Here is a 143,743-nt window from a genome sequence, read left to right on the forward strand (position 1 = left end):
GGTGGGGGGAGAGGTGAATAAAAGTGGGGCTTCCCTGGTGGCGCAGTGGTTGAGAGTCCGCCTGCCGATGCAGGGGACGCGGGTTCGTGCCCCCGTCTGGGAAGATACCACATGCCGCGGAACGGCTGGGCCCATGAGCCATGGCCGCTGAGCCTGCGCGTCCGGAGCCTGTGCTCCGCAACGGGAGAGGCCACAACAGTGAGAGGCCCGCGTACCGGGATAAAAAAAAAAAAAAAAGTGGAGGGAGGAGGTGAGGGGAGAGGTGAATTAGGAGTTTGGGATTAACAGATACACACACTGCTGTAGATAAGATAGATGATCAACAAGGACCTGCTGTAGGGCACAGGGGACTCTCCTCAATACTCTGTAATGACCTATATGGGAAAAGAATCTGAAAAAGAATGGATATATGGAGAGTTCCCTGGTGGTCCAGTGGTTAAGACTCCATGCTCCCAATGCAGGGGGCATGGGTTCAATCACTGGTCAGGGAAGACCCCGCATGCTGTGTGGCACGGCCAAAACATTTTAAAAATTAAAAAATTAAAAGAATGGATATATGTATTGTATAACTGAATCACTTTGCTGTACACCTGAAACTAACACAACATTGTAAATCAACTCTACCTCAATATAAAATAAAAATTAAATTAAATTAAAAAAAGAGAAAATGATGGGAGGGGCCATAAGCCAATGAATGCAGGCTGACTCCAGAAGCTGGAAGAGACAAAGAAACACAATTTCCCCAGGGCCTCCAGAAGGAACACGGCCTTGCTGACACCTCGATTTTAGCTCATGGAGTCCCACTTAGGACTTCCGACCCCCAGAACTGTATTATCCTAAGTTTGTGTTGTTTTAAGGCGCTGACTACTTGTTACAGCAGCAGTAGGAAAGTATCGCAAAAGGAATAGCTAATACGTGTGGAAGGCTCCCTGTACCTTCCCCTGTGCTCAGCCTGCTGCATTTGTCATTTAGGCTGAGAAGTGACGTGACTGTCACATGCATACTAAGTGGCAGGTGGGGATTGGAACTCTGGCTCCAGAGCCCCAGCTCTCAGCTGCTCCTCTGAATTAAAGGGTTTGGGCATCTTCACCTCTGTGATCTCAAGACACTGTAGTTGTAGTTGACTGTGTTGGTGTTGATTCTCAGGAAGAATCTAAAGGATCTTAGTCCCTTCCTAATCCAGACCCCAGCGGTAGGAACCTCTCTTTCTTCTTTCCCTTTCCTTCTTACCTTCTTTCTCCCTCCTTCTCCGAGGAGGAAGCCGGCAGGAAAACAGCTGGAGCAGAGGTTTGTCCTCGCTGGGAGCCAAGTGAGCGGAGAGGCAGGTCAGGGAGCCAGCCAGGCTGTACCCCTGCCTCTGCCCTGTGGCTTCCGCGCCTGGCTTCCCACTGGGGAGCAGAGGCTTTAGGGTGCCAAGGCGGGCTCGGTCGCTGGCCAGGTGGGCTGTGGCTTTTCCCAGAAATCGTCACTCTGTGCCAAACGTCTCCCGGAATCCACGCTGCTCGCTGTGCCAGGCGGAGTTCTGGTTCTGCTGCTCTGGCCGGCCTGCACGGGAGTGGGCACCAGCTGGGACCTTGGGGCGGGACAGGCTTCCAGGTCCTTCTCCAGAGCTCTGCTAGGGCTTCCCTGGTGGCGCAGTGGTTGAGAGTCTGCCTGCCAATGCAGGGAACACGGGTTCGTGTCCCGGTCCGGGAAGATCCCACATGCCGCGGAGCGGCTGGGCCCATGAGCCATGGCCGCTGAGCCTGCGCGTCCGGAGCCTGTGCTCCGCAACGGGAGAGGCCACAACAGTGGGAGGCCCGCGTACCGCAGAAAAAGAAAAGTCCAGAGATCTGCTAGAGGTCTAAACCCACGGCTCCTGTGAGCACAGAGAAGAGCAAGAGGAAATGTGGACGGCGAATAGGAGGAAGACACAGGTCCCCTTGCCAGCAATCAAAGAAATGTACACCAGTTACCTGTCACATTCGTGAAGTTAAAAATGCTAATACTCACGCTCTCAAAGGTCTTGAAATAAATGTGCTAGAAATCAATTTAGGCTTATGTATTATTTGGAAAACTTCATACTCTCTGACCCACTAATTCCACTCCTCGGGACTCATATTCAAAAGGGAAAGAAGACAAAGCAGACATCTGAGCAATGATTTATGTAGAAACATCATCAATGCCACGTTAGGTATAAGAATAAAAAAAGGAACAATACAAAAGTCAAATTAGGGGTAATTCTGTATGATGGTAGGCTACATAGACTATAAAATGAATATTTTATAGGACTTCAATAGCATGAGAAACTTTTTCTGATAAAGGATTATGTGAAAATGAGAAAATACAAACCTATACATACTGTGTGATTCAATAAGGATGCGGACACACACACACACACACACACACACACATTTTTAAAAGAATACACCAGAATGCTAAGCGTGGTTATCTCGGTGACTACTAGGTATAGCTTTTATTTTCTTTCTTATAATTCTTTGTGTTATCCCAAATGACATTATATTAAGTTTTGGTTACTTTTTTTTTTTTGGTTGCTGCAGGTGGGCTCCTTAGTTGCGGCTCGCCAGCTCCTTAGTTGCGGCATGAGAACTCTTAGTTGCGGCATGCACATGGGATGTAGTTCCCTGATCAGGGATCAAACCCCCTGCGTGGGGAGCACGGAGTCTTATCCACTGCGCCACCAGGGAAGTACCTTGGTTACTTTTAAGTCAGAATAAACATAGGTGTTATTTGTTTAACCCACATCAGAGATACTCTGTCTCCTTCACGCATCATGTTTACCAAGTGCTGACGCTGCTGTCAGTACTAATAAACCCAGGTGTTACTGAGATGCTCAGGCCACGGCAGGCAAGCCTGCAAGGAGCCCTCAAGTTCACGGAGGCGGCAAGAGCTGCGGCCAGCCCAGGGACACCGAACCATCCTGAGCTACCTCTTCTTATAAAAAAAGAGGCAGGTCTGTCTGTGAGCTCCACCGTCAGCTGCACATTGAAACAATCGGCCCCAGGGTGCGTCAGCTGACCTCACCCTGGCTTCACATGTGCCTTTCTGGGAAGGATTCCAGGCCCCTCAGGTGGACATTTATATTTTTGGAAACAAAACTGATCAACAAGAGGCAGAAGCATTCTTTGCCTCCACTTTCAGAAACCCAGCTCTGATCTCACAGGGTGGCGTCTCAGACTCCTTCTTCCCCTCATCGGGCAGCCCCGGGTGTCCAGGCTCCTTCCTGCCGCGTAGACGGTGCTCTTTCCCCAGAAGACCTGGCCGTGCAGACGGGAAGCTGAGAGCAGAGAGGGAGCCAGAGGCCTGAGTCTGAAGTCCAGCTTTGCCACTTACAAGCTGCATAACCTTGAGCAAATTACTAAACCTCTTCAAGCTCAGTTTCCTCATCTGAAAAATGCTTCCTCTCTCAAAGAAATGGATATGTGAGTGTTCATCAATTACTAAGTTCTCACTGTGTGTGGGCCCCCTGGTACGGAGGGCAAGAGGCCGTGCTGGTAAACCACACTCTGCAAAAGAAGAAAAAAGCCCTGGTGTGCGGCCTTTGCCAGATGCTGTGGTGTAAACACACCCACTATCATCCATTTCGAGCTACCAACAGTTTAACTGGTTGGCAAGGTTCCTGCATCTTTAACAACCAGGATCTCATGAGCTTCTGCACTCAGCCTGTCCCACGAGGACACACTTAATCCTGATCTCCATGGGCGCGCGCTTTAATGGGAGAAGATCAAGAGCTCTCTGTATGGTAATTTAATATAGATCTGTCCCACCTCTAGGCTCCGTGACGGCAAAGACTATTTTTATTTTTAAAAAACTTTTTCTTGTCATGTTATCTTTATTTCTGGGGGGGAGGGGGGTGCCCCACAGCACGGACCTTAGCTCCCTGACCAGGGATCGAACCTGCACCCCCTGCAGTGAAAGCACAGAGTCTTAACCGCTGGACTGCCAGGGAAGTCCCTTGCTGTGTTACCTTTAGTCCTGGCAGATAGGAAGGTGCCTAATAACACCTAATAACATGTTGAACGAATGCATAAATGTCTTCAATAAAAAACCAAAATGACCGAACGCTGAGTTAAATGCTGAGATACAGAGTAAGAAGGAGAAAGTCTTTTCAGTAGGTAGCCTCTCAGAGGAAAATATATTGAAGAATTAAACAAAACAATATTTTTAAAGGATGTAGCACAGTTGTCCATTATATAGAAACTATTCAATAACTCAATATATGATACCAAATCTCATCACTACCCCAGTCCAAATGGTACGTCACTTCCTGCCACAGTTTCCTCTGACTTTCTTCCTGCTACCATGACCCTCTGTGGAGACCCCCATGGTGGCCCTGCCCTAGCTTCCTGGAGGGGTCAGCATCTTCTATCGCCCATGGCTCTGGTGGCTGAACAGAGGCATCTGCGCATTCTCATACCTCGCTCTGGAATGTTCTGGCTCTTACTGCCCAGCCGAGAGCGTTGGGTCTTCTCTCCAACAGGGGTGGCCTGGGAGCCTGAGGCTGCTGGGAGGAAGAGTGCAAGGGTAGAACTGGCCTGTGTAAGGTCACAGGTCTACCCAGGGCATAGCCCTGGTTAGGAAGACCTGGCCAGTTACCTGACTGTCACCTTGGGCAAATCCCCATGCTTTGGCGTTTCAGCTTCCTAATCTATAGAATGAGGGTTTGGACCCAACGGTGTCTGCGCCTCCTTCAAGTTCTAACATGTTAACGTTCATATCAGTTGACACTCTCCGAAATGTCCTTCAAACTCTCTGGACCTCAAGAACAAGCTGTGCCTGGGAATTCCCTGGAGGTCCGGTGGTTAGGGGGTCCGTGCTTCCACTGCAGGGGGGCACGGGTTCAACCCCTGGCCGGGGAACTGAGATCCCGCATGCCGTGTGCGGCATGGCCAAAAGAACAAGCTGTGCCTTAAACAGGGCCATCAAATAGCCTCTGGCAGGCACACGCAGCCTGGCCCCCGTGTCCTGGTAGAAGGCAGGTCTGACGAATGGAGGTGTCCTCTTGACGCCATCACCTCTGCTGTTCTCCCCCGGAATTTCTTCGCATCTCCCCAGTGGTCAGCATCTCTGGAGTCCCCTGCCAGCAACACGTGGCTCCGCAGAATCTTAGGCCACTGAGGAGGCCCACATACGTCAATCTTTTCTTTTTTTTTAATACATTTTAATTTTTAAATTTATTTTAAAATTTATTTTTATTTTTTGTGCTATGCTGAGTGGCTTGTGGGATCTTAGTTCTCCGAGCAGGGGTTGAACCCAGGCCATAGCAGTGAAAGCGCAGGGTCCTAACCATTGGACTGCCAGGGAATTCCCTCAAACTTTTCTTAATATCCCATGTGTGGAAGTCCAATCTCTCCTCAAAAGCTTCCAGCCGTGGGGAGCTCCCTACCGTACGGAATGAGGTCTTCCATGGTTGGGGGTCTCCAAGGGTGGGTTTGAGGGCTGTGGAGCTGATAGGAGAGAAAGGAGCCCACCTCTGCTAAGCACCTACTATACACCAGCCACGCAGGCACAGCATTCTGTCAATCACCTTACTGAGTCCTTCTCATCTGGGGACGCACGACTCACTCTCATTTCAGACCTGAGGCTCTGAGACACTGAGTCACTCTCCTGAGGACACAAAGCCGGGATGCCTGAACCTGGCTCTTTGCCTCATGCCACATGCTGCCTGGTGCACAGAGCCTGAGGCTGACACCACTGGGATGGCCACCCCTGTCCCGTGTCCACCTGAATGATGCCCTTCACCAGCCGGACATGCCTCTCTTAGAAACCCTGGGTCACTGGGACCCCCCTGAGGGCAAACTCACACCAACTTGGGTGACATCCGGGGACTGAGGGGAAGGGGATCTTCATGTATTGGGTACTTATTAGGCAGCCCAAATTCCTTCATCTACTTTCCTTCCATCCTATCACATACTCCTGAGCACAGGCAGTAGAGTTCATGGTTAATAAGCATTTATCAAAAGGACAAAGGCATGTCCCTTGCAGAGGCAGACACGGGGGTCTTGAGAGGCGGGGTGACCCACAGCAGGTAAGGAGAACTGGGTCCAGAACCCAAGACCAGCTGGCTCAGGGCTCAGGCCCCCATCCCCACAGGAAGCTGTATGTTCTCAACGATGTCGGATTTTCCCCCAGCCCAAAGTCCCCAGGGAGACTGGGCCCAGTGAACGGTGTTTATAAAAGGCAGGTATGGAAGCCTCTGGATGCAGGTTACTCATTACATTTTATTAAATGCTGATATCGCCAACCCTCATAAATAGGCCAAGGGGTGCTAAGTCATCAAAAGGCCAAGCCAGACAAACAAGAGCCTTACTGATTAACCAAGCCCTGCTTTCCAGGCCTGCCAGCTGCTCTGCAGCCCTGCGGAGGCCAACGCCGCCATCTCCGCCAAGGTAGCCAAGGATCAAAGGCTGGGCTTGTCTGGGGGCCACTGTCAGGAACCTTGAAAACCAGGAGTGGAAAGGGCCCCTGGAGTCTCCCGAAAGCCCTGTTGCGGGGGGGTATTTTTCAGGGTAGGTGCTCCTTGAGTCCTGCCTCCTCTGACGTCACCAGGCCCACTGGAGGGAAGCTGGCTGTCCCCCACCCTGGCCCCAGGCAGCTTGGGGACTCGGCGGTCCCCCTTCCCACTGGACCCGGGGCCTCAGCTGCCACCTCTGTCCTGGCTCTCACACTGGCTCCAGGTTGGGGACCCTGGCAAGCATTCTCTGGCACTCCCAACATGAGCCCACAGTTGTTGTTGGCTTCAGAGTTTCATGAATAATATTTGTAGAGGGACAGAAAAAGGGGAAGAAAAATGACCACCGAGAGAAGCAAACAACAACCTCAAAGAAGTGCTGGGATCTTTCAAAGTCCCCACGGCGCTGTCTTAGCTGATGGGGGTGTGAGCTTCCTATGGTCGCTGTAACAAATTGCAACCAGCTTGGGGGCTTAAAGCCAAAGGAATTGGTTATCTTATTGGTTATCTTATAGTGCTGGGCGTCAGGAGTCCAAAATGAGACTGTGCTCCTTCTGGAGGCTTGACGGGAGAATCATTTGCTTGGTCTTTGCGGCTTCCAGAGGCTGCCCACCGCTCCTCGGCTCAGGGCCCTGCATCATTCTGCCATCACATCTCCCTCTGGGACTCTGCCTCTCCCGCCTCCTCCTTATAAGGACCCTTGCGACTACATGAAGCCCAGTCAGGTGATGCAGGACGATCTTTACACCTCAAGACCCTTAACTTAATCACATCTGCAAAATCCCTCTTGCTACTGTGTAAGGTAACACGTTCCCAGGTTCTGGGGTCAGGATGTGGACATCTCTGGGGAGGGGCCATCATTCAGGGGGGCACAGTGGGTTTGCGCTCTCTCTGCAGTGAGCACTGACAGCCCTGTTGTCCTAAGGTCACCAAGCTTCCCACTGACCCCTAGACACAGGCATCCCCAAATTTCCTTCCTTATGGCCTGCTCCCCAGGGCTGGGTGGAGCCTTCCCTGAGGCTGACAAGGTGCAGCTGTGCTCGGCGGGGGTGGCACCCATGCTGCCAGGAATCAGCCCCTCTGGGCACATCCTCACCCTTGGATCCTGATGGAGCTCTAGCTTCTATTCTCAACCAGGGCTCCTCTCTCAGCCTTGGCTTCAGAACCAGACTTGGCCATGTCAAGGTCATGAGTAACACTGTACAGATTACTCCCGCCTCTGACCCTCCATTTCCTCACGCACACAAAAGCGCCAATGCCATCTCCTCCCCAAAGCTATTGTGAGGACTGGAAATGGCAAACTGTGATTCAGATAACTCAGACACCCATAAAGGTCCCTTTGCCCTTTGCAAAAAGGACAAGATCTCTGAAAAACACAGCTCGGATTCTGGCACTCCCCGCCTGGGATGCTTCAGCGGCTTCTGGTAGCGCTTGGGTTAACATCAGGCCCCCTCCCGAGGCTTCCCTGGAACAGCAGAGTCAGGCCCCTGCCCACCTCTCTCCTCTCACCCCAAATCATCCCCACTGGCCCACTTCCTTTCCTTAAATACATCAAACCCACTTCTGGGATTTGTCCTTCCCTTTCTGTCCAGAACACTCTCGCCCAGCTGTGTGAACCAGTCTCCCCCTCGCCCTTCGGCTCTTAGCTCAAATCCCGTCTCTTAGGAGCATTCAGTCTGAGTTGGTTCCTCCACTTACTCCCCATCTGCACACCGTGTCTCTCTCCATCACACGTGTCACTTTCCTCCTCCTCCTGGACATCCAGCTGGACCACACCTCCCGCCTTCCTTGCAGTGAGATGTGGTCACGCCGCCAGTGGCACGTGGGCAGGAGGGGTGCCCACTGTTACATCAGTCTGTTATACAGACCCCCTGCACGGTCGTCCCTGCTCTCTCTGCTCCCATCTGCAAGGCCAAGTACAGAGGGTCTGTACTTGAGGATTAGCAGATGGGGAGGGGGTCACATTCGAGTAAATCCGGGAAGACCTGATAAACACCTATATTGGATTTCTCCATAAGAAATAAAGTTTTATTGTTTTAAGCGGCTGAGATTTGGGGGTTGTCGGCTAACCCTGACATGTTTGTTTGTATCTGCTTCCTTGTTTATTGTCTATCTCACTAAAATGTCAACTCCAGGAGTGCAGGGGCACTGGATGTCTTGGTCCCTGTTGTTGTCTCAGCTCCGAGCACAGTGTCTCTGACACAAGGTAGGTGCACAACCTAAGCTTTTTGAATTAATAAATACATGAGTGAATAAATAAAGTTGGCCTGACTCCCCTTTCTATGTTCTATAGAAATCCGAAGCCCACCCCACATTTTTGCAAATTCCCATGGACTTGGGCTCAAGGGTTCAGAGTTCTGGCGTTTTGCTCCCCTTTCCGCTGGATTATTTAAGTCTAAGCGTCTTCATTTCATCATATTCACAGCTTGATAAGTCGAGCGTGGAAACCCATCTCTTTCTGTGTGCGCACGCTCACATAGAACCGTGCACACGCACACACCAGCCCAAGGTGCACTAAAGTTAGTGGAGGGAAGAGGGTGACATTGCATGCAACGTTCAAATGAAGTCAACAACTCATTTTTACTTTCTGGGGCCACCCACTGCTCCGCCCAGGCACTCTGCCCAGCCATTTCCCTCTCCATGCTGTTCTCACCGCTTGGCCCTTTTCTGGTTCTCTTTTTCCTCCTTCTCTCCTCTCTCTCCTCATGGCAGATCGTGCCAAGATTGTAACACCTTCTCCCATCTTGCACGCTCTTCAGCTATGGGACCTCTCCGCCCTCCCGTCAAGAGGTGGAGTCTGTGACTGCTTCACCCCGATACAACGAGGGGGAGGTCACATCACGTGATTTCTGAGCCCAGGTCATGACAGGCAATGCGGCTTCTGCCTCGTCCACTGGGACGCTTGCTTTCGGTAACCTTGGCTGACATGTAAGAGGTCCAGCTCCCCCGAGGCCACCCTAGTGTAAAGAAGCCCAGACCACATGGAGACGCCGTGATGCTGGCTGTGGTCACCAGCCCCAGCTGAGGCTGCACCCGCCACCAGACTTTTGATGCTACCTGCTGTTGAGTCACCCCATCCGGCTGAGTCTTCCCAGCCGAGCCACCTGTCTGTGCTCCACCCAATTTCCAGCCCACAGAATTCATGAGCGTAATAACATTGTGGTTTTCCAACAGCAGGTTTGGGAGTGCTTTGCTCTCCAGTAATAGAGCAATTGAAACATCTCTTCCCAGCTCTCCCAGAGGCAAAAAAAAGATTTTCCTCATTTTCTTAAGCATCCCATTAGCCACTTCTTTTGTTGTCCCAGTCTCTGCCCTCAGGGTCTCAGATTCCATCCCAAGTAGCTTATTAAGGTATTTTCCTAAACAAAACTTCTCTCTGGGATGTGTCCTGATGCCAGCAATTAAGATAGCAAAGTGTTTTATTTCTGCCAATTTTTTGAGTGCTTGGCATCTAGAGATGCTGAATTAATGTTAGTTTTGAATTCCGTCTTCTTCTTTGAACTCCTGGGGAGCTGGAAGATGAATAGAAGGCTGGGGTAAGGGAGCAACTTTAGAATTCCAGAAATAAGCCACCGGATCCTGCTGGACTCGGCATTTATATCAAGCAGGATCCAGCAACGAAAGAGCCTTTACCAGGAAGTTTAATAGAGAACATTTGATACAGAAAGTTAGGCACCGTGGTGTAGGAAGAATTGAGAGGCCTTACGTGTAGGGTCGCCAGATAAAATACAGGAAGCCCGGTTAAATTTGCATTTCAGGTAAGCAAGAATTTTTTTTTTCACGTAAGTAGGTCCCATGTAATATTTGGGAATACTTACTTATACTAAAAAACGATGTGCTGTTTATCTGAAATGCAAATTTAACTGGGCTTCCTGTATTTTTATTTCTTAATTCTGGTAAACTCTACTCATGGGAAACTCTGAGGCAACCTAGAGTTTAGCAATAGCAGGAAACATCTCTTCCTGGGGCTGGGGAACAAAAAATGAGGGGCTATTACTGGGGTCCAGGGGCTGAGGCTGCTGCCTGGAGCTGGTACCATGGCAGGGAATGCCTCGCTGGGGCTGGGGCCCAAAGCTGGGAGAAGTTCCTCAGCCTCTAGGTTATCTTCCCAAACAACTAGATTCTGTGGCCCGAGGTTGGCCTGGCTGCTTCTGGGCAGTAGCTGCCACGGCTTTATCAGTGGAAGAAGCTAACAAGCTTACCTTCAGACAGCCACTGGAAGTCCAGACCCCTCATCAAGTACAAGGGATTCTGGAAATTAAAGGCCACCATTGCCTAACTGGAGGCTGCCTTACTAAGTGCCTGGCTTTACTCCTTGACTCCCCAGAACTAACCCTTAAAACTTGACGCACCCTCAACCCGGCTACACTAATGCCTGTTGAGGCCCAGAACTAACACATTCCTGCCCTGAGACCCTTGACCAGGTTTATACCTGTAGACCTGATCTAACAGATCAGGCCATAGAAAACCTTGAGGAAGAATGGTTTACTGATGGCAGTAGTTTCGTTAAAGATGGAGTCAGGACGGCAGGGTGCGCTACTGTGAGCGCTTACAGTGTTATATAGAAGCAAAACCTTTGCCACCTAACACTTCAGCCCAGAGGGCTGAGCTAATAGCCCTAACTGGAGCCTTAACTTTAGGGGGAGTAAATTATAAATATATATCCAGGGCTTCCCTGGTGACGCAGTGGTTGAGAGTCCGCCTGCCGATGCAGGGGACACGGGTTCGTGCCCCGGTCCGGGAAGATCCCACATGCCGCGGAGCGGCTGGGCCCGTGAGCCATGGTCGCTGAGTCTGTGCGTCTGGAGCCTGTGCTCCGCAACGGGAGAGGCCACAACAGTGAGAGGCCCGCATACCACAATAAATAAATAAATAAATAAATAAATAAATAAATAAATAAATAAATAAATATATATACAGACTCAAAATATGCCTTCCTTGTGTTACATGCCCATGCAGCTATCTGGAAGGAAAGGGGACTTTTAAATGCAAAAAATTCCCCTGTAAATGACGGGCCTGAGATTTTATATCTTATAGAAGCTGCTCAAAAACCAAAACTAGTAGCAGCCGTTCACTGCCGCAGGTACCAAAAGGAAACTCTCAAGTTACCCAAGGGAACGACAGGGCAGATCGGGAAGCAAAGAAAGCAGCCCTGATGCCCACACCAGATAGAAACCAACACTGAGAAAATTTGACAGCAAGCCACCTGGCTTCAGCAGACAATTAACCACCAATCCTTGCTATTTGATATCGTGAGGAAATTGAAAACTGCTTCTCTAGTTTGTTCTCTTGGATCCCACGAGGTATAAAAAACTTTCTGGAGACTTCCCTGGTGGCGCAATGGTTAAGAATCCGCCTGCCAGTGCAGGGAAAACGAGTTCGAGCCCTGGTCCGGGAAGATCCCTCATGCTGCAGAGCAACTAAGGCCTGTGTCACGACCACTAAACCTGTGCTCTAGAGCCCACGTGCCACAACTACTGAAGCCCACGTGCCACAACTACTGAAGCCCGCGCGCCTAGAGCCCATGCTCCACAACAAGAGAAGCCACCGCAATGAGAAGCCCGCGTACCGCAACGAAGAGTAGCCGCCGCTCACTGCAGCTAGAGAAAGCCCGTGCGCAGCAACAAAGACCCAATGCAGCCAAAAATAAAATTAAAATAAATTAAAAAAATAAACTTTCTGGCAGGAGGCTTTTATTTTCTTATAACCTTTTCTTTTCAGTCATACTGACTTGTGCTGTTTCATCTAGTACTCCGTTGTCTTCCCTACTGTTGTAAACCTATGACTAAGACTTTTCTGTCCAAGAAGGAGACCTGGGACCAACGAACGGGTCCAGACCTTACATTCTAAAAATAGAGAAACACATTAAACTTTAACCCTGAGATTAACAAAAATATATACCCAAGCAGAATGGCTTCTTGGCAGGGGTGACATCACCTCCCCTGTCTGGTCAACGGTTAAGGAAGCCCTCCCAAAGTTAAGCTGGTTCCTTCCCTTTCCAGGCCCTTTAACGGCTACTGTTGTTCTTCTCCTTTTTGGCCCTTGTTTATTTAACCTTTTGATTGAGTTTGTGTCTTCTAGCCTCCAACAGTTTGAAGTAAGTTTCATGATGACTCAAGAATTCAACCCATTCCAGCGGAGGGTGGCCCAGGTCCCTACAGGTCCTTGGAACAGTCAGCAAGGGACTTCTACACCTCTAGGGGAGGCTAGGCTCTGCGGCCCCTGTCCAGGAGGAAGAATTTTCAGAAGAAGAGACCTCTGGCCCCTTACCCCTTAAGAATAACAGTGTAGAGTCTCTCAGGGGCAGATGAGACCAGCTGGGACCTGGGACCCTTTGCTGCAGTGCTGCAGTGCTCACACCTGGACAAACCTCTCCTCCAGCAACAAAATACAAAGAACCTATAAGGGACTAAAAATAACTGCATGCATGCACAGTTGGGGCAAATTCTGGACAAAAGGTACAAAAGACAAAAAAAACCTGCCACTTCTGAAGAGCTGGGAGCAAAAACAGGGCGTTGGGAGCAAAAGCGGGGTACCGAGCATGCCCCCTGCACTCGACACCACCTAAGTGGTGGGCAAAACACCTAAGCCACCCCTCCAGCCCGACCCCTGGACACACCCCTAGCCTCACCCCACATAAGGAACAATCTCACCCCCCACCCCAGGAGCCAGCGAGCAAGGGAACCTGTTGCTTGTTCTCACCCCCCGCTGCTGCAGCAGGGGCCCCAATAAAGCCTTGCCCCCCAAAAAATATATATATATGACTTCTTTAACCATTTCTTGAGCCCCCACAATGTTTGTGGCATCATATTAAGCAATTCATAAGCATCATGTCCTTCAATCCTTAACCAAACTACAAAGGAAGACACAATTCTTTGGCACATTTTACAGAGGAAAACATTGAGGCTCAGTGAGATTAAGAAATTTGCCCCAAATCCCACGTAAAGTACGTGGCAGGGTCAGGTCTTTGCTATGCCAGCAGGAGGTACTTCAGCCCTGTGGGCAGGTTGGGGAAAGGATGGGAGTCAGAGAACCACAGCAACATCAATTCATCCTAGACTGTTGGGTCTGGAAGGGACACCATCTTGATCTGTGTCCATAGGCTTTGGCTAACAAAGTCCCTGAAATGCCTTCTCATTCTTGGTCTTCCTAAAGGCATTCAATCCATTAGTTCTTCCATTCCAACACCCCAGACTCACCTGTTGGCAGCCCGGTGTGGTAGAAAACAGCAGCGTATAATAGTTAAGAGCTTGAACTATGGAGTCAAAGGGCCAGTTCAAATCCTGGCTCTGTCATTTACTAGCTCTGTGACTTTGGGCAAATTCCTGAAGCTCTCTGTGCCTCTCACTCTTAATTTATGAAATGACGCTGATGATGACAATGACGATGGTGACAATGATAATGATGGTGTCTACATTACAGGCAGGGTCACCATGCACAGTCACGGCTGCAGGCTACAAATGGGTTGCTGTTCAAGGCTGCGTCTACAAGCAACAGGCCAGGAGCAACCCTGCCCATAGCGGTGCACCTTCAATGGATTCATCTATGGGGGGAACCAGTACAGCGCCTTGCCCATAATCTGCACCCGATAAATGTCGGCTGTTATTATATATATACTAAAGAATTGACTAAGTGCGGGGCAATATGGGAAGCACTGAGAGTACAAAGCTAAAAGCCCCCGTGAACCGTGTGATGGGGGAGGGGAGAGGGGGGCGGGGAACCACACCGTTTTAGCAAGTTGTACTGCGTGCTAATTCGGGCACTGTCGTTAGCCCAGGGGGACAGAGGAAAGAAGGGACCAGTTCTGGCTGGAAATAAACAGCAGGACCGGGAAGGAGTTGGTCTTATAGAAAAGGGCATCAGAGGCGGGAGTAGACAGGGTGTAGGCATGGAGGTGGGGCGTGATGGGCAGGTGTCCGAGGGAAGGAGGGGAGGAGGGGCGTGCCAGATGCAGAAGGTTGGAGAGGTGGGCAAGAGGCAGGGCCCTCACGAGGAACTGGCTGTCTGCAGTGACAGGGAAGCTTTTCAAGTTGAGAAGTTGAAACATCTCAACAGGAGGGCAGGAAGGAGCATGCTTGGTGTCAAGCCTGTCACTGTTTTCCTCGCCCCGCCAGCACCGATCGGCCATCACTTTGTTGCACTGAGGCTGGCCTGCGAAGTAATTTACACAAAGGGTCCCGGGCATCCGGACTTACTGAGCGCTTTCTCTTGGGTCAGTTTTGCAGAGACCTTCAAAGCCTGATGAAGGATGGCAGCAGTGCTATGTGTTGTGAGGTCTTGGATAAGCCACCGCTCCTCCCTAAACGTGGAGCTGGTGGCCTCTGCTCCCGGCTGTGTGCACGGGTGCAAGCAGCGAATATGGCTGTGGACACGAACGTATAAGGGGAAAGTCAGAATTTGGAATACTGCGTGATATTCCCGGGGACCCCTGACTCCTAGCACAAAGTACCCCCTGACCTGTCCACCCCCCGTCCCCACCCCAGATGGATCCTTCCAGGTGATGTATCTTGGTCCAAAACTGCTGACCTGAGACTTCGGCCTTGGGAAAAGGCCCTCCATGCCACCTAAGGCCCCAGGCTCCGTCTCATAGAGGATCAGATTAGGAGAGGCCTTCTGGGATCGGGTCGCCCAAAGCCCTTACGTTATGGCCGAGAGAACCAGGGTCAGAGAAGGCACAGGGCAATCCTATGGCTTTCCAGTGGGTCTGGAATGACTCAGGGAGGACTCTCCGATCTTCACACTTCTCGCCCCGCATCCTTCACGTCAGCTTCATCTCTTCCATTTACCTGTCCACCTACCCAGCCAGTATTTTTAAGGTGATGCCTTTTCCCATTCAGCCAGCACTGCCCGAGCACCTGCCAGCTGCCAGCCACTGTGAGAACACAAGGAGGACTCCCCCAACCCTGACTAAGAGCTGCTAATTTTTTTTAAAAAAATTAACCATATTATTTATTTTTATTTTTTGGTATGTGGGACCTTCCTGACCAGGGATGGAATCCGTGTCCCCTGCAGTGGAAGCGTGGAGTCTTAACCCCTGGACCACCAGGGAAGTCCGCAAAGAAACAATTTTGGTGCAGAATAAGCATGTTCTTCTGAGGATGGACGGCTGTCCTGGGAGCTCTGGAAGCATGATGAGATGTGAGATGTAGGTGCCAGGAGGGAAGGGGTGATCCATCCTCCAGACAAAGCTGAGAGGGCAGTGGATGACTTTCCCGTGGCCCAGGAGGCTACTCCTGTCCCCATCTAGCCAGTTAGCACCAAAGCAGGAAGGGAGGTGGTCCACAGCAGGCCAGCAAGGAGATGGCTGGCAGAGGTGGAGGTCGGGGACGGGGCTGGGACAAGCCTTTGGTCACCTGGGCTGGGACCTGGTTTCCCAGGGACTCGGAGCCCCTGGGGAAGAATCTGACCGGAGGCATCACCTGATCAGCTCTGTTCTTTCTAACCTTCCACTCTCAGCCGTGCCTACGTGCGTCAGGACAGAGAAACTCGCACTGTTTATGCAGCTATGACCTGGAGAGGCTGAGCAGTTCATTTTCTACCTTGACTTGGAAAGTTCAGCTGGTAAAGGGAAGCCACGTGTTTGTAACAGGAAGTCGGATTTCCAGGACGTGCCTGCAGTCACAGCTCTATTTCTGGAACAATTCTCGGGCTCCAATTTCTTTAGAAAACTTAAATGAAACCCTGCAAGGCCCACTTTTCTCTCTCGTTGTCTCTGGTCCTGACTCGCCCTCCCTGCCTTCTCCCCGTCCCTCCTCTCCCTTCGCAGAGACCCGGCTGTGGGGAATGTGTAACCTGTACACCTTCCTTCGGGGCTTCGAAAAGAATCCCCTACCCATCGGACACAAGGCTGGACAGCTGCCCAGAGACTCTGCCCAGAGGGGGCTCCCGTCTCCCTAACCTCTGGCCATGGGCCCAGTGATGCAAACACCGGCCCCTGGATTCTTCCCCAAAGCTGGACAGTCAGGGAATCTGGTCCAATCTTTCTCCTGCTGCTAAGACCCTGTTAGACTCTGAGCAAGACTTTAACACGCTGGGCCCTGGTTTCCACGTCCATAAAAAGGGATTATTAATCCACATTCTGCCCCCCTCACAGGGCTCATCAAATGAGAGAATATAGGAAAACAATTATTGATTACTATTTTAATCTTTTAACTTATGCGAAATCTAGATAATATATAAGTAAGCATTTTAAAGTATACTATCTAGTGGCATGTGGTACTTTCACAATGGTGTGCAATTACTGCTTCTATCTAGTTCCATGACATTTGCATCAACCCAGAACATACCTCTGTACCCGCTGAGCAGTTACTCCCAGCCCTCCCCCTGACCCCACCTCCAGCCCTTCCTGTCTCTGGATTGACGAAGTATGGATAGCTCACAAGAATGGAATCATATCCTATGTGACCTTTTGTGTCTGACTTTATTTGCTTAGCATAATATTCTCGGGGTTTATCCACATTGCAGCATGTATCAGTACTTCATTCCTTTTTATGGCTGAATAATATTCCATCGTGTGTGTACATCACAATCTACCCACTCTTCTGTTGATAGACACTTGGGTTGTTTCCACCTTTGGGCTATTTGAATAGCACTGCTACAAACATTAGTATGACAATAGCTGACTGATACAATCAAGTTTGGGTTTTAGTAGATTACATGCATGTGGATAATGAATTGGAGAGTGACAAGATGAGTACCAGAGAGAGGACTTTAGAGTTAGTAGGTCCTCGATATTATCTAATTGCAAGGTAATAAGGAAGGCTTAATGGGGGTTGGAATGGAACTGGGGAGAAGATTAGATGTGAGCAATACATGTTATAGAAGCAGAATGGACAGGGCTTGGGGGTGGGATAGCTGTGGTGGGTGAGAGAGAAGGAGCCCCAGGGATGCTACCTTGCACACCTGTTTTGCAGACCAGGGAGGCCAGTGGAGACGCCAGGAGCAAGAGCAAGGGAGGAAGATGATGGATTTGGTTTGGATTTGTGGAAGGTGCAGGGCTTTGGGACATAGAAAGGAGGATATGCAGAAGACACATGGATATGTGGGTCTGAGGGAGGAGAAAGGGAAAAAATAGAGAGTCATGGCACCAGCAGTGAGGGGCAGTGTGACTGTGGTTTGTAAGAAGAGGACCAAAGATGGCGTCTTAGGAGCCCAGATATATGAAGTGGGAGATGGGGAACGTGCAAAGGGCCAAGAAGGAATCAGAGAGGAAGGAGATGTGCCACAGAAGCTGGCCCTTCAGCTGGGGAGGCCCTTTCCCTGATTTTCCCTTTTTGGTAAACTCCTACTTTACCCTCAGCACCCAGCTGAGTGTGACCATCTTCTCTTTTTTGGAGCTGCACCAGTACGGCTGCACCCTCCACCCCAGTCTGGTCAACACTCTTGGCCAAGGTGAAAATTAACCTTCTGGCATCCCTGGGCATTCCCCAGACTGGGCTGGCTCTTCTGTGATGAATCAGCCCACGGGGCTCACCTCCAAAGTGCCTCGGTTTAGAGCAAAGCTGAGTTCCCTGTCCCCATGGGCTTGGTGGCAGATGGAGCTCACATAATCCCTAGTCATGACTCATTTCATTCCTAGCATCATTCATCTCCAGGAGCTTGTCCTCTATGTGTCCCATGGCCTTAGGTGCCTCAAAGGTGTCTGCCAGCTGTTTTGGGAGACACTGCAAGGGGCTTAGGGTTCCGAGTGCAGGCTCAGAGCCTGACCGCCTGGTTTACATTCAGGGTCCACTGCTGATGCGCTGTGTGCCCCTGGGCAAGGTGGTCTACCTCTCAGAGTTTTGGCGGTTTCTTTAACTTTTTATTTTATATCGGAGTATAGTTGATTACCAATGTTGTGTTAGTTTCAGGTGTACAGCAGAGTGATTCAGTTATACATACACACGTATCTACTCTTTTTCAAATTCTTTTCCCATTTAGGTTGTTACATAATATTGAGCAGAGTTCCCTGTGCTATACAGTAGGTCCTTCTTGGTTATTCACTTTAAATATAGCAGTGTGCACATGTCAATCCCAAACTCTCTAACTATCCCTCCCCTCCACCCTTTCCCCCGGCAACAAGTTCTCTGAGAGTGTTTCTGTCTTGTAAATAAGTTCATCTGTATCATTTTTTTTAAGATTCTGCATATAAGGTAAACCATATGATATTTGTCTTTCTTTGTCTGACTTACTTCACTCAGTATGACAATCTCTAGGTCCATGTATGTTGCTGCAAATGGCATTATTTCATTCTTTTTAATGGCTGAGTAATATTCCACGGTATACATGTACCACATCTTCTTTATCCATTCCTCTGTCAATGGACGTTTAGGTTGCTTCCATGTCTTGGCTATTGTAAATAGCGCTGCAATGAACACTGGGATACATTTGTCCTTTCGGACCATGTTTTTCTCTGGATATATGCCCAGGAGTAGGATTGCAGGATCACATGGTAGCTTTATTTTTAATTTTTTAAGGAACCTCCATACTATTCTCCACAGAGGCTGTTTGGGGTTTGTTTTTGCAGGTCTTTTTTCTTCCCTTCCTCTCTTGTGGTTTGATGACCATCTTCAGTGCTGTGTTTGTGTTGCCCTTTCTTTTTTATCTGTAAAATGTGCAGCCAGGAAGAATACTTGCCCCTGGAATTGTGCAGCAGGTAAGTTACATCCTGCAAACACTACAAACAGACTGGAACATGGGAGATATTTAATAAATGTTAGCATTCAATTTAAATTGAATAAATTCCCAAAGGCTCGCTGAGTCAAGCAACACAATTTTCGAGTGCCTACTACATGTCTGCTACTGTGCTAGGAGCAGGGAATTCAGAAGGGAAGAAACTGACACCGTTCCTGGCCTCAGGGAACTTCTATTTGTGACTTTGGGCAAGTAGGAGATTAGATGTCCTTCGGTATAAAGGCTTGAAACACATAGATTTTGTCCAGATCCTCCAACGTACAGATCTGGAAACGGAGACCCCAGAGCCAGTGTGTGGTCCAGCTGCCATGCTGTCTGCAAGAATGGGAATGGCTTGGAGTCACTGGCAAACTCCACCCTCTCTTCCCAGTATATCTCTCCTGACGTCCAAATTGCTCTTAGCATCTACCAAAAGTGGTTCTCTGGCCTTCGCTCAGACAGCTACCCAAAGAGAGCTCACTTCCTTCCTGAGACAGCAGCTCATGCCATCGCTGGGGGGTCTACATTGGGAAGAACCATCTTGCGCAGAAGAAGCCGGACAAAGGTAACGCTAACAGCCGCCTGGACACACCAAGTTTCTCATCTGCACAACAGCCCTTCAGGTAATAGAAGGCATTGACGAAGACGAGGCTGAACAGCCTTGATTCCACTACCCCTGTCTCTGGGGTCCTTCCCTAGGGTGTGGGCTGGCCTGTCTGCATTTTGCTGAGCCTGCAGAACGGGGTGCTCTGCCCAGGTACACTCAGGACTCACAGGGAAGAGCCAGGGGGCCTCTCACCAGCAGCTCTCTGATGTCTGTGACGTCAAGGAAAGACGTGGGCGGAGATACTGCTCCTCTACTATCCCAGACACTCCCCCGCATTCCCAGCCTCCCTTGCAGCTTTGTTTGGACCACGTGGGTAGTAGCTCTGGCCACTAGACCTTGCGTGGAAGTGGTGGGTGCGGACTCCAAGTTAAGATTTAGTGAGTCATTTCCATCCCCTTGTCCCCTTGCCATTGGCCTTGAAGGCCAATTGAAGTTGAACCTGGTACTGTCACAAGATGAAAATAACAGGGGAGCGCAAGTCACCACATGGACGGCCCATGTAGGGAAATTGCCAAACCCATCAGACTCTGACACAGCAGGAAATACACGTCTGTCGTCTGTTCGAAGTCACTGGGATTCTCGGGCTTATTTGTTGCTGTGGCGCTAGGCTGTTGTATCCTGACTGATGGAGGCAGGTCTGATCTTGAATCGTCTGATCCCTCATGGAGTGTGTGGCCACAGGCAAGTAGCTAACAGTCTCTGAGCCTCAGATCTTCCGTGAAGGTGGTAGCACTATCGCATCCAAGGGGCTCTTGTGAGAACTGAATGAGAAAATGCATGATGAATGCCTGGTACAGAGAAAGAACTCAGAAAATGTGATGCTGCCATCTTTGCTTTCCATATACTTTTTCATTTACTACTCATTCTACAGATTAAGAAACCAAGTCCAAGAAATCAGGGTTACCCCATAGATTAGAAAGCTATGAGTCACAGAGAAAGGGTGGGAGTTTGAAGCTAGTGAAATTCTGAGGTCTGGAGGTACAGCAGGGGCCTGGGCCCAGCTGCGCTGTGTGACAACGCGACACCACGTAAAGCTTTTTAGCCTGTCCTCGTTTGCTTGAGGTTTTGACCTTTTCCAACTGCGTCCAGATTTTTCCTCTTGACACAGTTCTCTTGGCTGAGAGACAGAGATCTCAATCTCCTCATCTGGAAGTGGTGGACTTGATAATAGCCAAGTCTTTTTAAGTTCTGACCTGGGTGTGTGTGTGTTTTCATGTGGTTTTCAAACCCTTTCTGTGTTGAAAATCTGGCTGAAGGCGATTCCATTGCACCCTCTGGTGGCCACTGTCTCTAGGTGTTCCGGTCAGGCTCTTGGCCGAGATCACAGTGAAAGTTTGGCAGCTCCCAGGGCAGGGCAACCACTCTGTGAGGGCTCATCTCCCAAGTGCTTCAGTTTGGAGCAAAGCAGACAGTCCCCTGTCCTCACACTCTTGTGGGGAACTCAGCATCTTGCGGTGGAAGCCCTGGCTCTACCCCTCCCACCCTGGCAAGTTACTTCGTCTCCTGGAATCTCAGTTTCCTTGTTCAATTCTCCTCTAGAAGGAACAGTGCCGCTCGGCAGGATTGCTGCAGGATTAAATGAGATTAACGTAGGCAAAGTACTCAGCGTGTGAAAGGGAACTATCATCATTATTAATAATCTCCCACGTTTCCTGGTGTGACGGTTGTCCCCCCATAAGGCTGTGACCTTCTGATGGCAGAGCCTGTCTTGCCCAGCCCCCAGTGGCTCTCGGTACATATTTAGCAAATGAAGTGTATGTGTACATAGCGTACGTTAGTTTCTCATACACTCGCATGAGACAGGCAGATCAGGAATCATCGTTCCTACCTTACAGAAAAGGCCCATGTCTGAATCCAGGTCTTTGACTCCCCGGACCTGTGTGTGCCTGTGATCCAGCCAAGCCTCCTTCTCGGGGGACTTACAAAGGAAAGGAATCTTCCAGCGATCCACAAATCTACAGCACCTCTAGCTCCCTGTTTTGGATAAAGTTTCAGGAAAGCCAGTCCAAATGTTTTAAAATATGGATGGGAAGGAGTTCTCAGAACTGGTCGGTCCCCATAGGAAGCTGAGCTTGGACATACGTGGATCTGAAGGTGCCCTCAGGGCACGCAACTTACCACAGTAACAGGTTATAGGTAAGCACCCCTTCCCCAGGGCTGGAGAAAGGATGTTCTGAATTGATAGCACTCAGGACCCTTTGCTGAGGCCTTCCACAAGCCAGGAAGTGTGCTGGGCAGGTGGCACCCAGGGGATCCCTGGCCCCGAAAAGAGGGTAGTAGCTCATTGCCCTGTCTTGTGAGACGTGCCTGGAGGGTCCTGCGGACACGACTGCCACCCCAGCTCCTGGCCACTCACGTCCAGCTCTCAGCAGCAGTGTCCAGGTGAGGACCGTGTCTCCCTTGGCCACACTGACGTTTCTGGACATCACACACGCCCACTCCCCAAACCTTCCTTTGCAGCGTGTACCATCTGGGTGCAACACTCGCCTTTCCCTATCACGGGCACCCACCGTCTTGCTGCCTGCTTTCCCTCATTCGCGGCAGACTGCAAATTGGGGCTGTGAGTTTCTACCAGCTTGTGCCCTTGGCCTGCAGGCTTCCAGCCAGATCCACGGCCTCCAAGGTCCATAGCCTGACAAGGCCCAGGTCTCTGATCCCAAATGGCTGGGGCCTTAGGGCCTCAAGCCCACCTTACTGTCCTGAGCTCTGGGGTCATGGCGAGATTGCTTCAGGAACCAGTCAAAATTAAATGCTAATTTAATTTTGAATTGAATTAGAACTGGAGCAAAATATTCAATTCCCTTTTGCTTATCTCATCCAATGGAACGGACTTTTCTATCGCTGATTGCAGCAGCCAGGACAGCCTGAGCAGTGAGCCACGTGGAGATCCGGAGATGGGGGAGAGATTGGGGGAGGGACGTGCTTCCCAGAGCCCAGCTGGGATCTGGTTTTGCTGAGCTGCCTTCTCACTATGTATCTTCTCTTTTCTTCACTATGTATCTTCTTATAAGGGCACTAATCCCATTATGGGGCCTCATCTAAACCTGATCATCTCCCAAAGGCCTCATTTCTAAATACCATCACACTGGGGGTGAAGGCTTCAACATATGGATTTTGAGGACACAATTCAGTCCGTAGCAGTGGGACTGGAGTTGAGTGCAACCAGTCTCTGAATCCTTCCACATGACCACAGATAAAAGGTGTGGCGAGGTGCCTAGCATCTCTGAGAAGCAGGTTACCTGGAATTTGCTGATTCCATGAAGATCTGATGCTTCAGCTGAAGATGACCAAAGAGCTGTGACTCTGACATGTGGAAGGGGCATCGTCTGGCTCTTCAGGGCTCCAGAGTTTGGACAGACCCAGCGGTGGGCTTTGGGTGCAGGGTGGGGGGAGAGGGGGAAAATTCATCATCATCGTCCCACAGATGGATACTGATGAAGTAGGGCTGGTTAGTACCTGAGCCCCGGAGGTGTTTGGTGGGTGCTGACTCAGTGAACGAAGCAGAAGCGAAGGAGAAGCTGGCCCTTCCCCAGTGGGTACAGAGGGACCCACGGATCAGTGGCGGTGTTTCTTCTCAGACCCTTAGAAGCACAGCATCCTGGACCTCACATGACCTCCTTGCTTAGGAAGGGACAGACCTTTGGTGACATGACTTTTGTGAATCCTGGTGTAAATAAGCCACCTTCCAAAGACATTTGGAGGACGGGGCGCCAGAGGGCCTGGGGACACCTCCACTTGGTGGGCGACACTCAGGCGGATGGGACAGGCACGCTCTGAGAGACCTACTCACTCACACACAGGAGCCAAGTGACATCTGAGGCAGATCCCTAAACACAGCTGGACATGAAAAATGATGATGAAAAAGAAAGGAGAAGAAAAAATGAGGGGGCGTATGTGGAAAACACTGAGGATCGTTGAATCTAACACCTGAGATCACATACCCTCTCCTTTCAATCTTTGTGTATGTGTAAAGATCCTTATGGTAGAAAGTAAAAAGAAATTAGAAATACTTTTTGGTTGGTTTTTTATCTATTTTTAAAAATTTAACTAACTTATTATTTTTTAATTTTAAAACAATTTTTATACAAGTTTTAAAGGTTACTTTCCACTTACAGTTATTATAAAATATTGTCTGTATTCCCCGTGTGATACAATACACCCTTGAGTCTATCTTATACCCAGTAGTTTGTACCTCCTTCCTCCCACTCCGTGCCCTCCACCATGCTGCCCCCCATCCCAGCCCGTAACCACTGGTTTGTTCTCTATATCTGTGAGTCTGTTTCTTTTTTGTTATTACTAGTTTTTGTATATTTTAGATTCCACATATAAGTGATATCATGCAGTATTTGTTTTTCTGTCTGACTTACTTCACTTAGACTCAGGCCCTCCAAATCCATCCATGTTATAGTAAATGACAAAATTTCGTTCTTTTTTTTTTTTTTTTAATCCCATTAGCTCTTTGTTGAACAATCAAGTGCGTGTTTGGAGCAGCCTGAGGAGTGTTGCTGGGTGAATTTCCCCAGGGTTCCCAAAACCAAATCCTGGGGGACCTGCATTTGTGGGAAGGGTCGGGTGGTGCAGAGCAGGCTGGCTTTGGCTTGTCTCTGGCGGGTGCCTGAAGGGTCGCAAAGAAATGCCTTTAGATGCTTGGGGCTCCCTGTGGAGGGCCCTGGCTGATTCCTTTCCCTGCTGGGGTCTCCGTGGAGTGAAGAGTTCCTGCCTGGCCTAGCTCATCCAGTGGGGCCGGGGTCCATATGTCGGCACCTCGTGGCACTTGTCCACATTGCAGCTCTAATGTGATACCAACTAGAAATAAATTTGGGGTAAGATGGGTCTCTGATAGAGTGGAGGGTCAGGAAGCCTGTTAACCATTGATGAGCGAAGGTCCCAGGTATGGTATAACTCATTTAACCCTCAACGCCTGCTTATATGGGAGGTACTTCATCACCCCAACTTTATCCATAAGGAAATATGCACAGAGAGGTTAAATAACTCGCTCACACTCACACAGCTAGTAAGTAGGAGCCCAGGCAGCCTGACTCCTGGGCACCTGTGTTAATCTCTGCACCGTCCTATCCCCGGGGGGGCTGCCTTCAGAAAGTCACCACAGACAAACTTCTCAAGTGACTCGGGAGGTGTCACCACAGAGAACAGGGAGCCCCAGATCTGGAGAGGGAAGGCTTGGCTTGAACCTCACCTCTGCCCTCAACTGCCTGCCCCCATTCACCAGCTCTGCAGGGCTCCTGAGAGAGTTCAAGATCGTGCCTAGGGAGGCGTTGTGCAAACTGTAAAGTGCCACGCAAATCGGGAAGTAGTATTATTTACACCAGCTTTACAGAGTCCTGGTAGTGGACTGTTGGATCTATTTTAAAAATCGGGCAGTTTGGGCCAGCTCTGGATCAGACTTGCATCCATTCATGGACGAGTTTTCTTTGGGAAGGATGGACACTAATCTGCCCACATTGGCCTATTTCATTCAGCAAACGCTTGGAGCAGCGGGCTTGTGTCTCCACCAGCCTCCTACGATGCATCTATTCTTGATTTCACACTCCCTCTGCTGGCCCGCAGAGTGGTCCCCGTTGGACAGATGAGGCAGCTGAGGTTCAGAGAGGTTGGGCGACTTTACCACAGTCACACAGCAGGGAGAAGGCACGGTTGCATCTGAGGAGAGGCTCTCTCTCCATGTCCTGAACATCTGGGCACTCGGTTCAGGGCAGACACTAACACAGGAGGCGTCTTTTTAGGACTGAAAACATCTCCTGAGCGGAAACCTCAAGAGATAGCACCAAGGTACAGCCCTCACAGAAAAACGACAGATACACCCAAACAATAAAATAGCTCTTTTTTTATTCACTTTGATTCGGATCATTGGAAATGTTCAACAATAAATTAAAAATAAAAAACAGAGCAGAGGCTGAGGAAGGCAGACTCTTGCCAAGTTCATTCAGATGAACAAACACTTAGCTGCAAAACCTGGGAGTGAGGCAAGGGTGGGGGGCAAAGAACGCAGATTTTAAAACACCACCAACCAACCCAACAAGATTGCAAAGAGGAAAAAGTGCTCAGGAAACTTTGGCTTTGACAAGAATTCAGTTAAGTGCTAACGTGATGGCGCACCCATGTCCATCCTACCGGGGCCCAGTGAGGGCTCCCAGGTTAAAGCTGATGTCTGGACCAGGACGTCGGGCAGGAGGGCGACAATGGCAGTTCAGAAGCTGAGCAACGGGGTCAAGTTCAACACGAGTACGGACCTCTGATGGTCTGGGAGGCAGACAGGAGGCCAGAGGCTGGCTGCTTGTAGGAAATGCAGTGCTTTGGGTAAGGACAGACTATGTGATGCTGCTTTGCCTGGCCCGCTGTTCCTCCTACACCCTCTTCTTTTATTTTGCAGAGGTGTCGTGACCTGCCCCCCAGGAGGGCTCAAAACTTGTTAGCCCAGACCCCAGGAGAGGATGACCAGCCAGTGGCCTGAGGCCATGTCTGCTGCAAACCAGATGTCCACGATAGACACAGTGACATCCCCGAACTCTGGGGGAGCGAGGACAGTTGCCCTGATGGCACGTGGCTGGAGTCCAGCCATCTTTGGCTTCCCTGGAGAAAGCATTTCCGACCACAACCATGAAAGGGAGAGTGAGCTCTTTTCAGTTTTCCACTTTTCCTTTGGGTTCAAGCTGCCTTGAAGAGAACAGTTAAAGCAAACATCACAGTTCTCAATATTCTCTGTGATTCTATCCCACCTTTGATCCAGAGGCCCAGATTGCGTCGAGGTAGGGCTGGCCTCTCGATGGCCCTTCTGGCCACGGCAGAGCCTGGGATGCCATCACGTCCCCGAACCCACCCCCAATCCCTGCGACAAAAATCGCCTGCCCCCGTTCTAACCTGGCTTCTCTCTTTTAGGTCCTATTTCCTTGGGTCTGCCTTCTCCCATTAAGCCCAGCCCTCGTGGTTTGCTGGACGATGCCTGATGAAGCCAGGGTTTCAAAAGGCATCAATTCAAGAACTTGCTTCTCTTCCCCAGATTACTACAAACCGATCCTCCTTTCTTCCCCTACAGGTGGGTGAGAGCAGGGGCTCCAGGGGTCGTGTGGCTGCAGGCATTGCTTTGCTCCAGCTGAGAAAGCAGCCTCTTCACTCCCTGGGGGAGTCAGAAGTCTGGGATGTTGGTAACATCTTTCTCCCTCATCAGTTCCGCCTTTCGGCTTCAGGCTCAGCACTGGTTATTGCAGGCTTCGTGCCCGGGGCTGGTCTCCAAGGAGCTCTCTGCCCGCGGAGTGGACAGAGCCCTGGGCTGGGATCCCGGAGCCCCGGGGAGCCCAACTGCGTATACTGTTCATGCAAGAACTTCCTCGTGTGGGTGCTTCTCGTCCTCCAGCCGATGGCCAAATCCCCGTGGGAAAGACTCTTGTCCAGTTCTCAGCCACCTTTACCCCGGTGTGGGCCCCGCTGGTTTAAGGCAATGGTGCGTTAATCCCGGCCACAGTGGCTGGCTGGATTCGGGTAGGTGGCCGTTGTTAAGCCACAAGATGATGTCTGCCCCAGCTCTGGGAAAGCAGATGCTATCTCCTCCACTGGAAGGACGGTGTGAGAAGGCCGAGGTTACAGCTTGCCTCGGGCCACCGTGGGCAGCCTGAGAACGAAGCCCGGCGGTGAGAGGCTTGTAGTCCGAAACCTACACCAACTACAGCTCTTTGAGGGGCTGGGTGAGCCTGGCTGGGAAAGCCCACCTCTGGAGCCAAGAACACCCTATTTTGGCTCAAAATCTGTTTCACAACTGGTTCACTTTTGCAATCACTTGCCTTCTCTGGCATTGCTTTTCTCATCTGTAAAATGGGATCCTAGGGCTGAAAGGCATCTCACAGTGAACAGCCTGGTGGGAAGGAGAGGTGGAGTAGGGACCAGGCGGCCGACCCAGGTGGCGCGCAGCTCAGCTGTGGACACCTGTCTGCTCTGGGGACCTGACTCAGCACATCCAGGAAAGCTAAGTGCTCTCTCTGACCCCATCATCCTGAACAGACTTGGCTTTCAGGAGAAGGGGAGAGCGAGCTCAGGGGTCAGACCACATCGCTCCCTACGCCAGTGTCCATTTCTGCAAGGTTTGTCCCTGGGATTAATCAGCCGACCAGCACGTTTGCTGAATTCTTCACGTCAAGTACTCCCATGAGCTCTAGCCTCTGAGGATTTATGCTCGGAATAATGACCTCACAGCAATTTACAAGCCTTTTATCAGTCAAGAGGGTCTTCAATTTTGCAGAATTTTAAAGCTGGAACAGGTTTTTGTTTGTTAGCTTTTAAAAACCACTTTCTGGATCCTGAATCTTTGAGAATCGAATAAAAACTGGAACCTCTCCCCAGGAAAATACTCATATACAGGGACTCAGGGGAAAAACAAACGTGGTGTGTGACTTCTAGGGATGCTTGTGAATGCCCGTTGCCATCTGTGGTCCATTTGTAATTCCTCTCTCCCCATTTGCAGAGGGAGAAAGTGAGGCTGGGGAGGGCAGGGCTTACCCAGAGGGCTGCAGGGAGCAGCGGAGGCGGCCTCCTGGCTTCCCAGACCAGGACACGGTCACAACTCCTCAAAGTATCAGTGGCCTTCTGGGAAATGCTCTTTACAGAAAAAACGGGCTGTTTTTTTTGTTTGTTTTGTTTTGATTAAATGTCAGCAACTGGAGCCAAAAATCACTGTCCTTTCACGCCTGCGACTCTACTCCCCACCCGGCCCCAAGACAGTGCCGCTGGGTTTGGCAATTCCTAGCCTGAGACTCAATTTAAAGCCCGTAATGAGAAAGAAGAAAGGTAGGGCTGGGAGAGAAGGAGGTACAGAGCATCCCACAAACCTACCGACCTGACACCCCACGATCTGCCCACCAGCAAGCCCTCAACCCTAGACACCACGGTACCTCAAGTCTCAGGATTCCTACAAAACTGGCTTTGAGCGTCCACACCCCAGCTACCAGCTGAAACGAGAGCAATTGAGTCACAAAGTGCAGATGATGTCAGCTGAATTTTAAAAACAAAACAATAAATAATCAGGAAGGCTGACAAGGAAGAGCGAGCAGCTGGGATGTGAAGGATGAGGTATGACTTCTCTCCTCTGATGGTCACGTTCCTAGGATGACCCTGCAACCCCCAGGACACCACACAGGTGACCAGGAGGGATCTGGCCCAGAGCGTAGACCCCTGGGGGAAACTGCTGGCTGGTGGCGGCCTCCTGCACAGCTCTGGAAGGTTACGGGCACCAAATCCAGTAGTCTGTGAAAATAAGTCCCCATGGCTGACGGGCCTCTGGATGGAGCCGCGTATCATCCGAGCTTTGTTCCAACTCAGACGCTGGCTCAGGGAACTAGAGAACTGTCCCCGGCTACAGAGTAAGGGGAGTGCACTGCTGCGGTCCCCTTTCCCAAGTCGGGGCTTCTGCCTCATTTCAGCCAAATGCATGCATCCCTCTCCCCAATACAAAGGCACACAGAAGGCGTCAGATCTGCTCTCAGCCATCATGATAAACACAAAGATTGATTACTCAAGGGAACGGCAGCTTGGGAAGGAGACATCTGGATACTTAGAGTCTCTGAAGACCTGTGGGTGAGGAGCCCTCCTGGCCACGATAAATGAGCTTTGGGCAGAAAGGGGAGGCGTGGTGGTCCTACCATGTGAGGGAGGCCCCACATGGCTGTCCTGGGGGTCATCCTCACCCAGGAACTTCACAGCGAGAATCAGAGCACTGGCCCCGGACCCCTCAGCAGAGCAGAGTCTCTGTGCATCCTCCCCAGGAGACCATCCTCTTCTTTAGAATGTGGGAGTCTTCGGATTGGACCTCCCCCACAGTCTCCCCACCTTCCCCAGCCCGGAACAGCAGCGAGAGGGGTCTCCCCACCCCAGAATGGTTCTGAGACTTGCCCTGCAGCCCTGGCAGGGCTCGGCAACCTTGCTGAGTAGATGCTACCAAATGTTGGGGTGCAAGAGGCTGCGAGGGGCACCTGGGCGCACCCCTGAGGCTGGCCCTCCAAGTTCCCAGAGCGCAGTGGCTCCGGCGAGAAGCTGGGGCTGGATGTGGAGAGGTGCGCTCTGGTGCATCTGTCCTTAGCCCTTCACAGCGTCATCTTCCCTTGAAGATCCGGATTTTGTTGATGGATGCCAAGGTGGCCGTCACATTGGACTCAAAGTCCCCATCGTGCACCCCAGTCTTTCGAAAAGCCCCCGCCGATGGGTTGTTCTCCCAATAGTGGTGCCAGTTCCCTTTGCTGTCCGCCCCGAAGCCGTACAAGTCCACCTGCCGGGGCAAAGCACAGGTGAGAGCCGGACAGCAGGGCTGCAGGTGGACCCTCTGACAAAGAGAGCCTGCAGGCACCCCCAGCATCTGTAAACACCACTTCCAAGGATTCACAGAAACCCCTCTCCAGGAGCCTGGAACTCCCAGAGGCTTGGGGAAGCAAAGGCAAGTTGAGTAAAAGTCAAGTCCAATGCCAGAGCGCACAGTGGGAGGCTACTGCTTGTGGGTGGCCCTGCGGGTGCTGGGTCCACCTCTGGGGAGGCACAACCTCTTCTCCAAGGCTTGAGGAGCAGGGCTTCGAAGCCCAGCAGCCTGCCCCAGATCCCAGCTCTACCTCTTGCTGATACATCCTGCAAGTCCCAAATCACTTCTCTGAGCCTCACTTTCCTCATACGGAAAATGGGGCCAAGAGCGATGACCACAGTGAGGTGGGCGGTAGCTCTGATCCCTGCCTTCCCTTGGGCGAACACCCATCTGGTCCGGGGGTCCTCACTGTCCGGTGGGCGTGGCAGGGGGCGTGCTTCTCATGCATGACAAACTTTTACTGAGCACTTATTCTGTACCAGGTGCTGCGTTAAATCCGTCAGAGTTCAGGCGGATGCTGGCGCGATTAGGGATGCAGGAGTCAGGTCTCGGCCCCTGGTGCTCCTAAATTATAACAAGCACCAACCGGGCCCCCGTGCGGGACAGGGGCTAACGCCGGGGCTCCCTCCGCACCAAGGACGGAGGGGCAGGAGGCCGACGAGAGCAGAGAGAGCTCTTTCGAGCAAGTGACACTTGAACTGGGTCTTGGAAAATGAGCAGAAGGTGACCAGGAAGGGACGGGAGGAGGGGCTTCCAGGGGGAGGGAAAGCTATGTGGGCCGCAGCATGGCAGACAGCTTTCAGGGGTGGGGACCCACCAGGGGCAGGAGACAGCTCTGTGGCAAGTGCAGCCTTTTCTGAAAAGGCCAGCAGGGACACGGGCCCGCCCCAGAGCACGCGCTAAGGGACGGGAGGGGCATTTCTGAGGCAGAAGCCCACGGGCTCTTTGACCAGCCAGCTGGAGGTAGGGGCTTGGTGGGGCGATGAGAGGCAGGTACGGTTTCTAGGGTGAAGGGCAGGCGAAGATGGTGGCAGAACAACTGAGGCAGAGGCGGTGGCGGGCCTTGCTACCCCTCGACCCTCCTCCCTGCGATGTCCACTGATGAGCCTCATGGGGCGACGGCGGGGATGGGCTGTACGTGACAAGAAGGGACAGCGGCGTGCCCTGCCTGGACCCAGGGCCAGGGAAGAAGCAGGGGCACTGTGGTCCCCATCCTGCTTCACTGTCCGCGGGCAGCAAGCACCCCAGATCATTGATGGAAACCCAGGCCCAGGCTGGCGTACGGCGAGGCGAATCCATGGTCGGAAACACGCGGTTGGCAAAGTCACTGATTCTCAACCTCAGTGAACAGTGGAACCCCTGGGCGCCGGGTTTCCAACCTCAGGAATTCTGGTGGAAGTGGGCTGGGCTGTGGCCTGGGGGCCGGAATTTAGCTCCACAGATGATTCTGATGAGCAACTGAGATCGAAACCACAACCCCAGACAGCTCCCCCGATTATAATACACTCCTGGGGGCGAGATATGCTTATATTGCCCCCAGATCAGATCTGAGCTTCCAGGGCCAGGCTCTGCCTTGGGACCTAAACTTCCCGTGCGGGAGACAGTGCCAGCCTCACTGTAGAGACAGGATCAGAGCTTCTAGAAAAGACAGGCTATGCCGGGGCCGGGAGGGGGATGGAGGTCTGCCTGACTGCAGGCGCTCTCGCCGCCCCTCTTGAGAACACAGAATGAGGAGCCCTCGGTCCCCGACCCCCTGGGGGGGGGGCAGGCAGGCATGGGGGAGGGGGTCCTACCTCATCGCAGATGTGCAGTGAGAAGATGACCGAGAGGATGCCGGTGGATGGGTACCGCCCGTGGCCCTGCAGCCAGCTGTCGAAGACGTACTTGATGAAGGCTGGGTGGTAAATCAGGATCTGCGGGAGGGAGGACACGGTGAGGGGTCTGGAGAAGGATACCAGGCCTGTGTTAGGTGCCACACACTGTTGTAACCTCGGGGGACCCTGTTGGGACTGGAACTCATAACCCTGCACTCGGGGTGGGAGGGTTAACGTTCTAGTGGAGAAGATGGATCGTGACCTAAATCACTGAGACACAGAGGATGCTAGAAAAGAATGATGAGACTACAGAGACAAAGCAGAGAAAGGAGATAGGCACTGGGGTGGGAAGGCTTGCAGACAAGGTGACATCTGAATTACAATCAGATGCGGCCAAGGAGTGGGACAGGAGGCTGCAGGAGAAGGTTCCAGGGAAGAGCATGAGCTGGGGGCAGGGACACTCCTGTCACACTGCAGGAAGGCACCGAGCCACCCGTTCTGCCTCACATGGGCCTGAATGATCTCCAGTCCCTAAAATGACCCCGCACGCCAGCTCTCCCTCTCCTCATGTTACAGATGAGGAAACCGAGGCTCAGAGACGCTAAGTGACATGCTCAATGTCATGCAGCCACCATCGGGAAGACATCAGCTCCAGCCATACAGTGACTAGCTGTGTGTCTCTGGGCAAGTTACCTGACCTCTCTGAAACTGATCTCTCCATCTACACATGACAGTGTGTGCAAACGTCTGGTGTGGCGGACACTTCATTTCCTTCATCCCTCTGCCCTTTGCCCACGTCTTAGCCAACCCCATTCCAGGGCCCACTGGGGAAGATGCAGATATGGAGACAGGTGACGAGGTCTGGCTTTGGAGATGCTCATGCTGTAGGGCAGTGGTTCTCGAACAGCACCAGCATCCTTGGGGGGCTTGTAAAAACCCAGCGTTTCTGATTCAGCAGATCTGGGGTGGCCTGAGGATCCGCACTGGTGACAAGCTCCTGGGTGGTGCTGCAGGTCCAGGGTCCAGGCTTAGGGAACCTCCCCAGGGTTCGTCTCTCCACTCTCTAAGCGGGGGGCCACCAGCCCCAGCAGCCCGGGGGCCCAGGGGCTCTCCGCCGCCCGATGCTGGCAGAGCAGGGAGACGGTGATCTCCGTCCTCACGCAGAGCCTGGAAAGCGAGGCTGGGCTCAGAGGACAAGGCACCTGAGCCTTGACTCACCTTATTCTTTTTCACCTTGATCTTCGTGGGGACAGGAACATAGGTGCTGCGGGAGGACAAGGCAGGTGGTTAATGTGGGAGGGGGCTGGAGGCCTGGGCCTCAGCTTGTAGGGGCAGCTGGAGACGCAGGTGGGGCAAGCGGGAAAGCACGCTCATTCCCCAAGGAACCCCACCTCCTCGCAGTGGCCCATTATGGACACCAGAGGGCGATCGTGGCCCGTTCGAGGACCTGCTGCTGCATTATGCCGCCTTCTCCCAGAAAGTTTAAGAAGCGGGATTGCTCCAAGCCGTGCACACAGCACAAGCAGCACGGAGCGGGGCCCACAACACCCATCCCCCGCTGCTGGGACGCTGGCTGATAGGCCCACAATGGCCCCTTTTCATCTGCAAGATTTCCCGTGCCCCCAAGATGACGGTATACGTGCCTGGCCACCTGGCCTCGGGGACAAGTCACGTTCCAGCTTGTGGGACCAGGAGGGAGGGGCAGGCAGCGGAGCCCTGGCTGGTCCAGCTCCTCCCCTGGCTGCGGCCCGCTTCCCTCACTGCCCTCCTCCGAGCACAGCCCCCCGCCCCGGCTTCCCGCACCCAAATCCCTCGGGCTTCCTAACCAGGCCTCAGACAAGGAGGCTTTTGGCCATCTGGGCACTAAGCCACTTCTCTTCAGGCAGGTGCGAGCCTGGCTCTGCGAAGGGGCCAAGCCTCCGGGTCTCCCTGGAGGCTGGAGGTCATGAGAAGGACTAGTGGGAATTCACTGAGACCCGTGCCAAGTGCCCGGAACAAATCAGAAGACGTGAGCTCCTCGGTGCTCAAGGCAGCCGGAGCCGACGTGCTCCACGCCCGGTCTCCCCGCCCGCCCCCCAGCCCGGCCGGGGCCATTCTGACGGTTTGAGAAGCGGGGGCGGGCGGAGGCTGTCATCAACGGGGAGCACCCCAGAGATGAGCACGGGGTCAGAACTAACACGTGCTGTGTCCTTTCCAGCGGGGCTCCCTCTCCCGAGGGGTTTCCAGGGTATCTGGGGAAGCAAAGCTGGGAGGTCTATTCGGAGGGGCGGGAAGTCACGAGGAAGAGGAAGGCCGGAGCTCCGGGTGCATCGGGGTGATGGGAGGAGGGGTACCAAGAAGAGCCGGAGGGTCTGGAGGCGGCCGGAGGACTGGGGCTCTGCCCTCCAGGAGGAGGCCTGGGGAGGGGGGTGCTCCGGGGGAGGAACAGCGGGGCGGGGGGCTCAGAGGCCCTCACACGGCAAGCAGCGGGACAAGCAGTGCCCCTCCTCCAGGCGCCCCGAGGGGACTTACTGGGAGATGGTGCCTGTGGTGGTGGCGCTGATTACCCACTGCAGGTCGGTGGTCTTGAAGGGCACCAGGACCATGCTGACGTTCTCCGCCAGCTCCCGGAAGCTCTCGGGGTACACGAGGTGGTGGGTGGTCTTGCTGCCCACGTCGGCCTCAAACCCTGCCGTGGGGGCCTTGTTCATCCTGGGAGGGGGAGGGAGAGAGGACCGGCATCGCACTGGGGCACCGATTCTGAGGGTCAGCTTCAGCTCCGCGAGGCTGTGCTGGGCCCCAACTTCCGCATCTGTGAAATGGGGGCAACGGCGGCACAGCTCAGAGGCTCTTGCTACTTTTTTCTCATTTATGATCTCGCGTGAGCCTGACCGTCGCCACCATCGATGGCCTACTCTGTCCCGGTCCAGTGACGCACATCATTGACCCTTAATGATGACAGTGTCCAGTACGTACTTTATGGTCCTATTTTTATGGCCAAAGAAATCTGAATGCAAAGAATTTATCCCAGGACACAGAGTAACCCAGAGGCAGCCTTGAACTCAGGGCCTGTCTGACCCTGAACCTGACTCTTTCCCCCTCACCATGGATGTGCCCACTGGACACCAGGTACACTGAGGCTCCCTGAGGCCAGGTGAGTGGTCTAAAGACCAAGTCAGAGACCACAGAAACAGGGGATGGTTCTAGAAGGTGCCTGCGCTTCTCATCTGAGTCACTGGTGCCCCTGGGTCGGGTGACTGGTGTGGGGATGACAAGAAACGTGGGAGAGACGTGGGGCATCTTCCTGGAATATCCGTTTTACTTGGTGTCAGGGAAACATGTTTTACATTAAAAGTATATAGTTACGTTATGGCCTAGATGGCAAAACAGAGACGGCTTTTATTTTATTTATTTTTTTGGCTGCGCAGCTTGTAGAATCTTAGTTCCCAGACCAGGGATGGAATCCCAGCCCCTGGCAGTGAGAAGGCTGAGTCCTAACCACTGGACCGCCAGGGAACTCCCAGACAGGGATGGATTTTAAAGATTAAACAAGAGTCCTCAAGTTAGTCTTGCCCTCTGGCCAGGCCTCTCAAGGCCAAGCTCCCAGCCCCCTGGGTATCTCTGTGTATGGTTTCCTCTCTCCATCCAGAGAGGTCCTGTTGGTCCATCTGCAATGCAGATGGGGAAAGTGAGGCCCAGAGGGGGCAGTGAGGGGCCCGGGGTCCCCAGGTAAGGCTGGGCACACCCGGACTGGCGTCTTGACCTCATGACGCTGAACCATGAAGCCCCTGCAGCTCCAGGGGCCTGGGGGGCAGCGGGGTGGCCTGGGGGGCAGCGGGGTGGCCTGGGGGGCGAGGGGCTGGCACCCACCTGAGCACAAAGTCATGACTGTCTATCTGAGGCCCGTACCAGGACTCTTTCAGGTTGCCAGAGTTGCCCACGACGGCACAGCGCCGGCAGCCCACCAAACTCTTCTCCAGCAGGGGGTCCACGTTCCCGGGCACCACCTGGAACAGCTCCTTGATGGTGTCGTTCAAGTTACTGGGCTGTTTCTCCCGCTGGAGCCTCTGTGGGCGGAGGACGCAGGACACAGTCAGTCTGGATGTGTTACCTCTGGCCCCCGCTGCTGGGCCCCGAGCCCCCTGTGGTTGGTGACCCAGCCCCTCCCGAGTACCCTTCTCTCCGCTGGGCACCTGGAGATGCAGGCGGTTCAGACAGCCACCTCCCCTGCCAGGAGCCCAAGGGCCACTCAGGGAGATGGGAAGGCAAGAGATCATTCACTCATTCTACAAAGGCTTATTGAGCACCTATGTGCGAGGTACAGCTCTGGCCTCGACGCAATCAGACTGGCTGGTATGAGTAAAGCACATGGGAGAAGGGTCGGGTGACCCTTCACGCTCGCCTCCCCTCCCCTCTGTTCCCCTCAGCCTCCCGCCTCTCAGCTCCTGCAGCCCCAGGACCACCGGGCTCCAGCCAGACTCAAGAATCAGCCCTTTGCCGGATGCATCAACGAGTCCAATGTCTGCTTAACAAATTGTTTTCACACCCACACCAAGGTCAGCTGCCCTGGGACCTCTCTGACCCACAGGCGGAGACAAACACTGGGTTTATCCTGAGGGTGACCAGCCCCCTGGTTGGCCCAGGGGTTTCCCTAGAAGCAGGACTCTCAGTGCTAAAAGTGGGATGAGTGGGTCTCCCTACTGAGCCCTCTCTCTGTACACCCACGTCCGTCCACTGCCTCAGGGGGAGCTCGGCCACGCTGCATAGTGACCACTTGCTGATGCACATTACTCCCCCACTCAGAGTGAAACCTGGAGAGATTTCCTAAGAAGCATCGCATCTGCCTGTGTCACCAAGCCGCAGGGCTGTGTCACTTCAAAGGCAGACGAGAAAGGATGCTCTGGGGCCCAGGTTGGTTGAGCACGTGTCCCGAATCCAAAGCAGGATTTGAAGCCAGGCTTTTATAAACCCACCTTGAAGTCTCTCCCACAACATCACCCCTGCCTCAGAGCCCTGGAACCTTGACCTTTGGAAAGCCCAGTCCCTGAGCTTGGGGAGGGGTAGGTGGCTGTGGGGTGAGTCCCACCAGTTACTCGCAGCCCCAGGGACAGGAGAGGGGCTGGGAGAGAAAGGTGAGGCTAGCAGCTGCTTGGGCCACTGTCTAGGAGGTCAGTGACGGGGGGACGCGTAGGGAGATCCCCAGGCATCTGGTCCCCACCTGGCATTGGAGGAATTAGCATCCCCAAGGAGAGGCACACCAGGAGGCCTGGATGGTCCAATAGATAAAACCACCCAGCATCTCCTCCAGCCTAAGACACTCACATGCTGCGGGAGCCGCAGGCAACGACATCAGGACCACAGACACACTTCTACTTAGAAACATCACTGGTTACAATAAAAGAAAAAGAGGAAATAGCAAGCGTAGGTGAGGACACTGGAACACTTGTGCCTCGCTGGTGGGAATGTAAACTAGCGCGGCCACTGTGGAAAACTGTTGGGTGGCTTCTCGACAATTCCATTCCTAAGTATTAAAAGGAACGGAAATCAGGGAATTCCCTGGCAGTCCAGCGGTTTGGACTCCGCGCTGAGGGCCCAGGTTTAATCCCTGGTCGGGGAACTAAGGTCCCACAAACCGCAAGATGAGGCCAAAACAAAAACAAAAACAAACAAAAAAAAGAGCTGAAACCAGGGTCATGAGCACATACTTGTCCACTCGTGTTCATTGCAGCATTACTCACAATAGCCAAAAGGTGGAAACAACCCAAGTGTCCATCGATGGATGAATGAATAAACAAAACGTGGAACGTGCAGACACTGGAATATCATTCAGTTATAAAAAAAGGGTCATTCTGATATATGCTCCCAATGGATGAATCTTGAGAACACTTATGCTAAGTGTTATTTCACTGGCTTATTTGCCGGACATACAAGGACCCATATTGTACGATTCCCCTTACAGGAGATACTAGAATCGCCAAACTCTAGCATGTAGAATGACGGCTGCCTGAGGGATGAGAGGGGTGCCGAGGGGGGTGGTTATTAATGGATACAAGGGGCTTTTGTTGGAGGTGACGGAAGCGCCAGGTGCGGGTAGTGGTGATGGTAAGCCAGCATCGTGAATGCATTTAATGCCATGGAATTGCACACTTAGAAAACAGCGATAAATATTATGTTATGTATATTTTGCGACAATAGGACAAAAGTTATATCCAGATTAAACACCTGCTCCGATAGGATCTCCTGGGGCAGCTCCAGGCTCCTGAATCACCTGGGCTGATGTGTGACATCTGGGCAACAGAGCCATGACTCACAGGCTCCCAGGTGATGCTGCTACTGGTGCAGGGACCACACTCTGAGAACCCCTGGGATCGAGGACCACAGCCAAGCTGCCCGGCAGGGACCTCCACGGGGGCCCCCACCCAGGAAGAGCCCTGACAACGTGAAGATGCGCTCAGAACCAGAGAGTGTCCTCCATCCATGTCATCGCCTCGGGGAGCATGACACTGTATGCTGGGTTAAGGGAGCAACACGGCGTTCTTTAATCCAGCGCTCAGCAATATTTACTGAGCACCTACTATGTGACACATGTGCCTGCTTTGCCTCGGGGGCCCCGGGGTTTGAAGGCTCACAGCCGGCGGGGTACCCATGCTGGGAGTGCAGCATCACGTTGTCCCGTCCACCTACTACTGACTTACCCCTCTTTAACGATTCACTTTAAAAAGTAAGTTTATTTTTAAAGGAAATCTCATATCTCTGCCACAAGCGGAAAGCAAGAATTACTTGGCAGAAGTAAAAAAATCTGTCCAAAAAAAAAAAAGGAAAGTGTCCAGTACAATGAAAACAAAACCACTTTATTTGATTCCAGCTCCATCCTGTTGCTTGCCCAGGCAAGCCGCCCTCCTTTGCTAGAACCAAGATGGGCAGGTGTTAGAGGCACATCATGAAACAAGGAGCGACATTTAATCCTCGCAACTTCAAAGATGGAAAGAGAATTAAAGCCGAATGACATCCTCGCCCTGAGCGTGATGCGATGCTCTTAAAGACCCTGCCCCTGTATCACCAGGAATCACGCTGCCCCACCGGCTCACACTTCAGGAACCCTGGCTCTGTTTCAGACACTCATTGGCAGGAACGGAGATTGAGGCCCAGAGAGGGAAAGATCTAGGCCACGGGGTAAGTACAGAGCTGAGTAGAACTCGGGGACAGCGGGCTGGAATCGAGCTGTGTTTCTGGGGATTAGAGCCCTAAAGCATCCACTCACCAGCTGGGGTAGATGAGGCAGGTCAGTACCGCTATGTCCCCGTCTTCCTTGGGAAGGAACTCTGACTTCTCTGCCTTTTGTAAATGACAACGGAAGTCCCAGAGGGCTGCTGACACGCACGCAGGAGAGAAAGGGCAGAAGTTCCAAGACGCCCTTCTCCCCTCTCACTCTTCCTGCCTAGTTTCCAAGCAGTGTATTTCTTGGTCTACAGTCAGCGCTCAAGCAGCGGCTGCTGCTGTTGTCAGAGGCTCCCTGGAAGCATCAAGTCTTAAGGCAGAGCCTGGAGGCAGAGGTTGAGACAGCCAGCATCACCCCACTGCCGCAGGACATGGGGGACTTCGTGATACCCAAGGCACCTGAGCTGTCAGCCCCCAGCTCCTGAAGGCTTCTTCCTGATTCCCCCACGCCTGCCCTCCCTCCCATGTGGGTCTGGAGGAGCAGCGGTGGGCAAGAGGACGGGAAAGCAAGGGTGCCTTGGGGCGGGCGGCCGGGTCCCAGGCCTGGCTCTGTATGGATGGCTGAGTGACCTCAGTCAAGTCCTTCCCCTCATCCCGGAGACAAAGTAGAAGAGGGAGCAGACACAAGGGGTCTGCTCCAAACCAGGGCCCCAAATAGGTCTGGGGAACAGCATGTCTAGGGCCAGCCCCTCTGACACCTGGCATCGATCACCTTCTGCGGGCTCCCGGCCAGCCAAGCATCCTTCAGGGCATTTCCCACCAGGCACGTCATACTTTAGAAGCAGGGCTCTGTGTTTGGGGTCCTAAATCTGGATCTGTCAGACATTGTCCTGGCTGTCTGGGGGCCTTTATGCAGAGCTATGGTGCCTGCTGGAACTCCCAGGGTGTTTTGTTTGTTTGTTTTTGTTTTTTTTGCGGTATGCGGGCCTCTCACTGTTGCGGCCTCTCCCGTTGCGGAGCACAGGCTCTGGACGCACAGGCCCAGCGGCCATGGCTCACGGGCCCAGGCGCTCCGCGGCATGTGGGATCTTCCCGGACCGGGGCACGAACCCGCATCCCCTGCATCAGCAGGCGGACCCCCAACCACTGCTCCACCAGGGAAGTCCCCAGGGTGGTTTTTATTTCAATATTCTGTGTCTCCGTCTGGAGGGACGGGAGCGCTTGTCAGATGGGGTGTCCTGATTCTTTACTCAAAACATGTGGTCTGTGTGTTGTCAAGGAACCCAGAAGCTCTAAAGCCCTGCTCCTTTCTGTTGATTTCTATTCATGAGGAACCTTCTCCCCTTCCTTCCTACGCTGCAAAATCCCTTCCAAGAGGCTAAACTCCAGCAAAGAAGGACTGCACATAAGGGCTGGGGTGGGGACGTGGGAGGACAATTTGATGAAACGGTAAGAGCCACATGGGAAAACATTCAGCCTTCATAAGTGCTGAAAGAATGCAAATTCATTTTCCCTTGCCCGTTAAAACAGCAAAAATAAATAAAAATGTTAAAACCTAATGTTTGCGGTGCTATAGAGAAACCTGGTGAGGCGACTATTACTACCTCAGTCTGAGAAGCTGAGATGAAGAGCTTCCTCAACATCACCCTTGATAAAATATAGAAAGTCAGGAGCAAAACCCAGGGACCCTGGGTGCCTATCACCTATCACCCTGCCTTGGGCTGGTCTGCTTTCCCTTCTCCTCCAACCATCCCTGCAAGCTAAAAAGGCAAGGCTGTTTCTTTCCATCTCAGTATCTTGGCATCTAATAGATGCTCAATAAGTCTTCAATGAATGGATATTTCTCACTCCCCTTCAATCCACTTTGCGCTCAACAACTAGATCAGATCATGGACCTCCCCTAGTTAAAATTCTACAGTGGTTTCCTGTTGCACTTAGAACAAACCCCAGGCTCCTGGCTGTGGGTCCTGACCACTCCCAGACGCCCGCGCTCACGGCCACACACAGCTCCAGCTCCTCCAACACACCAAGCGGATGCTGCCCCAGTGCTCTCGCACTCGCTGTCCCCGTGACCAGCGGCACTTTCCCCAGATCCTCCCGCAGCCGGCGCCCTCTCCGCCTTTGGGTCTCAGCTCAATTCCCGGCTGCTCAGAGACCTTCCCGACGAGCCCATTTACAGAGGCCCCTGCCCCAAGTTTCTCCCAAACCCCTTTTATCCTCCTCCGAGCACTTCTATCTGAGTCTATCTTGTTTATTTGTTTCTTATCTGTCTCTCTCTGCCGGAATATAATTCCATGAGAATAACGATCTGGTTTTTTTTTTTGGCTTCTCCATACCCAGAGTGGGTTAAGTAGTGGCCTCGAAACAGATATGCCCAAGTCCTAATCCCTGGAACCTGCACCTTGAGCTCAGGCTTCTGCCTCCGGAATCGCGAGAGGATGCGTTTCTGTTGCCGTAAGCCACCACCCGTGCGGTCACCTGTTACGGCAGACACAGGGAACTGCTACAGAGCCCTCTGCCCTGATTTATAATATATACAGGAGATCCTCAATAACAGAGGCTGAATGCGTGAACCAACGAACGTACGGATGACCAGCATTCTGAATCCCGCCAAGCGCCTGGCAGGGCCCCTGGTGCACACTTGGGTCTGAGCGTCTGGCAGGCAGGGGCCGCCCACATCTCACCCCCAGACCCACACTCAGCCCCGGCTCTCACCAGCCACCAGCTGTAGGTGTCTTCCTCCAGGAGCGCGTTCTTGGCTGTCAGCAGCGGCTGCAGGGACCGGTTGAATCTCTCGTCGAACCAGGAGGACACCTTGCGCTCTCCGATGCAGCGGGCGCAGGTGCAGGGCCTGTGGGGGTAATTCACGAGCCTCCTGAAGTTGTCCGAGAGCTCGAGGACCATCTGCCTGGGGAACCACGCGGTGGCCACCATGGTGTGGGAGAAGTTCAGGAAGAAGGAGGTGAGGAAGATGAAGAGGGTGAGGAAAGTGAGCACTTTGAGAATTCTTTTCCTCGCGGTCGCCATTTCTGCTCTCCTGACGCGGGGCCTCCCAGGGATGGGCTGCAGGAAATCGCGCCTAATTGAGGAGGAACTTCCACGAACGATCCCAGAGACAGAGGATCGACTGCAAGGCAAGGCGGGGAGCCCCAGGGAGCCTCAAAGCCTCCTATGGCCACTGCTGCTGGGCAACGGCCACCCGGCTGTGCCCGACATCACCCGCGACACTCAAAGGCTAAGCGGACCACTTGTGGCGGGGTGCCTCTGCTGGCATATAATTTGTCTTTTCAGGAAATAAAGCGGCCTGCTTCCTCAGCAATCCTTAAACAGCCGATAATGTCTCCTGATGAAGCTTTAATCGAAACTTGATAACAGTGATTTCCTTTCCCATCCAAGGGGGTTGAGGGGTAATTAATCCTTGTGACAGGCCAGGGTCCCTCGGAGGTGAGGGCCTCGAAGGAAGGGTCACGGTACAGGACAGGGTCAAGCTGTCTTTGTTACCGCCCTCCAGAGAAGACGGTGTGTGGCAATCCTTAGTTAGAACTTGGTCTTGCCCATGCTGTCACCAGAGATGTGGCGGTGAAGCAGCCGACTTGACAAAGCCACTGAGGGTTGTCTGTCATCTGCACAGAAAAGGAGGAAGAAAACAGGATGAACTTCTATTACTTTTTTATAAAAACCATTTCTCTCTCTCCACTTCCCCCCATCGTCTTCCGTTCTGTTGTCAAGCCCATGTGGCAAGTGGCTACAGACGATATGTTACCCTTTTGAGCCTCAGTGTGTGCATGTGTGCAGTGGGATGTTAACGCCTAGCCTTCAGGGTTGCTGAGAGACACGGAAGGTGGCCCACCCATCTTTCCTGCAGCCAGAACCTAGTACCTTTAAGATTCAGACCTAAGTTTGTGAAATGAGTTAATAACGCACGTACAGTGCCAGGTGCACAGAGATTGCCAAGGACATGCTACTTTCTCTCTCCTTCACTCTCTGTCTCTCAGATTCTAAAGTTCAACCACAACTAAAATGGTATGCTTAGGGGGTGGCCCAGGCTTCCACCTGGCCCAGGTTCAAGTACTGGTTTACCAGTTGTATGGCTTTGGGAAAGTTATTCAGCCTTCCTGACCCTCAATTTTCCCTTCTGTAAAATGGGATAGTAATAGCTCCACTTATAGAATGGTTATGAAGATAAGACAAAATGCTATATGCTAGGGCTTCCCTGGCGGCGCAGTGGATGAGAATCTGCCCGCCAATGCAGGGGACACAGGTTCAAGCCCTGGTCCAGGAAGATCCCACGTGCCACGGAGCAACTAAGCCTGTGTGCCACAACTACTGAGCCTGTGCTCTAGAGCCCACGTGCCACAACTACTGAGCCCACGTGCTACAACTACTGAAGCTCACACGCCTAGAGCCCGTGCTCCACAGCAAGAGAAGCCACCACAATGAGAAGCACGTGCACCACAACGAAGAGTAGCCCCCACTCGCCGCAACTAGAGAAAGCCCGCGTGCAGCAACAAAGACCCAATGCGGCCAACAATAAATAAATAAATAAATTTTTTAAAATGCTATATTCTGAGTTTCTGGTGTTCATTAAGTAACTGCTAAACTTTCATTTTCTATTTTCAATGTACGAATGAATGTTCTTGGATGAGCCACTAACAGCCAAACAGGATGGTACAGTCACACATATCTATTTCCTCAGATGATTGACAAAGTATACCATCAGCTAGATAGGGGTTTCCCAGGTTGTCCTAAGAAGAAACGGAGATTCAAGGAGATTAAATGACTTTCCCAAGGTCGTGGGGAAAGTAAGAAGCAGGATCTGAATCCAGACCCACACCCCTCTGACTCCATGCACCTGGAGGGGCCAGGGTACCAGAAACACGAGCAGGAGGTCTGCCCTGGACGGGACACCCTGTCTGTTAACTGGGCTCCAGATGACCATAGTTGGAGGGATACAGAGAAAGCTGGGAGTTATTTAATCAAAGAAAGCAAACCAGGACTCCTCAAACGCTAGTAACACAAGTTCCCACACCTCACTGACTTTCCGGGCTTCTGCAGAGTGCAGCTGTGGTCACACCTCTGCACTTGAACATGATTCCCTTTGGTACTTGCCTGGAACGTGCCCCTATCTCTATCTGTCTGATCAATTCCTTCCCCATCCTCCACGTGTAGACTATCAACAAGCAGGATATATTTTTTCCAGGAAAGCAACAGTGGAAGGGAGACTGATTTACCTTTTTGGTAGAAAGAGGGGCAGCTCAAAAATCAGATTAAACCCACAGTGCCTTCCTGGAGGCAGCCAGGGCTCAGGATGTGTTGCCTCCACTGCTTCCTCAACACCTCAGCCCGGGTGGCAACGTCTCTCCATTTGCCTACTGCTCCACTTTCTACTTGTCGTGACCATGTGACTTGTATGTAGAACCTAATGGTGTCCAGAGCTGTCCCTTCCAGCTGTCCCCTGCTTCTCCATCAAGCACCAGCTCTGTCATCTGAGTTAGATTAACCTGCTTGTCCTCAAGGGCGGGCTCTGATCTAACTTGGCAGGCAGAGGGTTCCCACCCCTCCTTCCGCAGTCATTGGTCCAGGGATGGATGTGTAGCCTAATTCATCTGGAGTGAAACTCCTGACTCTTTGCAGTGGGGGGCAAAGAAACATTCTTTTGCTCTGGCCAGTCTGCTGTTTGGAAGCGAGGTCAGGGTCGTACTGGACATTTTGCTAGCTCACTGGAAGAGGCGAACAGTGTTGAGTCCCCAGTTGATCCAGCCCTGCAGCCCACCCTATGCCTTGACTTTTCAGGGGCCTGAGAGAATAAATCCCCTAACTTGAAGCAACATGACTGACCCACAGGTCACAGTTGCTCCTGCCTCTGGGCACCTACCCAGACCGTCCCCACCGTCCGGAAAATCCACCCCACCCCACCTGGCTCTGATTCATTCTTCAGGGCTCAGCTGGCACTGATCCTGGAGGGAGGCCTGCCCACTGCCAGCCTGAATAGGGGCCTCTCCTGGCCTCCACAGCATCCTGGCTGCACTCTGCCTGTGCTGTGTACTTAAGCTGTCTCCTCCCTGAGCTGGGAGCTCCAGGAGGATAGAAACTCAGTCCCACTCACTGTCGTGGCCCTGAAACCGGGAACACACATGGCATGAAGGAATGCAGAGGTGAATGAAGGGAAACAGCCACCAACTCCGAGTGGAGACCTGAGCAAGAAAGCACAGACTAAGAGTCGGAAGATTCTGATTCTCATCAGGTTGCACGACCCATTTGCTGTGTGACTGTGAACAAGTTACCTAACCTCTCTGAACCATCCTTCAACAGGAACATGGGGCTGACAACACAGATTCTGCCCACTTCTCGAGGCTATTAACCAAGCAAGATCTGCCCATTCACGTGATTCACTCGCTGCATATCTGCTGGGGCCCTGAGCTGTGCCAGGCTCTGGGCTGGGTGGTGGGGGACCCATCATGAAAGATTCTAAGGTGGGAGCTTCCCAGGCATCTGCAAGGCTCCAGTGCCTTTGGAAGAAAGGAGGCTGGTGTCCTTGGATCGGAGAGGAGCATGTATGTGGCATGTATGTGGGTGGGTTCGAGGGTGTGCGGGACTCAGAAGCCATGATTTCTCTGAGGGACATGGAGACCCACTGGAGGGTCTAAGCAGAGGACTCACATGGTCTCATTACATCTGTCTTTGTCATGAGCAGGGCCCATGATGCTCTTATTGACTCTGTATCCTGATGCCAAGGGCAGAGACAAGTTCACTGAAATAGATGATTACTGAACCATGTTGATCGAATAAAATTCTGAATGAGAGGTTAGGTTCCCTGCAACGTCCCAGCTCCACGAGAGATATTAATGTTCTACACTAGCGCTGGCAGAGGCCGGGGGAAGGTGTGGTGAGAGTTGGGACAGAGGGCAAGGCTGAGCTGCTGAGGTACAGATTGTGACATCCTCCTCCCATCCAGCTGGGACGTCTTGGTAGCTGCATCTCTGAGGCCAGGGTGCTTGTTCTGAACCCACCTACCAGCAGACACTTCCAGGCTGGTATCAATTAGTACTTTTGAAAGCCCTGGAAAACTGCAGTGGAAAAGCAAGAACAGCCCTCCACCTTCCCCTTCCCCCCAGCCCCAGGAAAGAAAGGAGGAATGCGTGACTTTCTGCACTCTGTGATGTGAGGCAGCCTGCTACACACGGGGAGCGCCAGCCCTGGCACCCAGAGGTGGAACTGAGGCCAATACACCATGGGCCACAGATCTCCGCATGCCAAGAGTGCGGCCAGGGACGGAGGCTGGCCAAGCCTCCCAAAACAAAGAGGACGAGGAGAGGGAGGGGGGAGGAGGACACAGCTCCCTGTCCTGTCTGCAGAGAGACAGTCAGCTCACGGCCACACACAGGAGTTCTGGGAGAGGCACAGCGGACGTGGATGTGACGGGCTAACGGGGTCACTGCAAAAAGCTGACGCAAGTTGGTGCCCTTCCAAGAACTCAGAAAGCAAGGATTCCCCGAAGGAGGGTCCCTAACGAAGATACACCCCCCACCCCGTCAACAAGGAGAGAGCAGCAATTACAAGCCACTGAGAGAAGAGTTGTTTCCAATACTCGGAAAACCAAATGAACGGACAGTATGGGTTTGTGAATGTTTATTTAATGCCTGCTGAACTGCACGTAGTTCTAACGAGGCTGGGATGCCCTCCTAGCTCTCTGCATAGCCTCCTGCCCTATGACTGTTGGTGAAATGACCGAGTGAATGGTAATATCAGCACTTCTAATATAGAGCTGCCATGACCGTCCTCCACGGGGTCCTCACGTCATCTGGGTGAAGTGAGCCATCATGCTTATTTCCCTGAGAGGAGAAACTGAGGTTCAGAGAAGGCAAGAGACTTGTCCAAGGTCACACAGCGAGATGGTGGCAAAGCCAGCACTTTGCTCCAGGCTCCTGCCTCCTCCTGGGCTGTCCTCTGTAGACACAGCTAATTGTTCTACTTCATCAGGACTTGCTCTCATTTTCATTTCCTTTCTTGTCATTTCTTTGGGTTTGTAACCTGTCATCTTTTCAGCTTCCTGAGATGGATACTACCTTGTCCATCCTCTCTTCTGCTGTGTCTAATCTGTTTAAATTATATACTATATTCATTTCAGTTGTATTTTTCAGTTCTAGAATTTCCATCTGAGTAATTTTTAAAAATAAGTTCTAGTTTTCAGGTGAAAATCTGCACCTTGTCATCTATCTTCCTCCAATGATCCATCAGAGTTATTCAGTTATTTAAAGACCGTCTCACCCTCATGACGTTTGGAGGAGATGTGGGTCTATTTCTGTTGTCGATTTTCTCTCCTTATCTCTCTTTGGTCATTTGGCTGTCTCCTGGCGACGGTGGATACCGCATGTGCTGCAAGTGTAGCAGTTGAGGATAAGGCTGTCCTTATTCAGGGAGGAATTTGTTTGCTCCTGGAGCTAGGTAGAGCACGGGCACATTACCTTGTTCCAATTGGTGACCAGGACGATTGGGGCCGCACTTTGTCTTCCTGATGACTAGTTATTTCTGGCTTGCCCTTACTTACAGGGCATAGCCCTTCTTAAAGGAAAGCTAGGAGGCCTACCAAGAGACCTCTTCCTTGCACATTCTCACTTCCAATTCCTGCCTCCCCTACACTGTGAGATTGTCAAAGGCTCAGTCTAGCTTCTCAACCTCTCAGCTTCCAGCTTGTTTCCTTAGGCTCTGGTCCCACGCCACTGAAATTCCGGCAAATGCCTTGAAAGGAGAAAGAGGTGAGGAATAGTGACTCTCTGCCTGTGGTTTCTGTTGCCCTAGGTTCTTGGCCCCTTAATTCTAGCTGACTTGGTAGTCCCGCACTACACTTTTATTTCATTTCTTTACTGTTATTTTTTATGTCCGGCCACGTGGGACTGCTCTACACTGAGCTGCTTCTCTCCGTCTGTCCTCTGGAGCCTCCCACGAGCCAGTGCATCCCTTGGGCAGGCAGGCGGCAGGAAGCATCAGGCTCACCCCCGCCCATTTCTCTCCTTCCAGGGGTCTTCGTCCCTCAAGTCCTGGCTGCCTGGTTGTTCTCTAAAACCTTCGAAGAGCTGAATTTCTATCTTACTCAGCTCTCACAGTCCTTGGTGGGATAAGTGGTCTGACACAAGTTTCAGCCACAGCCCGACGTGGAAGGCATGGAATCTTTTCTCTGCCACTCTGTGTGCCTGGCGTGGCGCCCTGCACATGATGAGGGCTTGGTGAACCGGAGAAGGGGGAGGGGCAGAGAGTCCCCAGAGGTGCCAGGGCAAAGCTCCTTGCACCAGCTGAGTGAGCGGACCGTGGGAGGGAAGGAAACAAACCAACAAGCAGAGGGCTGCAGCTGCAGCCTCTCATCTGCCACCACTTCCCTGTCCCGGAAGAGGCCCAGCCCCATCTGCTTTCACTCTGCTTCCTCACACAGCAGCTTTGGGACACACAGCGAGGTGACTGGCTGGCTCAACCATCCTGAGAACGTGAGGAGCAGTGGTGGGGAATTAGCATCTGTGAACCTGCTGATCACGGAAAACTGGATCCCACCACGTCCCGGCCTTTGCGGTCCTGGCTGGCTTTACGTGAAGGCACAGGGTGGCATGAAATCAGAACTGACTGGTGAAGGGCCCCCAAACCTTCCATCAGAGAACAACTCTGGGGGAGTGGCCAAGATGGTGGAGTAGGAAGCCCTTAAGTCCACCTCCCCCCATGGGCCGAATAAAATTACAACAGAATAACTATTGATGAGAAAGACCAGAATCTAGCAGAAAAGATCTTCTACAACTAAAGACATAAAGAAGGAACCACAATGAGATGGATAGGTGGGGCAGACTTACGTTATATTCAGGACCTCAGGTAGGCAACCCACAAACGGGAGGGTTATTATAGCTGCAGAGATCCTCCCCAGGGAGTGAGAGGTCTGAGACCACACTGGCCTCCCCAGCCTGGGGGTCCTGAAACAGGAAGACGAGCCCTCAAAACGTCTGGCTTCGAAGGCCAGCAGGGCTTGCTTTGGGGAGAGCCAGAGGACTGTAGAAAATAGAGCCTCCGCTCTCGAAGGGCACATACAAAACCTCATACTCTCCGGGACCCAGGGCGGAAGCAGTGACTTGAAAGGAGCCTGGGTCAGACCCTGATGCTGATCTTGGAGAGGCTCCCAGAGAGGCAGGAGGCAACTGGAGCTCACCCTGGGGACACAGACACTAGAGACAGCCTTTTTGGGAAGCTCGTTCTACCACGAGGATGCTGGTGCTGGCAGCACCATTTTGGAATCCTCTCTATAGCTTATTAGCACCAGGACCCAGCCCTGCTCAACAGTCTTTGGGCACCAGCACTGGGATGCCTCCGGGCAAACAACTAATGGGGCAAGGTCACAGCCCCACCCACCAGCAGGCCAACACACTAACACTGAGGACCCCAGGGCCCTGCAGCCAGAGACCCTGGAACTCAGCTCTGCACGTCAGCAGACTGACACTAGCCCCAGGGGGCCTTGGGCCCCAGCCCAGCCCACCAGCAGGCCAACACCAGACCCAGGAACCTTCCTCCCACCCACTACCGAGCCCCAGCCCTACTCACCAGTAGGCAGGCCAACACCAGCTCCAAGACACTTTAGACACCACAGCTGGCTGCCCTGGGATCCAGCCCCACTTACCAGCTGGCTGACACCAGCTTTGGGACACCCTGGACCCTGCAGCTAGCCATGTCAGGATCTGACCCTGGCCACAGCAGGATAACACTAGATCCAGGAACCTCGGACCTGCAACCACTCACCCTGGAACCCAGCTCCATCTACCAGTGGGCCAGCATTAGCCCTGGGGTCCCCTAGGGACCCATGGCTAGGGGCCTCATTACCCAACCACTCCCACCAGTGGCTGGCACACTCCATACAGTGCAGGGCCTGGCAATCCCCCAGACTGGGGGCCAGCCACACCTACCAGGCCACCCATAGTAGTCAGCCTGCCACAACAGAGAGACCCACACAGCCCACACAGGGGGCACTCCTAGAACATACAGCTCTGGTGATGAGAGGGGAGTGTGCTGCTAGGACCCATAGGATGTCTCCTACATATGGCCACTTTTCCAAGGTCAGGAAAAACAACCAACCTACCAAATAGATAGAAATAAAATTAGCACATTAGGCAAAATGAGGCAGCAGAGGAATATATTCTAAACAAAGGAACAAGACAAAACCCCAGAAGAACAACTAAGTGAAGCAGAGATAAACAATCTACCTGATAAAAAGTTCTGGGTAATGATCATAAAGATGGTCAAAGAACTTGAGAGAAGACTGGATGTACAAAGTGAGCCTTTAGAAGTTTTTTAACAAAGAGATAGAAAATATAAAGAAGAACCAAACAGAGATGAAGATACAATAACTGATTTAAAAAAAAAACACTAGAAGGAATCAACTGCAGATTACATTATACAGAGGAAAGGATCAGCGCGCTGGAAGACGGAGTTGTGGAAATCACTGAAGCTGAACAGGAATAATAACAAATATATATGCTGCCTACAAGAGACTCACTTCAGATCTAAAGGCACACACACTGAAAGTGAGGGGATGAAAGAAGGTACTCCATGCAAGTGGAAATGAAAAGAAAGCCAGGTTTGCAATACTTATATCAGACAAACTAATCTTTAAAATAAAGAATGTAACAAGAGACAAAGAAGGACATTACATAATGATCAATGAATCAATCCAAGAGAAAATATATCAATTGTAAATATATATGCACCCACATAGGCACACCTAAATACACAAAACAAATCTTAACAAAAATGAAGGAAGAAATTGTGATAGTAATAGAAATCTAATCAATAAAATCAGAAATGAAAAAGGAGAAGTTACAACTAACACAACAAAAATACAAAGGATTGTAAGAGATTACTATGAATAATTATACACCAATAAAATAGACAACCTAGAAGAAATGGATAAATTCTTCGAAATGTTCCATCTCCCAAGACTAAATCAGGAATAAATATAAAATATGAAGAGACCAATGGCCAGTAATGAAATTGAATCAGTAAGAAAACAAACAAACAAACAAAAACCTCCCAACAATCAAAAGTCCAGGATCAGATTGCTTCACAGATAAACTCTACCAAACATTCTGAAAAGAGTTAACACCCTTCCTTCTCAAACTATACCAAAATATTGCAGAGGAAGGAACACTTCTGAGCCCATTCTATGAGGCCAGCATGATACCAAAACCAGACAAAGATATCACACACAAAAATATTACAGGCCAAATATCACTGATGAACATAGATGTAAAAATCCTCGGGACTTCCCTGGTGGCCCAGCGGTTAAGAATCCGCCTGCCAATGCAGGGGACACGGGTTCAAGCCTTGGTCTGGGAAGATCCCACATGCTGCGAAGCAACTAAGCCCGTGCACCACGACTACCGAGCCTGCGCTCTAGAGCCCGTGAGCCACAACTACTGAAGCCCACGCGCCACAACCACTGAAGCCCACGTGCCACAACTACTGAAGCCCACGCACCACAACTACGAAGCCCACACGCCACAACTACTGAAGCCCACGTGCCACAACTACTGAAGCCCACACGCCACAACTACGAAGCCCATGCGCCACAACTACTGAAGCCCACACACCTAGAGCCCAAGCTCTGCAACAAGAGAAGCCACTGCAACGAGGAGCCTGCGCACCGCAACGAAGAGCAGCCCCCGCTCACTGCAACTAGAGAAAGCCCGCACACAGCAACAAAGACCCAACACAGCCGAAAATAAATAAACAAATTAATTTTAAAATCATCGACAAAATATTAGTAAACAATTCAACAATACATTAAAAGAACATATACCATGATCAAGCAGGATTTCTCCCAAAAATGGAAGGATAGTTCAATATCCACAAATCAATCAATATAATAGATGACGTTAGCAAACTGAAGAGCCCAAATCACATGATCATCTCAACAGATGCAGAAAAAGCTTTTGACAAAATTCAACAACCATTTATGACAAAAACTCTCCACAATGTGGGTACAGAGAGAACATATCTCAACATAATAAACACCATATATGACAAACCCACAGCTAACACCAATCTCAGTGGTGAAAAGATAAAAGCATTTCCTCTAAGATCAGGAAAAATACAAGGATGCCCACTCTCACCAGCTTTATTCAACATAGTACTGGAGGTCTTAGCCACAGCACTCAGACAAGAAAAAGAAAAAAAATAATAAAAGGAATAAACATTCCTTTATTAGGAAGGAAGAAGTAAAACTCACTGTTTGCAGAGGACATGATACTATACATAGAAAAGTCTAAAGACACCTCCAGAAACCTAAATCAATTCATAATGAACTCAGTAAAGTTGCAGGATACAAATTTAATATACAGAAATCTGTTCCACATCCATACACTAACAGCAAACTATCAGAAATAGAAATTAAGAAAACAATCTCACTTACAATTACTTCAAAAAGAATAAAATACCTACGTATAAATCTAACTAAGGAGGTAAAAGACCTATAATTGAAATTATCAACGAAACAAAAAGGCTGCCTACTGAATGAGAGAAGATATTTACAAATGATATAGCTGATAAGGGATTAATATCCAAAACATACAAAGAACTCATACAACTCAACATCAAAAACATATAACCCAATTAAAAAATGGGCAGAAGACCTGAATATATGTTCTTCCAACAGCGACATACAGATGGCTGACAGGCACATGAAAAGATGCCTAACATCACTAGTCATCAGGCAAATGCAAATCAAAACCACAATGATATCACCTCATGCTTGTCAGAAAAGCTGTTATCAAAAAAGTACCACAGGGCTTCCTTGGGGGCACAGTGGTTGGGAATCCAGTTGCCAATGCAGGGGACACGGGTTCGAGCCCTGGTCCGGGAGGACCCCACATGCCGCAGAGCAACCAAGCCCATGCGCCACAACTAAGAGCCTGCGCTCTAGAGCCCGTGCGCCACCACTACTGAGCCCACACGCCACAACTACTGAAGCCTGCGCACCTAGAGCCCGTGCTCCGCAACGAGACAAGCCACTTCAGTAAGAAGCCCACGCACCGCAACAAATGAGTAGCCCCCACTCACCGCAACTAGAGAAAGCCCATGCAGGAACGAAGACCCAACGCATCCAAAAATAAATAACTAAAGTAAATACATTTTTAAAAAAAGTATCACAAATAACAAGTGTTGGTGAGGATGTGGAGAAAAGGGAACCACTGTGCACTGTCAGTGAGAATGTAAATTGGTGCAGTCACTATCGAAAATAATATGGAGATTCCTAAAAAAAATTAAAATAGAACTACCGTACGATCCAGCAATTCCACTTCTGGGTATTTATCCAAAGAAAACAAAAACATTAATTACAAAATATATACGCAGCCCTATGTTCACTGAAGCATAATTTACAACAGCCAAGATACAGAAGCAATCTGAGTGCCCATCAACAGACGAGTGGATAAGGAAGATGTGCATAAATAACTCTGCCATAAAGTAGATTTGCAATAGCATGGATGGACATGGAGGGTATCATGCTTAGTGAAGTTAGAAAGAGAAAGACAAACACTGTATGGGATCGATTCCATGTGGAATCTAAAAAACAACAAATGAACAAACATAAAACAGAAATAGTCACAGACACAGAGAGCAAACAGGTGGTTGCCAGAGGGTAGGGGAGTGAGGGAAGAAAAGAAAGAAGAAGGAGAAGAAATAGGGAAAGCAGATTAAGAGGTATAAACTTCCAGTTGCAAAATAAATGAGTCAGGGGAGAGAAAACATACAGTGTGGGGAATATACAGTGTGGGGAATATACAGTGTGGGGAATACAGTCAATAACTTTGTAATATCTTTGTACGGTGACATATCACAACTAGAATTATTATGGTGATCCCTTTGAAATGTATAGAAATATGGAATCACTATGTTGTGTAACAGGAACTAACATAGTGTTGTAGGTCAATTATAGTTCAAAACGAACAAACAAACTCACAGAAAAAGAGATCAGATTTGTGGGCTTCCCTGGTGGCGCAGTGGTTGAGAGTCCGCTTGCCGATGCAGGGGACACGGGTTCGTGCCCCGGTCCGGGAAGATCCCACATGCCACGGAGCGCCTGGGCCTGTGAGCCATGGCCGCTGAGCCTGCGCGTCCGGAGCCTGTGCTCCACAACGGGAGAGGCCACAACGGTGAGAGGCCCGCGTACCGCAAAAAAAAAAAAAAGAGATCAGAGTTGTGGTTACCAGTTCCCACTCCTCCCACCCTCTCTGGTAGGAGGAGTGCGAACAGGATGTAGGCGGTCAAAAGGTACAAACTTCTGGTTATAAGATAAAGAAGTGCTAGGGATGTGATGTACTACACAATAAAGACAATGAACACTGTTGTGTGTTACATAGGAAAGTTGTGAAGAGAGCAAACCCTAAGCGTTTTCACCACAAGAAACATTTTTTCCTACTTCTTTTATTTTGTACCTATACGAGATGTTGGATGTTCACTAAACCTACTGTGCTCATCATTTCATGATGTATGTTAAGTCTAATCATTATGCTGTACACCTTAAACAGTGCTGTATGTCAATTATATCTCAATAAAACTGGAAGAAAACATCTCCAAAGAGCTCCAAGTGACCAATAAAACTAAAAAGTGACCATAAACTAAAAAAAAAAGAACAATCTTTCCTGCACTGTTCTGCAGCCCCTGGTCACTGGACACTGGACACTAGGAATCCATCTGTTCTGGTTCTGTGCCAGTGGATCATGGCCAATGCTTGTTGGAATAAAAGATGGCCCAGACATACCTGGGTTCAAATCCCAACTCTTCCCATTCCCAGTTTTGTTCTCATGGGCAAAGCACTGCCTCTCTCTAATACTCGGTTTCTGAATCCACAAGGTGGGATAATAATGCCCAAATGGAGGGCTGCTGTAGGATAAAAATTATTTGCACAAAAGTGACCAGCTTGGTTTCGGGACACAGAGAGGATACATTATAAATGTCAGTTCACTTCCCTCCCTAAGTTTCAGGCTCCTCATTTGTAAAAAGTCCAACAGAGTCCCTGGCTTGCCCTACTGACAGGGTTACATAAAAGACCAAACAAAATCAAGCATGAAAGAACCAACCGGGGGAATTATGAAAATTATGATTCCGACTCGCTTCATTAGTTGCTTCCATTCCTCAAGGGACGGGACAACCAGTACTTCATTGCTCTCTGCTCTACCTCTGAGAACCTGCAGTGAAGGGGGTCCCAAAGTAGTCAACAGGCTAGAGGCATAAGGGGTATCTGTAATTCACATGGCCCAGATTCTCTCTTCAAAGGGTTAATTCTCAGTGCATCAACCCGTGTGCCTGTGAGGGCTTTTGGGGCATCCTGATTCCTTCTGTTTGCAGGGTCCCCCTGCTGGTTAGTGTCTATGGGACTGGGGATTCTTTCCTCCCTCTGTGCTCTCGGCCCTGTGCCGCAGGGGCTGGATGTCTAAAAACTCTATTTCCGCTGACCGGAGGGCTCTGGATGCAGTTGAGAATCGGCCAATAAGAGAAGGATAAACACTGCAGGTTGTCCTCCCTCCCGCAGGGGCGGAGGCTGCTGTGTGGCCTGAGCATTGGACCCAGGCCCTCTGCCTCCCTCTACCCCCTAGTCTGCAGGGCAGCCTCCGATTCTGTGCTGGCTTCCTGGCCTCTGGGCCCCAGCCTGCAGCATCAGGACCAATATGCCCCCCATCACCTTTCCAACAACCTTATAAGCACCAGATCCCCTGAACCAAATCCTTTTGCATGAAGCCTCTGCCTCAGTGAAGCGTCATCCATCACATGGGGATAAGGTAGTGTCCAGCTCACAGGGTGGGGCCGAGAAAGACTCGAGTCAGTGCAGGGAAAGCTCATAGGTCTGTGCATGGCACACAGCGACTGCTCCCCGAACATTAGGTTTGATTACTGGCGTTCCTCCTGCGGTTTCCTGCGGGGAACGCCAGCTGGCACTCCCACCTGCCCCCTCTCATTTCTGCCCCACTTCATTTAACAGCTGTGGAGGCTGAGCTCAGAAAGGGCAAGTGACTCATCCAATGACACACAGCAAAGTCCAGAGCTCAGAGGGGAACCAGGCTCCCAACTCCAGGACGGGCGTGGCCCCTTATAAGGAACCGGCTGTATTCACGCAGCTGCCCTAGCGTGGCTGTTTCTACACCTCCCAGGACGGGAGCTCAGAGGGCGTCATGGGCCCAGATGGAGCCATCAGGGGTTGAGGTGGAGAGGTCAGAGGTCAGGAGTTAGTCTAGCTGCTGCAGCCAGGGGTGGGACGCTGCCGGGAAATCCTAAAAGCACCGAGCCCTTTGCGGTGTAACCCAGGGGCATTACAGGCGCTGCCTGAGCTTCGAGTGCCTAATGTAGAAAATGGGGTTAAGAACCAACCCTGCCTCTGAGGGGGCCGCACGGGGCACGAATTAATCTATTATCAGGGGCCACCTTCCATTCATGGAGGGTCTCTCCTTGCGACCCTGTTTCAACCACGGTACTGGACAGTCACATGGCACTGGTACCAGCTCCATTCTTTCAGAGGTGGGAACAGAGGTCCACAGCTGTCAGTCGACTTGCCCAAGGAGCTGGGATTCTGGGCAAGGGAAAGTCCAGCGGGTGGTGGCCCAGCCCTGAGCCCTGCGACATCTGAGCTGAGAGAGAGGGCCAGTGACCATCTGCACTCCATGGTGGCAGCCCGAGCACTGACCAGGGTTTGCGTGCGGCCAGTTCAGGGCCTGGCAGGCAGCGGATGTGAACCCTCCCTTCCCGGTTTTGTTTTCTCCCTGGTCAGCTCCTCCAGCCCATCCCCACCCTCTGAGTCACACACGAAATTGGCAGCCAGGCCCCCCCCCCACCCCCGGCCCGTCCTGGGCCAGCTCCTGTGCCGTCTCCTGGCCCCGCTCAGGAAGGACCAGTCTTGGCTGCAGTCAGACCCAGGTCCCTCCAGAAAACGTCATCCAACAGAAGCCCGGCCTGGTGTGGTGAGGCCTGAGAGATGGCCCCAGCCAGGGAGAGGCAAACAGGCCGTGACACAAAGTAACACAGAAATCCTGCCTGACTTTCCAGCCCCCCGGCTTGCCCTACAGATTTCACACACTTAAGGCCAAGACATCAGCTCTTGCCTAGTCTCCGGCCTGCAGGTCTGCCATCCAGATTTTGACTTTGCGAGCCCCACCCGCAAAGCGTGAGCCGATTCCTAAAAATTCATCTCTGCATATACACATACAGCTATTGTACTACATGTCCTACATGTTTCCCATGGAGAACCAAATGACACGGCCTCCTTCAGGGCGATGGGGGATAGAGCATGGGATGAGCCGGCGGGCATCCCGAGAAAGCGGTAGTGGCCGGAGGACTGCAGGATGGGCCGGTAACTAGGCAGAGAGCAAGGGTCCCCAGGCAAAGGAACCTGCAGGTGCAAAGGCCTGTCAGGAGAGCAGGTGAGGCCGAAGGAACTGAAAGAGAGGTCAAGTCAAGCGGAAACCCAGAGAGGAAGATGCAGGCTGGGGCTGGGGGCGGGCAGGCGAGGTCTGGCGGCCCCTAAGGGCTGCAGCCACATCCCAGGCACCACGGGAAGCCCCTGCAGGGTTTGAAGCCGTGGGGTCTCCTGATCAGGCTCAGGGAGGTCGAGACTTGCCTAAGTCACACCAGTTGGAGGAAAACCAGAAGTGACAGCTCAGCACCTCCTGCAGTGCCACCCCTTGCCCCTGCCCTGCCTGCCAGGGAGGGCCGAATGTGTGCAGCCAGGCCTTCCGGGGTCTCGGGAGGTGAGCCGGGCACCCTGACTTCCCTTCCAGATGGTCCCTCCACCTCTCGCACCCTGCTCTGTGCCCAAGGGCTGCATGCACGGGTTCCCACGCTGGCGGGCTCCCTGGGGGCTCTGGGCCATGGGGACGCAGAAAGGAGACTGGAGGGAGAAAGGGGGCTGAGGGCAGGTGCTTAGGGCCCTGGCCCCCTCCCTGGGGGGCAGCCAGAACCTGGTGGCCTCTGGCTCCTGTCAAGCGGCCCTCTCCACGCAATGGCTCTGTTTGGGGGTCTCTGTCCTTGTCCTCTTGCCTCTTCAGCCCCAAGGTTAGAAACACCCCAATGTTTTCACTCCTAGGGACCACACTGTCCTGGTGTCTCCCTATCCCAGACCACGCCCTTGAGAATCACCCTGGCATTAACCTGCCCTCGGTGGCCCACTCTGAGTTCCCCATCTGCATCCTGAAAGCAGTACCACCTGGAGGTTTGGCCCACAGGGAGCCCTGCCTCCCCATCACTCCTCTCCCCAGAGAAACAAGCTGCTCTGAGAACAGCCCTGGCAGCTCACAGGATGTGCAGGAAGAGCGGGCGCAGGCCAGCTGGATCCCCCTGTGCCCCGGCTCCCCTCCCTCCTCCTGCGCTTTCTGGAATCCTCCCAACCATGCTGCTCCCAACGCTGCCTGGGACTCACCCATCGGGAGGCCTGCTTGTCCTCCTCATGCCATGGAGTCTTGGGCAGGGAGAGAACTGGGGGCAGGGAGGCTCCCTGTGGGCACCACTCAAGTTCCAGGCTCACCACATTCCAGTTCCCACTAGGGGGCGTGCTAACAAGCCCCGCCTCCAGGCTCCCTGGGGACACCCACCAGCCACCTCCCAACACTGCCTCCCAGTGGATCGCAGGGGAATCACAGGGCAAGGCCCCTTTAGCCCCTGGCCGCTCTGGGCAGTGACTGGAGCTTGAACCCCACCCACTCCTGAGCCCCGCTCTGTGACCGTTTCACCTGCTCTCTCCCACTTGTCAACTCTCTGACTTCTGCTGGACTTAAATATCCAGATATCAGAGAGAATCCTCATTGTTTTTCCTGCAGACTAAGGCCCCTAGAACATCTCTAACCAGGTCTGGTGGCCACTGGTAGTGTCTCCTTCATCCTGTCTCTGGATTGATGAGGCAGCTGCCACCGTCTCCCCATTTATCCATGCAATCCGCCCATCTGGCAGTGTCAGCATCTGACTCTTTATGTGCCGGACATCTGGCAAGGCACCCAGAGGATCTCCAGGGAAGGTACCCTTCAAGGCTATGTAGCTTCCTAGGGACCAGCCAGGATGGGAACGAGACAGTTGCAGGTCGTGTGGGGAAGGTAGTGTTATCTTACAGAGAGGGAGCTGGGGTCACACGACTACCGAGGGCTGGGGTGGATTCCCAGGCCTGCTCTTCAGTGCCAGCCTGCCTGGCTTCTCACCTGGGCACGCGAGGACCCCGTAACACCTCACTGAGCACACCGGCCACGCCTCTCCTCACCGCTAGATGGTGAAGCCAGCCTGGGCCGCTCCAGGATCGCGCGCACGGCAGCTCGTACATAAAACTCTCTGCTCGTGAGGGACCAGCGTTTCCAAGGAGGGAACGCCAAGGGCCCCAGGGATGCGGGAGTGGCGTGTTGGTGATAACCGAAGGGAGAAGGGAGACAACCTCTGTGGAGGAGGTGGCCATGGAGCCCGGCTTTGAACACAGGGGGCCTCTGGCACTGATGGAGGAGAACGGAGAGGGTGGGGTAAACCAGGCAGCTCCCAAAAAGTGCACGGTGGAGGCAGCGGTGATGGGGGCAATTGGCACAGTTATGGAAAACAGGGTGCTCTTAGGGGTGACTTTGGTGGGCAGGGGCCTGGTCATGGAAGTCTTAAGAAATATGGACTTTGGGATGAAGGAAATGGGGAGCCAGTGATGCTTTGTGAGCAGCAGACAGTAGTGACACAATTAGCATATGGAGTCTGGACTGGAGAGGGTGCACACAGCGCCCCCTAGAGTCTGGAGAGCAGCCCTGCCTCCGTCTCGGCGCCTTGGGAAGCCTGTTTGGGAGGTCTGTCTCCCCACTCCTGCACTAACTTGACCATTTACCCATTTCCCCCACACCCAAGAAGTGCGGCAGGCTGGGAGAACCCTCCCCAGGGCTTGCAAATCCTTCTCCCCTCACCCTAGTACCTCTTGCCTGCTGCTTTGCTGGGGAGCGCTGGAGGAAAAAGCAGAGGTTCCCGGAAGCACAAGCAGTGCTTCAGAGCAGGTGCTTTGGAGAAGCGCTCCCGAGAAACATGATTAACCAGGATTAGGGTCATATGAGAAGGAGCTGGATAAATTTTCCTATTGTGAGCTGCACAAAAGGAATTTAAATCCACAAATCTTCTTATGTGTGTAGACTGAAGGGTGCTCAATTCGGAGTCCAAAGACATCCGCACAACATCCAAAGCGTGTAACGTGGTCAGGAATTGAAGGCGTTGCCCTGTATAGGCAGCACATCAGGAGGACATCGGTCCCCAGAAGAAAGAGGGGTTTCCCTGATTTGGGTGGCACAGAAGTCATGACAAAGGAAAGCCGATTGGGAACTCTGAATCCCCGCCCCAGGCCCCGCCTCCGGGATTGGCCCCTGACTCCAAAGAGCTTTGCAGAAGTGAATGGCTGGAGTCCTGACTGGTCTTAAAGAGATAACTTCCTCCCAGGCCCCCTAACTTCATGGGGAGATTTGCTCTCTAATGATTAACAAGGGGCTTCCAGAAGGCTCCTGAAGGGGTTGGGGGTCGATCTCTGGTGATGCCCAGAACGGGGATTCGGAGTGCCTGATAAACCCAGCAGCCAAAGTGGCGAGGAGCCCGGCACCTCCCGCCCCCCGTGTTCTGGGATGGGCGGGGACCCCAGACAAGCACGTGTCTGCCACAAACCATCCCCGGAAAACAAGGGTGAGAGGAGTATCATAGTATCCAGTGGGGCCGCTGGGATAAAACTACCCTAGCCCAGGGGACCTCCCTGGCGGTCCGGTGGTTACGACTTTGCCTCCAATGCAGGGGGTGCGGGTTCGATCCCTGGTCGGGGAGCTAAGATCCCACATGCCCCGTGGGCAAAAACCACATAAAACAGAAACAATATTGTAACAAGTTCAATAAAGACTTTAAAAATGGTCCACATCAAAAAAAAAAAAACCTTAAAAAAACCCAAAAACTGCCCGGGCCCAGCTTCCCTCCCCATCCCCCAGCCGAGCCCCACTCGGGAGGAAAGGAAGGGCAGCTCAGCCCATTCAACACCACAGCACTCGGGGCCCAAGCCACGTGCATGGGGCTTCCTCCCGAGCCCGGGACTTGGGAAAGGAGGGAGACCAAAGGAGGGAGACCTTGCCCCCTTGACAAGGGATGATGCGGCAGTCCAGTGGGAGGACCGAGAATAAGGGTGCCTGGAGCAGGTGCGCGAGGACGGTGTCATGGGGGCCAGGGAGTTTCCAGGGCAGCTGAGCCCAGGAAGCCCGGGAAAGCCTAGGGCAGGAAGTTTGAGAGAACACGGGCCAGGCTGGGGCAGCAGGATCCCAGCGAGCAGGGCAAGAGCAGAGGCCAGGGATGACCTGGCACACGGTGGGAGGATGTGGCAGATGTCCCCAGAGCCCAGCGTAGCTAAGGGGGGCAGGAGGTCTCGGAGCCACAGAAGAGAGGGAGATGCCCGGGTTGCTATCTCTCCGTTTGCACCCACAGCTGGAGAGTCTTGAAGAAATCTGTGCTACTGTGTGTCGGGGACCTGTCCCTAACATCGACAACTGTGCGCCGGGCACAGAGCTGGGCGCTTCTCCCAGGGCATAAGGGGGTGATGCTGCCTCTGTCACAGCCAACGCTGAGGGCACTTGTGCAAGGGCACATGGCCAGGGATGGGCGTGAGATTCAACCCAGAGTCAAAGCTGCACTGCAGCCACTGTGCCTACTGGGAGGCCCCGACCTGCAGGTATTTGTATCTTATTCCCAGTTGGGAGATGTTAGGGACTCTGGGCAACACCCAGATGACCCTCTCCCGCTGCTGGAGCTCCGGCCCCTCGGTCTCCCTTCTCACATCTGTGACTAACGAATATTATCTAGTAAGTGCCCATAAGTGCTCATCATCTAAGCATTTACTTGACCAAAGGGGCTCAGGCAGGTTAAAGGACCTGCTCACGGTCACCCATCAGGGCAAGCAGTGGATGGAGACAGACAACTCAGGACAGCATCCATTTCCTGTGGGGGAAGTGGAAAGAGGACAGGGGCTGCAGTTCCAAAGCCTGATTAGCTGTGTGACCTTGGACGAGCCACCTGACCGCACTGAGCCGTACCCAGCCCTTGTGTGCAAAACTGAAACAGTAAAGACCATGCCTTAGGAGTCCTAAAGGAAAGGAATGAGACAAGGACAAGCTTTGGCCTCCATACAGGCCAGTAGCCTATCTGATCCGTCCTCTGTATTAATCCGATTAAGAGCAGACGTATCCTGTGCCCTGACTTTGGGCTGAGTGCAGCTCTTAGAGCTGGTCTAAGAGCTTTATTCCTGCGAACTTGTTGAATCTATTAATATACCCATTTCACAGATGAAAAAATGGAGGCTCAGGGAGGTTAAGCCATTTGGCCCAGGGCTGTACATTTTGGAGAATGACACTAAAAGGTGATCCAAGCCATCTGGACCCAAGTGCCTGAGCTCTGCACCAAAGTGCCCTGCAGCCTGACCTGCTTCCACAGCTGGAGTCCTGGCTGGAGCCCATCACCTCCCCTGCGGCGCATCCCTGCCAGCTAGACCCCACTCAGGACTATTCCCACCCCCGCCTCTCCCCGCAAAGTACTCACAGCCACTACTTATCCTCTATGCAATGGAAGAGGCAAGTCAAGCAGGAGAGAGGGAAAGAGCGAGCAACGCTGACCCCCAGATGGCGAATGCCCCCCTTGTGGTCAGGTGTGCCCCAGGGACGGAGCTGTTCTGCCCCAGCTCCCGAGGGCTGCGGGCAGGAGACTTCAGGGTTTGTCCCCTGCTGCCCATCAAAGGGCCTCCAACTTGGGGAACACAGCACTTTCAGAATCTCTCGTTCTGCCTAATTTGCTTTAAAACACACAGGCGTCCTTTCGTCTTCTCCTAAAATGCCTGTGGTGAGAGGCGGGCTTTGAAGAGGCTGGCTGCTCTCCTGGGGTCTCAGAGGCTGGCCAGGGTGGCAAGTCCAGGCATGTCTCAGGGTCTGGTGGAGCACACCTGACACCAGTCAGGGTCTCCACCTGAGAGTCCCAGAGCTTCTATCTTGCCAGCTAGGTGACCTCGCCCAGCCACGGGGCGGTATCCCGGGTTGACACAGGGACCGCTGGAGTTTGAGGGAGGGACATGGGGGTAACTACAGCTCTCTCCAGATGTACAGCACGGGGTGGGAGTGAGGGACGATGAAATCAAATTCATATTTTATGGCAACTCAAGAAAAATTTAAACACAGAAGTTCTCTTTGCCCATTTGGACCTCCTCCTTCCCTTTAGTGTGTGCTGTGCATGGGCATCCAGACCTCCTTGGAAGATAACATTCCTCCTTAATCTCATCAAGGGCCACAGTTCCTTAGGAGATAACCTTTCCTCTTAATCTGGTAAGGGGTCACGATGACCCATGACCCATTACTTGCTCTGGACGTGTAGACCTGGATTGTGTAAACTGCCCATAATACGTCATTTGATGTCCAACCCTTTGTCTCAAAAACTTGTCTACTTGTGCTCTGACCTTTAACGGGAGGAACAGTCCTCAGAGCTTTCTGAAAGACTGTCTCCTGGGTTATAATCGTCAGGTTAGCTCGAATAAGATTTTCCATTTCTTTCTTAGATGGACTATTGATTCGTTTTTTTCACCCATAAGAACATGATCTGAAGAGGGGCTGCCCCAGCTCTTTTCTCTGGCTCTATTCTTTTGCCCTCTGGGAACCCGACCCTTTTCACCTTCACATCCTTCCCTCTCCCAGTGAATGACCAACATCTTTATCAGGGAAGATACTGGCAGGTGAATTCTACATGGGTGTCTGCGTGTGTGCTGTGAACTAGAGCTGCACATCAAATAGTTTCAAGCTCAGTTAAAAAAAGGAATAATCTAAAACCTAGAAGACCGAATTATTAGAATGAGTTTGCATCCTCATATTAATGCAAATAATAAGTACATGGTCTTCAGATTCAACTTATATTCACGAGGCCTCTACAATATGCCCAGATGCCAATTTCCTTCCTATTTTATCAGTAGATAAGCAGGCTTAGAGAATAAGTGCCTTCTGACAAGTCATGACCTGCAATTGGTCCCAAGAACGTTCACTCGCTTTTGTTTCCTGAGCTCAGCCTCTGAAAGCACGGACTGAGCTAAAATCTCCCTAAAATTTAGAAGAATTCACCCTGAGCTCAGCCTCCAGGCATGAAAGGAGTGGGGTCTCTCCCACCTCATACCAGTCTCTCTTCTCTGACCCAGGACTCGCCGGTCTTCTGCCAGCATCCCTGAAACACTAACAAGCTAGCTTATTAGCTTGTTAGTGGAATAAAATCAAACCCCAGACCTTACACCCATGCTTTTCTACTTTCCATATCTTAAAGTATTCTGTTATCAACCAAACGTCCTTGTTGATGGAGTGAGTGGCCTTCTGTCTCCTGTCGCCTCCCAGCAGGTGAATTTCATGTCTCCAGCATCATCTTCCCCCGAATTTCCCTGGTTCCCTCTCTTCCCCTTTTCCCCAGAATTCATATGAGACTGGGATGTATTGGATGGAACAGACCAGAAGAAAATTTGATTTGATTAAAGCAAAGAGAGACATTAGCTTTAGCTAGTAAACATAGAATGTGTTTCACCAATGAATTTGGGGCAGACGTTGTGGAAAACAGAAAACGTAGAGAAGTGAAAGTTTCTGAACATTTATATTTTTGTGACCTTGAGAGCGAGCTCAGTCATGGAGTCTCTAGAGTTTGACCAAATGTAGAAAACGGTCAGGTTGAGCCTGAACTGCCCTTGAGAGCACAGACTGTGTCTTATTTAGTTCTGTGTCTCTGGTGCTGTGCCCTTGGCCCTGGCCCCTCATGGGGGGCCTGTTAATGGGCAGATGGACAGGTGGATAGCCCAATGATGCTGATGGGCTTGCTGGTCGACCACCAGGCTCCCTGCTCCGTGGGGAGGAAGCAGGGAGGGTTGAGCCTCACGGTACATGAGCTTTTTGCCCCTTTCTCATGGGAAACTTTCAAGGAACTCATGGTAACCAGGCAGAACTGCTTTCTGATTATTATTTTTCCAGTTGAATGAGATTAAGTTCACAGAAGACTTAATAAGTCCTTTTGGGCCCTGAGGAAAGATACATATTCCTTTGCTCCCGGAAATGAGTTTCTGGCTCTGCAGACCCAGGTCTCAGATCAGGGAGAGGTGAGGACTATTTGAAGCCCTTTACATGAATGCCTGAGGCAGGACGGCCAAGGCCGTGCCCCCTTCATTGGGCCCCTCCCTGCCAAGAGCCCCATGTCAACAGAATCGAAGGGAAGCCGCCGAAACTCTCTGTCCCTGGGCCTGACTACTGCCTGCTTTGAGGCAAAGGCTCGTGGCATTTCAGGATCGCAGAGGGTCACGGGAAGCATCACACATTTCTGCTTTTTTTTTTTTTTTTCCAGGTGCAGAAACTAAGGCTCCGGGGTGGGGGGGAGAGGATGTGACTTGTCCAAAGTTGTAAATGAGAACGTGGTGGCAGCAAGATTCGAAGCTGGGGTCCCTCACCCCCAAAGTATGTCCCTCCTGGCCCACCTGGCCCATGAGCTGCTCCAGCAGAGCTAGACAACATCAGCACCAACACAGATACAGAGCAGACGGAGCCCCAGATGGGACGGCCCGCCCGAGATCACAGCCTGCTAACGGCCACGCCCCCGTCCCCACCCCAGGCTCTGTGGGCTGGAGCCCCCTCTCCTGCGCTCAGCTTGAGGTCAGCAGTGCAGCTCCAACCTACTTTCTTGCTCTGTTTCTGTGATTTTGGAATACAGATTCCTGCCACAGATTCCTGCCCTGCTTGGAAGCATGGGCCTGAAATGGTACATTACAGTGCACGGAAAACCCACAGTCTTGGTTTAAACACACATTTGGAGAATAAATGCAAAGCAAGAATGTGAAACCATTTCAAATGTCACCCAAGAGTGAACTGTGCAAAGAGGATGAAGAAATGAGACAAGCGGTTTCCTGTTAGAGATATACCTTCTCTCTGCCCCATTCAATTTTTGCTTTTTCTTGCTACACAACTGCTACTCCCTGCCACACCCCTAGACACTTGGAGGTGACAGATGGAGGGAACAATGGAGATGATTAGGAACTGGGTTGCTGGAAGGTGGGGAGGCAAGCACATAGAGAATCAGAATCCAAGGGTACAAAGGTACAATAAGCACATGCCCTGCCCCAGGGCCTTTGCACGTGCCCCTCCCTCTACCTAGAACATGTTCTCAAGGTGGAACCCACAGGGCTTGCTCCTTCACTGCATTCATTCTTCTGCCCAGCTGCCCTCCTAGGAGAGGCCTTCCCTGATCACCCCAAGACAGTCTCGCTGTCACTATCCCTTTGCTCGGCTGCATTTTCCTTCATAGCCTTAATCAGAAAAATGACACTCCATTGTATACTGAATTCCGTCTTTGTCTGTCTCCTCCCCACCAGGAGGGCAGGAACTTCACCTCACTGCTGTGTTCCCCCCGTGCTGAGAACAGCGTTAGGGTCTCAACAAATATGTGTGGACTGACAGCAGAGTGAAAAGTGCTCCAAGCTCAGGGAGCAGAGGTTCATTCTGGTGTGGGCACAGTGAAAATGAGGGAACTTGGTCATTTCCGGGCCTCAGTGTTCTCATATGGTGAACAGGATGATTCCAATGACAACCTCAACCAGCCTGGCCCATGAACGGCCGGCCACAGTACCCTGCTCAGAGCAGGTGCCCTCTGAACTCTGGACCTTGTGTCTTGAGGTTTCCTCTCCTAGCTGAGCTCTGCTTGTCCCCGCCCGAGCAGATCAGCCATCCTCAGGGAGAGGAAGTCAGGGCCCAGCCTACAGATTTCCTTTGGCTTCTGCAAAAACAGCAAAACCAAAAACACTACAAAACCACACTGTGTATCTGCACAGGGCTCAGAGCCGTGGCCAGCAGGTGTGAGTCCTGCCTGCTGGGCTCCTCTGTGGCAGGAACAGAACGCAGAGCACACAGCTCATGAGCAGGCACCTAGCCCCGCTGTGGGGTCCACAGGTCTGGTTCCCAAGATCCTGGAGCCTCCGTCTGACCTCCCTGGAACAGTAGGATGGCCTCTGTCGGCCACGGGAGGCTCATTCCTGAGCCCACGTGTGCATCTGGCTCTGGGTTTGTCCTGACCAGGGTATGCATGGAGGATAGGGTGGTTTTTATCAAATGCCACCCCCTTCTCAGTCCTCTGCCCCCATGGCTCTTCCCTGTCAAGAAGGAATCTGCATGAGCATCATCGAAGGCTCCCCGATGCCCCAGCTGGGAAACCACAGCCAAGGGCCAGCCTTGGCTGCCCTTGGTCCATAACCCACTGTACAGATGGGCAAGCTGAGGCCCCGTGAAGAGGAGGGCCTTGGCAAAGTCCACACAGTGTGATGTGGCAGAACCAGACCTAGAACCAGCTTTCCGGACTCCTGGACAAGGACAATGGCCGTTAGATTGTGGTTTTCATATCTTCTTTAAACTGAATCTCACCCAGGCAACAAGTAGCTACGGAAACTCAGCTTTTCCGGTTGATCCAAGGGTGGGGACTGCTGGCCCAGCTGCTGGGCCGCCTCACCACCCCTAAGGGGGTTTTAAAACCAAAGCCCTTCACAGACCACACCCACTGTCCACTCTAGTAGCCTGTGAATGACACACTCACTTCCACCCCGACTCCAGGGTTTTCTTGGAGGACTTTGGAGACCAAATCAGGTAGTTTATTTGTGGTCATGTTACTAAATGGGGCTTGTTCATTCTCAAAGGTTTTTCAAAACTGAGTTCTAGGAAATCTTCTGAAAAGGAAGAGAGAAGGGTTCAAGGATGAGAAAGAGGAGATGGAAGAAAGGGGATGTGAGAAGCAGCAGGACGAGGAGAAAGTGGATATGGTCGGAGCCACAGTGAGGATGCAGGAGAGAGGCTGGTGGAGAGCATTAGCACCCAGTGGGTGCCTATCTGCATGTGGGGTGGAGGTGCTGGGGGCCTCCAGGCTGGACCCACCTCCACGCCTGCCCTGCCTTCCTTCCCACCACCAAGTCAAGGGTCCTGCTTTTGGAATCACAAAGAAAGACCCATTCATCTCCAAAATAGTCTATAGATACAGTCTGTGCATAGAGTATCTGCTCTTTATAACGGGGTTATAACGCATTTCTTATTTGCACGTGTTGGCTACTTGCTGATGCATTTGAATGTGGCAAAAAGGGGAAACGCTTAGTTAACCAAGACTTTTCTATGATTAGACACACATCCCTATCCCTGAACATTGCACGACCGCGTGAGATTAGAAAGGACTGCCTTCTAATCACCCTGTAGGTACGAAGAGCCTACTGTGCTCTGGATGCTGTAGAAGGCATCGGAAGAAATATGACAATAACCAAGTCACAGGCCTCCCACGCTTGGGTGGAGGAGGACGGTCATTTCAGCATGGTTTAAGGCACAGAAAACAAGGCGATTAAGAGTACAGATTCTGGCGTCAAAGAGAGCTGGGTTCAAATCCCAGCTCTGCAACTTACCGGCTATGTGACCTCTGGGGAGTTCCTTAACCTCTCTGAGCCTCAGTTTCTGCATCTGAAAAATAGAAGAAAATACTCAGTCTTAAGGAGAGGGAGTGAAGATCTAACGAGAGTGCCTGCCTTCTACTCAGCTCACACACAGAGTAAATACTGACTGCTGATGAGAAGAGGCATGCCGCGGTGTGGGGAGGGAACAGCGGTCACCTACAGAGCCCTGCGGGGAGTCAGGGGACCTGAATGTGCAGGCTTTCTGCTCCGAACTGTAAATGAAATCTCCGTGCTGCCTGATCACCGTGACCGCTTCCTGCTCTAGACAGAAGACAGAGGAGGGCGTATTCCGATCCTGAGACCTCTGTGTGCCCCACACTGAGCTAAGATTCTTCACGTGTGGTTTAACCTCCCAGCCTCCGACAGGACAGAGGAGGAAACTGGGGCTCATCGGGTGGAGCCCAGTGGGGTCAGAGAGGGGCTGGAAACCTGTCTGTCGGGTCGAAGCCCTTCTCTACCCAGAGGACAGAGGGCAGACGGGAGCAGGTGGCGCCTGCAACCGAATTCGTGGCAAGTCCCAGATCACATGTGGGGTGGGAGGGGGTCTGACTCGGGAATATTCTAACTGGCAGCCAACAGCTGCGCGTTTTGCATTTGCGAAGGGAGAGAGAACTTGAATCTGAGAATTAGGAGGTGTCATTGCTATTTTAGCACTTTTCCCTAAACGTGGAGTAGGGGAGGGGCCCTCCGTAAACCACAAGGACGACATGCTATGGTATTATTATTATTAATAAGCCTGCGGGCTTGCAGCTGCTTCAGCCACATGCTGTCTTAGCTCTTGTCCCCTGCGAGGTGTGCAAAATGCTCCTGCCCCTGGGGGTGGCGATGAAAACGACTTTCTGAATGGTCAGGACCTCCGGGTCCTCTTTCTCTCCCCCTCATCTGAGCACACCCGCGACCGTGGACCTGAGCTGGCTGACCTCTGCCCGTCAATAATGGATGACCTGTGGACATTAGTATCACATAGCACCCGCCCCGGCCAGCAGGAGGGAGCCGCTGCCCAGGATGTGCCCAACCTGCCTCTGACTCTCCATGGAAACAACAGGAAAGGAGGATTTTTTTTGGTTTTTTATTGAAGTATATCTGATTTACAGTGTTGTGTTAGTTTCAGGTGTACAGCACAGTGATTCAGTGATATATACATATTCTTTTTCAGCTTCTTTTCCCTTATAGATTATTACAAAATACTGAGTATAATCCCCTGTGCTATACAGTAGGTCCTTGTTGGATATCTATTTTATATATATTAGTGCATATATATTAATCCCAAACTCCTAATTTATCCCTCCCCCCTTCCCTTTTGGTAACCATAAGTTTGCTTTCTAGGTCTGTGGGTCTATTTCTGTTTTGCAAATAAGTTCATTTGTATCTTTTTTTTCTAGATTCCGCATGTAAGCGATATCATATGATATTTGTCTTTCTCTTTCTGACTTACTTCACTTAGTGTGATGATAATCTCTAAGTCCATCCATGTTGCTGCAAATGGCATTATTTTATTCTTTTTCGTGGCTGAGTAATATCCGCTGTGTGTGTGTGTGTGTGTGTGTGTGTGTGTGTGTGTGTGTGTGTGTGTGTATAAAAATAACATGTAAAAATAACATCTTCTTTATCCATTCACCTGTCGATGGACATTTAGGTTGCTTCCGTGTCTTGTATTGTCAATTCATTGCTATGAACTTTGGGGTGCATGTATCTTTTCAAATATTACAATTTTCTCTGGATATACATCCAGAAAGGAGGAATTTTTAAAAATCATCAAATAGTTTAATTAAAAGTAATTACTTTCCAGAACAAGCAGCACGTATTGCTTGTACCCCTTCTCCCACCACATGCAGGGAGCTACGGGAGACACAGTCCATAATTAACGTCAGGTGAGCCTCAAGGCCATACATGCAGTGGCAAGGGGCACGGGCTGTGAAGCCACACTGCCAGCTCTGTCACTGCTGGCTGTGCCTCCTTCAGTGAGTCACTTACCCTCAGTTTCCTCATCTGTAAACTAGGAACATTGAGACTGCCTACCTCCTTGGGTTGCTGAGAAGATTAAGAAGGTCAATGTATATACAGTGACAAGGAGAAAGTGCTCTCTAAGGACCAAACTACCATCATCATCACCATGATGTCATCATCACCATATCATCATCATAATTATATCATCATCATCATGTCATCATCACCATCATCATCACCATCATCATCATCATCATCATCACCATCACCATCATCATCACCATCATCATCACCATCACCATCATCGTCATCATCACCATCATCACCATCATCATCACCATCATCACCATCATCATCACCATCATCACCATCATCATCACCACCATCATCAACACCATCATCATCAACACCATCATCATCATCACCATCATCATCACCATCATCACCATCATCATCACCATCACCATCATCATCACCATCATCACCATCATCTCATCATCATCATCGTCTGCTCTTGGCCAGATGCTGCACATCACATGAGAAGTGTCACTGCTCCCATTTCCCAGATGAGGAAACTGAGCCTGAGATAAGATAGCACACACTGAATTATTCATCATGCCAATAATTAATTAGCAATGAGCTGGGAGGAGGCCCAGAACTTTCACCTGGTACTCTCTTCTCCATGACACTGCTGGTCTGAGCACATCAGGCAGAGGGCTTGGAAAGGCCGGCTGTCCCCATGTCCTTTAACCTCTTCATCCCCAGGCAATAGCGCCATCTGCTAAATAAACATCCTCGGACACAGTCCTTCCTAAGCAAGGCCAGAAGTGGGCAAGGTAACATGAATGAGGAAAGAGAAATGAACACGGGGTTTTTGAGTGTTGCCATGGAACCCCAAGAGGTCATTCCGAGCTCGTGGTTCTGTGTCAGAAACTTCCCCGGACCCAAAGCAGTGAGAATAAGTTCTCCTGATGCCCGTCCATGCCCAGCCCTGTCACATTGTGGTGCTTTGCTGGTGGGGGGCAGTATCTGTGGGAGGGAGTTTAGAGAATTATGGCCACCTTGGAGTTTATAACAACATCGTCGTAAAAAAGGATCTCTCTGAGTCTACCCTGGCTCTGAACATTGCCTAACTACCTTGGTATAAGCACAAAGGCCACGAAAAATCTGCTGAGATTTTGCTGACAAACCCACTCTGTCTAATGTGAGGGATCCTGGTTGGCCTGAGACCATCACTTGTCCACACAGCAGGCTCACAGCACAGCCAGGAGCACAGCCCAGGGCCTCCTAACCCTGGGTGGCTCCTGTCAGCTGCCTCAGACTTCACGGTAGGATCCCCAAAATACATTTTCTGAGCACCTAGTGTGTGCCAGGAATTGGAACAGAGGCCAAGGATTTAAAGATAAATGGAATGAGAGATATCTACACAGGGGAATGCCCAAAACGTGGGACAAACTACCACCAAGTACTCCCAGCAGCCTGGCACCTATTCAGTGCTCCCAAGCCAGACGCCCTAAGTGCCTGGCCCATCACATTCACAACAGCCCTACAGAATAAGGCACTGAGTGGTATCTCCCCACCAAATACATATGCTAAAGCCCTAACCTCCAATGTGACTGAATTTGGAGACAGGGCCTTTAGAGAGGGAATTAAGGTTAAGTGAGGTCATAAAGGTGGGACCCTAAGCTGACAGGACTGGTGTCCTTATAAGACGTGCACACACAGAAGGAAGGCTGTGTGAGAACACCATGAGAAGGTGGCCAGAAAGAGAGGCCTCGCCAGAAACCAACCCTGGCAGCACCTTGATCTTGGACTCTGAGCCTCCAAAACTGTGCAAAAAAAATACATTTCTTTCATCTAAGCCACCCAGTTTGTGATACTCTGTTACGGCGGCCCTTGGAGGCTAATCCAGGGCTATAACTGTCATCCCCATTTTGCAGATGAGGAAGTTGAGGCACAAGGAGGTGACGGACCACACTGAAGGCCACACAACTACTAAGAGGTAGAGTCAGACGTCAGACCCACGCATCTGGCTGCAGAGCCCAATGGTTTACGGCCAATTGTATTATGCAAACATCGTTCCCCTCTCTTTGCCCCCAACCCCTCACCGTGGGGGACCCTAACTCCCTGCTCCACCGACGCTGGGTTTGGCCATGTCCCTTGCTTTGGCCAATAGAGTGTGAGCAGACGTGCTCCGTGTGCCACCCCTGAGCAGGAGGTTTAAATTTGATTGTGTGGCTCGCTCCATTCTGGCGTGAGCACAGCGTGTCCTAGACGGTGACCACCTTCAGCCCGGGCCTCTGACCGAGAGAACTCAAGGAACACGGCTGAGCCGCAGTCACCCTGCCGTTGATCACAGTCTGCCTGTGATGTGAACAGGAAATAAGCATGTGTTGTGCGGCACTGAGATTCGGGGACTCTTTGTTAGGCAGCACCATACACGGTTCCTTTTGCAATTATCCAGACTCCTCCCAACAAACATTCCATTTGGAAGGACTGAGTAGGTGGTCTGGAGACTTCCAACCCAGGCTCTGCCATTCACCAGCTTTGTGGCTTTGGATAAGCCACTTCACTTCTCCGAGCCTCTGTTTTCTCATCTGCAAAATGGGCATAATAACAGCACCCCGCCCCCCACCCCGACCCCGATCCTGGGGTTGTTGCAGGGACTCAGTGAGAGATGTTAGAAAGTTCTCAGCACAGCGTCTGACATAGTAGGTGCTCGTACGGTTGGTAAGCGGGATGGTGGTGTGAGGTATTAAGTCGGAAGGTGGACGGGACTGGATTCGAATCAAGTGGTCCTCTTTTCAGCACATCCTTACAGCAAGGCCTCCCTCCATGTCGATCGGGTGGAAGTCTGCATTCTACAGGAGCGGGCGGGGCCGGTTCCACTCAAGAAGGCAGCAGGAAGCAGGCTGCGCGAGGAACCGGGAGGCACGTGGTTCTCGCAAAGGCAAAGCTGGGCTCTCCCCAGCCCAGAGTCAAGAAAGCCTGGACAGGAAGGAAGGCTGGGAAAGCACTTTGAGGGTCTGGCTCCTCTTCTCCCCCCTCCAGTCCCACTTCACAGATGAGAAACTGAACCTGGGAAGGGGGAGTGTCTTCCCCAGGGTCCCACAGCCACTTAGCATCGGAACTTGGAATAGAACCTTGGTCTCCTGAGATGAGCGTCACTCCTCCGCCTCCTGCTTTTCTACGAGGAAACGTGGCTCATTCCTTCCGCTGGCTCGGAAGGCAAATGTCAAGTTTCTCTATCTCTGTGGGTGGATTTACCAAAACTCAACATAACTCAACAAGCTTTTCTCTGAGTCACTTCAAAATATCTCCCTTGTCTTTCAGGGAGAGTCGATCTCATTCACGTGCTCCATGGATCCTGGAATGGGAAGTGGGGTGGTCAACTGTGAACTCAACGCAGGGCATAAAGGAGGAGTTGGTGGGCACTGGATTTGGTTTGGGGTCTTTGTTTGTTGGTCTGCTTTCCCCCAAGCCTTGCGATTGGCAGTAGGGGGAGAGCGGGTGCGGGAAGGTACAGAATCCGCTCTTCAGAGCTGCTGGTCCAGAGTACGTGAGACAGGATGCTGTACGTTAGAGAAGAGACAGGAAAGGTGAGCACAGGCTGTGCTAGACAGGGAGGGCTTCGGGGAAGAGGTGAGCCTGGCACTGGTTCTAGAAAGACGGGGAGAATAAGACAAGGTAGAGGAGAAAAAGAATTCCAGAGTCTTGTGGGGTAAAGTTTTGAAAGAGAGCAAGGAGGACAAACATCCCACTTTTGTGTTTTTGTTTTTCTTCACAGGGCCGGGGGCAGAGCTGATAATGAGTAATCGGTAGAATCCATGATCTGAACATTCAGGGAGCATCACTGGAGTGTGCCTCAGTTTATCCATCTGCAAAATGGGGAAACTGCAGCCAACTGTATAGGCTTCTGGAGGGTAGAGATGGATGAAACCCACGTGGGACATCCCAGAGGAGGCCCTGCAAGTGGTCTAGAGTTACACTGCCCAGCACAGCAGTCACTGTTGAAAGGCAATTCTTCATGGGTCTTCTGCACGTCTATGTGTCTTTGGGGCAGAAGCAACGACAGCTTCTGTTCTGGACTATCTTTTCAAGGATGCAGAGGGAATGGAAGATAGAGGTAGTGTGTCTCTCTGGAGCAGAGCCCAGGTCTGCTTACCATCCAGTATCATAATAAAGACTATTTTTTATTAGTAATAAAGTTGGGTAGGTTTGCTTGCAGACCATTAGAAAAGATCATGGATCTCATCTACAAAGCAAAGCCATGGGACTTGGGAAGCAAGTAAATGATACAAACTAAAGCTCAGACTGCCTTCTGTGTGTGCTATGAGTAATACAGTCCTTCGTGTCTGATCCAGGAAGCTCACGTCTTCTGCCAGCATCTCCCAACAGGCTGATTTGTTAGCTTACAAGTAGAATAACATCTCAAGATTTTCAATTCTTCACAGCCACTGGCCACACGTGGCTATTTTTAATTAAAATGAAATAAAATGTAAAATACAGTTCTTCAGTTGCGACAACCATATTTCAAGCACTTAATAGCCTCGTATGGTTAGCAGGGACTGGACAGGACAGATGGGGGCCATTCCCATCACTGGGAAAGCTCTATGAAGAGCACTGATCTAAGACATAAGGGCACAGGGTATGGGGCCGGACCAGCTTGGGTTCAATCCTTGCTTCTGCAATTTCTGGCTCTGAGACTTTCAGCAAGTTATTTCAGCTGAGTTCCCTTTCCTTGTCTGTAAGGCAAGAAAAACAGGGCTGACCTAAGGGTTCTTATGAGGATTCCGCAAGACAGCACATACAAAGTGTGCAGTCCAGCCTGCTGAGGGGGTCCCTAAACAGGAACTAATAATTTAGATATTGAGCAAATGCCACTTCCCCTTCACACTACAGTGGCAGGCGGTGGCAGGCAACACTGAGTGGTGCGAATGAACAGGAAGCAAGGTGACAAACACAGACAGGCCTAGGAAGTCAAGCCCAAAGGTTTAGCCTGAGGGCAAGTGGGAGCCTCAGAAGATTGTAGGCAGAGGGAGGCCTCGTCTCTGCCCACCCAAGCTCATGGAGGCAGTGTGGGAGGGGAAAGGTCACAGGCTGTGGTCTAGAAGACATGGCTGGGATTCTGCCACTGTCCCTCTCGAGCTGGGAGGCCCTGGGCAAGTACTTTATCTCAAGAGCCTTGGCTTTCACCTTGCAGATGCTGGCATTGTAAGCCCCACCTCGTGGGGTTGGTGGGAGAGGTAAATGAGATAACACACTTAAAGCTTCTAGAACAGATCCTGGCGCATAGCAGGCACACTAAGAAAGGAAAATCCATTACTTTCTTCTCTGAGCTGGCCGAGAGGACAGGCAGGAAACCTGAGTGGCCTGGAGGGGCAGAGGGTGGTAACCAGGAGCTGCTGGCCTTTCCTCGGGTAGCAGATTACTCGCAGTGACCCTCAGAGACACCTCACCTGGAAAGGCAGGTCGCAGGTTTGAATTCCCTCAGCTGGGGTCAGGCTACGTGGAAGGGGCCGCCAGGTCCCTGGAGAGTGGCCGCTCTTGGCGTCCAGTCCAGAGAGCCTCTTCTGAGCCGCTAACACCCCTCAGCTGTTGTGTCTCTTGCTGCTAGCAGCTGCCCCTTCCTCCAGAGGACTGCCCTGGCCAGACAGGAGCTGCCTCGCCCAAGAGGTGACCCCCTCTGGCCCCCGCCACCCTGGGCTGCCCCCAGACTATGACAGAGGGAATCGGGGCTGCACGAAGCTGACCCTCTTTGCCTCCACGTGGAACCAGTCCTGTGGTGGGTGCCCTGTAGGCTCCGGGGTCCCGTGGGGTCAGGCTGAGTGTTGACTCCAGCTGAGATACCTCCTTACCCAGCCTCTCTCCTCCCCCTGCCCTGTCCAGCCTCTCTCACCACCTTCTGGAAGCCACAGGCACCAAACCCCTGCCTCGGGCTCTGCGGGGAGGGAACTGGGCCCCCTGCGTGAGGCTGGTCTGAGCAGTGACCGTCAGGAAGAGAAAGCCTCAAAGTGAAGCACTCGCTCTCAAGTTCAGAGAGCTTTTTCCAGAGTACGGAGGCTCCCCGACCACCGTCTGGTCCAGACTCTTGGCTTTACACCAAGCAGCAGAAGCCATCGGTCACTTAGCAAAGACTGACTGGGGCCCAGAACGTGCTGGGCTCTGTTCTGGGTGCTGGTGACACCACGGTGAACAAGGAAACAGCCTTCTCCTCTGGAAGGTTAGGCATCAAATCAAACAGAGCAGATCACGGGAAACACTTCAGCAGCAAAGTCGAGGGGGTGGCGTGACAGTGGATGACAAGGAAGGTGCCACTGGGGTAAACTCCAAGCTGAGCTCCTGAACGAGTCGGCCGTGCAAAGGCAGGGGCGAGGAGACCAGAGTTCAGGCGGAGGGGAGAGTCCGTGCAAGGTGGTACAGCAGAAACGAGCTATGCATATCCAGCCCAAAGGCCAGCGCGGTGCAAGCACACTGGCTAAGGGATAATTTTACAGGATGGGGTCAGAGAGGGAAGCAGGGCCTGATCATGCGGCCCCGGGAGGGCAGTGGCTTGTCACCCAGCAAATTAGCAAAGGCAAGAGACTCTTCACGACCCCCTTCCTAGTCTCCCCCTCTGGGTGAGCTCTGTCCTTGGAAACCAGCGGCACACCAGTCCCACTGGGGTTCCCCAGGCCGAGCCCGTCTCTCACGTCGAATATTTCAAAACCAGAGATTAAGACTCGTGAGTAAGCCAATTAGCGGCCTTTGGAACATCACCTCCACTTTCCAAAGTGTTTCTCTGGGCTTTCATGTGAAGGCACCCAGCAGACACGAGACTGATAAATATTTCATCGTCCTTCATTTCCTCTCACATCAAATGAAGGGGCGGCGGAAGGCGTGGGGAGGACCTGCTGGAGAGATGAGTCAGGGCAGAGCACGGATGGGCTTTTGGAGTGGGGGCAGCTGCATGTCCTTCCTGCTGCTCGCTTGCTGGGCAACCTGCAGCCAGTGCTGAAAGCATCCGGCGCCTCCGTGTCCTCCTCTGGAAAATAAGAGTGCTGGGAACCGTGAGAGAGTGGACTGAAGGCGGCTCACACGCTGGGCACACGCTGAGGACAGGTGACAGTCACGTGACTGCGCTCAGGTCCTCCTCTGCCCAGGGCGCCCACCCCAGCTGGGAGCAGCACGGGGACACGGGGAAATGTCCATCATGGGGAAAGGCCAGGGCATGGCGTAGAAATCTGAGGACGCCTGTCTCCAGTGCATCCTTCCTGAGTCCTCACACTGCGTGATTCACGCAAATAACCGCTGACCTTTTCAAACAAGACTTTAAGGGATAAACGGAAGTGCTTGTTGCCACAGCAGATAGAGGGCAAAGAAAGGAAATCCTTGTCATTTCCCTGTTTAAGTCTCCAGCCTTATTATCCAACGCCTGAATTAAATCCCTCTGATATACTTGTACATTTTGGCAGTAAATACTCATCTCAGGGGTTTTAAAAGATCGACAAACACATTGTGAAAATTCTCATCAAGCCGAAGCTTGCTAAGGACGGAAAAGCAAGGTTATCCGGGCTTAGAACGTGCGTTAAGAGTGTATGGAGACGTAGATACGCATGAAATCTGCAGTCCCTGTGCAAGATTAACATATGGAATTGTTCTGGAGCGTCTAATAACACAGAAGCGTGACTGTCTTTAATGAGCACCTACTATCTGCCCGGCACTTTCCATACAACAGAACATTCACTAACTACTTGGATGTGCACCGTTTCAAACAGTTTATGTGGATAAAGCCATTCAATCTTCCAAACAGCCTAGTATTAGGTACCTTATTGTCACCCCATGTTTAGGCTAGCACAGAGAGGTGAAGTCACTCATGCAAAGGTCACACAGCGAGTAGATGGTAGAGTCGGTACCAGAATCCAGATTGCCGGGCTCCGGAGCTGACGCCAACAGTGACAAACTATCCTAAGGTAGCTCCCCTCCTCTTAGCTACAGACCTTGACAGTGACATATCATCATTTCCATTCTTAAGGGAAGTCCATCAAGTTGCAGAAGGAGAAGGGCTTCTCCCAGGTCACAGGCCAGATATGAGTCAACTCAGGGACAGTCCAAGTCCCAAGTCTCATTTCTGCAGTGTGTCCTGAGGCTAACCAAGTCAGGGGTGGGTGGGAAGTAAGCTGGGAGGAAAGGAAGACAAAGCCATTTGGCCTCTTCAAATTCAGAGAACCAAATGCATCTCCCTATTTGCCCTTTGCCAAACCAGTTTGGGTTTTCAAGTGAATAATTAAGATTCTTAACAGGAAATCTGTATCTTAGGCACAGCACTGGGTATGAGGACATCTTAAATAGGACCAGAAGAAAAGGCTGGAGGAGTCTCCTTTCGCTTAGTATAAAAGTCGCACATGATTCTTTAAGATCAGGCTGACAACCCAGTCCATGGAAGGGTCCAGACTGGGGAAGGGACCGGTGGCTTCTGCGGAAGTAGGGGGTCCTCACTTGGGGTCCTATTGCCAAGGACTGGCTGGTAGACTGGACAGGTCTCTCAGAACATGACGGGCCCAGTAACCCCTGAGAACACAGTTTTCAAGGTCAGGGAGAAGCACAGAATGAGGACAGCGCCGTCCCCACGTCAGCCACCCCTGCTCGGAGGTCCCACCAGGCCCCCAGGCTCTGGCTTTCCCTCTGCCTGCATCAGTGCCCCGCCCACCTCTCCTGCTGGGGACCTAAGACTGACCAAGATGCAGGTCGATGCCAGCACGTCCAGGATGCCTCATCCAGAACCACCTGTTTATACCACTTTTGAGTACTTTTTTCTTCTTTTTTTTGTTTGTTTTTGCATTTTATCTTGGAATGGAGAAGGTCCATGCTTAGTGTAAAACTCCATATTTACATCAAGGAAAAGGCTGAACACACAAGAAATGTAAACTTCTCTAAGGCAAGGGTTGGTAAACTACAGCCTGCAGGCTGGCCACCTGCTTTTATAAATAAAGTTTTATTGGAACACCATTGTGCACATTCATTTCTGTATTGTCGATGGCTGCTTTTGTGCTCCAAGGGCATAGAGTTGAGTAGTTGTAACAGAGACTGTACGGCTCTCAAAGCCTAAAATGTTTACTACCTGTCCCTTTATATAAAAAGATGGCTTTTTTTTTTTGATCCCTGACCTATGGGACCAAATGCCTTGAACTATTTTTTTTTTTTTTAAAGGGGAAGGGACATAAAAGGCAAATCAGCACAAAAGGAAGGCAGGTGACCCATCAACTATCAAGAACATTTCAACTTCACTACTAACCGAAGTCATTCAAACAGCAAAGAGAAGCCATTTCTTACATATCAGAATCTCAAGGATGCCGACCCCTGACCCCTAGTTCCCTCTTTGCATGACCCCTCCTGCCCTGCACAGCACACTCCCAGGCAACCCACAGTTGACTAACTGTGGTTTCGGGCTCACACACATGCTCAGAGTGGACCAGCGCTGCCTGCACTAGCTCAGCATCACCCTGGGAGCACGATGCACAGAGTAGAGGCGCCCTCCGAGCTGTGGGAGAGGAATGAAGGGGCAGCATCAGGAGGTATAAGAGCCACCTGGTCGCTTTCCTCCCTTCCAGCTGCTGCCCAGTCTCCTTCTGGTGAGTCCCTCTCCTCCGCGAGCCCTCCATGGGATGGTCAACACCACGACATGAGTACAGGGGTCCCTGGAGACTCCTCAGGCTTCTGCATTCTGGGGCAGTGAGATTCGCTCCTGGGGCCCTGACCTCTGAGCACGTGAGCGAGGCTGGAAGGAATGCGGGGGCAAGGTTCTGAATTCCTGGGGCACTAGGTGGAGACATGGGGTCCAGACCTCACGTGGGTTTGCCTGCTAAGACCCTGCCTTTCTAGTCCGGGGCTCAGGGCCTTCTCTTCAATCCTGTGGCTCGCCCACAGTTTCATAAAGAGAGGGAGGCCACGCTGCTCATTTCCACACGGGCCCCTCCGCCAATCCAAAGCCCTACTGGCAAAATCCATCTCCCTCTCACTATGCAGCCAACCCTACTCACGCCTCACAGCCCAGATGACCTACCCTCCCTTCCTTAACGTTTTTCGGGGTGATCCAGCCTCCTCCTCCCCACAGTCCTCTTCATTGTCTGGACCTCTCGTTCCCCCACCCACAGTCCTGGTCTCACTAGAAGGGCCTGTCTCAGAGAGTGAGCTCCTTGCCACCACCCTGGGGGAGAACACCCATCATGAAAGGGCAGGCAGCTCGCCCTCCCTCCAGAGACCCACACCCACTCCTGGAGTCCTCGGCCACCTCTCTCTGCTTCACCCTCACGTGTTCACCCCTGCCCTCTCTGTTCCCATCCTGCTAACCCAATATCTGTGCTTGAACTCTCCAAGTTCATTCTGCCTCCGGGCCTTTGCACTTGCTGACTGTGCTGACTCCTTCTCCTCCTTCCTTTCCCAGCTCAAATGCCACCCTTTGGGGAGAAGGAATAGAAGGGAAAAAGTAGTTCACGTTTCTCTAGCCTTTTTGTTGGCAATTTAGATCCATCCACTTGATTACACTCTCATAATAGCTCTGTGACAGCGGCAGGGCCACAGTGATGAACACGGGCAGCCCAGTGTCAGAGCTGGGTCATCGTGAACTGGACTGCTATTCACTCTCAACTCCAAGCTCGAGTTCATTTCCCTAAGCCATGTGTCTGACCACAAACGAGAGAAGACACCCCCACTCCGCCTGAGACTTCACAGGCAGACTCTAAGGATGCCAGTTCAAGGGCAGTCAGACTCCAGGCATTCAGTCGAAGACACCCTTTACAAAGAGGCCAGAGCTGATCTCTGCACCCTCACAGCTGAAAGTGTTAGTTCAGCAAATGCACAAACAGCTCTCCTGTCAGCAGGGGGCGCCCTGGCATTCGTGCCCCACTGCATGCCAACCGTTTCCTGCCGAATGACAAGTCAGAATTTGCCCTGTGCCACACTCTTGGTCAGGCTTTCACCGAAACCATTCCAGGGTTGTTTCTGGCAACACAGTCGCTGGACAATCCCATGGAGGAGGGCCCAGAAGCCCGGCCCTACCCCAGACTCTGCCATTACCAGCTGTGTGACTTGGAGCTGGTCCCTTTCCTTCCCTGGGCTTCGGTTCCTGCCTTGGCAAAAGGTGGGGTTAGGAGACCACTGGGATGTTGGACCTCGCTTTACGTCCCTCGGCGTCACTACCTCCCCAGGAACCTTTGGCAAGTTCCCAAACTCTGAACCTCAGTTTCCCAATCAGTCAAACGTTGTACTAAATCAGAAGATACGGCAAAAGCTGTTTAACAAACCGATTCTGTCTGTGCCATACAGCCATTCACAAAACTCTGAATTAGCTATAATTGTCAAAAATCAGAAAGCTTTACATAAAAATCTGGACCTCAAGCTTCTTTTGCTAAAGAAGGGGAAAGCCAGGAACCCTGGGCTCCCATTCCCCAATCCCCACGGCGGAGCAGCAGCCGTCTCCTTTGGTCAGAACCTGGTCGGTTTTCTAGTTTGTTGCAGGCCCCACTATTCCCTATTGTCTTCCTAGGTCTCTTTATCTGTTCATATCACCCAGCTGGTCCCTATGAACCTAGGGGACTGTGACTCCTGGACTGGAGGTCCTAAAGGTCTCCGCTGCTCCTGCTCCTGCCATACCCTGGGGTAGAGAGTGGAGGGCCGCCCAGATTGAGGCTGAGACCTCCAGGGCTTCCTCCCACTGCCTGGCTGAAGGGAGAGGCCCTGCCTCTGCTAGGATTCCAACGCCCGGGTCAGCGGAAAGATGATAGCCTCTGGAACGCACCTACCAGCCATCAGTCAGGCCATGTGGAGCTCCCTGTGGCCACTGCAGCCTCCTATAATTACCTGCAGTGTGTAATAAAGCCCTATTTAGGAACCTGAGAAAGGACCCCACAAGGAGAACTGTTTCCTGGATAAGTTCCTGATCACAGAATTTCAGGGTTGCAAGCGACTTTAAAAAAGCATCTAGACCCACCATCTGATGCTTAAATCTCCTCCAGAGAGGCTGACAAGATTCATTCCGGGTCTTACTATTTGCCCGGCACCGTCAGGAGCTGAAAATACAAAAAAAGCAGCAAATGCAACCTCAACTGCGAGTCCTCCCAGGCTGTGGAGGCCAGTCTGGCAAACAGACAGTGAGGACGCAGGATGGCACGGGCTTTCACACCCAGCAGCTACCGGGAACTCGGCCATACTATTTGTCAAACACTCTGCATAAATAATCTCAGCTACTTCTCAAGAAAACTCTCCCAGGAGGTGCTATTCTTTTTTTATTTCCTCAACTTTTTGTCTTACTCACAATATAACTACAACACGCACCACACTGACATTTTCTCCATCACGTTCTTACGCCTAGACAATCAACAAAACAAAAATCAAACTATGATTCGCGTAGGTTTGTCAGTTTCCATATGAAAATATTCCCATTACGGCTGATTTCAAGCTACAGGGAATTGGGAAGAGATATACAGTAGACAACGTTATATAGCGCTTACACAGACAGTAAAACAGACCTAAGTAACCCAGTAGCATAGATATTACTCATATGTACTAAAGCAATAACAAAGTGATGAATTTCAAGTATTTATTCAGGAGGTGCTATCCTTAACCTCTCGTTTGCAGGTGAGGACTCTGAGGCTCAGAGAGGTTAAGGCCTTTGGTCAAGGTTGCACAGCCTATAGGTGTTGGAGCAGGCCTTGATCCCAGCGATCTGAGACTCCAGAACTGGGTTTGTAAACACAACCTTAGTCTGCTATTCTGAACGGCAGCCTGGGGAGCAGAGAGGAGAGACTGGGGAGCAGCGCCTGCTGAGGGGACAAAAGTCTGTCCTGAATCCTGAAGGACACGCAGAAGACAGAGTAAGCCCGAGGTGGACGAAGGGCCAGGCTGAGGGCTGGGCCGGTGCAGAGGTCTGGGGCCTCATTAGTAATCAGAGAAATGCCAATAAAAACAGGATGAGACATCACTTGACACCTATTAGCTTGGCAAAAATCATCAGGCACTGCGATGCCAACTGTCGGCGGGTGGCTGCAGACGTGAGAACTCACGCCCTGCTGATAGGAAGGTGGACTCGGCAGCCGTCCTAGGACACCACCTGGCAGTACCGGGGCAAGTTACACATAGGCATCCTCTATGCCCCAGCAATTCCACTCCCGCCTATCCGAAGTGTTAAGGAATCTATCAAGCAAATTTTGGAACGTTCTTATGTATGTTAAAGGAAGATAAATTCTGGTTCACAAAGACTTTTTAAAGACATGGGGAAATGTTTCTGTTGTAAGGCCAAGGAGGCAGGAGGCGGGAAATACATGAGCTGAGAATAGAGCCACCTTGTAGGGAAACCCGGGAAGTGTCCGGGATTACATGCCAGGCATATTTAATTTAATAAATCAATGTGCTCAGGTCCTGTTACCTCTGACAGTCATGTTCTGGGAAGCTTTGATCTGATCTTTACATTTTCCCCCATTCATTCATTCATCCATTCATTCGTTCAATATTTATTTACTAAACACCTGTTAAATGTCAGGTAATGTGTCAAGAGGGAACAAAATGGATGAAGGGAGCTTAAGTTTTAGGCGCAAGAGAGAATCAACAAAGAAGTAAATGCGTAACACGTCAGATGTCCAGAGACCAGTGATGGAGAATAGAGGACGGGGCATGGGCAGAGAGTGCAGAGAGTGGGAGTGTGCACACGCAGCTGGACGGTTTTGTGTACTCTGCAGGGAACCCCGTCTCGCTGGAGGCAGCCCCCTACGCCAGCAGCACCAAAGCTTCTGTGTCCTGCCACGTCTGCTCTCCTAGGGCTCCTAGTTGTACCAGCTTCAGGTGAAACTTCATTTAGCTCCTGAGGACTTGAGCTGCTTCGAAGTCATCGAGAAGAGACACTGAGTCTGGTCCATCTGGTACCTTTCCTCTGAGTCGGGAACACATGGTTTCAGATCCTTTTTCAGCAAAAGCATGAGCCCCCTGCAGCAGAGGCACCGTCCCTGACAGCTCTGCTCACCACAGTCTCCAACAAGAGGACATTCACGTTCGGCATCAAAAGCCTAAACAAGTACTCAGCTTCCACCCTGGAGTCCCCTTCTAGGGATCTATTCCCGGAAATGGCTCAATGTGTGGACAGAGTTTTGTGCCCAAAGAGGTTTATCATCGTGTTATTTTTTTTTTCTTCCAGTCTTATTGAGATGGAATTGACATACAGCACTGTATAAGTTTAAGGTGTACAGCATCATGGTTTGACTTGCATACATCATGAAATGATTATAAGTTTCGTGAACATCCATCCTCTCACGCAGATACAAAATGAAAGAAACAGAAAATATTTTGTGATGAGAACTCAGGATTTAGTCTCTTAACAATTTTTATATATAACACACAGCAGTGTTAATTATATTAACCGTGTTGTACGTTCCATCCCTAGTACTTATCTTATAACCGGAAGTTTGTACCTTTTGGCCACCTACATCCAATTCTCCCTCCCTCACCTTCCCCTCTGGTAACCACAAATCTCATCTCTTTTTTATGGGTTTGTTTGTACGTTTGATTATTTTTGAAGTGTAATTGACCTACGGCACTATGTTAGTTCCCGGTGCACAACCTAGTGATTTTTTTCCATATATTTCAAATGATCACCACAGTAAGTCTAGTTATGATATGTCACCATGCAAAGATATTCTATCGTTACTGACTGTATTCCCCACACTGAATATTTCATACCTGTGACTCATTTATTTTGCAGCTGTAAGTTTCTACCTCTTACTCTCCCTCACCTATTTCTTTCCTCTCTTCCCCTCCTTCTCCTGTGGCAGCCACCTGTTCGTTCTCTGTATCTATAACTCTGTTTCTGTTTTGCTATATTTGTTCGTTTGTTTTGTTTTCTAGATTCCACATATATGTGAAACCATACAGTATTTGTCTTTCTCTGTCTGACTCATTTCATTTAAATAATACCCTCTAAGTATTACTGTAAATGGCAAGATTTCATTCGTTTTTTATGGCTGAGTAATATCCCATTGTGTGTGTATATATATATATATATATATATGTATATATATATGTATATATATATACATATATATACCACATCTTCTTTATCTTTATGTTATTTATTTATTTATATATTTATTAATTTTTATTTATTTATTTATATAAATAAATAAAATATCATGTTATTTTATATATATGTGTGTATATGTGTATATATATATATATATATATATATATATATATATATACACACACCACATCTTCTTTATCTTTATCATGTTATTTTTTTTTTTTTTTTTTTTTTTGCGGTACGCAGGCCTCTCACTGTTGTGGCCTCTCCCGTTGCGGAGCACAGGCTCCGGACGCGCAGGCCCAGAGGCCATGGCTCACAGGCCTAGCCGCTCTGCGGCATGTGGGATCTTCCCGGACCGGGGCACGAACCCGTCTCCCCTGCATCGGCAGGTGGACTCCCAACCACTGCGCCACCAGGGAAGCCCCATCATGTTATTTTTAACAGCAAAATGCCACAGAGCTCCAACACGCTCCACCGTAAGGAAATTACTAAGTGCATCATGGTACGAGCGAGTATCTGTTATACCATGGAAAAGTCTGCATCTTTAATAATGCTCATGCAGAATTTGAACAGGAGAAAACATCTGCTATACCGTTAAATTGTTAAAAGACAAAGGAAACAATATCAGAATCAGAATGACAGTTTTAACAATAGAGGAACCGAAAAACATACAGTGAAAGGAAATTCTCTAAAATACTAAGATAGGCACTTTCTGGGAGAAGTGGTTCTGTAGGATTTTTTATCTTCACACTCTTCTCTCTTTTCAGCATTTTCTTCAGTGATCATGACTACTTTTATGATCGTGAAATAAAACTACCAACACTCCCCAACCCTAAAAAATGGTGGTACCTTCAAAACGTTCTCTAGCCACCCGACGCGCAGCACCAGGACCTTTACCTAGCAATCTCCCAAGGCTGTGTTTAATGAGAAAGCCTCCTAGGATTTGGGATTTCATTCCCAGAAGCTCAGACGCAAAGAAGAGAAGGAAAAATAGAAAGCAATATAGGATGTCAGCAAGGGTGTGTCAGAATGCAGACCCAGCCAGGGTGGACCTGGCTCCCAGGAAAGAGGGCTTGGGAACACTGTCCCTGGATTCAGAGGCTCCCTAGGGCCCCGCCCAGCCCCCATTCCCCTCTCCAACCCCAGCTAAAAGCCTGTAGGGACTGCCTCACTTTCACCCTGGAGCGCAGAGAGGTCCTTCCTCGCCTTTCACAGCACCGTCCCTGGCTCAATATGGGCGAAGCTCCTTGCACTATCCTTGTGGAAATGTATTACAGGGTCATGTATTATACGCCACAGCAGAGGGTCTGAGGCTCAGAGAGGTCAACCGACTTGCCCGAGGCCACACAGCTGGTAAGAGACAAAGCAAGGCATGGGACTCAGGCTTCTGCTCTGACCCCCGGAGGACTTTACCCCACACCACAGCTGGCCCAGGAGCCCAGCAATGGCATCTGGAAGCCTGGGTTCAAATCCCAGCAGAGTCGCTCAGCCTCTGTGGGAGTCTTGCTAGCTAACCCCTAGGAGCCTAGGTTCCATCCATGAACGTGAAACAAACCTAATACTGACCCTCGGGGTCAAGTGCTAAGCCGCGGGTGCCCTGTAAGCACGTCATCAATACTATTATTGTTGTTGTTTGTCACTTTTTGTCCTCCCTGGAGTTAGGTCCCTCTCTGGCCTCCTGGTGTGCCCCAGCGCACTGCCCCCCTCCTTCCACCCTCCCAGGCCGAGGAAAGGGCCTTCCCAGCTCCATCCCCAGACCAGCGTGGAGAACGTGCTGGGCAAACGAGCAATGGAGTAAAGAGACCGAGACCGGGACAGAATCACGAGAGGAGGGTCAGCTCTGCTGAGACATTTGCGGAGCATTTCCAAACTCTGCCTTTTGGCTTCACGTGGCTGCTTTCTGGCCAACTGTGCTCAGTTCGTGTCTAATTCCAAACAGATGGGTCTGTGCCCCGCCCTCACCCTGCTCAGTCTCTCCCCACCTCCTCCACGGGCCTCCCGCCTTCGGACCAGACCAGAGGGGTGCTGCCCGGCCTCCTGGGGAGGGTGGGGCACAGCCCTTCCTGGGGGTGTTGCTCAGTCCTCCGAACACCACAGAGGCGGAGACTGAGAGGTCCAGGCCCACATAAGCCAAAGGACAGACAGGCCCGCCCTGCCCCTGGGCGCGCCTCTGTCACAGCACGTGTCACAGGGCAACAACCATGCCGCCTGTGCGCAGCTGTTGCTCCCTCCACGCTGAGAGGCAGGAAAGCCTAGTGGTTAAGCACATAGACTCTGGGGCCACGTGGCCTGAGTCTGAATCTGGCTCTGCCAAATCTTTGCTGGGCACCCCCGGGCAAGTCTCTTAACCTCTCTGTGCCTTTTTCTCCTTTCTCTGTAAAGCAGAGATTGTGATGTTAAAACTAGCACCTACCTCAACGGGGCCCTGCAAGGATGGATCGGGAGTTTATGTAAAGACTGAGAAGAGTCATGCCATCGACGGAGACCAGCCATGTTTCCCGCTCTGTGTCAAATGCACAGTCAACTCTCATGGGATTCCCAGGAATTCCCTAAGGTCTGCACTGGGGTCAGTGCTCTTCCAGGGTAATATTTATGACTGGTAAAAAATATATGTATGTTTTTAATGAAGGTTGAGCAAGTTATTATCACCCTAAATTTTCAAATGAAAATCTGAAACGCAGAGAGGTTAAGAACTTGTCCAAGGTCACCCAGCCTGTAAGTGGTAGAACCAGGACAAACCCAGGCGTGTTCCCAGGACAGAGCTTTAACCACCAGGCAACACTGCCACCTCCAGCTGACATCACCGTTTTGCAGGTAAGTGGACCCTGGCACTTCCTTTAGTTCTCCCAAAGGTAGCCTTGCACTGGAAGGCAGGCCTGGACCCTAGGCAGCCTACATTTTGACAAGCTCCTAAGCTGAAGATTCTCCCACCTTTGCAGACCTGACAACTCCCCAGCCCTGGGCGTCAGAGACCCTCACCTTCTGCCGTTCCCTCTTCCATCACTCATTCCCCAGCCAGTATCCAGGGTCTGGGTTCCTACAGATTGTTCTAGATCAAGAGGAAGGAAGCTAGAAAGAGCTGATGAAGACTTCAAGGCTCCCCAAACATTCAGAGCCAGCAAATCCATGCAGAGGCTTCAGTAAAGGGTTGTCTAATCACCGTTTGCTTCAACCAGCTAATATCTTTCTTTTCATCCAGACATCTGTCTCCACAGAAAAAAAGGCATCCACCGAGGGGCCAGGGGCCTAATTGCTGTGGGTTCCTGAGATACAATTACGTGTCAGAGAGAAACAGAGCGAATACTGGGACTTTCGGGCAACACAGAAACCACTGTAAAACCTTGCAATTACGGGGCAAAAACAAAAAAGTGAGCTGCCCCGGCCCCTGGGGTAGAAATAGCCCAGCGTGGTTTCCTGATTTGCAATACTGCCCAAGATGAGGTCAGAGCGTCCAAGAGGAATCATGGCACGAAGTTCTGCAGCTGAGAGCAGTGGGAGGGGTGCCCGCAGTTCCCTGGTGCAGAGGGGGTGGGGGAACTGCAGGGAGTGAATGAGGAAGGGGGGACCGGAGGCCATGCTTGCTGAAGGCTGTGGGCTCTGTGATGGCTGGACACTCAGATACATCAGTGTACTTGGTTCTCAGAACAACTCAGCCAAGTGGGGCCTGTAGCCCCAGTTGCCAGCTGAGAAACCAGAGGGTCAGAGATTTGCCCCAGCCCATCAGAGTACTGATTCTTGAGCCCAGATCTGGCTGATTCCGGACCCAGAAACCCATCCATGTTAACGAAGGTGTGCATCTGTATTGCCACCTCCTGGAGAAGGGGCTGCTTTTTAACAAAGGGCAAGGTGAGAGGCTAGATTACTCTGGGTGGGAGGAGAGAGCTCGCCTCTGTTTTTCTGCAGGTCCCAGGCCAAAGGAGGGGTTTGGGCTTGTGGATAAAACACATTGGACTGGAAACCGAAACCCTGCTTCAAATCTTGCCTCCACTACCAATGCTGTGTGATCTTGGGGCAGACTACTTCAGCTCTCTGTGCAGCGGTGTCCCAGCTGGAGAAAGGGCGTTGGGGTGGTGGGTGAGTCTGATCCACTCTGGCTGCCTCAAGCTCTCTGTCCTTCCTACTGGCTGTCAGCTTGGCATGGAGGTTATGAGCTAAGGTTCTGTGGCAGATTGCTGGGTTCAAATCCCAGCTTCGCCCCCATGTGGTGTAACCCCTGTGACACATCAGGATCATAACATCCCCAGCATAGGCAGTTATGACAATTAAATAACGTGAGTGAATCGTACTTGGAGCATACAAGGCGCTGCCTAAGTGCATGTCGGGACTCAAGCCAAGGCCACGCAGAGCCCGGGACCGTCCCCGTGCAGGAAGGGGACAGCTTGCCTCCAGATGGGTCTCACACCTCAATGCCTCCTTTTCAGGGACTAACAGCAGACAGGAGGTTCCAGGTACCCCAGCCCGCTCTCAGCTCTGTGGTTAAGGCCGGGTGGCTTAGAAGTCTGTGGGCTACGGCCAGGAAGGAGGCATTCCTAGGATGTCAGGAGTCTGGAGGGCTGAGCGGAATCCTCCCAGGGCCACCTCGAGCAGATAGCACCCATCCTCACCACATTAAAATCAGTGCAGGAACGGTGCACCTGGAGGAGGGGATTTGCTTTCCTGCCCAGGGGCCCCAGAGCCCACGCCCAGCCCCTCCTCAGCATTGGTGCTGGAAGGGAAGAGGCAGGGTCCAGCCCAGATTGCTAGGCTCAGGACCTGCAGGAACGTCATTCCGTCACTCACTGACTGGTCCCACGTGCCAGCGGCCAGCCCTGTGTCAGGCACGTGCCAGTCCCTGAGGGTGCGGTGCTGAGTGCAAACACTCTCTGCTCAGGGAGAGCCCCTGTCCAGCGAGGGGAATGCAAGGCATTAGCAAACAATGCATACATGTGCTAGTCAAGCTGTTTTCCTCTACAGCCAAGGCTAAGACCAGGATTCAGCGAATGACCACCCGTGGGCCCAATCTGGCCGGCCGCCTGTTCGGGCAAATGCAGTTTTCTTGGGACACAATGACTCCTGTTCATTTATGTATTGCCTGTGGCTGCTTTTGTGCTGCCATGGGAGATCAGAGCAGACACAACACAGACGATCTGGCCCACAAAAACGCAAATATTTACTATCTCCGGCCGTTTACAGAAAGAGTTCACTACCCCTGTTCTAGACCGCAAGGGCTCCGACGGCAGGGCCACGTGAATCCTTCTGGCACATCAGAGCCTCTTCGTCCATTGTGGGGAGATGAAAACAGCCACCAAGATGGGGAAGGGCCGGCGCTAAAGGGGAGGGGTCAACAGGGACAGTTTCCTGAGGAGGTGGCCCTTTCATTGAGTTAGTAATGGCCGGCAGGTGACCTGCTGGGTGGAGAAATAGGGCAAGCACACTCCTGGCAGAGGGATAGCCTTGCAAGGACACACGGTCACTGTAGGTACTGAGCGAGTAGATGGGCGCATGCAGGGTGAGGGTGCGCAGAAGCACCGCACAGCCTGGCGTTGAAGGCTTCAGGGGCAAACCTTGTAGCGGTGGGTACTCATCCCCAGCTCTCTCCAGCCACAGCAAAGATGACACACATGCCATTCCTTGCCTTGTGGAATTTAGCATCTAGTGGGGGAATGTGACCGGCAAATGCCACGCAGAATGTGCTGAGTGCCTGGGAGGGGCACGAGAGAATATGAGCAGGTTCTGATGAAGGACAGAGGTCAGTCCGTTTGGGGACAAGATGAAAAGGGTCCTACAGGAGAGCTGGAATTTGAGAAAGGCCCTAGGGTCTCTTACAGGCTGGGGGTGGTGCTCCTGAACAAGGGTTAGAGGTCATGAAACCCAGGCCCAGCTGCAGCCCACGTGGCAGATAGAATATTGAAAGACCCAGCTAATGGGTCTTAATCTGGCAGGCGGATTAATTTCCGTCTGAGGTTGAGGACGCGAGGCTAGGGGCCAACGTGGGCTGTCACGGGAGACCGGAGGAGGGGCTCCAGGCCCAGGCAGGGGTTCGGGGCTGGTTTCCCAGAGGAGGGGGGAGGCTGAATAATTGGAGGAGCATAGGGAATTAGCCACAGGAAATCACTGAAGTCCATCAGGACACACAGGGTCACCCTTGGAGACAAGTATCACCCAAAGGTCAAGACGGCCCCTACAATCGGCCCTCCCCTTTCCCCCCTGACCACCCACCGGCACCTCACTCACTCTGCAGGGCTGGTCGGATTCGCCAGGCGCACTCCTCCCAGTCTGGGGCTTGGCCATGGCTGTCCCCCCAGCTGCCCACCTGGATCAGGTCCTCACTGCCTCTAGGTCTCCGCTCACCTTTCTGCTCTCAGTGTGGCCAGCCCATCACCTCCACCGGCAGCACTCCCAAGTCCTGTCCTAGCTTCTCGCTCTCTCTCACAGCACTTCCCATCTTCCTACAGATCCCTGGATCCACCTGCTCACTTGGTCATTTATCAGAAGTCATCCCCACCGAGACGTACATTTCACAGTCAGTTGACTGAGGCAGCCTCAGCTTTCTGCACCCTGCCTGGAACAAGGGGGCATCCAATCGATATTTGTTAGTAGAATCAATGAATAAAGCGGGCGCAAGAGAAGGACCCAGCGCTTTATTAAGAGACCCCCCCTCCCCCTGCCCTGCCAATTCCTTCTTCACACGCTCAAAAGCTGCGGCTGGATAATCCACACCGACCTTTTATCGTTTTTTTCTTTTTGAACCGATGTGTATTTTCAAAGCCTAAGGGAATGCATATGCCTCTGTAAAGCTCACACTGAGAGCTTCCAGACAAAAAGCATTTCAGGAAAACACTCCCAGTGTGAGCCACCAGGCCACGGACAGAGCATCCCGTGAGCCGTCAGGAGCAGCCTGGGGTTTCCGGGGAATCCCTGGGGCCAGGCACCGGGGGCTCCTGCTTTGATTCCTGCCCCAGCGGCAAGATGTCCTCAATCAGGGGCTAAATGAAGACAGTCACTTCACCAGAAAAGGGAGGGAAAATGAGGAGGGCAGTTGGGAGCTGTCACCAAGCCCTTCATCGGGGCTCCAGGGAGCACGAGCTGGGACAGACACGCGGCCCCTGCACCCCACAGCTGAGCTCTCGTTGGGGTCCCGCCGTGATGGTCATGCTCTACGAGGCACCCTGTGACTGTCCCTCAGTGAGCCCACCGGCGTGAGGGGACAGAAATGCCGCCTTAAGATATGGCTCGAGCTTCCCTGGTGGCGCAGTGGTTGAGAGTCCGCCTGCCGATGCAGGGGACGCGGGTTCGTGCCCTGGTCCGGGAAGATCCCACATGCCGCGGAGCGGCTGGGCCCGTGAGCCATGGCCACTGAGCCTGCGCGTCCGGAGCCTGTGCTCCACAAGGGGAGAGGCCACAACAGTGAGCGGCCCGCGTACCACAAAAAAAAAAAAAAAAAAAAAAGATGTGGCTCTGTTTAAGATTCAGATTCTTAGCAATGAAGTGAAATGGGTAACTTCTGCTGTAGTACATATATAGTATATGTATAGAGTATGATATGTATACATACACATATGCGCATATACAGTGTATATATAGTATGACGTGTATACATATACATGCGTATAGCGTACGTATAGAACATATGTATACACATATGCATACACATAGAGCATGTATGTGCGTATGTATGTATGGATACATAGCATTTAATAAGTACCAGGTACTGTTCTCTAAGAGAGTCATACCTATCAGCTCATTTAATTCTCATAATAACCCTGAGAAATAGGTACTATTATCCCATTTTATAGGGGATGGAGGTGAAGCACAGAAAAGCTACATATCTTGCCTAAGGTCACCCAACTGGATGCAGATGAGCCTGAGATGTGACCTCTCCTCACCCCACAGCAGCCTGCTTGCAAAGCCATACTTTTAACCTTGTACTTGTGCTTTGTAAATTATGTACCAGGGACCCCAGGGGGTCAATAAGCCCTTCCAGGGAGTCCATGGCGGCAAAACCATTTTCATAGTGATAATAAGACATCATTAGCTTTTTCAGTCTCACTCTCTTGGGCTTTTGCTCAAGGGCACCGAACCAATAAAAGGGTGAAAAACTGTGGTAGAGATTAATGATTAAATTGGAACAGAGCACAAGATTGCTGACACTGGAATGGCAAACATTTTGTTTAGAAACTAGTTAATTATTGAGTTTACCTACCTTCTTTTTGTGGGTTTTTCCCCAAAATACTGAGAAATTGAAGGCTTAGAGCTGTTGCCTTGGTAACAGTACTGGACAATACTGACATCTTAAAATGATGTTGGTACCACTGTCCAATAAATGAATATTCACATTGTTTGTGGCATTTTGCATTAACTCACTGTATGAGAACCGCCAAGCTTATTTAGCAGGATGTGGGTGAATACACGTGACTCTATTCCTAGGATATGGATACGGCTCTGCCTGAGACATGACCTCCCCTCCTCCCACAGCAGCCTGCTTGCAAAGCCATATTCTTGTACTTGTGCATTGTAAATTATGTTCCAGGGACCCCAGGGGGTCGATAAGCCCTTCCAGGGAGTCCATGATATCAAATCGATTTTCATAGTGATAATAAGACATCATTTGCTTTTTCAGTCTCAGGGGTTTCCCAGAGGCAAGTGGCGTGGGATTTCACCGCAGGCCGAGGCAACAGCCGACTGAGGACCCAACTGACTTCCTTTAAGACAGACATGGAGGAGATCTGTAAGACAACACTACTTTTCTCACTAATTTTCTTTTTTGTTTGGGAAAGTAGCTGGTTTTCATCACACTTATGTTACCATGTGATGGACTTATTATCTTTTTTGTTGTTGTTTTTTTATATGTATTTAGATTTATTACAACTTCTGGATAATTTGAACCTTTTTCATCGACCCTCTCTGTTGTGTTTTTGGGGGGGGGGCTGCATTGGGTCTTTGTTGCTGTGCGCGGGCTTTCTCTAGTTGCGGCGAGCAGGGGCTACTCTCCATTGCGGTCCGCGGGTTTCTCATTGCGGTGGATTCTCTTGTTGCAGAGCACAGGCTCTAGGCGCGCGGGCTTCAGTAGTTGTGGCACGCAGGCTCAGTAGTTGTGGCTCGCGGGCTCTAGAGCGCAGGCTCAGTAGTTGTGGTGCACGGGCTTAGTTGCTCCGTGGCACGTGGGATCTTCCCGGACCAGGGATCGAACTCGTGTCCCCTGCACTGGCAGGCAGATTATTAACCACCGCACCAGCAGGGAAGTCCCTATCGTTATTTTTAAAGTCATAAATATGTAAAGAATTTCTCAATTTTAATAACACAATACACGTTAAAAGATATAAGACACAAAAGCTATTTGGGACCATCAGTAATGTTTAAGAGTGTAAAGAGGCCTTGAAAATAAAAAAGTTTAAGAGCTGCTGCTACGCTACTCGATACCGAATCTCCCTTGGGTTTTGGGGTTTTTTTTTTTGTTTTTGGCTGTGCCGCGCACGCATGATCCTAGTTCCCCAATCAGGGATTGAACCTGCGCCCCCTGCAGTGGAAGCGCAGAGCCCTAACCACCGGACCGCCAGGGAAGTCCTCCCTCGGGGTTTTTGAAGAGGGCATCTTGGCAATTTGGAGAAGACTATTCTTCCTGCCCAGGGAAGGACTGGCCATGTTGCAAGATGTATAGCATCCCTGACTGCTATCTACCTAACGCCAGAAGACTCCACAGGTGCTACGACAGCCAACGTGCCTCTCCCTATGTGTGTGAGTGCATGTGAGTGTCTGTGTGTGTGTGTACTGGGGAGGTGGGTGGACACTGGACCCAGCTGAGAGCACATGCGCTTGCCCTCACAAGATCCCACTGCTGCTGCCTCTGGCCTTTGCACTGGTTCTTCTCCCAGTCCCAGCAGAAAGTCTCTTCCAGTTCCTGTCCCCCGTCTGACTTCCCCTCTTTGTTCCATGACAAAGTCACAATAGGTAATAGGTGGCAAGGACCTCTTTCCTGGGAATTCATCCCAAGGACATGGTCCAAATGAAGGAAAATGCTAAAAGCAGGAAGATGTTCAGTGCAGCGTTGTTTACAATAATGATGATGATGATGATCTACGCTGACACATCACACAGAAATATGCCGTCACAGAAGCAGGTAAGTCATGTGGTACTGCTACTTCATGGGTCACTACACAGCCACACAGTATGACAGTTGTTCAGGACAACTCCAGAAACACTCGCTGAGTGCCACCTCCTGGGCTGGGGTACCGGAGACTCAGTGGGGAAGGAGATGGCCCCTGCCCTCAAGGAGATCCCAGTTAAGCGACTGTCCACATGCTGTGGCTCCCTGTGGTTGGTACAGGGAGCCAATTCCATACATGCAATGACTAGAAGGAAGAAATCCATCTCCCCTGCCCCCAAAGGCCTTCCCGTCCGTCCTTCTCTTTTTCTGATGGCCAATCCCCCAGCAATGAGGATATTTTTAGCGCCTGTGACAAAGTGTTTACATGAAGGCCATTGAGCCACATGGTGACGTGTCTCTTCCCTGCACAGTGTACAGGACATGCTGGCCAAATGGATTTCAGACTGGCTGGCTTTGGGTCCCTCCCATGTCCTTCCTCCTCTTTCTCCTGGTCCAGGTCCAAAAGGGCAGTGGGCTATCCTGGCAGGACATGCTTGCTTAACTTAGGCGGAGGCAGGCAGATCTATAAATAGCAGGTGTTCTGCAAGCAGGCAGGCCGAGCTGTGAGCAACACAGAGATGCTGGCCAGTCCCAACGTTAAAGAGCCATGAGCCTCCAGACATGGGATCCCCATCTCCAGTTCTCCAAAAGCTGGAGGCAGAGGAAGTATGGCAGGCTGAGTGAGGTCCGAGGGGGGCCCAAGGAGAGAGAAATGATCCCCAAGGAGGCGCAGGCCTGTGTCCAGCTCAGCAGAGAGGTCAGCTCGCTGGACATCATGTTGACCAAACCAACAGCCGGGGCTGGCTCTCTGTGGCTGAGACAAGTGGACAAACCATGCCCACTTTCAAATGCCCATTCTTGGCCCTCAAGATGCAGAGATGCACCCGGCCCAGGTGGCTTCTCAGTAAGTCCCCACGAAGGATGAATCACACATTCCTGTTCCCCATGGAGCTCCCCGGCCAACAGGGAAAACAGACACGCACACAGGCCATGCACCACAAGCAGTGGGGTCAGTGGGATGAAAGCCAGCCACACACTCACACACTCACACACTCACACACACACACACACACACACACACACACACGGTGTTTTGGGGCACGTAGAGGGCAGAGCGGGGAAGGACTCCTGGAAGAGACAATGCTGGGATTGAGTTTTGAAGGAGAGAAGATTGAAGCAGGAAAGTAAAAGAAGGGTGTTCTTGGTGGAGGAGCAGAGCAGAGGCAGACCGCATAGTCCAAGTCCTGGAGACAGGAAAGTTACTTCATTAAGCGCGAATGTTACTTAGGGTGATGAGAACATAGGATGCGTCTGTATCTAAGTCCGTATCTATAGCCACACCTATGCATCTGTAGTGTAAATGCCTGGCAGTTAGCTTTTTTGATTGTAATGTAAGTGCCTGACATTAAGCTTTTAATTGCCAAGGCATCTAATATTTGAAAGGCACCCATCTCGAATAAACATACTGCCACAGCTACACAACTAAATAAATGGCCAGGTGGCCCTACCCGTGAAGTTCCTCTTTCTAGAAAGCCCTGGGTAGCCTAGATAACTGACCTTTTGAGTGGCCTTGCTTCTCCCTTCCCACGCTTTAATTCTCGCTCTTCTGTTTTAAATCTGCCAGTAAAGCGTGACCCTGCAAAACACCAGGCCCCCAACCTTAGCCACAGTAAAGGCAGAACCCCAGGTCTGTGCACACCTCCACCTCCCTGTGTGGCCCGGGCCAATAAACCGTGGGTTTCTTTCGAAGTTCCCTGATGGTCTTTGCCGAGGTGCATCTTGCAATCATAAGAACCACGAGAACCAGAAAGCAGTGAGAAGGCCAGGGACGTGGGCGGGGTCTCCGGTGGTAGCGGCCTTGTCCGTCCTGCTATGGAATTTGGACTAGGTCCCGAGGCCATAAGGGAAATGGTCACTGCAGGCTGGAAGGGCACAACTGGATACCCTTCAGGAACAAAGGCTATTGTAAATGCCCAAATGCTTATCAGCTGGGCCTGATTAGAACAGAAATTAATCTTTTGAGGATGACTCAGTCTATGGGTTTGGCTCCTAAAAGGACGCAGTAAACTTCCATGCATTGGGTGGATGCCCTCTTCCTGTGACCCTAGTGTTGTCAAGGCCTCCAGGCCTGTTCGCAGCAGCTACCCCTGGGATGTCCATCCTTTCACGGAAGAGATGTCTTTGCTGTAGCTGGACACCTTTCCCTCCTACCCTCACAGCTCACCCACGTCCCACCAGTGCGGCTCAGCTCTAATGTAATAATAATAATAACACGGCTGTAACTTATCCAGCATTGGCTATGGGCCAGGCACCGTGCCCAGCTCTTAGAATCATCGTCTCATTTAATTCTCACAACCCCTCGTAGGTGGGGTACTGTGATTGTCTCCTTTCTTACAGACCAGGAATCTGAGCCACAGAGTAGCAAAATGCCTGCCCGAGATCTGGAGAGGGACAGACGCCGGTGCCTGCCAGGGGGATCCCACTCCAGGGCCTTGAACTTGCTACAGCTTGCATGTCCCCGTGGGGTCCATCTCCCCTGGTGGGTGGAATGGCCCCATTTATCAAGAGAACAAAGGTCAGCAGGTTAAGGACGCACAGCTGGCAATCGCAGAGCTGTCCTGAAGCTTCTTCTTTGGACTCTAGGGCCCTGGCTTCCTCCCTTCCAGCCCGGCTGTCCACCGGGGCTGGATCTTTGAACATCCAGGGAGGAGGGCACTCCCTGCAGCTGTCAGGAGCCTGACCTTTTCTAGAAGATGGTAATGATGTGAGGGATGCCTGCTGACAGCTGTGAAGAGCCACTCTGAAGTCCAGGAGGTCTGTGGGTCCCTGGTTCATCTTACAAATAAGGCAACAGGTGTTGGACGGGGCTGGATCTGGGGCCGGGGGCCAATCAGGGCCTCGGGAAGGTACGCGTAGGGCAACAAAGAGGGAGAAAGCACAGACAGACTGTGCAATCAGAAGCTGGACCAAAAGTAACCAACAGGAGAGCAGAAGCCATGCTTGAGTTTGTCACCACCATATTCCCAGTACCAGGTGCATGACAGGCTCTCAGTTAAAACCTATTGAATGGATGCGTGAACGAAATGAGCCATTATAACCGCCGTCCAGGTCAGGGTACAAAGGCTGAGAGGGCGTTCAAGCACTGCTAACACTGTTGACAGTGTTATTTCTTATGTATCCCACCTTCACACCTAATCAAAGCATTTCAGCATGCTGGTAAGAACTCTTTGTACGGATCAAACACTTATTAGCCCATTCTACGGGTGTACTATAGCCACTCTCCCATGCTGGCCCCTCCGGATGTTTCCAGAATGTTGCTAGAAAAGAGTTAAACAGCGAGGACCCTGGAGAGGCAATGCAGCAAGGGCACGGAGCCCTGGAGGCAGGCTAGGTAGCTTGAAAGCCTGGCTCCTCCACTTATTAGCTGTGCATCTGTGAGTGAGGTACCTAACCACTCTGTGCCTTGGTTCCATCATCAGTAAAACAGGGAGAATGTCAGCAGCTGGCATGCAGAGTGGCTGTAGGGTTAAAGGTGTCAATATTGGGGGCTGTCAGGAGAGTATATGAGCCCCGGTGAGCCCTGTGTAAAGTGCTCACAGCCACTCCACCAGCACTTATGCTCCTGAAGGCCAGGCGATTCCACAGAACACTGTCCCGGAAGTGGGATCACAAGGTCAGCCTGCAGAACTTTAAGGAAAACACCTTTGAAAATCGCAGCAGCGCTAAGAGAAAAAGTGTCTTTAGCCCAAGAACAAGGGTTCGGGGGACCCAGAAGGTGAGGCTGCCCTACCACCAGAACTCCAGAATTCCCACTGCCAGCCTTTCTGCCAAGGGTTCACCCAGCCTCGCAGGAAACAAACCCTCGCGCCCTCTCACCTCTCCCAGAGGAGGCCCGGGCCAGGCCAAGGAAGGGTAAGCACCAGGGGCCCCCAGTGGCTCCCCATTAATCTAGGGCTTGCATTTTAAATTCCTAAAGTTGTATTCTTCTTCTTAAAGAGAACTCCCAAATTGTATTAGCTTCAGGCGTCACAGAACTCGGAACTGCATCTCGACATACCACTGATTTGTTAATCCGTCTGTTTCTCCCATTAAATTATTAACATCTTGAAGACATAGCCCTTACCTTATTCTGTCACACCTCCAGTGTCGGCACAGTGCCGGGCACCTAGGTGTGTTTGCTGAATGAATGAATGAGGGGATGAGAAGGAAAACACTCGGTGCACTGAAATCTGTTAATTTCACTCATTCCACTTGGATTCCCTCCTCAGAATCGCCCAGAACGGGTTAATCCTTTTTCACCTGACAGCCTCTCAGATATTCAAAGATGGCTCCTCTCTTTCAGGAAAACAACCCTCCTGTAACTAGTGCTCTTTTCTTAAAGGTTATCAGCAACAGAAATTCCACCAGGCTTTCCGCTGCTGTCCATTTGCATATCTAAAGACTGCCAGGCTGTGCTCTTATCTACGCAGAATGCCTTGGCCTGCGGTCTGTCTGTGGTCCAGCTGATAACATTTATTTGGGGGGAGGAAATGCTTGAGTTCTGAGGGAGAGAGCCCACGCATGTGACTCTTCAGGCTGGGAAGGATGCACTGGAGAAGACAGGCCTGGCTCTGCAGGGGGCAGGCCACAGCCCCTGGAGGAGAGTAAGTGAGTCCTCTGCCTGTCCTGTGATCGGCAGCCCCTGCTCTCCCCACCCTCACCGTCTGTTCTCTCCTATCAGCAGTGGGACGTGGTTCCATAAACAACTCCTCAGAGTGACCTTCCTGGACCACCACACCTACACTGTGATCTCCCCCGGGGTCCCCCTGCTGGCCCCCCCATCCTGCTATTTTTTCCTGCTCACGGCCAATCCCTTCCCTTCCCCGCTGTTTGCTAGGATGTGAACTCCCTGGGTCTTTGTCTGCCTAGAACAGTGCCTGGCACATAACAGATCTCAGAGATATTTGTTGACGCACAAATGACACTAGCATTTACCCACCACACATTCTGCATACACTCTGCTTGGTGCTGGGGGTACAAACATGTTCACGTTAACGCCTCTGTGTGTAAGTCCCTCGCCCGGGGAAAACCCCACTGCAAGAGAGGAAATGCCTTCTCCCCAGTTCCGTAATCACACCCTCAACCTGATCAAGGTCTCTGCAAGCATTGGACAGCGGTCACATGCCACCCCCTACAGAAACACACACACACACCAGCCATCGCACACAGATGCACATTTCCACCACACGCATCTCTGCACACCCTGTTGTATGTTACGTGATTCCATCAGTGATGCAGACCGTAAGCACAGCTCCCTGGGTGTAAAGGAGGTAGCCATCCACACACGTATTTTGCCTTTCTTGCTGCTGATGGGCCAGAGATCCCAGGTCCAGGTCTGTGGGGACAAACGCTCCCCTACCTTTTGCTCTTTTTTTTTGTTCTGGGACAGGACTGTCTCCCACGGCCATCTGATCAAATGTCACCCCGCAGACAGGCACTCTCTGCAAGCTTGCCCTGTTCACTAGCTGTATCACTCTGTACCAGTTAATGAGGTTTTCAGAATCTTGCTTCCTCCTCTGAACCTGGGCCAGTGGGATTTTTTTTTTTTAAAGCATTGACTAATTTAATCCTCACATCCACGGTGGCATTGGTACTTTTGTTTTTAATTAATTAATTTATTTTTGCTGTGTTGGGTCTTCGTTTCTGTGCGAGGGCTTTCTCTAGTTGTGGCGAGTGGGGACCGCGCTTCATCGCGGTGCGCGGGCCTCTCACTATCGCGGCCTCTCTTGTTGCGGAGCACAGGCTCCAGACGCGCAGGCTCAGTAGTTGTGGCGCACGGGCCCAGCCGCTCCGCGGCATGTGGGATCCTCCCAGACCAGAGCTCGAACCCGTGTCCCCTGCACTGGCAGGCAGATTCTCAACCACTGCGCCACCAGGGAAGCCCGCCAGTGGGATTTTGTGAGTAGTAACGGCAAGGAAAGGGTCTGGAACAGGACCCGATCCACGGTTAAATAAATGTGGTGGCGGTGGAACTGACAGCGGGTCAGGGGGACTCCTCAGCGTCACTTAGACAGATACGAATTTCAAGAACGTTCTAGCATCCCTGTGTGCCTCGTCTGGCTAAATCTCCTTCTGCATGCAGGAAGAGACACCTTGATCGCTCCTCAAGACTGGAGGAAGGCAGGACGGTTAGGACACCCCAGGCGGGCACCTTGTTTTCCTCTCTTCCTCCTTCCATCAACCACACAACTGGGGAGGTGCCCCGACTCCATCTGTGGGCTGCTCCCCAGGGTCCCCCGTCCAATGGCTCTCCCGCCCTCACTGCTACTGTCAGCAGCTCCCACCCATCTTCCAGCTTGAAGACCATCTGTTCTCTGGGGCTTTTTCCCCCAACCCTCTCCTGCTTGAGTTATCTCAGCTCTCAGCCGGAAAGATGGGTGGCGGTGTCCCCAGAGCACTAGTGGGGAAACTGACGTGGCTTGGACACAGAAGGCACTTGCCCCAGACCTAACAAACAGTGGCCCTGACCTCCCCCTGGTCCTTGCTGACTCCTCTGCCCCCTTGGCCTCCGGGTGAGCGGTGCCCTCGTGGCCTTCCTGTGGGCTACACTGACTTTGCCTTCAGAGGAAGGAGATGCTGACAGGCTGGGCAGCCTCCCCGGGGGCCTCCTGATGGGCACTGTTCCGTGTCTGCCAGAACTGCGAAGAATCGTGAAATACGCATGTGCTTGTCTTCTAGGCAACCACGGCCTAATTAAGGAGGCTTAACTATGTACTTTGGGACAAGATTTTGTGGCTGAGGGGAAAGAAGGAAGGAAGAAAAAGAAAGAAGGGAGAGTGAGAGGGAGGGAAGGAAGGAAGGCAGGGAGGGAGGGAAGAATCCTGTGCTGACCGTGAAAACCCTGGGCTGGAGGACATGCTGGCATCACACAGATTCTGTCCCTGGTGGATGTGACCCGAGTGCCACCATTAAGTGTCCTATTTATAGCCCCCGAAGTAGGGTCTAGTGAAGGAGCCTCTTATCTGATTCTCAGAACAATGCGAAGGGAGGGTGGGAGGAACGTGGGTGGCGTGAGGTCAGACGCTGGCAGGGCAGGGGTGGTGGCTGGAGGGGGCCGGTCCCCACCCGGGGGGCCACTTCCATGAGCCTCAGTGTCCTCAACTGTCGAAATACTGTTAACAAGAAGGACCGAAAAGCCCTGTTTAGAAGGTTAAACGAGTCCAGAATGTCCAGCATTTCCTGGGCAGAAACTCAGGAAGGATACAAGGGCAGAGAGATAGCAGAATTCACAAAAGCCAACCCTGACTTGCTGAGAGGGAGGTCAGGGAGACTGGGGGTCAGGGGGTGGTCTGGGAGGCTGAGGTGTAGACACGATGGGGGTCCCTAGAGGAGGGGGCCCGCCCAGTGGGGTCATCTAGGAGTCCCGGCACCCGGGTCCGTGCCTGCTGCCGTGTCCCCTGCTATGGCGTGCACATGGGCACCAGAAGCTCTAGGACAACCCTGAGCTGCCCAAGTCGGGCGGAAAAGCCAGCGGTGAAAGTCGGCCGTGGCAGCCTTGAACGAAGGGCTGGCTTCTCACCCTGGCTCTACCTGCTAATGGGCTGAGGAATCACACGGGTCAGGCCTCCGTCTGAGCTGTCTTAGCAGTGAAATACAAGGCAGGGAATGGCTAAAATGTCATGTCCAAAGTCTCAGGTGGACCTCGTCTACCATTAGTGTCCAGGGGCCACACCATAGCTTCTTAAGCCCAGCCAACTTTCCCAGCCTTAAATTTAGACAGCTCCGGAGACCCCCACCCTACCACCTCCTCCAGGAAGTCCTCCATGGTTGGAAGCTCTGTATGAGGAAGAGCTTTCTAATCCACAGAGGTGTCCAGAGGTCAGAGGGCCACTGTGTGGGGCAGTGATCTGGCTATCACTGGCAGCATTTAAGCAGAGGAGGGATAACCACATAGTGGAGTTGAAGTGAGGAAACTTCAGTGGGAAGCTGAGCAAGGGATTTCCTAACTCGAAAGATGATGATCATAGCATGTACTCAGCAGGCACTTTAAAGTAGGGACGCTGCAGGGCCCTGTTCTAAACACTTTCCAAGTATTTAGTACCCACCAAGATGTAGGTACTATTATTATCCATATTTTATAGATGAGGCAATGGAGGCACAGACAGGTTATGAAACACACTGAAGGTCACACAGCAAGGAAGTGGCAGAGCCAGTACTTCTATTGAGTGAATCAGTGAATGACTCGGTCAATAAATAACTGAAGTCTGGAAGAGGAAGGCTGAACAAGGGCGCTGCTAAGGATCTTTGCAAATGCTTGGATTTTACAATTCCTTCTGATTTCACGCTCTTTAAATGTGCAACCTTTGTAACTTGCTGTCATTTAATTGACACACACAACTTCCTTTCAACCTCTCCTATAACGGTTACAGCTTATGTTCAGAGAAAAAGAGAAAACCCGTTTACTCCATCCCAGGGGCAGATTCCCAACGATGCAGGGGTATTCTGATATTCCAAACTGTCCCCAGGGCCAGTACATTTTTTTCTCCTTGTTTGGATGTTTGGTATTGTAGAGACATCAGTTTCATTTCTATAATCCTGCAGTTCACAAATGATTTTCACTTACCTCAGTCTCTTCCCTTCCATAGGTTACAGACAGAAAAACAGAAGCGGCTCTTATGTTGGAACCAATTCTTCAGACCATTCTGAAAGGTGTGTTTTTCATTTGAAATTTCCCTCAAGTGTGGTACACAGCCACGCTACCTTCTAATCTCTCCTTTTCATTTTAATTTCCTTTTGGCCAAAAGACTGAAGTTTAAAATTTAAGGATACGCTTCAGAAACACCCAGGAATACCCCCCACTAAAACATTCTTGTTGGTGGCAACTAACATGTTTCCCAAGCAACAGTTTTTATCCATCAAATTCTCCACCAGGTGGTAGGATTAACAGCATTTTCAAGTAACCGGAACAACAAACACTTCTCTCCACTGTGAAGATGTTATTCAAAGGCAAGTTTTCAGTGTCGCAACAGCAACGTCTACTGTTCATTTTGCTTGAAGCAGATTGCCAAGAGACACCTGTCTAGGGATCTGGGTAGGTTTCCACCCCCTGATGACAAACTTTATACCAAGCCTTCCTGCTCGGTCCTTCCTCAATCCCCAGGCACCGTGGGGCTCTCTGAATTCAATTTATGTGGACAAGTCAAAGGATGAGTGCTTGCAATCAGCAACGCAGGGATCCTCGTGGAGATCTGAGAATCCAGCCGGACTATCGAGGGCTAAACAAACCCATCCAACCAGCCCCAAATGGGTGAATCAGGGAAAAGGCCTGGAGCCCCAGGCCTCGGCAAATAGCACGTGGAGAAAAATTAGAACCTCCTTCCAAAAAGGATGTTACAGAACCTGGGTCCATCTGTCATGCCTGTCGGGTGGGATGGCGCATGTCTTGGGCTACGGTTGGGAACAGATACCTGGTATGATGTGTTTCATAGCTGCACCTCCTGGGGCAGCTTCCCCCCTTCCTGGTTCCCCTGATCTAGAGACACAGGACGATCCTGGCAATCGCACAGCATATGCTGCCTGAGATCTTGGGCTTCGGGCAGATACGGAACCATCATGAATTCTGGCTCTGCCACTTTCTAGCTATGTGACCTTGGGCAAATGGCTTCACTTCTGTGAGCCTGTTTCCACATCAGTAAAATGGGTTAGGAGAAAAGTACAAAACAGTGATTTCCAGGGCTGTTATAAAGACTAGGGATCTAGTATTCAAGAAATGATCAGCTCTAACTGAGGAGGGAATGTGTACATCTCAGCTCAGTGGAGGCAGAAGTGCTGATGGCAGGCCCTGAGCACAGGGGAACCCAGAGACCACCTATCGCTAGGCTCCAAGGTTGAACTCTCGGGGTTTTCTAGAAAATCCAACAAGTGAAACTGTAGTCTTTGAAATCCTTCTCAAGGACAGAACACACACAGTAACCTCTTTGCTGACAGTTCATCACTTTACCCCCAAAAATGTACAGGCAAGCTTCCCTGTTCCAAGACGGCCTGCAGCTTTCTCCTCTCCTCTTTGCTTTCTCCTAAACTCTATTCATGCAGTTGTTCTATGACTTTTAACTCCATGTACTAGCTGACTCCGTCCCCTGGAAGAAAATCATTGACAGGCAAAATAATTAAATAGCAGGGAAATTATCTAGCAAAGTGTCTGAGTTATTGGCTGACAGCTCCCTTCTGGAGGTTCCACTGTTATGTGCCTACCTGAGTCTCACCAGCAGAACCCCACCTTGATGCTCTAAGCCTCCCCTGGGGGCGGCCCTCTCTGGCTTCCTAATAATGCTAAAAGCTAGTTCTCGGCCAAGTCTGTTTCCGGTCAGGTTCATCCACACTTACTTTGCATGAACTGTAAAAGGCAGCTGTGGTTGTTATGTGCTGCTGTGTTGTGTTATGTTGTGCTGTGTTGTATTGCGTTGTTATGATGATAAAGTTTTGGTTCCCTAAGTTGACTCTAGGATCTAATGGAGATGCTGAGACTTCATTTATGGGATTTTTTTGCCCCTGTTCTCAGACTCGGCCAAGTGGATGGAGGGAGAAGGGGGCGAGGCAGAGACAGCAAGGCCCCGAGGGGCCGGGATGTGGGGAGGCGGCCCCACCACGGCCAGAGGCCGTATCTTAAGCCCATGTGGACCTGCTCACCTGACTGACCTTCAACTTCCTCACCTGTACAGTTCAAGGTGGGAAGGGTGGGTGGTGGGAGCTCCAAAGGGTGAGCGGAGGAAGATGTGTGATGGGGCTTCAGGGCAGCTGGAAATGTGGGCTTATTCCTTCCCCACGAGTCACCTACTTCCCATGAGGGTAATTCCAGGCACACGGAAGATCCGGGTGTGGGCAAGACCATGTGACCTTGGGTACGTCTGCAAAATGGGGAGGGCCCTGATCCCAGTGGAGCACACAGAAGAGACGAACGGAGGTCCAAACAGGGTCAGATGCCAACGGCTGTGAGTGCGGAGGTGACCCGTCTTCATCCCGTCATGTCCTTGAGAAGCTCCAACATGGAGGCCCGTGGCCTCTGGCTGCTGGGAGGGCTCGTCTCTTGGTGACACAGGGATTGTGGGGGCAGGCAGGGCAGAGCCGGGTGGCAGAGTGCATCCTCCTGTCCCCTCCCCGCCAGGGGGAAGGGGGAGGCTCTTCCACAAGCTTCGATCAGCTCCTACTGCCGTGCTCTCCTGGTTCCTCTCCCCCATCCCTCCCTCTGCCTCCTCTGGGGGGGAAGGGAATGGTGGCGCGTGGTCACTGGGCCCAGGTACTGCTACATCCCTTACTGATTTCCCTAAATACTGCTCCCAGCTCTGTGAAACACTCTTTACTAAAACTCTCCACTCAATGTGAGTGCACATCCTTTCTACCGGAACACAAAATGATCTGAAGTTTAGAATACTTGCCGCTGCACTGGGCACACACTGAACATTTAATAAGAAGTAGATGTTACTCCTTTTATAATCAAGAAGGCCTGTTCATCGGCCTCATCCTGTCTTGGGGGATTTATATCACCCTCTACTACTTGAGGAAATGGAGATTCAGAGCTTAAGTGTGTGGATGAAAAATGCTGCTGCCGTATCAGCAAATAAAGGATGCTGCAGCCGTCAAGACACTCCAGTCACCCCTGAGGGAGCTCAGGATGGCAACAAACCCTCAGACCCTGCAGCCACCCCTAAAGGTACATCCTGAGGGGACTCAGGAGGGGAAAGGACAGGATACTTGCCCTAGAGAGCTGAGATGCACATCAAAGGAATGATTTCAATGAGCCCAGACATGCATCTTCCCATACACAGAAAAGTGCCAAATTCATTCACTTGAGATGTCTGGTTTTCTCTCATTAGTGGTAATCTTTTGATGTTCGAACTACCTGGTCTTTGTGGCAAAAACCCCTCTACATCCTGGTTCCTCCCTGACCTACTTGGGGCAGTCCCTCAGAGCGATCTGAGAAGCTGTCTCCCCGGCTTGAATTCCTCAGAAAGTCCACCAAAAAAACCCATAATTATCAACCTCGACTTCTAGGTTGTGCCTTTTTTTCCATCGACAAATGATGTCCCCAAGGTCATGGGCGGCAGCAAGTAGAATAGGGTCAGGACTCGGGTGGGGCACTTCTGAACCCTGGGCCAGCGGTGCCCCTAACGGGAGGAAATATCCTGACACCAGGGCCGTCCCTCTAACGCTTGTCCCTGGGTTGACACTACAGAGTCCACTCCAGGTGCCTTCAACTTTGACACGTGCCACACGGCCTGCTGACCAGCCAGGCCACCTGAGCCAGGACAGGCTCCGGGCGCAGAGCATCCCTCTCCCCCAACCCAGGTGCCACCGCTCCCGGGAACTCTCCAGGTCATGCCCAAGGGAAAAAGAAAACTTTAAACGCTTAGGCAATCTGCCTCGCTGCTTCCAGGGTGGGTTTTTTTACCCACCACTGAACATTAAAGCCAGCCTCGGGTTTCAAGTGTTCTTCCAGGAGCTTCCCCAAACGTTCCACCTCCAGTCACCTCTTCTATTCCCACGCGCTCTGCCCCGAGGCAGTATCTCCAGCCAGCAGCACTTCCTCTTAGAACCCTCTGGAACCAGACTGTTATTAACTGGGTCCCAGGGGGCTCTGGGAGCCCAGTCCCACAGGCAATATCCTCTCACGCATGACCTTGCTTCATCCTCATAGTGGCCCACTTCCTGGGGGGATAATCGCCCACCTGCAACTCAGATTTGGCCAACGGAGGTGCAGGGCTTGCCCGAGCTCACCCAGCTCGACCTGGGCGGCGTGATCCTGAAAACCTGGGCGCTCTCCGCCCCCACGCTGCCGCTGTGCCATTTCACTGCACTCTCCCAAATCAGCTCCTCCAACCGAGCATTAGAGAGAAAGCATCGAAGTATTTTTTAAGCCAAAGCAGCCACTGGCATTCTTACACACCATCCCTCTGAAGCCCAGAGCCCTTGGAGGACTGCAGGGTCCAGGGACCTGCACTCTGGCTGAGTAGCAAGGATGAATCCCACAGAAGCAAACCGGAGATCAGCACGGGAACCGGGGGCCAAAGCACCGAACCCCTAAAATCCCCAGTTCCCTCCCCTCTGCTGAACCATGCATAAAAGACCTCTTGTTATTGTTATTTTACTTTATTTTTCTTGCGCACACAGGGCACACGCCACTTTGACTCGATACCAGTTCTATGCATTCAAGAAAACATTCTTGCTCTCCTGCAGTCTGACTTGTGCCTGGAAGAATTCCCCAAGGTACCCGTGGGTTGTCTCCTCAATGAATCTTTCCATGGGTCCCCCAGGTAGAGGAATCCCTTTTCTTCTCTGTCGAAACCCTGCCTCGGCCAGTGCGTATTTCTGCTCTAGTGCAAACCCCCACTATAGAGTAACTCTTCATGTCCCCATGCACCTCCCCACGACACCGTGACCTCTGGCGGGGTGGGGATGGAGGGGACAAGGACTGACCACATGTCCCTCCATCTCTATAGTTCTAGCACCTTGCATGGTGCCTGGGAGACAATAAGTTCCCAATAAATGTTGGTTCAACCGAAACAATCCAACCAGGTGGAACCAGAAGGTTGATGATGCCGACTCCCACGTACCTCCCCACCAACCAGTCAGAAGAATGGCCACCAGCGGATCATGCCCTCTCTGAACCATTACCATAAAACTTCTCACTACCCCCTCCAGGATGGGACACAGTTCTGAGGGCATTAGCCCGCTGTGGCCCCCTTTGCCCGGCAAAGCAATAAAGCTATTCTTTTCTACTTCACCCAAAACTCTGCCTCCGAGAGTTAATTCAGTGTCAGGGTACAGAGGCCGGATTTAGCTTCATCTCCAAGGATTTATTTGTCTCCAACAATGAAAAACAGACATAAGTGTATGGAAATGAGTGGGCTTGGGGAAGGGGGAGCCCAGACAGCTAATCTATTTAAAGTTTGAGACCAGCCAGCAGTCTAGATCAGCTCTGTCACTGCAGGTCCCCGTGACCTCTCCACGGGGCCTCAGTATTTTTGCATAAAATGAAAGAGTTAGTTGAACAAAATGATTTCTAAGAACATCTCAGCTCTTACCGTGGGAACCACCTAGGTCCTGGAGAGGTCCCTGTGGTCCCTATTTGCAACATGCATCATTGGAGAGTCCTTACAGATGTCACCCCAGAGCCGGAAGCTTCTGGGCCTTGTCTCCATACCCAATGCTGCGAATCGCTGGAGAATAACTTTGCCAAGTGAGGGTGGGCTTCTCAAGGCTCCAGGAGTGAAAGGGGGTACACAGTTGGCATGGGGTGGGCTAGGTTGTCTGTGATGCCAGGGGTGCCTGGAGCATTCTGAGGATGGAGCTGGAGGCAAAAGCACATGGGAGGGGGGCACTGTTTTCGCAAAGAAAGGCCCTAATGCCCCCGAGGTAATGTCAGCAGAGCTCCACACCGCTCATTGCCCAGAGTGACACAGACCCAGAGCCTGAAACAGTCTGGGTTTTAAGTGGTCACATAATTGAGTGCTGGCCCTGGGGCTAGAACGCAGGGTCTTGCTGGGGCCCAAGGCTGGGTTCCTGGGACCAAACTGAGCAGAAGAGAGCGCCCAGATCCTCCGCTCTGCAAGGGGGTTGGCAGTGCTGGAGGTTCCACAGGGTTCCATAACTGACCAAAGTGTATGGAAGCCTTATTCTAGAGTAATTCTTTGTGACCAGGCCAGCTCTTCCTCCGGCCCGCGGTGTGTGTGTTCAGATGCATACGGAGAACTCACTGGGAAGCCGTGTATGGACAAGATAACTGGTCGATTTTATTTTTTGCTTTCTTGGCTGCTTTTTGTGGTATGGGAGGGGACCTAGGAGAGGATTAAGGTTTCGATTCTGCAAGGCAAAAGCCCTGTCCAAATATAATGCCTTTGAGTCAACAACGGATTCAGACAGAGTTAACTGACCAGACGATTAAGGGGCCCCTTCCTACGGGGCTGCAGACAGCTTGTCTCCAGGTGAGGTTCCCAGGGCTGGTGGTGGAGAGAGGAGAGGGACACCCACCTGGCGCAGAGTCCCACGCACCCGCGAGGCCCCAGGACCTCCGAGGAACGCTCGCCACTCGGCCCACCGGTGGATCCGGCCCACCGGTGGATCCAGCCCACCAAAGCTGGGGCACCAGAAGGCTCTGACGACCGGTACTAGGCAGGTCCCCGACTTCAGGACTTCAGGTGCTGGTGAGCCCAGCCGGGGCGTGCCCCGCCTGTACCGCCAAAGTGGAAGCAGTCCTAAGGTCAGCAGGGGGCTGCTTAAGAGCCAGCTTCCGGCTGCTGATAGAGCTTGCAGGAGCGTAATCTTCAGCCCTTAGAGAAATTCCTCCGCCATCACTTCTGGCAACACTTCCTGGTTTTTTTTTTTCTCTAAACCCAGTGCTCCAGGGGGCTGCTAACCCCCCCTCCCCCCCCGCCAGCGGCGGGAAGTGAAGGTAAGACTCTGCTGGGGCCCAGGCCCTGGCCTTGCCCCAGCGCAGACCTGGACAGCAAATGCAGGCCTAGCACAACACAGGGGCAGCATATTCCCACGCCTGTGGGATAGTTCAAAGGTCGGGAAAGGACCCCCTACTTATTCGGTCACGTATTCAGCAAAATAAATTTTTCTTATGATGAAATTCCTTTCCCCCAAACTTGAAATCGAGGCATGTGAATATATACATACACATATGTAGTATGTGAACATACGTATGTATATCTACTTATACACACACACTCAATTACACGTAATGTTTATCTTGCATAACGTATTGGTAAGGTAAGAGCAATGACCCCGTTTTACCCCCACTCCGCACCCAGATCGGGGCATGTTATGGTGAACTCTCGGGTCGGTCTTTTCAGCTAACCGCAGGATTTCAGAAAAAGGCCGGGCCATGGTGTTTGGGGGTAGGAACCGGAGGTGAAGGGCGCGACCCAAGGCACCCTGCCTCCGCGCCCCTTCCAGCCTCGGAACCAAGATGCAATCTCTAGAGTAGTCGGCAGGGGGCAGTGCACCTTGCCTTTTCCGAACGTCGGGAACGCTCTCCCGCAGCTCCCGGGAAAGAAAACCTGGCGGCTTCGCCCCAGCGTCTAAGAAGAGCGCATCTCTGAGCCCAGCACGTAGTGGGTGCGCAAGGTACGTCTAGAAGCCAAAAGCGCTGGGCTGGGTAGATAGATGCGAAATGAATAGTAAACGTGGGGAGAAAGAGGCAAGGGACGTCCCGGCCTCTGCCAGCGCCTTCCCTCGAAGAGGCCTTTTCAGACAGCCTTCATACGTACTTACTGTGTGCCAGGCGCGACGGCTGTACAACCTCGTTCCCCGCCGACCTCATTTTCCCCGCTGGCGAGTACCGCCCCCCGCCACCTCAACACACACACACACACACACACACACACACACACACACACGCACACACGCGCTCACAGGCACACAGCCGCAGAGCGGGAGCGGGTGCTCGCTGTCTCCCTGGGGAACCATCTCTGCACAAATCCGCGTGGCGTGGGACCTGGGAGGGGGATGAGCCGGAAGAGGCGAGAGGTCCCCGGACGTGGGCACGTGAAAGCCCGGCGGATGCCTGATGCGGCGACGACGCAGTGAGGAGTTCACTGCCCTCAGGGTCAAGGCTGTCTCCCTCTGTGGGACACGCAGAACCCGCCCAGCCCCCAACCACTCGCAGACTTCTGAGCGGGCACGTGTCCGCTCGCCCAGCGACCCCACCAAGCCCCGAGCGTGAAGGTGCGGTTTGGGACCCTCGCGTAGGAGGGAGGAGAGACTCAGGTCTCCGGCGGAAGACCAGAGCCCAGATAATCCCAACACCCTTCCCAGGAGACCAGGCCTCGGGATACAGCGAAGGCGCCCAGCTGGGGAGCAGCCTCAATCCCCACGTCAAGTTCAGCCGCGCTTCCTCCCGCAAGGTCAAGTTCAAACACACTCTCGCTTAGTGAAAGGAGGAGCTAGAAATTGCGCCCCTGTCCCGATTCCGAATCAGGTTGTACCCCCATCAGGGCGCTATGCCCCGGTGGCACCGCTCACCGCTCCTGCGCTCTCCCAAGGAGCGGCCCCTACGCCGCGCGGGTCACACACCCGAGACGCAGACAAGTTGCTAACTTTTGTCAGATTATTTCGCGGCAGCTGCGGCGCCTACCGGGACTGGGGCGGACCCAGAGTTTCAAGTCGCCACGGGCACCACCCCCGCTACGCTCCCCTTCGCCCACCCTGTCCACCACGCCACGTCCAGCCGTCCTGTCCCGGGTGCCAACCTCTCCACCGTATCCGGAGCAATGCGGGACTGCGGTGTTCCCGGGGGCGATGGCCACCTCCTCGATCTGCGCCTGCTCGCAGCGGATTTGGAAGCACCATCCGGATACCATCCCTCGGCCGCCCGACCGGATCACTGGGCGGCCTCCGCGCGCCCCAGCACCCCTGGTTCCGCTCTAAAGCGCCGGAGGGCGACCCCGTTGGCCACTCCGCCTTTCGGCGGCCCCCACCGGGGAGATGCCAGCCCGGCGCCGAGTGCAATGTCACTGGGGCCACCCCGGGGACCGCTGCCCCAGACCCGGTGTAGGCTCCCCGTTGAGCACCCAACAGCTGCTTTTGAAACGGCTGTAAACCCCTGAGCCCGACCCTCTTCTGCGACCTCCTTCCTCTCCCAAAGACCCCGGCGACACCGCTGCTAAGGAAGGGGTCTTCCTACATTTGCCTTCCTCCCTCCCGGCACCTGAGGTCTTCAACCCACTTCCACCCTCCTGTCACACCCTCCTGGATCCTTCCCCACCACTTCTGTCCCCGGGTGCGGACAATCGCCCCTCCACTCGGAGAACACAAGCGAAACTGCCGGACCCCAACTCCGGTGGATGCAGCCCCCCGCGCACCCCCGGCTCCGCGCGCTCACTCACCGCGGCCGGAGACACGCGAAAGTTTCCTGGGCTTCGGGGGATGAGGGGATTCGGAGGAGAATCAAAAGGGGGTGTCCCGAACACTCGCCCCGTTCCCAGCTCACATCGCCCCTTTCTCCTCTCTCTCCTCCTCTTCCTCTTCGTTCTCCTTCCTCTGGTCTTTGTCTTTGCAAAGTGTCGAAACTGTCTGGCATAGTGGAGCTCCGCCGGCGGAGGCTGGAGCCGGGGAAGCGGGGAGGCGGGGTGAGGATGGGAGCGGTCTCGGGAACACCTTCCCCCGGGTGTAACGGAAGGGGGAGGCGGGCGGGCCGGGGAGGGGCCGGCCGCGGCCAGGAGCCGGGGCGCGCGCCGGAGCCGGGCGGGCGCCTCTCCTGCGCGCGGCCCTCCCCTTCCTCCGCCCAGCGCCCGCCCCTCGCCGCCCGGCGCTCTCCTCGCGTCACTCCCTCCACCCGGACGCGGTCGGGTTTCCACACGCTCTGGGCTGCCTGCGAGCCGAATATAGAGCTCCGAGCCACGTGGACTGCTGTCGGCTCGGGCGCGGGGACCGGATCGCCGCCCCGAGAGGGGCTCTGCGGGGACGTCTCGGCGACACTTCGCGCCGGGGCCGCCGCCTTCAGGGTGGGAAGGCTGGGGAAGAGAGGCCAGGGGGGGCCGGGAGATCAGCCCCGCGGAGGAGGTGACGGCGCCCTAAGAGAGGACGGGCTCTGAAGAGCCCGAGTCGGGTGCATGGTAGCGAGAAGGGGCCGATCCCCCCTGCTGGCGGCTGGGCAAAGCCACCCCCTTCCTCTAAGGGCGCGGGACTCGCGGTGGGATTTAGGGAGAGGGAGGGGAGGAGTGGGGCTAGGGAGCCGGTGAGGCTCGGGCGGGGGCCCAGATAAGAGCCGCGGAGGCGCCACCTAGGCCCGGCCCCCGCCCTGGCCCTCCTGCCCGCCGCTGTTTTTTTCCTCCCAGATGCGGAGGCTGCAGCGTGATCCAGAGCAGGTCAAGCTCTGGGCAGCCGGACCCCAGGCAGGAGCCAACCCCAAAGGTTTCCTGGGGCTGGGGCTTCGAGGACCGGGCCCCCTTTCAGGGTCAGGTTTGCGCGGTTTTTGCCCTTCCTTCTTTACAGGGAAGTGTGCGCGCTGGAGGCGTCTTGCTCAATGGCAGAATGCCAGTCCTAAGGCTACGTACGTGCAGGACACAGGATTTAAGAGGCATTACCAAAAATCTGGTTTTACAGTTCTTATCCCCTTATTGGGGTTTGTCCTCTTTCACAGTTTTCCTGAGGAATGCTAAGAGGAAAAAGGCATAGCTTGGCCTCGGGGTCAGTTAATTCTTTCAGCTTCCCTTGCCCCAGTCGGAGAGGTCAGCCTTCTGCAGTGGAGTCAGAGAGCTCCTTAGCTCTTCATCAGAGGAATGTGTAGTGTGTGCTTCAGACCAGGACCAGCTGGACCCGACTTCTTGGTTCAAACCTGCCACTCCCTGGATGTGTGAAGTCGTTGGGGGAAACACTGACTGAAAGCACCAGCCCTGGCCAGGCAAAGACAGTAACAGTTTGCATGAGTTATTCTATCACAGGAGGTCCTGGTAAGGATCACAGAACTAACAAGCCACCAACAACCGGAATCCGGGAAAGGTCTAAAGGAGATGCCAGTCCACATGGCCTACCAACCTCCCAGAATCCTCCTCGCTGGAATCCATCTTGGCTGAGCTATGCCCGTGCCACCAGAAAGGACCCTGAATCAGAATGATTGGCCAGAGGCAATCCGGAAGCTAACCCGATCACCATAAAACCTGAGACTGCGAGCCATGTAGCAGAGCCGTCCTCCTGGGTTCCCTCACCCTCCTGCTCTCCACCCGGGTTCCCCTTCCCAATAAAGTCTCTTGCTTCGTCAGCACGTGTGTCTCCTCGGACAGTTCATTTCCGGGTGTTAGACTAAGAGCCTACTCTTGGGTCCTGCGAGGGGTCCCCCTGCCTGCAACAAAATTAGGCTAGTTTCAGAATCCCTAAGCCTACTAACTCTGTGCCTCAGTTTCTTCATTTGTGTAAATGGGCTTAATACTGTCCATCTCACAAGGTTGCTGTGATGATTAAGTGAATTCATGTATGTCCAACATTAAAACCTCTACTTAGCATATAGTAAATGCTCAATAAAAGTGTGTTGTGTGAATGGTGGATTTCTCCGGCACCAGGTTCCCTGCCCACAGCTGGGGGAGGCCTGCCCTAGAGAATGGGGTGGTGGTATGCAGAAGACTTCTGGGAGTTGAAGGAAAAAAAGAGATATTCAGAGCAGAAGAGATAACGATTAAAAGGAGCAGAGGAGAGAGTGAGAAAATTCCCTACTAGAAGGGGAAGGAAAAGAGGAATAAAGAGAATAGGGCAAGGTGGGGTGGGGTGGGGGGGAAGCCGAAACAAAAAGCATGCGGATCTGCAAGAGTTCTTCAAGGAGCAGGAACCCTGCCAAGCTGCCCCCGGGCCCTGCTGCCTGTCTAAGTTTCCTGCCCTCCGGGAGTCTGCGAGAAAAGTTTTGGGTATTTCGTGACCCGAGACCTCTTGCCTGAACGTATTGGTTTTTGTTTCAGTTCTAGAGGGGGGTGGAGGTGAACCTTCTGGCCTGCCTGGAAGCATCGTGTGGGCTTTGCTCTTTCTGAGATGTGAGTCAGGGCGTCCACCGCACTTGGCATTCCCCAAAATGCTTTAGTGTTTGGGACGAGGGGAGCAGAGAGGGTTCCCAGGAACATCAACTTCTGTTCTCTGCAGCGGCAGCGTCTTCCAGCCGTGGGAACCTTCGGACATGGACCTCTCAGACTCAGCACCTGGGGGCCTGGCTCGGAACATCAACCAGGTCCAAGCATCCAAATGTAAGCGTGGTCCTCTTGCTGTCTTCACGGGGACAACTGCCTCCGGCGCCCTGTGGATTTTCCTGATTGTATAATCGGCGGCGTTTGCCTTCTGATCTGATCTGATTCAGCTTGCTGTGGGGAGGGAATGCGTCGGGTTTTGCTCCCGACTGACTGCAGCGCCCATCTCATACCAGTTACATGCTAGATGCTCAATAAAGACTTCCTGGATGAATTAGTAAAGAAATGTTGTTTGTGGCAAGGATCAAATAGTATAATGTACAGAAAAGCGCTTTGCAAAATAGAAAATGCTTCCGTCATTAAGACTATCCTATTATATCCTAGCAGGAGGGAGGTCAGATGGGGCAAATGAGCAGCCCCAGACCATCCAGCTCTTCTGCTTTGCAGCCCAGAATCAGAGTCGGCTCTCGGTTTCCCCCCTGCGTTCTTGGCAGTTCCCCTAGATGACTGTACAGTGAGATGGAAATTTCTTATTAAGCAACTCTGGTGAAACTTGCATAAATCATCAGCTTATCCATATAAAAAGATGTACATCAGACACGTCTTTTCCCAGTCTCTGATGGGTTAACCTGGGAGGCTTTTTCTAGCCCCACTTCCTTTATTTTTACAATGTACTTCTTACCAGGTAGCACAGAAGGCCTCTTTCCCAGAGTTATGACATGTTATGAAAGCACTTCTGATACCCTCGCCAGTTTCCAGGAGCCCGGATCTGGGCCTGTGTGTCAGGATTGTGTGTCTGTGAACATTCCTGCTTCTCACCCGCACTGTGTCTCCCAACATGGCCAGCCGGTAACAGTCATGACTGGAGTGTCTGCACAGTGAGTTCCCTGAGAGCCCTGACGTTGATTTAATGCTCACCATCACCCCACCCAGCCCCACAATGTCTTCAGAGCAACAGCAAAGCTCTTAGTAATGATGGTTAAAGAAATTGATTTCATCCTTTCCCCATCCCCTTTCTTGGTTCATCAGAGTGGAACAATCCTAATGGGTTCTGATGCCATCTGGGTGATTGTGCAGAAAAGGAAAGAGCTGCCTTGCTTGTCAAAGATGAGTTCAGAGCTGCTGGGTACTTGGTGTTTGGTTCTGGGCAGTGTTTTACTTTGGGTTCTTGAGGCTGTGAGAACCTGGCCCAACTTTCCTTAGATTAAAAAAAAGTGATGTAGGGATATACAGACTGACTAAAAGTGGGGACCCAGAAGGAGAATGACAGCCTGTCTCTGTGGCCCTCTCTGTCTTTCTCTTTCTCTCCCTTCCTTGTCTCTCTGCTCTCTCCTCGCCTATAGGCATTCCCTGTTAAGTCCTGGGGTCACCCTAAAAGTTTTCTGTATGCTTGTAGCCCCAGCCCCTCTACGTCGTGGCAACTGTTCATCCGCTCCAAGTTTTAGTTTTTCCAGGAGAGGAATCTGACTGACAGGTCTCATTCTGTTATAGGTCAACAATCCAACTGTGAACAGGCTGCTCAGGCAGCATGTACCCACGTCAATAATAAATACGTGGATGGAGACCTTTACAGGAGATTTTGCATTACAGGGAATGTAGGACCCATGATTCTTCAGTCCCCTTCCAACCTGGAAAATCTCTAGGCATTTGAGTCAGCAGTAGTAAACAGAGCCATACACTACACTGCTCACATATATTAGCTCCAACAGCTAAGGCAGCTCATTACTCTTGTCCAATCATGACTCCCCTAATCTCTTTGCCAGAAATTGGCTCAGGAATAAGTAGATTTAATCCCTGTTTGGATCAACAAGATAGAAATATACTTGGGTCTTCTAGGAAAGAAGTTCTTAAAAGTATGCCTTGGGAAGCTACTCTTTATTTCCAGCTGGATATGAACAAGGAAGTATTTTTATTTCAGTTTCTCTGGACGATATCTTATGCCCCTGCCGGAAGCCAAATTGAAGCTAAGTATATCCAGAGCCCAGATCACACTGTACCTGAAGCCTACGTTCTAGTCTTTCTTTTGTATGAGTCAATACAGTTATTTTGTTTAAGCCACTTTAGGTCATGGTTCTGTTACTTGTAGCCAGACACTTGATAACCTATATAACACTACAGCCAGAGTGATTTTCCTGAAGTCCCCCTTCAAGAAAGTCATTCCCCCAAGTCACTTCCAAGCTTTCAACCCTTAAAACTTCAATGGCTCCCATTGCCTTGGGAAGTAAATCCAAACTTCCGAGCCTAACAATTAAGGTCTTCCTTGATATGGTCCCAATGGATGTTTCTCACTTGTTTCCTTCCACTCTTCCTCTTTGTGAACCCTATATAGCAAACATGACTCAGCCCAGAAGCTCTGGTTAAATGAACACGTTTCTGTGTCCTTGAAATCAACATAGATCTCCCTGTTGCTGGGCTGGTAAAGATTTCCCTAATATCCGTCACAGGACTCTTCAACCCCTGAGGTATGCAAAGGTCCAGAGTTCTAACACAGGGCCTGGTACGAGGGAACTCTGCTTCTTAGCAGCATTCACTATATCAGCACAGCCTCCTGCCCAACCCATAAAGGACCATGGCTCCTGAACACGCCTGTCATGCGGTCCAGGCTTCCTGGATGTGTTCATTTCCTAGGGCTGCCAGTACACACTGCAACAAACCAGGTGGCCCAAACCAGCAGAACTTTATTTTCTCACAGTTCAGGAGGCCAGAACTTTGAAACCAGGGTGTCAGCAGGCTTGGTTCCTTTTGGAAGCTCTGAGAGAATCTGTCTCCTGTCTCTCTCTCAGCTTCTGGTGGCTTCTGGCGGTCCTTGGCCTTCCTTGGCTTGCGGACGCGTCACTTTGATCTTTGCGTCTATCTTCATATGGCTATGTGTGTGTGTCTGTGTGTCTGTATGAGTCTGTGTGTGTCTGTCTGTGTGTCTGTATGTATCTTCTCCTCTTGTAGGGACACCAGGATTTAGGGGGCCCACCCTAATCCAGTATAACCACATCTTAATTTATTTAATTAATTACATGGGCAAAGACCCTATTTCCAAATAAGATCACATTCTGAGGTTCCCAGGGGAACATGAATTTTAGAGGACACTATTCAACCCACAATTCCAGGGACACTTGACCTTCCTGCTCACCCCTCTTTAGGGTGCTGCCCTTGAGTGGTGGCTCCCCTCTGCAGACCTCCAGCTGACCTCCAGCCTCAGAGATCCTTTTTGTCACTTTCCCTCCTGGTGTTCTCAGAAGTATGCTCCTCTCCACTTTTCCTTTGCACATGGATTGAAACAGGATTTCAAAGAATTCCTACTTCTAATTTTCCCTTTGGCAAAAGTCTTTGAGGCAAAGAAACATCCAAGGCCTGGTTTGAAATGGGGAAAACAGGAACGCAAAGGGGACAAAACCCACTAATAGGTAAATAGAGTGTCCTGCCGTGCCTGTCATACCTGTGGTCTCACACATCACCAGTCCTAGAAAACCCACCACCAGGCTCTGCAAATGGACAGTCGGTGCCCTTGAAGGCTCTCCATTAGCCTGACCCCTGCTGTCTCACTGTCCCCACATGAAACCGTTACTGTCATCCCGTGTGTGGCTTTTGTCTCGTCCCTTTATGAAATCCTGTGTCTTTCTTAGAATCTTTTATTCCTTGTAGCTTGGTAGTTTATTTGCGTATTAAGCTACATTTCCAATAAGATGGAAAAGTCCTGGAGAAAAGGTGCAATCCTTCATTCATCCAACACAAATTTATTGAGCACCTACTAAGTGTCAGATACTGTGCCAAGTGCTGGGGACAAGGAGGTGGACACGACATAGTTCCAGCCCCCAAGGAGCCCACAATTTGCAGGAGCCTGATGGTGGCTGGTTATTTCACCACGTTTGGGTAGCACCGTGATAAGCTAACAAGTGGGGATAGGGAGATCACAAACAGGTTGTTGGTTTGCAACCTCAGGAGCTTTTGGGGTGAAATATGAAACCAGCCCCATAGGTGGAGGCAAGAAGAGACCAAAGAGAGAGGCAGACACACCAGATTGGTAGGTGGCAGGTTTAATAAGTATGGAAACTTACGAAGTTTGTTTTGGGCAACAAAACCAGTAGATTTCTGCACTTGCCGGTCAGAATCTTGAGTTTACAGAGAGGCCTTAAAGGGGCTCAGTGACATACACCATCCAGAGGGTCTCAACCACACATGCTCTCTCAAGGCTGCGTCCTTGAAAACAGCTCCCACTGTGGGCATGACAGGCAGAGTTCATCCCAAGGACAGGGGAGGGGGAGGAGCCTCCAATTGCCTGGGTCCAGCTCAGGGGTCAACCCGAGGTCATGTCCTCTTGATGACCTCCTCCAACATTTTCTTTTCTGTGACCGGATTTTACAATTTTATGTTTCCTTTCTTTTTTTTTTTTTTTTTGTAATATGCCCTGAGCGGTCAGCAATGAGTTCTGCTGTCATGAAACTGGACTGTTTGGTGGCTGCCTGGCTGTACTGGAAGCAGATACTACAGCAGTAATAAAGGTACATGTAAAGAAAAGCACAGTTAAGATAATGATTTTTAAAATAAGTAACAGTTTTGTTTTTTTTTTTAATGAAGTGCCCCATGATCCGAACCATTTGTTTTAGGCTGGGGATAGGATCATTGAGGGCGTTTATTTGTGTTTCTCTGTGATTTAATAAAGATGATATATTGGTAGACTTATCAGGTATGAACATATGTTATTTTGTTTGGATAATGGCCTAGGTGTCTCTTTGTGAGGCAATAATGATGTTTAAGGCCATTTTATTTGGGAGGACTGCTTTTTTTATTAATGTTTGGTAAGGGTAGGCTTTGTTGGCTATAACTTACGGCTTTTGGGTGAATTTAGTAAGAGGTTTCCTATGTGTGATAATGTTTTCCAGACCTGTGGAGGGAACAAAGATGGCGGCCAGGCCAACTGATTGCACTAGTGGAAAACAGAATGTGTCCACCTGGCCTTGCGGAGGGGGAGGTTGGCTGCTTTAGGAACTCGACCTGGTTGTGGATACCATACATGCTAGCATCAGTGGGAATTTATTTTTTTTATTTATTTAATTTTTTTGCGGTACGCGGGCCTCTCACCGCTGCGGCCCCTCCCGCTGCGGAGCACAGGCTCCGGACGCGCACACTCAGCGGCCATGGCTCACGGGCCCAGCCGCTCCGCGGCATGTGGAATCTTCCCGGACCGGGGCGCGAACCCGTGTCCTGTGCATCGGCAGGCGGACTTGCAACCACTGCGCCACCAGGGAAGCCCTTTATTTATTTTTTTATGCAGCAGGTTCTTATTAGTTATCTATTTTATACATATCAGTGTATACACGTCAATCCCAATCTCCCAGTTCATCACACCACCACCCCCCGCCCGCCGCTTTCTCCCCTCGGTGTCCATACGTTTGTTCTCTACATCTGTGTCTCTATTTCTGCCCTGCAAACCGGTTCATCTGTACCATTTTTCTAGGTTCCACATATATGCGTTAATATACGATACTTGTTTTTCTCTTTCTGACTCACTTCACTTTGTATTACAGTCTCTAGATCCATCAGTTTCCTTCTTCTGATATCAGTTTTCTCATGTGTACAATTAGGAGGCTGATTTAAAGCAATGTTCTCAAACTGTGCTGTATGGGACCTAAGGGGTTCCACGTTGGGTTTCCGTCTGCATTGATCCGTTTCGCGAATGTTTGCTGTAGGCTGGGCCCTGGGCTGGATATTAAGGATATGACCCAATCAGTGACCGATTACCATTATGAAAGGTACTTCAAAAGAGAAACCCAAGAAGGGGTAAGAGAGGGAGTCGACAAAGGTGGTTTAAACCGTCGTACATGTGCTTCCCATTGGGTTGCCGTTTGGGCAAACCCTTCCCAGGATTGAAACCACTGGCTTAGGCGATCTCTAAGAGTCCATGAACCATAAACCTTTGTTCTATGATACTTTTCAATGATTTTACTTTGGAGTAAAATCAAAACAGGCAGAAGGCAATTCCTGGATTTGAAGGCTGTCCAAGACCCCAAGGCTAACACGTCATTCTTGAAAAGAAATTGTGGGGCTCTTTAGGGATCAAAAATGTTCTATATCATGGTTTTATGACATTTAAAAACCAGCACCTTACCCTGGGAAATTGAGTGAAAGAACAGACCGAGAAGGGTGAGATGTAGCCCTGCTTGCTAAAGGAAGCAGCCGAGCATAGAGGTGCAGGGCGGGGCTCTGGACTCTGATACGTGTGCTGAAGCTGCTTGTCAGATGATTCACACTTTCTGAGCCTTCTAGTTTCCATCTGCAGAATGGGCATGTGGTACTTGCCTCTCAGAGACCTTTTAAGGAGAAATATTATATATAAAAATTTACTGTTTCACTGCCAGATACTTACTAAGTATTCAATAAATGACGACCATCATTAATTTAAGTATCTTTCTAATGCATACGACACTTGCCAATGTTCCTGCAGATGTTTTATAAATGAGAATAGAAAGTCACACAGTTTCAGAGTTGCCCAGGATCCGGACTCTGTCAAGCCAGCAGCATCTCTCTGAGGGAAGAAAGCCTTGTACTTCTTCCTTTTTTAAAATACGTGCCCACGGTGGTGGCCTTCAGAATTTGAGTTTGCCTATTTTTTCCCCCAAAGGAGAGTGAGTTATTTTTCCCAGTTGAAACCAAGCCTAAATATTCAAATCTGGGATATAAGTGTTCCATGTTTTCAAAGAATGAAGATGGCATCAATATATGTTATTGAGAAATAAAAAAAGAGGCCCTGAAATTATTTCTCTGTATTTTTGATAGTTTAATAGGTTAACTTTCCTTGAGACTAAATCTGCAAACATCTTTTTTTCCCCTCCCTCTTTTGGTAATTAAAACAAATCAGAGAATGCACAAGGGCTGGAGTACCTCTATAACTCAGTGGTTTATGGGGTGGAGCTGCATGTATGAACTTGGGCAAAACATTTAGCTTCACCTTGCTTGTGTCTAAAATAAGGATAACGATAGGATCAACCCTCTGGGATTGTTGGGAAGGTTAAAGAAGATAATTATTAAATACACCATGCACATAGAAAGTGTATAGTAAGTTTAGCTATTGCTATTTTGATGTGTATCAATGTACTAAGTATTTTGATGTTGACATATATTTTGAACTGCAAACTCATAAAATATAAATTAACATTAGCTTCTTGCACTTAATAATCTGCATTTAATGATTCTGGAGGCAGCTATATCTACCTTAAGATTGTGTTGGGAGCTATGGCATCAGTTTTAAGAGACGTGACATCTGCTACTAATTTGGGCTGCCCATTTGGTAAAATTATTTAAGTCATTAGAGTGCCTTAGGACTGTGGTCCATAGCCAGTCATGGGAGAGGGTGGAATTCCATCAGACAGTAAAATAGCTGACTGGTGAAAAGTCTTGTTGATGGAGGAAAGATTCAGAATCTCATCTATGCAAATCAGATTATAGTATCTGTAGCGGTTAGGATGAGGGTGGGCTGCAGAAAACCTGAAATAACAGTAGCTGAATCAGATAGAAGTTAATTCTCTTTTACAAGTCCTGGTAGGAAGGCTGATATGGCATTCTATTGTTTCAGGGACGCAGGCTTCATCTATCTTGTTCCTCAAGAGCGCCTACCATCTGTCCATAAGCTTACTTCCTACTTCAAATTGGCTGCTGCAGCTCCAGCCATCAAATCTTTATTCCAGGCATTTAGAAAGAGATAAGAGCATGTCCTTTACCTTTCAGGACATCTTCAACAGATTGCCCACACCAATATCTGCTTACATCTCATCCCCCAGGCCACTCCCTTCTGTCTAGCTACAAGGGATGCTGGTAATGTAGTCTTTATCCTGGGAATGTATGCTGAAAGACGTGGCTATGTGGGGACAATTAGCAGTCTGTGCTGCAGGGTTAAAAGGGGTTAGATCACTTAATTTTGACCAGGGCCAGGAGTGCAGAACCTAATCCCATGTGCAAAGCATGGACTTGGAGTTGCTTGTTGCCATAGTAACCAGAAAAGACTGAACATGCCAGTTGTTATGAAGAAAAAAATTGTCCTTGCATCTCAGATCCTGGGTTCTGGCCCGAAAATTCTGGCTGATAAGCTCCTAAATTTAGGATGGTACTTACTTATGTTGTTAAAACAACTTGTTTATTCTCCTGGTGCTAAACATTTTTTCACCCTGGGAAAGCATAGAAATACACCGAGTGATGGGAAAGTAAATCACAGAAATAATACTTGTGGGAAAATCAGCACATGTTTGGTATTTGAAGTATGTGGTGTAATAAAAAATATTTTTGACATATTAGAGACAGATTAGATTGATGACGCTACTTTAAAATGTAACCAAGCAGCAGTTTAATTTAGACTTGTCAATTTTTATTGGAAAATTTAAAGAAAGAAAATTTGCCATGTTTGATTGTTTAGAAGAATCTAAGAGTCTTTAAACTTGGTTTTAAGTTTATTGCTTCACTAAGATGTTTTGAATACTTAAGGAAGGCTTTTTTTAAATTAATTAATTAATTATTTATTTATTTTTGGCTGTGTGGGGTCTTCGTTGCTGTGCGTGGGCTTTCTTTAGATGCGGCGAGCACGGGCCACTCTTCGTTGTGGTGCGCGGGCTTCCCATTGCGGTGGCTTCCCTTGTTGTGGAGCACGGGCTCTAGGCACGCGGGCTTCAGTAGTTGTGGCACATGGGCTCAGTAGTAGTGGTTCGCAGGCTCTAGAGTGCAGGCTCAGTAGTTGTGGTGCGCGGGCTTAGTTGCTCTGCAACATGGGGGATCTTCCTGGACCAGGGCTCGAACCCGTGTCCCCTGCATTGGCAGGTGGATTCTTAACCACTGTGCCACCAGGGAGGTCCCTAAATACTTAAGGAAGGCTTTTGCTTATCATATCGGTATAAGTATTGGAGGAGATTTAATGAATTGAGTTGTTTTATCTGGGTCCATTATTTAAAGTTATCTAGGTTTCTTTAAACATTGAATAAGCAACTCCCTGATAGTAACTGTTAAAATATAGTCTATGTTAAAAGAGAATTGTAAGTTGAATTCAAAGTCCTAAGGCAAAAAATGGATTTCTAAATTTTTTTCATATTAATACATTTAAAAAATCAACCTTAAATATTTTTCTATATGCAAAAGCTGCCTAATAATGATAATAATAATTATAATAATAATAAACACTAACAGCTTCAACTTTTAAAACTTTTTATTTATTCACATACAAATAAGAGGTCTCTGGTGATAATTTCTTTTTTCTTTTAGTAGTGGAGTTCTTTTGTGTTTGTTTCTTTGTTTGTTGCTTCAGATTAAATCTTATGTGGAATCCAGAGTTGGGCTTGTTTTGAGAAATGACTCTCCCTTATTCCAAGTAGTCTGGGGAGCCTTTCGGATAAGGGACCCTCTCCTTCCTCAGTTACAAGATGGCAGGCATCCCAAGCTAGGCCCGTCACATGTGACACTTCTCCGAAGACATCAACCATTCTTTATTTCCTTTTACCTAGAACACTCAATTTTACCTTCCTACTTCCTGTTTTTTTAGCACAGGCGTGAAAAGCCCTGATTCAGAAACCAGATTTTGTGTGTTCAAATCATGGCTCTGATGCTGCCTCACTGTGTGACTTTGGGTTCATTACTTAACCTCTCCGAGTCTCAGTCTCCTAATGTATAAAATTAGCACCATACTAATGTCCTCTTTAGTATTTAGTATTGTTGTAAAGATTAAGTGAATAAATACATGTACAGCTCTTGAATGGCAGCTGACATATAGTAGGTGCTCAATGTATGTTTATTATTATTATTACCTAGGTGCTGAGCTTTCCTTTCAATTATATGAATGAACCCACGGTTTTCCATTGGATTCCTTTTGTGCTCCTTACTTTTTAACTATGGACTATTTATGTTCCTTGTAAGCAAATATTTTCTGGCTGGAAAAACCCCAGTGTCAAAATAGATATCCTGGATGACCCGTTGGGCCCCTGTACCTGCTATAGTTGCAGGTACAGGGGCCCTGTCCGTGCGACATTGCCTGAAACCGACTGGACCCAGTCATGTTAAGGGCTCCTCCTTGGTTTGTGTGCTCTGATTCCCTTCGCCAGTCCCACCTGTCACCCTGGCCATAAGGATCGTGTACTGAATAGTGACCTCAACTTCTGGGCGAATATCCAAGGAGGGTCTATGAGGACAAGAGTCTGGTTAAGACAGAGGAATAAACTAGTAATTGTACAATATATTCAACAAGGGTCAACTTTAGAAGGAGAGGAGGGGGAAAATAAGAATGAGATGGAGAAGGGGAAGCAGAAAACCACCACCACTGTCTCAGGACTACTTGGATGTTCCACCAAACCATTCGGTGTGTTCTTCTGTGAGCCCCCCTGGAGCCCCCCTCATCTACGGGATAAAGGTGACAGCTCCGCAGCATGGCATGCAGACGGCCCAGGGCGGCCTTTGGCTACCTGTCCACTCCCAGTTCTGCTTCTTCTCTTCTCTTCCAGTCATCTTTTGTGTTTCATAAGTACCAGACTCCCGCTACATCTTATTTACTCCCCGCTCTCTCATGCCTCCACATCTGTATGTATTTCCTTCCTTCCTTGCTGTCTTGTCCAGCTGGCACAGACCACTCATCTTCAAGCCTCAGATCACACTCTGTCTTCCCTGAAACAGCCCCTGACTTCCCCAGGCATGCCGCTGAATCTCTGTCCCTACTGCTCTATGCACCTTACATGCAACCCCATTTAGCACTCATCAGATGTGACCTCCTTGTGGCAGGGTGTGTGTGTCTCTCCATCATGTTGTACCCACTGCAGCCTAGTCCCTGACCCAGAGCTGGTGGTCCTGAATACTTACTGAACAGGGTCTTCCCCAGACCACACTGTCCTTCTCTGATACACTTCCCTTCCTTGTGCTTGGCTGCTAGGGCATCACCCCTGCTGGAAATCGGTTGTTGGGGGAAGCAGTTGGTTCAGTTTCTGAATCTCCTTTTAAACGAGGCTCTCTGAAAATACAGACTATCATCCTTTTTCCCTGCTGGGTCTCCAGTGCTTAAAAAGGTACTCAAATAATCATGCATTAGATAGAATAATAAATCCATCCACTGCTCATTCTGCATATCTGAGTCCAAGCCCACTCTGCACTTAAATAAAGTAGTCTCTGCCAGACAGATGGCCTGTCATGTCCTGGTCGCCCCGACGCAAGGACCTGTCTGAGCTTCCTCGAGAAGCAGAGGCATGTTTCTTGGAATCTGTAGATGCCAGGGTTTGGTGTCAAGATGAAATGATTCTGATACCCGTGAGCAATGCATCTGGTGCTGTGCTACCAAGGCAAAAAGAAAAGAAAGCCTGTCAGTGTCACTCTCTGGGGACAGTTGTGACAATATCAAAATAAACTCACAGCAAATGCCATTAGCTTGGACTGAAGGGAAGTGTTTGGGCTTCTGCAGAAATGAGACCCAAAGCAGGGAGATGCTATTACTGGTGCACGTCTCTCTTCCTCACTCCCCCGACCCCTCCATCCTCCAATGACCCCTCAGCCTTGTCCCCCTTCAAATCTACAGAGAAAGTCTGGGGCTCTGAATTTCTGCCACTGCCATTCTTCTAAGAATGTGACAAAAGAAACCATGTCTTATTTATATTATGCAATCGTTCCTTTAATAAAATATGAAGTGTTTCATAGTAACATAGAGACATCTTGCCAAAAAAAAAACAAAAAAACTTTAAGAAACCCAAACCAAGCATTCATCTAACCAAATTTGTTGGGAAAGCTGAAGTAGTCCCACGGAAACCTGTGCTGGGCGTCCACCATGGGCCAGATTCAACATGGTATCTGGCAGACAGAGAAATAAGTGAATTCTCACCCAAATGGTATTTTCCCTTCAAAATGTGTGCTTCCTTCCTTATCTGGACCCTTATACTCCAGCCCACAGATCAGTCCGTCTCGTCTCACACTCCAACCCCAGACCTTTGGGCAATTGTCCCCCTTTTTCTCATAAGCCATCAGGTATGCAGAAGGACACCCAGTCAGTAATCTACAAATTGCCAAGATGCCACCAGCCCACTCTTCACATCTTTAACCCCAGAACTTAGATCTCTACGGTCATAGTTGGTCAGCCCTCGAACAGGATTATCACTTGGTAGGGCTTCTGGGTCAACCAGATCCGAGTGTGCATTCTCCCCCGCCAGCTCACTGTGTAACCACACACAAGTTACTTAACCTCTCTGAGCCTTCTCTTGCTCATCTGTAAAATGCAGGGAACTCACTGCAACCTCACAGACCTCTTGTGAGGATTAATTATGGCAAAATTTACATAAAACTTAAGACCATTTATACAAGATCATGAAGACCGTCCCTGCTGGATTTGCATTAGTACCTGGGTTCTCCTTAAAATATCCAGGATCAGAATTGGTCAGATACTTGACTGTAACTCAAGCCTTTTATTTTATTGCTAAAGAAACTGTGGCCCAGAGAAACTCACTACCTTCCTTAGAGTCCTGCATACCAGTTCAAGGGAGAGGCATTTGTTGATTTGCATGTTTAATGAACACATAATGCTTATACTGTATCGGACACTATTCTAGGTGTTTTACAACTATCAGAACATTTAATATTTACAGAAACCCTATGAGGCAGAAATTATTATCATCTACACTTTACAAATGAGGAAATGGAAGGGTCAGTAACTCGCCCAATTACAGGCTTGTAATTAACGAAAGAAGGATGTAATCCAGGCAGCTGGCTGTAGAGTCTGTGCACTGAACCTGAACCACTGTACTGGTCTCAGCTCCTGTAATACTCATCATGCTTCTTCAATATTCATCTACAGTCAATGCCACCTCTTCTCTCCATCTCTCCCCCCTCCTCTCTCCCCCTCCTTCCCTCCAGCCTTTTATCTATCCTAATTAATAATAAAGAGAGTGAAATTACTTTCTCTGAGAATCCCACTGAGCGGAGGCTGAGCAAAAGCCTATGTGTTACTCCTTGACTATAGATAATTCCAAAGAAGCTGGAGAGAGAGAAAGGGGGAGGTGGGGGGCAGGGAAGGAGGGGGACGCATCCCAAGGTGCATGACTGAGCTGGTCTCCATGTGGTATTGTTTATTCATGAGGGACTGTCTCTAAGAGGCCTGTGAAGTACCAGGAAACAGACAGTTGGGGAGGGGAGGGGGTAGGGGGAAGAACGCATCCATTGGCTCCCACTTTACATAGGTTAAAGGTTTGCTCCCTGGGGCATTCACTCTCCCACATTCCCGGGCTACTGCTGCGGTCTTGGCCAGGCTCCAGGTATCTCTCACCTCTGCAGCAGCAGAGACCCCTGGAGAAGGTTGTCATGAGGGGAGGGGCTGCAGCCCTGCAGAGTTGGGGCGGGAAATTGGCCCAGGGTGCACAGAGGGGTCTACGGGGAGCTGGTGTGCGTCCTGGGGGTGGAAGGCGTCTGATACCCCTGCCTCTTGGAGCTGTTGGATTCTCCCGACATCCAAATCTAGCCAGGAGTGCCCAGTTTCCGGTTCTCATTCCTATTTCATCCTTAGTCTAATTGTCTCTGTAATTTGAGGCAGGTCTCTTCATTCCTCTCACTTTCCCATTTGCTAAATGAGATATTATGAAGATCAAATAAGCAAATGAACAGGAAAGGGACACCTCCAGGATGACACAATGGGTTGGTGGTAGAGCCAAAGGAAAAGGATCTAGATTTTGCAGTAAAATTGGGGTACTTCTCAAGCAGCACTCTAGAATAAGAAACTTTTAACCAGCTCCAAGCCAGCCAGCCGCGGAAAAGACCCCCCTGTTACATACATGAGCGATCTGTGAATGGCTGTGCAGCCCCTCACATCACGGCCACACAGCAGGACACAGAAACTCATCTCGAGTCAAGGAAGTGCGTTCTCCTAGGTCCCTAACTTCTGAGTTGTCCGAAAAGGTTTATTCTCAATGAATAAACGGTGCCCCTGTCTCCAGATGGCATCAGTAGCTGACCAATACTTCCTTCTTTATTGTGCTACAGATCAATTAAGCATTGTAGATATTTGATAATTTTGGTAAAACACAAGATAAGAAAAATGATCATCTATTAAATACCACTTAGGTACCAGAGACTGTGCTAGGTGCTGTGTATTCATCAGAATTGTTAACACACATTATGTACTTCTCTGCTCTGGGCACTGCTTCTCACAGGATAATGTGCCACTCATTCACTCCTCTCAGCAGCCCTGGGAAAGAGGAAGTGGTGTGACCATCTCTATTTTGCAGATGAGGAAAATGAGGCTCAGAGTAGCTGAGTCACCTGCCCCACATGGCACAGCTGGTGTGAGGTGGAATTGACATTACCCGCCAGACATCTAGCTCTAGACTTCATGCTCTACACTTCCACTCGCTGCTTTTAGACACTTACCACAACCCAGATCTGGCCCCTGAGCCGCCAAGCAGCAAAGCTGTCTGTAGGATAAAGTGCAAACTCTTTGCGGGATGGGCTACCCAGCCAGCCTCCCAACCCACCAACCCTTTCCATTCTATGCCCCTCAGTGGTGCCAGGAAAATTACCCTTCAGACCCTGATCGGCTACATTATAGTTCTCTGACCTTGAACACGTCATCTTCACCTCTCTAAAACTCTGTGTCCGTAGCTGCAAAATGAGGGGAGAACCCTTTCCTTTGCAAGAGTCTTATGAAGTGCAACCAGACAAGCTATGTAAAAACCCCTAGTTCAAAGCCAGGAACACGATGGAATTTAACCAATGCCCATTTTCTTCCCTTTGCCCTTCTGAACTTAAACAGAGATTAGTTTGCAACTTATCTGCATGCCTTCCACGTGCCCCCAGCTACAATGCGCCTCCTGCAGGATTCAGGAGCCTTGGGAGTGAGCACACTGTGTTACATTTATCAGGGAATGTGTCCTCTTCCTGAGTTATTTGAGGGTGAAGGGTTTACCTCTTTGTAACTACCCCAGCGCCCAGCACAGTTTCTGACAAATGCAGGAGCTCAACAGATAAATGTCTGTTGAATAAACAAATGAATAACTGAATACAACCGCTTCTGGTTCATCATAGGAGAGTAATAATGACTCGGTGACTTGAGATTTGACTTGGTTGTACCTGTGCCTGGATGGATCTCCAGGGGAACATAGTCGAGAGGGATTATTTATCAGCTTCTCTCTGCTCAATTCAATTCAACGAACGTTTCATTTACAGCCACCGAGAGCCTGAAGTGGGAAGAGGCAGAGCCCGATGCTCTTGGAGAACGCACAGCCTTGTCCTAATTTCTGGGCTCATCATGCCAGCTCTTCCAAACCCCCGCACAGATTAGCCACGTGAGAAGCATTTTTAATGAGTACACGTTTGTCCATGTCCTTTGCCCAGACTAACAGCTCAGCAGAAAAAGGAAGCGCACAGACTCCAAGATAAAAGGGAATTTGGGGTGCTTGCCTACCATGTTCTTGTCCTCTCTCCCTCACACACACTCACTTACATACACGCTATATTTTCCAGGATTAAGATGAAGCAATCTCATTTCAAGTAGCATGGAAATAGTGGGTCTGCCCTAGCCTTCCAGCTGGGGTTTTTAAATAGTTTTATGACTGCTTAATCGAGGTTTGCCACGGAACACTTCACACAATCAGGAAGGACATGCCCTGCGCACCCTTCTAAGTGCTCAAGTTGCTTTCAAGAAAAGGCAGCTGCACAGGGAGAAGACAGTGTAATAGGGAAGAACAAATCCGACTCCATATGGGATCTGTTTCTTTTCCTTTAACCTTTGTATTCTCTTGCCTTGGCTACAAGTTAAGAATGTTGCCTACAGCCTGAAATATACAGGATCACCCATTCTCAAGGCTCTGACCTTTAAAGGGATAGCACTTTTCCATTCATATAGAGATAAAAAGTTGCAGAACAGAGAATAACATTGGTCCCATTGGAGGTTTATAGGACCATTGTGACGAGACCTAGGTGGACAGCCCCAAGAACAAAGGGTCCGGCACCAAGAAGTTTGCAACAACCAACCACAACCCCTCCTCTTTCAGTATGAAAGAAGCCTGCATTCTAGCTCGGGTAAGACGGTTCTTTGGGACACCATCTTCTCTGTCTGCTGGCCTTCCGAATAAAGTCGCTATTCCTCACCCTAATGCCTGGTCTCTCGACTAACTGGCCTGTCGTGGGGCAAGCAGTACGAGCTTTGACTTGCTAACTGCAGACACGAGTGCTGTCCAGATGGGATCCACCCTAATGTCCCAACAGCCTACTGTGGTTCAGTGCATCAGCGCACAGTGGCGTCCACCTCGATCAGGGTGATGTGCAGACAAAGCAGGGCTGGAGTGGTGACCAAGGGTTTACAGACAACCCCATATAATCTAATTTAGCAGGAACCACTTTCAGGTAAAGAAGCAGCATTTCCAGGAGACTGTCTGAGCTTGCATTGGTGAGCGGCAGAGTTGAGCTTCCTCCCCTGTAAACCCGTCGACAATTCTACGCAGCTGTGCCTACGGAGGATGAAATCAGACAAGACATGTCAACTGCCTATGGTGGAAATACACTTTATATAGAGCGTGTGACTCTCCAGTGTAAAGCTCAATGCATTCTACATCTGTATGCACCTGTGTACAGAAACGCCACCTCCATCAGACCATGTGACATTCCCAGCATCCCAGCGCACTCCATTCTAGGGATCCTGGATGGAAATACCTCTCTTCTGATGCCTCTTCACCCAATGTGCGTTACCCCTGGCTTCTACACAAAAGACCTTTGAAATGCAGCACTATATTCGAAAAATAGAAGTTGACTAGAAAACTACCCCAATTTATTGCTGCTCTTGCTGCTATCATTATTATCACTGGGCATGTGCTCAATATAGTTATCAATGAGATGATGCCATTTATGAAGACTTTGAGCGACTCCTGACTACAGGGACTTTGAGTTTTTCCAAGAAGTCATAAAGCCATGGCGCCGTCCTGCAGCCCAGTCACGGTTGGTGAAGCTGGGAAAGGCCCCCGACCCCCTGCTTTCCTTGTCCTCTTTCTTGCATTTTGAGAGACAGTCTCAGAGGCTGCGGGGCGTAGAGGGAAGCCTGCCAAACACAGGGGTCAGTTTTACTCTGAACTGTGCCGGTAACAAATCATGTGGCCCCTGGGCAAGTCGGGCTTCCTCCTGGGGCCTGGGACACGCCATCTGTAAAACCTCAGCATCGGTATTTGTCTTGTCTTCCTCTGTGCTTTAAAGGTGAAAATGTCTCCGTCTCCAAGCCCACCCAGGCCTGGCCCCTTCTAAATCCTCAGGGTTGGGACATTGCTAACTTATACGGAGTCTCGACGTGATTTGAAAAAGAGGCCCCTGGTAGGTGGGTGCAGCCCCACAGCGTGGGGGGTGGGTGGCCCCTGCGTGAGAAGAAACGCCCCAGTTGCTTTGGGCAGGGGTAGGCTTGCACCAGAGCACACAAATTGGCCAGAAGAAGGAGGGCTGGATTTCAGCTCTCACTCATCCCCTTCACGCAGTGCACGATCTGCGGAACTGTACGCGGCGGCCCTGCAGAGTCTGCTGTTGCCTCAGTGCATTTGCATGTTTTGGAGTCCTTGCTCTGACTGTGTTACTTGGAGATGCAGATTAAATGGAATCTTGTTAGTAAAGTCTTTTCAACTGTGCCTGACATGCTTTTAGAAACCACTCCACCCGGAGGCTCCTCCCACTTGCCCGGTGCCTGCACACACCTCCACCACGCTGCTCTGGAGTCGTGCTCCATGTTTTCCCCTCAGGATTTCAGGAGCCTGTGAGGGCAGAGAATGGGTCTGCTGCTTCTTTGTGTTTTCCTCGGCATCCATCACTGCACTGGGCTCAGAAAATATTAGTGAGGGAGGAAGGAAGGGAAGAGAAGGGAAGCAGATGCCAATGAGCAGGTCCGTGGGTCCCTCTCCTCCTGATTCGCCCAGTAGGGCTTCACCTATGCTTCCTCCATCGCACCTGAACTGCAGCTCATTGACACAGACCTCATGTCTGCAGTCTGTTCTCCTCTACCCACTAGTGTGACTTCAAGGCAGGAAGCAGGCCTTCCTCACGTTTGCATTCTCAGGGCACCTGGCATGTGCCTAGCACCTGGGTGGGGTGCTGATGATTGAGTGGAGGTACATCAAGTTGAGGAAATACTCCACAAAGCCCCCTCCACATGTCCCACTGTCTTCTCCTAACATCCCAACTCCCCCTGCCCAGCCCAGGTGTGAGACAGCCTACCAGGTCTCTCCTGCTCTGCTCCTGTGAGGACCCAGACCTTTTTCACTCCTGAGTCAGCTGACGTAGACTCCCTGATGGGGCCTTGGATGTGAGTCTCCCCACTAGCCATGTCCTCTCCTTCAGGCTGATGCGTGGACTCTGGGCATTCGTGGATTTCCCTTTCTTGGTTTAAACTCTTTATCAAATCGATTCAGAAGGTCCACGATAGAGTAATTTGTTTAGAGCAGTGACACTCCATCCAGGCTTGGCCACTCATTAGCTTTGTGGCTCTGGTCAAATTATTTATGCTTTCTAAGCCTTGGTTTTCTCATCGGCAAAATGAGACAACGATGGGTGTCTTGCTGGTTTCTTGGGAAGACTGACCAGGGCTATCCGTGAAGGTAACTGTGCACGTGGTGTGCACTCGATACAGGAGGCTGTTCTTAGGACTATTCTCTAATCAAGGACCAGCCAAATTTTCTTTAAAAATGTAAAATTTATTTTTGTTTGTGGACCACAAAAAATATATGCCATGGGTGGATTTGGCCTGTGGGCCACTATTGTATTAAATATCTGAAGAAGTCATATCACTTTTAATTTTTTCAGTTATTCTTCATTGAATTTTGTGCAGGAAAACATGTCTCTCTATGTGTGTGTGTTTTAAGAATTGGAAGATGCGTGACATTTGTGAGCTCTGTCCCTCAATGACCTACTCTATAATCAAATTACAGACTCCCTCTTATTGAGTGTATGTGACAGGCCTGGTGTCCAGTACTTCATTTATATTATCTAGTCTAACCCCCAAAGGTGGACATCATAATCCCGTTTTATAGATAAGAGCTGGGAGGCTCAGCCTGGATAAGTCATTTACCCAGCGTCACCCAGCAAATAAGAAGCACAACTGGATGCAGTCTCAGTTCGGTCCAACCTTAGAGCGCTAGGTTTTCAAGCTGTTCTCTCCTGACCTCTGCTTTCCCTAGCTGACCCCTGGGGTCCCGTCCTGGGTCCTAACCCACCAGCTACACTCCTCCCCTGCCACCCTGGAGAGCGGAGGAAAAGTCTGCTTGGCATGACCTACGCTTACGCTGAGACAGGTGCGTCTACTCACCTAGCAGCCTCTACTCCCAGCAAAGCTGGCAAAGAAGGTCTGAAAAGGACCTCAGTCAAGTCCAGAAAATTCTCAATTGAAGGCAGTAAGGACTCAGCCAATGTTGGATCCCAATTCGCCCAGAGAATTGTAGGTGGGACACAGCTGTCTTATCTGCAGGGCAAGGGCAGGAGGCAAGGCCACTGTGGGAACACAGGGGACTTCCAAAGAGAAACACTGTACTGTTGCGTAAGCGTCAGTGTGCTCTAGGGTCAAGCTACGTCAGAAATTCAGATAAAGCAGAGACAGCTGAAAGAAGAGGGGCAGTTTTACATAACATATGTCAGAAATGCTAGCTAGATAAATACACCACCAGAAGCGTACTATTGATCTCATTGGGAGAGCAGAACATCTTGTCTTGCCAAAGGCTTTGAGGTCAGCTGTTGGCTGATAAGCAAAACAGATTGTAATCTTTTCCGGTTAAATGATATTTCCAAGTTTGGGAGGTCAGCGGTTGACTCAGGAGGCTAAGCTTAAGTATGGTGATTACTTTTATTATTATCTTTATTTCTAAATGGTAAAAATTCTTCTTGAAAATCTGAAATGATATGGCACTGCCAAACGTTTCCCAAACTGTTATACAAACCCCTCAGGGCTCTCGTTAAAAAAATGCAGATTCGGATTCAGCAGTTCTGAGATTCTGCATTTCTAACCAGCTCTCAGGGGATACAGACGCTGGTGGTCCACGGACCACACTTTGAGTAGCGAGCATCTCCACCCCACACCTGTGTGTACAGCACTCTGCATCCGAATGGCCTCTAGGATTTACTTAGCATCACTGTGGATTTGACTGTAGCTGGGTTATAGCAGAAACAGCCCAAGGCTAGGGATCAGGATATCAGAGTCCAAATCTTGGTCTGCCCCTTGTCGGTAATGTGACGTTTGGCAAGTTATTTTGGCTCTCAGCATCTTCGTTTCCTTACTTGTAAAGTAGAGAAAATAAATACTTACTCCATAGAGCTAGCGGGAAGATTCAATGAGCTAACGTGTGTAAAGACACGGCACGTTTGTACATGTATCTGGGTCTGAAATTATTCTCAAAGGCAAGCCCTCACTCCAAGCCCCCTCGGGGCACCCCTGGCGGCCACAGGCTGGAGCCCGGGGTCCCCCTGTTTCGCTAATTTTCCCAGGTGGAATGCGGACCTGGTGCTTGAGAGTTTGGCAAAGCACTTTCTTTTCCCACACTTGTTCTTGTCCCTTGCCCAGCCCAGATGTTCCCCTTCTTCTCCCTCTCTCCTGTCCTTTCTCCCCTCTCCTCTGCTGTCTCCGCCTCCCCGCGTGGTCTCATGGCTGCCCCTAGTTCCCTGCCCCCAAGGTTCTGTTTAGAGATTTGCCCTCCTGTCTGGGCAGGGCCCTTCCAAGGCCCTCCTGCTGCGCAGCTCCCTCCAGCATCTGGAACTGGGACCCCCACCCCACCCCTCAGCCCAACAGAGAGGGCAGAAGCTGCTCAGGGAGCCCTCCCCTCACCTCAGTCTTTCTGTTCACACAGCTTTTCCCACTGGCAGCCCCCTACTCCCTCAGGACCAGGCTCATTTCACGTCCAATGTAAGTTCCTCTCACCGCCCCTCCAAAGGCTGCTGTGGTGTACAGAAGGGACCTCAATTTTCTGCAAGAGGACCCAGGTTTAAATATCAGCCCTGATGACACCACAAGCATGAGCAACGGAAGAAAACAGAGAACTTGGACTTCATCACAATGAAAAACTTTTGTGCATCGAAGGACATTATCAAGAGAAAGTACAACCTCCAGAATGGGGGGAAATATTTGCAAAGCATATATCTGGTAAGGGTCTAGTATCCAAAATATAGAAAGGACTTTTATGATGTAACACACACACACACACACACACACACACACACACACAAAGACAAACAACTCTATTAGAAAATGGGCAAGGGATTGGAATAGATATTTCTCCAAAGAAGGTAGACACATGGCAAGCAAGCGCAGGAAAAGATGCTCCACGTCGTTAGGCATTAGGGAAACGCAAATCAGAACCACAACGAGCTACCACTTTACACCTGCCAGGATGAATGCAAAAACTGTAAAAAAGGAAAATAGCAAGAGTCGTCGTGAATGTGGAAAAATTGGAACCTGCTGATATATATGCTGATGGGAATGTAAAGTGGTTCTGCCACTGTGGAAAACAGTTTGGGGGTTCCTCAAAAAGTTAAACATGGAATTAACATGTCACCCAGAAATTCTACTCCTAGATACATACCCCAAAGAATTGAACAAATTCTTGCACACAAATGTTTATAGCAGTATTATTCACAATAGTCAAAAGGTGGAAACAACCCAAATGTCCATCAGTGGATGAATAGATCAACCAATTGTGGTCTACACATGCAGTGAGATCTATTATTCAGTCATAAGGAGGAATGAAGTTCTGATACATGCTACAAGTTGGATGAAACTGGGCAACATTAGCGAACTGAAACGAGCCAGTCACAGAAGGACAAATATTGTATGATTACATTTATATGAGATATCTCGAATTGGTAAATCAGACCAATAGAACACAGAATGGTGGTTGCCAGGGACTAGGTGAGGAAGAAATAGGGAATAAATGCTTCATAGGTAAGAGGTTTTATTTTGAGGTGATGAAGATGCTTTGGAACTACCTAGACATGGAATTTGTACAACACAGTGAATGTAGCAAATGCCACGGAATTGTACACTTTAAATAAAATGGTTAATTTCACCTCAATGGAAAAAAAGTATCAGAAGAACTAAAGAATACCAATAAACGTTCTTTTTTCATTAAAAACAGTCCTGAGTATGTCTAACTGCGTGACTTTGGGCAAGTCGCTTGGTTTCTCCGGGCCCATGTCCTCTATTCTGTAAAAGGGGAAAGATTGCCTGCCTTTGCTGAACTGCTTTGACATTTTGATGAAAATGCATCTAATATCAAATGATTACAAGAGATATTTCTAATAAGAAATAAAATGATGTCAAATGTACATTTCATGTCAGTCTGAAGTCAACCCTATGCATTTCCTCCTCTCTTATAAGCTCTGTGTTACTCACTGCCTCATACAAAGTCACTTAATTACACCCTCCCTGACCTTTGCCTCTAACTATTCATCCCCAACTCTAAATCTTAGCTCTTTATCATAAGTCCCATGAAGGGAGAGATCATTCACCTGCCCCAAGCTTCTCAGTGCCGGGCCAGCACCAAAAACATATAATAATGGTAGCAGCTGTTATTTTGGGGTGCTTCCAGTGAGCGGGGTTCTAGGCCAAGCACTTCATCCGCACAGTATTTATTAAATTCTTGCAACAATTCTCTGAGGTAGGTTGGTATCACCATGCCCATTTTACAGATGAAAGGACAGGTGCAGAAGGTGAGTGGCTTCTCCAAGATCACACAACGTGAGTGATAGAGCTGGAATCTGTGTGCAGATTTATTCCAATTCACACCAGAGAGCTCAGACCCTAGACCACATCCTAAGGACTTTTAGATGCCTTGCTGGATTGAGTCTGACTTGTTTCCACCTTTGAGTGAAACTTGGCAGAAAAAGAAGGCATGTTGACATGGCAGGCTGACACGAAAAGACACCCATTTGACCGTCGAGAGACTTGTACCCTTGACCCAGCTCTGCCATTTTTCTCCCTGGGCCTCAGTTTTCCCATCTGTTCAATGGGAGGGCTGGATTGGTCCTCCGGTTGCTGTAATGCTACGAGTGCCTGTGACAGACTCGTTATTGAAGACTGAGATCTTCAAGCTTCCCTGGTTTTTCTTGGAGATCTTAATTTTTTTTTCCCAAGGTGGAGCCAGAGAGAGTCATTTCACTATCTGAGAAATGGCCCCACTCCCATGAGGTCCTCATCCCCTCAGGACCATGCGGCCCTGAGCCTGGAAGCCTTCACTGTGACCGCATCACAGTCCGGCTCCTCTGGCGGCCCCTCCCACTTTCTTCCTCCCCGCGGGACGGATGGGGCCACTCCCTAACGCCCCGCTGGCGCCTAAATCTCTTCCTCAGAGTTTGCTTCCCAGGGAGCCCAAGCCAGGACAGGGGTGTTATGGGTATTTCTGTTTTTCAGATGAGAAACAGGGGCTAAGTAGTGGTGTGACTTGCTGCACGTCACAGCTTGTAAGTCCTCGGTCCCCGAGGGGCAGGCCTGCCTCCATAGTTTAGGGGGACACGGAGGTGAGTTCTCTGGGGACAAGAATGACCTACAACATGGGACGAAGTGTCCCTTTTGTGTTTTCCTAAAGCCTCGTTCTTCAGTAACGAGTTTCTTCCAGGCCCTCAGGCGTTGCAGCGACGCTCTGGCTACCTGCCCTGCCCCACTGCTCCCAAACAGCCCAGCTTCCTCCTTGGTGGTGTAGTAGCCCTGCCCTTGGTGCTCCTCCTGCCCTCGCCTCCGCCACCTGCATTAACACTGTCAGTTTATGGCACTGTCCCCTGAGCGTGTACTCCTTCTGCAAAGGGAGTAACCTGTGTCTCGGCACATCCGGGTCAACATCCCAGCCCCTGCCTGTGACACACACGGCCACCATGACCTGAGTCCTGACCCCCTCCAGCGTCCTCTCCTGCCTCATTTTCACCACGCTGAGTCACTTGCATTGATTCTCCCCACAGCATGTATGTGCTGAGCCCCAGCCATGGACCGAGGTGCAGGGGAGACACACATGGGTTAAGAAGACCTGGGTCTTGCCCTGAGTGGCTCACGGCAAGGGAAGAGGCAGACCCATGAACAGACGACTGTCCCCAACATGATGACTGCCATGGTGGGAGCAGCCATGGGCGCTGGGAAAACATAAAGGTGACACTTCACCCCATGGTGCAGGTCATTCCTGCCCTCATAGAACTCACACTCCAGAGGTAGGGCCACCCATAAGCAAGTGAGGTAAATAAAATGATCAGTGAATACACCGAAAGTACAGAGAATACAGCAGAAGGCAGGCAGGGCAGGAACAGGATGCTGAGATGGTGGCCTCGAGCCAAGTTCGCAGCACTCTGTCCAGACGCCACGCTTCTGCATATGCTGTTCCTTCCACCTGTAATATTCTTTGCCCTTTGCCTGGTGAACTCCTACTTACCTCTCAAGACCCAGTCAAAGTCGTCTCCTCTGTCAATCCTTCTCTGCTTCTGTGCCTCCCTCGCTTCCTTTATCTTATTCAAAGGACCTTCTGTGTTAGAAGCCTGAGCACAGGGCACTGCATTTGCCTATTTCATTCTCTGTGAACTTCTCGAGGGGAACTGATCACCTCTGCTTCCCCAGTACCTAGTGGTCCCAGTGCAGGGGTGACCCGTGGGCCAAATCTGGCCCTCCACCTGTTTTTATATGTAAAGTTTCATTGCACACAGCGGCCTCACTTACAGATTGTGTAGCTCCTTCCCTGCTGCAGTGGCAGAGTTGAGTAATTGTGACAGTGACCCTGTAAACCGCAAAACCTAAAATATTTACTGTCCGGCCCTTGGTGGAAATAGTTTGCCAACCCTACCCAAGTACATAGTAAATGTTTAACCAACACTCACTTAAATAAAGGAATAGGGATGAAAGGATGAATGGCAGAGACTCTTTTCCAGAATCAGATCAGCACTTTAAACTAAAGAAGTGGAGTTGGTTATGCAGCGGCTGGAAATTCAGACTCAATCCTGCCAAAGCAAGAAGAAAATAAAAACTATAGTTTATTGAAGTATAGTTGATTTACAATGTGTTAGTTTCAGGTGTACAGCAAAGTGACTCAGATATATATATATATATATAATATATATAAATATAAATTATATAATTATATAATATATATAAAATGTGAATTTTATATATATATATAAATTCTTTTTCAGAATCTTTTCCATTGTAGGTTATTATAAGATATTGAATAGAGTTCCCTGTGCCATACAGTAGGACCTTGTTGGTGATCTATTTCATATATAGTAGCGTGTATCTGTTAATCAACTCCTAATTTATCCCTCCCCCACTTTCCCCTTTGATAACCTTAAATTTGTTTTCTGTGTCTGTGAGTCTCTTTCTGTTTTGTAAATAAGCTCACTTGTAACATTTTCTTTTGGATTACACATATAAGTGATATCACACGATATTTGTCTTTCTCTGTCTGACTTACTTCACTTAGTATGACGATAATCTCTAGGTCCATCCGTGTCGCTGTAAGTCATGTTATTTCATTGTTTTTCATGGCTGAGTAATATTCCACTGTATACACGTACCACATCTTCTTTATCCATTCCTCTGTCAGCGGACACTTAGGTTGCTTCCATGTCTTGGCTATTGTCAATAGTGCTGCTGTGAACATTGAGGTTCTAATATTCTTGACTATCTTCTTTCGTGTTTTTTTTTTTTTTTTCTCATCATCTGCTCTGCCTTGTAGAAGCAATATCAGTTCCAGTGCATGGGTGGCGATTTTAATCCATAAGGTTGTTCCAGCTTGGCTTTACATTTCTCCAAATCACCTCGTACTCCCTAAGCCCTAAGCCAGGAGGTTGATACTGAGGGGTTGCTCTTTGCTGCTATTATAACTGAGAATGGCCAAGGGGAGGATGCTGGCGTTTTCTGAGCCCCTGCCACACACCAGACACATCACACATGTCATGACACAAGGGCTTCACGATGGTCCCAGGTGACAGAAACTATAGCTTCACACACACACAGACACTCGTGCAGGCACACTGAATGGGATTTATTAATGCCCCTGTCTTGAGGGTAAACAGTGTAAGTATTGAAAAATGAAAATATTCATTGCTCAGTGTGCTGCTTGAGATTCCTGGAATGTTAGGAAATGTGTTTACAGTTTAGTCCTAGGTCCTGGATATGACCCAGAAATAGGATCGAGCAGAGAACCTGGCTTGTGATGGGTCTCAACATTCATCCATCAAACATTTACTGAGCACCTAACCTTCACTAGGTGTTGAGCTGGGTGCCGGGGGTATGAAGATTAACAAGACATAGTCCTGATCTCCATGGAGATTTGGAGAGACACACATCAATACGGGGCAGACCATTCCCTCTGAGAAGTGCTCTGACTGTGTACCTGAAAAGTAGAAACTCCATGAGGACAGAGACCCTTGACTTTCCTGTTCACCGCCATGTCCCTTGTACCTGGTGTGGTCCCAGGCACATAGCAGGCCCTCATAAACCTGCTGTATGGTGAGCATGAGGGTGGGACTGACTTTACTTAGGGAATCAGGGAGGTAGAGGAAGTTGACTAATATAAGAAACCGGGTTCTCATGCATTTAGTCATTGGTCCATTCATTCGTTCATGCATTCATGCATCCTTCATTCTTTATCCTTTTCGGTGTTAACTGAACCATTTGCTTTTGTGATCGGAGGGGAGATGAGTAACAGCTAGATAGCAACAAAACTTGGAACATCCTTCACCAGGGCCAGAGTCAGATGGGCCCCAGAGGAAGAAGGGCCAAACAGCAAAGGGACGGCGTGAGGCTTCCCAGAGCTGGTGGCACTCCAGCTGGCCTTTAAGGGCAAATGGAAGTTTCCAGAGCCTCAGAGGGCCTGGTGTGAGGGTGTCAGTGAGAAGGTGGGCCCAGTAAAATGGAGCTTCCCAAACCCTGAAACCACAATCTTGGTAAAACTGACAGCACATCACAATACGATCATGCAGATGAGTGTGCTTTACAGACTGGGAAGCACCCTGTGGATGACCCATGAGATGACTAAGCAGAGTAATAGTAATTTGCATGTTGGTACATTTGGGCTCTACAGATCTGTGGGAGGTGTTGGCTTTGGGTGGAGACATTACCACTCTTGACACCACAGTCATGTGTAGAGCTTGCCACTGGTCAATAAAACACCCGCTGTTGAACTTGAGAGATGTGGGGCTGCAGAGACTTTGTAATCGTCGGGCTTTGTGTGTATTAATTCTTTTACTCACTTCTACGCTCCTTCATATGTAGCCGTGGATCTTTCTTCATAAGAGCTCCTACATGTAATCACCAACTGTAAACCATCCTAAGTGGCGTCAGGACCTCACCTCTTGGTCAGGACCCCACCCCCTTCAACTACCTTGAGCCCTAGTATAGCCTCCATGGTGCTTCAGGACTTCCTGGGAACATCGTCAGAAAACTTCACCTGGAAGGTGGAAAGGGAGGGCAAGTGACCTGCCATAAACTGAGCAGAAAACCCCAAGCTCCTGTTCCCAGAACAAGGCTCTTTTCCTGAAAGCACCCGGGAA

The 143,743-nt window shown here is 50.8% G+C and overlaps 1 protein-coding gene across 1 annotated transcript; it reads right to left on the reverse strand.

The window, feature by feature from the left end:
* Window positions 1-25,534: 25,534 nt before the first annotated feature.
* On the reverse strand, window positions 25,535-113,740 carry ST3GAL1 (ST3 beta-galactoside alpha-2,3-sialyltransferase 1). Its single transcript, XM_082858915.1, has 8 exons — window positions 113,504-113,740; window positions 68,473-68,527; window positions 41,730-42,637; window positions 35,727-35,923; window positions 34,389-34,568; window positions 33,096-33,141; window positions 31,857-31,976; window positions 25,535-29,979 (listed from the first exon to the last, which is right to left on the reverse strand). Exons 3-8 carry the CDS (start codon window positions 42,039-42,041, stop codon window positions 29,806-29,808), a joined length of 1,029 nt encoding a protein of 342 aa, XP_082715041.1. The 5' UTR covers window positions 42,042-42,637; window positions 68,473-68,527; window positions 113,504-113,740; the 3' UTR covers window positions 25,535-29,805.
* Window positions 113,741-143,743: the final 30,003 nt, after the last annotated feature.

Source organism: Leucopleurus acutus (assembly GCF_964270905.1).
Source record: "Leucopleurus acutus genome assembly, chromosome: 17".
NCBI classification, from domain to species: domain Eukaryota; kingdom Metazoa; phylum Chordata; class Mammalia; order Artiodactyla; family Delphinidae; genus Leucopleurus; species Leucopleurus acutus.

Excerpts from the sequence above, each read along its gene's own strand:
- ST3GAL1 (XM_082858915.1), bottom strand. The coding sequence starts at position 42,041 with ATGGCGACCGCGAGGAAAAGAATTCTCAAAGTGCTCACTTTCCTCACC. Across the intron at positions 31,977-33,095 it reads TCAAGGTGAAAAAGAATAAG|ATCCTGATTTACCACCCAGC; the intron begins GTGAGTCAAGGC and ends TCCCTCCCGCAG. Across the intron at positions 29,980-31,856 it reads CACTGCACATCTGCGATGAG|GTGGACTTGTACGGCTTCGG; the intron begins GTAGGACCCCCT and ends TTGCCCCGGCAG.